The sequence below is a fragment of the Oenanthe melanoleuca genome, chromosome 3 (assembly GCF_029582105.1).
Source record: "Oenanthe melanoleuca isolate GR-GAL-2019-014 chromosome 3, OMel1.0, whole genome shotgun sequence".
In the NCBI taxonomy this organism is placed as follows: Eukaryota; Metazoa; Chordata; class Aves; order Passeriformes; family Muscicapidae; genus Oenanthe; species Oenanthe melanoleuca.
Genome location: NC_079336.1, coordinates 42,378,831 through 42,523,009, shown reverse-complemented (window position 1 = coordinate 42,523,009; position 144,179 = coordinate 42,378,831). Strand labels below are relative to the sequence as shown.

Below are 144,179 nucleotides of genomic sequence, written 5' to 3'. Positions count from 1 at the left end.
CCTAAGATCAGAAAGAGATTAATAAGATGCTTTTGCTTTGATATTGTTTGATCAACTGTAATTAAATTTGATCCAGAGTTGTTCAGATCATGTGTAAAAAATGCAATGGCTACTTACATCATGCCTTACTTTGGTGCTTGGCTGAAGAGGTCCCCTTGTGCAGCATAGCACTTCCAGGAATCCATTTGCCAAGTATTCAAAGGGCTTAATTTTTGCTCATACTGCATGGCTCAGGTTGCTTTTTTTCTTTTGATGCCATTGTCAGACTGGTCACAAAACGTGTCTTCTGCAGCTGTTACTGGAAAGCTCTTCCAAACCCTCAATTCAGTGATTATTGTAAACCACATTTAGTGATCAATTTTTATTTGACTTTCTGCCAGCTCTTCAGTTTATCTTGCTCAACTATGTTTCATTTCTCCAAGATAGATACTCCTCTAAAGCATTTTTGGAAGGTTTTTGGCATGGTAAGGTAGAAGGTGCTGGCAGTTCTTGCAGGGAGGATGCAGAATGGAGAAAAGAGAGTGTCATCTGGTCCTTGGAAGGCTGGACAGTTGGCAGGTTTGAGAAGTGGAGCATTGTGGCATAGGACTTTGAAGTCAAGGCACAGCAGCTTGTTAAAACATCAAAATCCTAGCAAAAACACTTAGTGGCTCAGGTGCTGGTCTGGGTCCATGTCGTTGAACTGGTGGACACTTGGTTTCATCTTGCTTCAGCACAAAACAACAGAATTGATTGACAGTATTTGAAATAAATGATTTAGGCTTAAGCACACATGTCTTCTGTGAGTCTTCTGATGCCTGATTTATTCAAGTGTAATCAGTAACATTTTCATAAAAGCATCACAGTATGGCTCATAGCTGTCCAGTGACCATTAAAAACCTTCAGAGCACTTTCTTCTCTGTTTCTGTTGCAAAGCTTTTTTGTCCTCATGACTTTGTAGTCAGTGTAGTCTTTAATGGCATCAAGTTTGGTTGGCTTTTCTTTTTTTAATTCGAATTCTTTGTTTAGTTCTGTCTCTTTAGTTTTGCTTTAAGCTTGTAATTTAATTTTAAGTAGCAATTAGCTTCTGGTTGTAGTGAATCCAGTTTTGAACCAAGAGACATCTCCTAGATTTGTTGTGTTAAAATAAAAAAAAGCAAAGACAAAATGCCAAATTAATTTACATTCTCTACCGGTAGAGAGTGAGTGTTACATTTTCAATGTTTTCATTGTCTGCTGAATTTTTTCCTTCCCAGTGCTTTCTAAAGCCTTACATAAGTAAAACTAAGTGGGGGATTGGTTAACCAAATTTTAGTCATATTCTTTTTTGTTTAGAAAGCTTTGTGCTTTAGGTATGGGGATAATCTTTGCAGGTCAGGAGAGCTGCAAAATACTTGTGTGTTTTATCTGTTGCACAAAGCAGAAGTTTGGATGCTTATTTTGAAGCATGGCAAGAGTGAGATGCAGGGGATTGAATTATCCTTGATTATCTCTCTCTGTCTTTGGGGGTGATGGGACTACTAATATAATCTTCACAGGAATTGCATCAAACTGTTTAATTCATATCCAGTTTTGGGGAATCTATACTCTATAGAATTAGATAGTTCAGAATAAGCTGATACACTTTTTTTTTCTGGTTCCGGTACCTTGTCTGTACAAGCTTTCATAAGTTGTCTGCTTTACTAGTTTGTGGGTGGCTACATGTCATCTGTGCTCCCACTCTATCGCTGCCAAATCCATCAGAGTTTGAAATCCAGTGCTCACATCTAATCTGCCCTAAATGTGAACTCATGTTTGATGTGGAACACAATGGTCATGTTTCTCCAGCCTCAAAGAGTTTAGCGAATTCTATTTGAATTCTGTGTGTTCCATCTGAATTGTGTGCTTGCTTAGAAATTCGAGTAAATCAACTCCATATCCCTCCTTCCAACACCTTCAGAATAACTGAACAGAGGTTGTCACTGTCTGCCACTGTTACTTTTTAGAAATCAGACAGATAAAAATGCCTTAATGTATCATAGCTGCTATTTTAATTAAGACAAGTTCAACTCCAGGCTGGATGGGGCTCTGAGCAACCTGGTCTAGTGGGTGGCATCCCTGCCCATAGCCAGGTGGTTGGAACTAGATGATATTTGAGGTCCCTTCCAACCCAAACCATACTGTGATTCCATGAGGGCATCACCTGGTTAAAAGTGCTAAGTTGAGATTTAAGACTTAGTAGGAAGTGACTGACATGTGCTTTGGATCAAAGTTGTTAATATTATTCCTGTATTTATATAATTTATGATTGGCTTTTAAATTTTGTTCACCAGCAATGTCTAAGTATATTGACACAGGATAAATTTTCTTTTGTCTTGATTCTTTTTCCTTTATTCTGAAAAGGGCCAAGTGATCTTACTCTTTTGCAAGTAAGGTGATTACAGTGACATCCTAACTTCAGAAGTGTTACAGGTCAGACTGCATAGTTTATGGATAGACAAGTTACTTAAACAGGAGTTTAATTATAACATACAGTTTCTGGATGTGGAGAAATTCTTTCCAAGTTATTTGCTTTCCACTGTACTTTTTGTAGTATAAAAGAATTTCTTGACCAAGGCTAAGTTGGTCCTGATAAGCTCTGCAATAAAACTAAAACTCTTAGTTCTGCAATACAATTAAAACTGTCTTAACAGAGCTTCCATTCCTCATCATAGTGAGTTTGACAGTGCAATTTCCTTCCAGCCCCATTCTGTCCTAAAAGGACCATGGGAAGAATTTTTGTTGCCAGTCGTTGCTGTGAAAGCTCCCTTGCTGAAGGCATGTGTTACTGAGCTGCATGGCTTACAAGAATCTGTTATCTTATCTTCCTTCCTTTTTCCCTGCAGCAGAAAAACCTAAATGAAGGCAACTTGAAAAAGAAAATATTACAAAGAGGAGGAAAATGCATCATATTTTGCATTGAGGGAGGAGCTGTTGCTCCTGCTGTACTTTGTATTTGTATAAAAACACAAGTTTGCCTGTAGGTTGCATTCTGTTTGTTTGTTTTTCCTGCATGCGGTAGCTGATACACTGAAATGGGAAACTTTTGGAGTTGAGTGGCAGAAGCAAAGTTTACAGGTGCATGTTAGGCAAAGGCTGGGTTCATGTGTGATGGTTATAAGGTGGCATATAGAAAACAGAATGGATTCCTTTTAGGTAGAGAGAATAATCTGACCAATTTCTTATGTTTATGCATGTACAGTGTCACTTAAATGGATAAAAAGCATTCTTTCATCTGGAATGCTGGACCTTATGTTAGTCCTCCAACTGACTTTGTACTGCCTGCTTGGGGTGAGGTGAGCATGTTTGTTGTCCTGTGTTTTGTCAGCTTGGTTAATCACAATCTCTCTATTTTTATAGAACAAATTCGATTAAAGAATATAAGGAACGTATATGGAAGGTGTTTGTGGTACCGCTTGCGACTGCTGAAACCACAGCAGAACATAATTCCTACAGTGAAGTACGTACGTTTCATTTGCATGACTTTCCATTGAAGCAATTCTTACTTTTTTTTTTTTAATGGAAGTACATTGGTTTGTAATCAAAGCAGGAATTAGTTACTTTTGCATCACTAGAGACATTTGCAATCTGCCATATTTGAATAATTAATAGGTAATCATTATTTTCTGGTAGGGCTTTAAATCAAGATGCATGCTGTTTGTCCTGTATAAAATACCTGAAAAATATGAGCCTCAGCTGTAAAAAAAGTAAACAATGCATTTATTTGTTAAAAAATAAAATAATTCTCCCTCACTGAAATTAATAGTGCTAGTGCAATCTTTTCATTTAAATATTTAGTATGTGAATATATATACTCAAATATAAAAGAATAACAACTTTTTATGTTGGAAGGTGAAAGCTTTATATCCATAATTTCCTTTTCGCTCCCACCCTCAAAATATTTTGCTGTCTGTTATGCATCTGTGTCAGCTTTCTGTGTTTTTTTTTTTTTTCTTTTTAACACATTGTCTAGGATCTGGTTAAAATAATCCTTTAAAAATAGAAAATAATAATGTGTACTTGCTAAGGACAGACAAAGAATGGAAAGAGACTTTGTGGTAGTGGATTGTTCTTGTTAAAAGCTAGGAGAAAAAGTGGTGTTAAATTGAAGTAGTAATGTGTGCTTTAGTGTTTCTTGCTGTTTTAATACCATTTTTTGAAGGGTGATACAAGATGGCTTCTAATGTTATTAGAATAGTGCTAGAGCTAGTAGATTTGTGTATTTAAACAATTATTTTCTACCAAACAGGAAAATAGTCCTTCTTGCTGGCTGGGCATTATTTTTATTCCTTGCATACAAAGTTTCCAAAACAGACAGAGAGTATCAAGAGTACAACCCTTATGAAGTGTTACTTTTGGATCCTGTAAGTAATAACATCTTTCACTAGTCTGTACTTTGTGTGTATTTTGTGTGTAGATGTGTAATCTCAGACTTGCTTTTTCAAACAAAGTAAGTTTAGTGAATCTATCTAGCGTTTTTGTTCTTTTCTGGCATGTGGAAATTGCTGCTGTGTTTTATGAAGTCAGTTGTTATGTGTTTTTTGCCTATATCTGTATCAATTTATAACTTTTCTATCTAGCTCCTTCAAAATTCTTGTAATGTAGTGAGGTGGGTTTTTAAAAATCCTATTCTGATGTTTTCCTCTCTGTGTACAGGAATGCAAAAAAAAAATATCTGCTTTTTATGCCCTGTGTAAATCTTCTCAGTAGGTCCTTTTAGGGATGCTGAAGAAACTGTATAAACAATAATGTGAATTCACTTGATTTACAGTTTCTGTACAGAGCAATATTTGTAAATGAAGGGTTTCACTGAAGGCTGATGCACATTTTGACGTGGGCTAGCTTGAATCTTGATCGTATCTGTGAATGCAAACTACAAATTCTAAACAATGATCCCAGCCAATAGGTTTATTAAATTGGGATTAAAAAAAGATATAGTGCTTATGTAGAAAATAGATGCAGTGCTTTGTTTATACTGAAGGACTGATACAAAATGGATGCAAAAAATTACATATCCCAAGGATAGACTTTCTGGACTTCTTTTAAACTCTTCATCTTAACCACAATACCTCAAGCAGATTTTCTGCTTAAGTTAATTATTTCCTGATCCCAGGATCTTCCTTTGAATAACAGTAGAGTCATCTTTCCAGTTTTGGAGTCTGAGGTATGATTCACTCTGAAGTCTAAAGTACACTGTGGATCCAGCTCAGCACAAGAACATGAATGAGCTTTCAGTGTACCTGTTTTGATTAAATGTGATGTATATTGTTAGTGTGAGAGAGCTGAATATGTATGTGAACATTAGCAAATACATCTCATGCCTTTAAATGGTGTTGACTTGTCAGCAGGGAAAAGCAGCACCTTGTGCTAAGAAAGCCATTTATAACAGGTGAGAAGTCTGTAGCCTATTTCTGGCTAGACAGGTAGAACACCTGCCTGTCATGTCTAGAGCCAAGTTACTGCAATCCCTACTCAGCTTCTCCATGACTCACTGATTGCTGACTTGAGTTCTCTCATTGATGCACAGGAAGGAGCAATACAAGTTTTTACTGTTGAGATATATCTGTTGGACCCATGCATTTTAAATATTCATGTAACTGGCTTAACTTTGATTAAACAAATCAGGCTAGGGATTAGGTCATCAGAGTGTTTTCCTTTCTTATCTTTGGGAAAATTTCTACAAGTAAAAACCATGAGGGGAAAGAAAGTGCATGTAGTGAATTATACCTTTGTGTTTGTTGATGAAAACTTGTACACATGCTCAAGATGTGCAACTTACCCAGGCAAAGAAACCAATTCTGGTCTGCCTCAAGAACTGAGGAATGGAGCATGTTGTCATAAGGACTAACTGAATGAAAGGCAGAGGTTTTAAAAGGGGGATGAAAAGATGGTTGTGAAGATAGATAGCTGAAGTAGGGCTCAAGATAAGAGTTCAAAATCTCAGTGTGTTTCTTGCTATCAGGCAATTTCTGTTAAATCTTTTGAAAGTTAGAACTATGTGAAAAATTAACAGATTTCTTCTGTTACCATTCAACCTTGAGAGTTGTATCCAGTCCTGCTGATAAAGTGATACAGATGCTGAAGTGTAGCTAGATAATGAAACAGTTACTGTTGTTAAAAAAAACCCCAAAACACCAGCAACCCCCCCACCCCCCCAAACTTCAAAAAATTAAAATGGTTGCAGATGTAAGCACTTTAAAGTTATGATACACAGTAATTCACTTTGCATTCACACTTTAGTCAAGATTATATTTTTATTTTATGTTAGCATATATGTTTATAACAAGAGGCTTTTTTTTCTCAAGAGCCACAGCAACAAAAAGTCCAGATAATATAGTTAGACCAGATTTTATATGTAATATCAGCACTGTATTTTGAACATAGAATAGCTTTTTGAAGCACACCACTTGAATTCACTAACATATAAGGTGCTCAAATATTAATGATTTATTTAATAAATATCTGTACTGCATCTCTATGTAAGTATCTGTGTTTTAGAGATGGGATCCAAGGCATAAAGATGAATCTCAAAAGTTATTACATACAGGCACACTCTGTGTTCCAAGCAGACTGCCACCAGCTGTCCAAGGCTACTAAGCACTTCTGTAAGTCAGGCCTAACTTCTGTAGCCTAGCTTTGGAAAATGAAGAGTAAGCAATTTATGTAGATGGAAAACTTGTCAACTTGTCAGGAATTTTGTGCATCTCTGAGTCAGAGAGAAAAAATTAGTTTTGTTTTTTACAGGCAGCATTCATGTAAGCCAAGAAAACACATCTCTATTCAAACATTTTGGATTTTTTTTCCTTCCCTTTATTCTTTTTCCCCTACTTTCTAGCTTCTCCTCCCTATCTGGCATTCTTCATCTAGTCTTGAAACATCTGCTTTTAGTTGAAGTCTCATTTATAATGGAGTAAATTCATCCTGTGCATTAAATGAGGCAGGCATGCTGTTGAAAAATAATGTTGGGGTATGGCAGAGTGTATAAAGTGAGATAAAGTAACAGCAAGTGAAGCCTCAGGGTAGTTTAATTTCTAGTTTAAATTTATTGAAATACTACCATAATCTGTAAATAAATTCTTGTGTGTTTATTATGCAGTTAAGGTTAGCATGCTAAGCTTCCCTGGCACAAAATATTGAAAAGTCTTCTGGTAATTGTTGTTGGAAACTTAGCAGATAACATACAGAAAAATCTTTAGCTTACTATAAAGTTTTGTTGGTTTTCTTGAGTACTGAAGTTCACAGCTGGAAATGAATGCACAGGCTATTTTGTTGGTGGCATTTAACAACATGCTGGAGTAGAATAAAAATAAATCTTTCTCAGGTATAGGTAATGTATTCTCTCTGTTCAAGAAGTTTGCAATAATTTATGGATAGGATGATTCTAGTCAAAGACATTTTTAAGTGGCAGGGAAATCTGCTGTTCCTGGTGACTGACATTTTTTTCTGCATACAAACTGCAAGTGGATCATCATGCTTGATTTATGAAATATGCTTAAATAGAAGAATATTGCAAGTGAGAATTCCTTGTATTCATAAATGTGTTTAAGGTTTGCCAAACAGATAAGGAATCTTTCCTTTTTTTTTTTTTTTTTTTGTTCCTATGGGTAAATAATCCAGAAAAAAGCCGGTGTTCAGTCATCTGAGTATCTTTTAGTTAGATTATGACTTCTGTCTTCATTTAAAAACATAATGGTTGTAAGAATGTTGTCAGAAAAATAATAATGTTTTCACGAAATACGTAAATAGTTTCATGACCCTGTGTTAGAATATAATTCTTCATTGAATGGTTCAGAAAAATACTACACAATGTGTATTAGGATTTTATATATAAGAATGAATTTCATTTATTAATAAATGCAACCCTTTCCTTTTGAAGGGAGCAAGTATATCGGAAATAAAGAAGCAGTACCGTGCACTGTCCCTAAAATACCATCCAGATAAAGGAGGAGATGAAGTCATGTTCATGAGGATTGCTAAGGCCTATGCAGCGTAAGTTTATTTTTAGCCTATGAAAAAAGGGGATCATAATTTTATGGGGAGGGCAGCCTTTACAGTAAGAACAAGGATGGCCTAAGAAGGCATATCTGTGTTCAGATATATAACAAAAGTCAAGACGTGTCTTTCTGCAGTGTGTATTTGCTTTGGTCAAGTTAGGAAGGGTAATTTGTTTTGTACCTATCAGAATACTGTAAGGTGTTAGTTTTTTGTGTTAACTTGCATGTCACTTACGAGAAATGTAACATATATTAAATCTTAAATCCAGTATAACATGTATTAAATCTTAAAGATGACAAGAACAAAATGGGTGTTGTGATTTTTAACCAACCAACTCTGTTATGGCAATTTTGAAGTGGTGCATAGAAAATATATATACTGTTCATTTCACCTGGTGGTAAAGCCAAAGGGTACAGACAGTACTTCAGCTGTTCTGTCAGGTGAAGAGGATGTTCATTCTGGATCTGACTGTTTCCTCTCAGCTTGCCCCTGTCCCTTTCCAGTTATGCCTGCTATGCTGTTCTGATTTTTCACTTGGTGACTGTTTTATAGTACCTGTATAGTTCTTAAAGGCTGAGTCCTTGAATCTGCTTTTCCTCTAGAGTATTTTTTGGTCTTATCTCTTACAGCATTTTTATATTTTTAGTATCTGAGTGATGTCTAATATGAGAATTTGGTATAAAGGAAATCAAAATACAGGAATTTCAATACTGAGTTCAGTCACAGTACCAGTGGGATTCCCACTGTTACTGGTGTCTCTAATACACTCGCTGTCATGATGCTGATGGGAAGGCATGTGTGGCTTGAAGCCAGCTGGAGCCCATTGTTCTCTACAGAATTATAGTTATCTGTTTTTATACTCTGGTGAATTGAGCCAGGTATTTACTCCCCCCATGCTGGTGTCTCAGACTTGAGACATTCATACTTTTTTGATGCACTCAAAGTGAAATGGTTATACCACCAATTGATCCTCTCAGCTATTTATAGTTTTTTATGTGAAACAAAGGCCCCTTCATGTCCCCTTTGTGCTGAGATGGAGTCAGCTTCTTTGCAGCAGCTGTGCTGAGTTACTGTGGTCACTCAGAGCTTTACAGCATGTCACTCTTGCCCATCACCTCTGAGACTTCTTCAGTTATTGGGGTTTATTGGGTCAGTCATATCATCAGAGAACCTAGGAAGTTGGTGATTTCTGCCCTGAAGTCAGTTGTGTATATGGTTAACCTTACTGATGGAGAGTCCTGTTTGGGAAGAGGTGAGAAGGAGAACCAGCACCATGCTCACTTGAGCAGTTTGGAAATAATACTTTTTGCTGTAACACATCTGTATCACCTTGAAAATCTCTTTGTTAGTAAATTCTGGTATACCTTTTTGAACTCCTAAAACATGTATATTATTTGCTTTGCAAGCCAGTACTCAAACACTTGGTGCTACAGTTTGATCCTTCAAACACTAGTGCATGGGCTATGGTAGAGGTATATTGTGAGGTAAATGATGGTGAAGTCCCTTAGCCATCCTGTCTTGAAAGAATATAAAAGCTGCCCATTTGGTGAGTCTGTTTGTCAACAAGTGGGAGGCTTAGAAATGGTCAGGAGAGGCCTGACTTCTTCCCTGGGTTTCTTATGTTAGACAAAATCTTTCATACAATGAAAGTCATGTTTTCTGTGTTCTAAATCAGTAGTCTTCCTTCTAGTAACAAGGATTCTGTTTAGGTGGCATACAATTGCCAAAAAACTGTTGTTACTGAACAGGCACAGAAATGGTAAGACTTAGGAGATGGTGTCTTACTTAATAAAGAGAGTATTAAATTATGAAACTTGGGCATTACATGGAAAAAACCCAAGAACAGCCCAACACTGGCTGTCAAAGGCTAAAGGTCTAGAATAATATAAATGCCCATATGGGACCTCTTCTGATCAATCAATTCATCTTCCATATTTACCTTCCTTGCAAAAAAAAAAAAAAAAATTTCAACCTCAAAAAAAAAAAAAAAAAAAAAAACAAACCAAATTTCAACCTCTGTCTTTCAAAATTTACTGTGCTGTAACCTGGCATCAAAAAATACTGTGTGCTGATGGATATGTAGTCACTGTCATGAAAGGGAGATGTGATTGTGCCATCTCCTGTGTGTGATTTCCTGTCAGTCCTTAAAGAATTTGCTTGTGTATCAAGGAGGAATACACTGGTATTGTTTCCTGTTAAATTTCATACAAAAAAATAACAGCATCTGTTTAGATTTCCAAACCACCCCTAAAGGATAGTGACTGTCACATTTTAAAGTTTCTGTTTGTTAATGATTTTCAGAAATGTCTTCTATATTAACTTAATATCTCTTCTTGTAACTAGCTTAACTGATGAAGAATCAAGAAAAAACTGGGAAGAATTTGGTAATCCAGATGGACCACAAGGTAACAGTTATATGTGACAGAGATCCTGTAATCACTGTACAGTGAGATGTGCAATACCTGATCAGTCAAGAAGCACTTGGAGCTTTATATAATAACCTTCTCCTGTGATTAAAGCAACATGTCTGACCAATTCTTTGCTTGTAAAACTGGCTCTGGGAGTGGTGGCAGGGAAAGGCAAGAAAGAGTTTGCTTTACACTTCTCGAACTTTTGTATGTATGTAAGTATGGTGAAAAGAGAAGAATTTTTTTAATTAGTCAGCTTCAATAAGTTTCCAGGGAGACTTGCCAATATTGATGGAGGTACAAGCAAAAAATAGAATTCTGCTTATCAGAAACTTGTTGATTTTAAACATTTCTTCGTGTTTATGATCAAATACTAGATATGTATATTGAAAAATTAACAACTAGTCATAGTGCAATAAACATACTTTGAAAGGACTTAGGGGTATTGGGGCAGGTTGCTACACAAAATTAATCCTGGTGATGGTGTGTCAAAGTTTTACAGTAGGTGATCCAAATAAAATTAATTTAAGACTGAAAGTTAATGGGAAAGTTTTTTCCCTATTTGCAGTTGTGTGAATTGCTTGTAAAACACCTTTGTGATTGTTTAAGTGGCCTACTAAGGAAAAATGTTGCATGTTTCTAGCTGGTACTCATTACAGGCAAAATGGAGACATTTGATTAGACAAGTTATTCAACATATCTGTGTGGAATGAGTTATAGCCAGCTTGGAAATAATAAATGGAATTTGTAACTTAATTCTGAAGTTACAGGATGACATAAGGGTACTCTGTCATCTGTGCTGTAAATTCTTCTGATGAATTATATCCACCCAACATAGGACATTAATTTTTAAAGTTAAAAAACCAACCCCAGCCCTGGAACTAATGTTTCAAAGAAATAACACAATCTTCCCTCTTCCTTCAAAAAACAGCTTTGCCAACTATATCACAGTCTGACAGAGGCATATCTGATGAACTAAGGAAGTGGATCAGCTTCTTTAATTGCTGTGTTTTATAGCATAACAGATTTCTATCAACTCCTAGCTTCTAGTGCTTCCTTTGCTAGGCAAATAAGAGGTCTCTGTCCATCTCACTACAAAATACAGATAAAATCTTTCATCAGAAATGCTGTCACAATATCAGCAAAATGGTACTGTAAATTTTAATAGCTTTCCTAGGATCTTCCTGGATGCTAAATTGTTCTTTACATCCATAAGCTACTCACTTGGTGTTGACAAGGCATAATATTTGAAGTTAGGCAATTGTGTCAGTGTCCTTGAATGGACCTGAAGCTGTGACTTCAAAAGAAAACTCAGCCAAAACTTGAGAAGACACAAAGAAACTTGGTTGGCTTAGTGATTGTATTCACAAACCGAAGAGACTTTGGATTCCCAGAGGGAAAAATGAAATGATTTTTTGGCAGGCTAGCAGTTTGTACTTTGAGCGTTAAGCCTCCTGCTCTTCTGAAAACTCTGCCTCAGTCTCCAATGGAATTAAAATTCTCTGGTTTATTTCTAGACCTCTCATTATTGTTTGAGACATCTGAAGGGTGGGAGAAATCCCTGAAATTTTCTCTCCCTCTCCTTTATTCTCTAACCTTGTTCCACATTAAAATGTGAGGGACTTTCTAATTTAGTGAAATTCATCTTCTCTTTATTTATACATCTGTGGTGTAAAAACATGTATCCAAACTATGTACTTATGTCTTCTAGTTCTGTATAGACAAAGGATGGATACAGTCCCTCATAGAGGTGTTTTCTGGGCTGGGATGAAGCACATCTGGGGTTAGACATGCCCAGCCAAGTTCAATGGGGTACATCCCACCCCCTGTGCCCAGCACAGAGGAAGAGGGAGCAGCATTCCTCTATCCAGCTGAGGCAGTGTGAGGCCAGAGGCAGGCAAAAAAGGGCTTTTTGTATTTGCATTACTTGCTTCTTTACTAAAAGCAAATGCAAAATCATTCAAAGAGTGTTTATAAGCTGGTGAGGGCTATACTCTTATACTGATGAGTATAAAGGTAGTCTACTAAAGTGCCTTATGATTAAAGCCTATTTCCCCTTGGTATTTGCTGATGCTTCAGCTCAGTGAGCGTGAGTGGAGGCAAGGAGACTCTTAGATGAGAAGAGAAAGGGCTTTTTACTGAACTACTTCTGTTCCTGAAACAATTTGAGACTACAATCCTAAAGGTCAAAAACATTGTAGTAACTGAAATTTATTCCATCAGTAAAAGATTCTTCTAAAAATCTATCATCATTAACAGATTAGAGTCTGGAGATCTTCATTCTCCAGAGCAAGGCATTTCCTGTAATTTAATGTGGTAGATTACTAAGGAAAGCATGTTGTTTTTCTTTTAAGCAGGTCCTAGAAATCCATTAAGTCCTACTTTCTTTTCTTTCCCCTGTTGGTTTCATAGGACTCAGTATTGGAATAAATAGTGTTTACAAAATGTAACTTATTAACACTTGTGTCTGAAAAGCTATTTTATGCTGCTCCCTATTCAGATCTGTATGCTGGAGGTGTTAGAGAATCATGTCTTCTATTTTCTGTAACCTAACTTCTTTTGAATTTCTTTCTTTCTTTCTTATGAATCACACAGAAATTTGAACTGACAGAGTGTTTTGTGTTTACAGTTTACAGCTTAGAACATTTTCTTAGAGGGACAAACTGATAGAACTTCCTATAGGAGTAATTTGCTCAGACCATTTTCTTGCAGCTCATGTGCTTACTTAACTATATGCATTTGAACTGCTGAAAACTCTGTCATGCAAAACTAATAAATCTTCCAATCTGTGATATTTTCTATAATATATATTATATATGTTTTATGTGTTATATAATATATATTATATATATAAAAAGAAATATATAAATGTTGCCTATTTCACTGCAATATGTTAAGCTAAAATATTTGGCATTTCAGGTAAGTCCTGTTATTGCTACTTTGCATATTTCTAATCTGTTGCTTGATTTTGCTGTATTTGTTAAAATTTTGGTTATTGATGTTTATTTGCTTATTTTTGGTGGGTTGGTGGTTTTGGGTGGGTTGGTTTCTTTGTTAGACATAATGTGACTTTAAAAATGTTTCTCTATATTTTATAGTGAATTTCTTTTCTTTCATCCTACAGCTACAAGCTTTGGTATAGCTTTGCCAGCTTGGATTGTGGATCAGAAAAATTCAATTTTGGTGAGTCAGCTTACTTAGCTCAAGATTTTAAGGTGAACTTTCAAGTGTTTTTGAAAAAAGGATTTCTTAATACTGCACATTTTTAGTCAAAACACATGAATACTTTGGTCCAAGTGAACATCTTTGAAGCAGATTTCAGGAGCTGTGAGTGTTAGAGTAGCTTAAATCTAACCTTGGAGAGTAAAGTTGTGTTTGGATGGATCTCATTCTAATGACAGTGAGGTTCACTGCTACAAAGTGTGTGTTTGCTCTTACAAGGAAACACATTTAGAGCTTCTTACTGGGATTCTCTAGTTCCATTTGGTTTGCTAGTGTTGCTCTAATCATACAGGATCTAAATGTTCTTCTAGTTGTATTTGTTGCTGCAAGGTATTTTTCTTAACCACTAGATTTCTTTTGATCATCTGTCCACTGCATCACAGAAACTGACCTGTGACAGTGGGAATCATTTAAACGGATTCATATGTGAATCACATTAAACTGACACTCCTTATTTAAGCCATACCTAGTTGTATTACTTGTAAGTTGCTCTTCAGAAATAAGGACAGATATCATGCAATAAGCTTGTGATAATTTTTAGTAAGCTTGTGGTAGAACTACTTAACTGTATTTTAGCATGAAGATTAAACAAGAGTGATATTAAGTAGCCACAGTGTCTAATACAGTATGTTTTGTATTTTTTCTGTAGGTGTTGTTTGTATATGGATTAGCATTTATGGTTATTCTTCCAGTTGTTGTGGTAAGTAGTATCTGATATTCTCTTTGTAACTCAGTTGTAAACAAAGCTGTCTTACACAGAGTTCTCATGCTTGCCTTTTGTAGACAGTGCAAGTGAGCTGTTTTTTGAAAGCTGGTGTTTTCTTTTATTGTGAAAAAACTGTAACTGCTGTAGAGTTTCCAGAAAAATGCAGTGCTATGGTAGAGAGGGGACTCCATGGAAAATACTGGATATCACAAGAGTTACTAAGTTATGTAATTTGTCTTGTAGCTTCTTTCTCAAAAAAAAATAATGGGGTGATGAGCTCAAGAGGATATTCAGTGGTGTTAAAGACTGAGTCTGACTGTCTCTAGCTGGTGGTGCTAGAATTATTGCAGGTGGAGTAGGTGGTGGATTTGGTTTTTCCTGGCTGCCTTTGTTTTCATAACTTCAGTTTTTATTGATCTTCTGTACACCATGAGATGTCTGCCATTGACATTGCTTTGTGTGAGGAATCAATTGGTAGGTGAGTGTTATTTCAGGACTTGGGCTTGCCCTACAGTATTGCTTTTGAACAATGTCCCTTACCCAGTGATTGTGCATTTGGGATGTGGTATGAAGCAAGATTCAGAAAACTGAAACCGAAAACCCCTCGTGTTCTTGAGAAGATTTTCATTTGAAAAAGTGTCCTGAGGTCTTGGCAGCTGCTTGCATCAGTGTGTGCAGAGACTCAGAGAGACATTATCCCTTCTCTTTGAGTCTTTCTGTAATTGAAAATGTATTTTAGAAGATTAAATGTGCTGACTTCAACAAAGAGATGAATAAAAGGTCCAAAATCCAGGAGGCAAAAATTTTTCATGCCTTTCCTTTTAGGATTCAGTTGATGCTTTTGTGTATGCACATACTTTTAGTGATTTACACAGGTTTATCATAGCTCAAGTGAAAGGAAAACAACCTTGCTGTTGGTACAAAGAAATGTTCTGAGCACAGAAAAAATATTCTGCCTCTTGCCCCATACCAGATGTAGACTTGTATGTTCAGACTTGTCACTGTAAATTTCTTTTATAAGTAAGCGAAGAGGAATAGTCATTTTTATGGAGCAGGTTATTTTATCATTTCATTTTAGATCAGACATACAAGATAATTCATGCCTCTAATGGGTCTGTTTCTCTTTCATGAATCAATAAAGAAGGCGAACTTAACTACAGTGTAGTCATCCTATGTTTGATGGGCATCTAGAATAAAGTAAGGCTACTTCTACCCTTTGAATCCAGATTAATGAAAAAGGACATAATGATAAGTAGTTCTTTCCAGGCTCTCACTGACCTAAACAATGTCCTGTACATGAGGCAAGAGACAGGAGCTGTATCTGCAGAAGAAGTTAAGGCAGCCTTATTCATGTAGGTTTGGAGTGGCTAGTTATATTTTTCTTCCAATACCTGTACTCATACAAATATTTGATAACTGTGGGATTATAATTAATTTTTAATGCAGAAAAACGTTGTAGAAAGTTGTGTACTATTTTGGGTCAGCATTCATTTATTCGTGGAGGAATCAAGTTTAATTTATTAAAAATTTTGTTGGAGCCAGTCCTTGAGTATTTCCCAAATAATTAAGTAGATTAGAGAATTATTTCAATAGTGGGGGAATTCACTATTATTAAACTAATAGTAGTAAGCATCACTTACTACTTTACTACTTGTTGCTCTTCACTGATAGTAAATTTCACAGTAGATTGAGGAGTATCTTTGATATATTTTCTTATGTTAAATGAGCTTTGCTTACATGGAGGAGTTTAATGAACAGATTGCAGTTTATAATGCAGTACACCATTTTTCTGAAAATATATTAGAGAGTACAACCACTAGAGTGAGTTCCATAATCTGAGTCATTGGTGTAATGCTAATTAGGCAGTTATCAGAGTGTTGGCTCTTCTTCTGTCAACCTGAAGGTGTATGGCTTAATTCTGAAAATTTGAAGTAAGGACCCCGCACCACCTCCAGTTTCCCCTTCTGAAAAGCACTTTGTAATCAGGTAACTTAAATCACAGTTTTACAAATTTTCTTATAGTGAAAGAAATCTCTTCGTTCTTAGGTCTTGGCCTGCCTAAACTAGATTTGAATGCTGAGTTGCACTGTAACGAGTTACCACATCACGTATAGAAAGTGGCAAATTGGGTGAATTTACTGTTTAGTGGATTCATTAAAACAACACCAGAAATAAACCAAGCAGTGCATATGTGTACAGGTGTATGTGCTGGGGAAAATTTCTCTAGGCTAGAGGTCATTTAAAAATGTTTAACATTAGATTCTCTCAGATGAAATTATCAGTGTGCTTTTAAAGTTTGTGTCAGCAAATATATTTTTTTTCCCTTTTCCTTTCTGAAATTGAGTTCACCTCAACATTGTTAATATCAGTTGGGCTGAATTATCTGGTTATTGACAGACATGAGGTCATGCACTGTGGCTGTTTTGATGCTTGCTGTTGTAGCTGACATCAGTCTGTTCTTGTTGAATATTTCAGGGCTCTTGGTGGTACCGATCAATACGATACAGTGGAGATCAGATTCTCATCCGAACAACTCAAATATATACATATTTTGTCTATAAAACCCGGAACATGGACATGAAACGTAAGGAAAAGGCATCTTGAACTTGTAGATGTGTTCATCTGGAAGTGTCAGTCTGCTGACATTAAAACACTTCTATTTTATAGGCTTTAATTAGGTTAAAGTAATGCTTCTGGTTCCTTTAGAGTGTTTTTAAAACTTAATTCTCTTCCAGGTGAAGAATACTCTGTAAGAAGAATTAAATGTTTGGGAGGGGGAATTGTATAGATCTATATTTATGTCTACGTATACATGAAGAAAAAGAGGTGTATTGTATATTGGGAAAAACATGCTGACCTGCCTGTAGCCCTCAGTTGCCAGTAGGAGCCAACCTCTACCTGTGTGTTTTCTTCTGTTAGTGTAAAAAAAAACAGGCTTTGGAATTTTTTTAGGGGCTTTATAAAAATTTTATTTGCATAAGAAATGAAACATTGTTTTTAGATGTTAGAATCGACAGCTAAGTTTCTGTTAAAAAATTTGCTATCAATTTTATGTTATTTTGTTACTTGATTGTAGCTTCCAATATACTAACCTTATGTGTCTACTCCCTGATTTTAAAGAAATAAATCCCCCATTTTTCTGGGGAGAACTGTAGATGTATTTCATTGGTGCAAAATTGTGTCTTTCAGTTTAGGGGCTGGAATAAGCCTTAAGAATTGGCAGAGTATTACTTAGTTCTAGATTGGATTTAACTATTTAGTTCTAGATTGCATGCTCAGAGCAACTGAAAAGCAGAATAGAAGAACCCCCTAAACCTTCTAAAAAGGGTTCATAAATATATTTTCTTACTCCTTTGAATTGCGCTGTTTTTCAGCTTTAAATTTGCTGGAAGATTGCTGAAATCTGCTCTTGATCCATCGTTTTCCTACAAAGTAGAAATGCTTCATAGATGATCCAAATGGTGTAGGAAATAAGAGTATGGAAAGATGCCACTCTTCTATTCACAGGACACATGGGTTTATGTGTGGGATTAGTTCAGACTGGTTTATACTCTCTTTTGTCATATTCTTGTGCTTTTTCCTATCTCCAGCTAGGTGAGAAGAGAGAGAGTAGGTGAGAATTTAGGGAAATCACTTCCTTTTTCAGACTTGCTCTTTATAGTAGATTGTTTTATATTGAACCTTGTTCATAACCCAGCTTTGAGGTTTGCCTCCTAAAGATTGGTTAAAAAGTTAACTCTAGGTTTAAGTGGCCTTATTTAAGGGTTTAGCATATTTAAGTAGTTCCAGGATCAGAGGCTGGTCAGTTTGTTCTCCTGAGGTCTGTTGTGCAGTCTGAATGAAAACTGAGGTGCAGCTGAGGTGGCTTAGACAAACCACACAGTGATCAGGCAAGGCTTTTGCTTCATTGTGAAATTCCATTGTAGTGTGGTATATCAATGTCAGCAAATGTAATCAAACCAGGCTAGGGAAATGATGAGACAAATCTGCATAACTTGCCTTGTTTTAAGGTATTTTTTCAAGCTTCAGGACAAACAAACTTTCAGAATCTCCTTTCCTGGAGATTCACCGTTGTTGATCTTAGATAATGGGAAGATATTTATAGTCATCTCAAAGTCTTCAATATGCTGTGCTGAGGAAGTGAATAGATAATCGAGCATGGAAATGAAAATTGGTGCTCAGGGAACTTGACTCATTGTTAGTTTGAATTCACTGGGCACTGCAGGTAGGCAAAAATAACTTTGACTTGCTCCTGAGAGCTCTTGCTCAAAATACAGGAGGGAAGCTTGAGTAACTGCTGCTGGAGAAGTTATTTTAACTGGAGCAAATGATTCTATGAGCTCTCTCTGATTGTCTATGGCTGAAGGGTCTGGTATGTTCATGAGCAGAAAGCTCACAATGGGACTAAAACATCCAGTTGTCTAGGGCTTTCATTTCAATTATACTCGCTACAGAATGTTTTGTATGGGGTTTTCCTAATCACATTATGAAAAGAGCAATCCATCATCTCTGCTCAATTTATTTGCAGGGTTATTTATAGAACTGCTTTTCTAATAATTACAAGAATTTTCCTTGTGAATTTTCAGTGCTGATTGAGCAGAAGATAGAACTGAAATTTTATCCTTCCTGCCTTCCTCTTCCATAGACATTGTGGTGCTGCTGCAGGCACATGGGTTGCTGAGAGGAATGGGTCTGTGAGCATGCAGAAGTAGTCAAACTGCTATGCAGTGATGTCTCCTAGTCCTATTGAAGTCTAATTATGTTTTTTCCAAGACATTAAGTGTCAAATCTGGACTCGATACCATGCAAAATTGAGCCTTGAATCATCTCTTTTCTCTTGTGCCAGACATTGATTCCTGCCTCTTTTGCCCTGTGGCAGTAGTAACTGATCCATTAAGCAGAGAACATGGATATTCATGGTTGTTGGGTGGAGAATGGGAGTAAGCTTTATGGCTAAAGGTTCTGAAGAAATCAGTTGGTGGCTTAGGATGTTGATATTTTCTTTGTCTGACTCCAATTATCTTTGCAGGGCTTATCATGGTTTTAGCAGGAGCATCTGAATTTGATCCTCAGTACAATAAAGATGCGACGAGCAGACCAGCAGACAACATCCAGATACCTCAGGTCAGTTATATCAAGAGGTGTTTTAATTGACCCCTTCAAGAGACGAGGCGGGTGATGCTTCTAGGTGACCAGCTGACAGAATTCCAGGCATTAACTTTATAGAGAGGCATCATGTATCCCTTCAGAAATAGGAGTCAGAAGCTCGACTTGATTTAAACTTTTTTAAAAAGAAAAGAGAGCATTAATGATGCTTATTTTAAATTGAATTGGTTTAGTATATAGACTGCTGCATTGGGCTTTTGGGGAGGCACAAAGCAAATAGGAAATTAGACTGTTAATCCTTAAAAATATTGAGTATTGACATAAGGAGGTGATCACCATTTCATTTTCTTTTAAATCATTAACACAAACCTGGTTGAGTGCATTAACAGTAAAATAGAATTATTATCTGATGTCTGAATTAGTAATATCTTTAAATATCGTGAAGATTCCTCCATGAATATCTGTACCCCTCTGCTTGCCTTTTATATTCGTTTCCATTTAGTGTTTCCAGTGGCATCAGAGATGTCTTAAGTGCATACTGTGGCAAATAAGACTTTCTAAGTGTTTTAAAAATTCTTATTTATCAGAAACTAACACTTGGATTTAAGAAGTTTAAAGCACAGTATACAAAATGCTCCAATGAAAATGTTATGAGTTGGCAAAAAGAGGGAGAAATAATCTCACAGATTTAACCTTTGCATGCACACAATTTAATTTTCGTGTTTTAAATGTGACATAGACATAAGGGGTATCTCAGTATTATTTTCTTTTACTTAATTGTCTCTTTTACAAGTTCTTTATGTTGTGGACTTTGAGTAGAAGAATGAATTCCAGTAAAGTCGGGTTTTTCAGCAATGGGAGCAAAAGGTTGGGAAAGATCACCCTGATCAATAGTTCTTCACTCATGCTGTTGCCAGCCTTGGCATTCTGCAAGGCCTTTTACATTTCATCATTCATTATTTAAAAGGCAGTCAAGCCTTCTCTAACCATATCCTGCTGAGAAGCTGTTCCAGAACGTGTTGTACTAGTAATTAGGAATCTTGTTTGTGACCAATTTATGTCCTTGGTTTTTATCATCACTATTCTGGAGTCTAAACAATTCTTGCTGTATATATCCTTATGCATCTGTAGAAGCAATAGCCCACTAATTATCTTTTTGTCTTTATTTGCTAAACTAGAAAAGTTGCTGTCTTTCATTCCTCTCTATTCCAAAAAGCTCATTTTGCTCCTCCTGCTATGTGCTGAACAGGGTAGTGTTCTCAGTTGATATATTTCTAAATTTTACATTTTTTTTAATCATTTTAGAATTGTCCACAGTATTCTGTGTTAAGTCTTAACAGTGCCTTAGTTAGTGTATTAGTTGGTATATTTCTGCATGCAATAACTTTCAGCATACTCTTTTCCATAGTTGTTTTATATGTTTAATACAACTAGAGTGGGATCAGTAAGTTTTCAGAATTTTCCCATCTTAGGTATTTCTGTTTTCCAGCTAACAGGTTTCCATCTTTGACCTGCAGTTCTTGTTAGTATGCAAGTACATGACTGCATTTTATGACAGATTTTGTTCCCTTTCTAAAGGTCTAGTACCAGTGTCATTTGTGGTTTTTTTCTGACAGAACAGTTCACTGAAGCATCAGTACAGAAGGATATTGCTTATAAGTTCTGCTAGTGTATCCTGCTTTTGGGGCCATGATCAATGTTCCCATTTTCCACAAAATTCTCTTTTCGAAGTTTTACTGCACTTGATCTGGGGTTACACCAGGATGTGCTTGTAAGAAACTTCTTGTCAGAAGATCTTTTTTCAAGTATGGGGAGAGACTGGTCAAAGGTTGGTGTAGGTTAGCTGTTGATATCCAAAGTTCTCTTTTTGTCTTGAGATTTTGGAATTTTTATCTCTCTTCAGGTAACTTTTTGAGCTAAAAAGTGAAGCTTCTGGGCCATGTACTTATCTGAGCTACTGTTACTCAGACCTGTTTGAACCATGGGTCTTGGTCCTGTGGGGATCAGGAAAGGTCATCCTGAGTAAAGAGCACCACGCTTTTTTCTAGCTGGTGTGGTGTATAAAGAAGTTAAAATACTTGATCTTCAGCCTACCAGGGATTTCAGGCTTGTAAACTTCCTTCCTGTTTTACCTGAAATTATTCCTAGGGAAGCTTTCTATATTTAAAAATATGGTTGAATCTAGTAAACCTTGCCAATAAAATCAGATATTAAAAATATTTATCTGTCAATACAAATTTACTTAACGAATTTACTTAACTTGTCTTTACATAAGACAAGTTTCTTGCATGCAAATTTTGCATGCCCCATGTTTGCACGTTGAAAGAAGGCATATAAAGATACTCTTTGGAGCTGGGTTTTGTTGGCTAATGTTCATCCCTAAAGAAATTTCCAAGGAAAAGTTACTTAAACTCTTGCTTTTGTAAATATACTTTTTTTTTCCTTCTGAACTGTTCTCCTGTATTTGCTTGTCTTTAGTAATAAAATAGCTAATTTAGCTGTTTGTGTTTACCTATTTTATTTTAGCTAATCAGAGAAATTGGTGGCATAAATTTAAAGAAGAATGAGCCTCCTCTCACCTACCCTTACAGTCTGAAAGCCAGAGTTCTGCTGTTGACTCATCTTGCCCGGATGCAAGTTCCTGAAGTTCTTGAAGAAGGTAATGTCTTCTCCCCTAATCAGATATTACTGGAAACAGAGCAAGATGCTGCATGGTACAGTACTTTTGATTCTTGTGCTATAGAGAGTTGAATGGATCTCTGCACAATAGTCTTTATGGAGGCTGCTTAGTTTTTCAACTTTAATGACCCTTTAGAGCATTTACTCACTCTCCTGACAACCCTGCAATACTGACTGATGCTTTAATGCTTTTGGCTGTAAATATGGCTTAGATAAATTGTTTTTGATTTTTGTAATAGAATAAAAAGTTAAACGTGAAGTATATTTGCTTTTCAGAGCAAAGAAATCCCAGATCAGCATAATGTTGCTCTCTATATAATTTCCCTGTATATTTCTTTTTGGAGGTTTTTAGCCTGCTATGTGAAACAAAGATGACAGGATTAGAACTTTTTTTTAGATATCAGTTACCTGTGAGCTTGGGTTTGTGTTTTGGAATTTTTAATACTTGTAAATACTCAAACTGAAATGTTTCTAAATGCATTTCTTTAGTTTCAGCCATGAAAGCCATAGTTTTATGCTGACTGGCAAAGCTGAGATGTTCTACATTTTAATGGAAATAACAAAATAACCAAACCGAAACCAACAAACCAAAGAAAATGCTTTGCTTAAAATTTTTCAGTTCCTTTAAAAAAATAAAAATCAGTTTTAAAAAGTAATGAAAAATATCTCATCTTACCTTTACTTAGTTACTGTTTGTACTTAGAACGTCACAGAACTGCATTCAAAATAAGTTGGTACCTTGCAAATAATGTTTTTTGCAAAACTGGTGTTTCTCTCAAAATTTAAATCCTTTTTTTAACCTGTAATTACCTAAAGAATTAATGTGTTTTTAATATGACTGGTAAATTGTCTATGCCATCATGTTTCTTCTTATTAGATGAATCTAATAAGTATTGTTTCGTTTAGTGTGGAAGCTCATAGACAAAATTTGTTTCCTCTTAGCACTTTCATTTTCCTGCCTTTTTAAAGGAGTGTTACAGATGGATGTATCAGTGAGAATAAAGTGGCAGTTTTGGTAATACAAGAATGAATAGAAGTGAAGACCATGCCATTAAATGGTCCAGTTCATGTGAACTGATTGTTTTTCCTAAAAGTAGTACAGCATAATTGCAGCCAGTTGTATCTTGCAGATCAGCAGTTTATCCTTAAGAAGAGTCCTGCACTACTTCAAGAAATGATTAATGTGATCTGCCAGCTAATAATAATGGCTCGAAGCAGGGAAGGTAAGAAAAGAAACTGTATAATTAAACCAAGAATATGTTTCTTCATTGTGATACTTCATAAAGTCTTTGGTTCTTGTGGAAAACTTAACCTGTGATATTTGGAAATGCCTAAATGTACTTTTGCTCTTTTTACTGTAATGAGAGAGTTCTCTATTTTGAGGATTGAAATGCTGCTGCTTCTGCCAAGCTCTGCTCTGAAATCCTGAATGTGTCCCCTGCTTGTAATTTTTGCAATTAAAGTTTCTCCTTAACTGCAATTGAAAACCTTTTCTTGAAGATGTGGTTCATTTTTAGTAGCAAAGCATTTAGTATAAGAATTGTGTTCTTTTCATTTACATTTCTACAGTGTTTTCTCTCATCTTATGAGTGCCTCTTGTTTTTTAGATAATTTCTTTGCCATTATTTCTTTGTATATTATTCATATTTCTCCATATCAGAATTCTATGCTTTTTAGTCTGCTGTGTAGTTTTATTCTGAATTTGTAGGGGCAGGTTCTTAGCTGTAATTGCCATAGAAATTCTAATTTAATTGAAATAGAATATTTAGGCATTTTTCTTTCCAAAAAAAAATTGTAAAAAGGCAGTTATTCAGAAGATAGTTCCTGGCAGTGTAAGGGAGCAAAGACTTGGATATCATTCCTTTATTGCACCAAACATAGTCAAGGCATTTTTTTATGTCAAACTGGTGACCATTTCTTTTGCTAGCAAACAATACTTACTGGTTGATCTGTTTCAGTCAGATCTGATCAATACTTACTGCTTTTAGTAGACCAAAACTCCTTTAATGAGCATTGATAGCCTTCTAGTAAGAATGGTTTTGGGAAAGATATTTCTAGAACTATTGCAAGTGGTGCTGGAAATTGTGCTCCATAACAAAATAAAGTGTGAGCAGGTAAGGATGTTGTGTGCTATCTTAGATTTTTTTTTTTTTAATTTGGGTAGTAATTTTTAAAAAAATACCTGAACATCCAAGATACTGTAAAATACTTCAAGGCTCTGAAAAATATCTTTAGAGATGGCCTAGATGGCCTATGTATATTTTAGTCAACTAGCAAATAGTTGTTATCTCTTGTGCAAAATAAAACGAAAATAACATAGGCAGAAGTTTTTTTTGTGCAACAGAACTAGAAGTCTTTGAAAAATGAGAAACACCTCTAGTTCTTCCTGTAAAAGCTGAAACAAGATACTGAGCAGAGTGCCTGATATACTTTGCAACTGAAATGACCTTAAGGTATTCCTCTAGTTCTGAATATTACTTAGTACTTTCTTAATTCGCTGGTAAAATAAATATTTATTGATGCATTGTTCCTAATAAATTGTTTTGAAGTTCCCAGAACTTAAGATTTTAACTTTGTAATGCACTTTGTAATGCATTGACCCTGTTTTTGATGACTGCACGTAGAGAGAACTGTGTCACCCTGGGAAACAGCTGGAAATTGTAAAGGTGGCATTGGTTTGGTTTTGTGTGGCTTGTGTTTTTTTTAAGATTAATAAAATTGAAGTTAGGTATGGAAATTTTTAAGAGACTGCTTTGCTTAAGTTTGTATTTGTTGCCATAATTTTAAGTGGCTTAAAACTTAACTGCAGTTGGTTTTATGGTTATTTCGAATTTTCACCTGAATCAACCTTGACACAGTACATAAAAGGATCACATGCTACAGTTAGTCATAGATTTTCAGCAGTTCTGGCTCTGTGAAAGTACAAAGGTAGTGGCATGTGTTAATACTGTCTAAAGAAATATTTTGGGTACAAATCATACTTTGTGAAACTTAAATTGATAGTGGGATGAGAAGTGTGATTTTGTGCTGCTTTACTGTCTTTCAAATATTCTGAAATGTTTTTGTTACTATTAGAAGCTTAAAAATGTCTGCAACAATTTATGCTTACCTTGTAATCAGGTGTTTTGAAGAAAGACAGACACTTGATATGAATCTTCTCGATCTTGGCACTTAGTTTTGCTTTGTGTCATCTCTTACTTGGTTTGTTCTGTGACAATTTAACTAATACCTGAGAACCAGCAGCTGTAAATTATTTTCATGGCTTCCTTGAGATGATCCTTAAGTATGATAAGTAGATAGCTGCCTTGCCAAGTGAGGTGTTTGCTGCCAAAAACATGGGATGTGCTCCAGTAAGTACCTGCAGAAGTTAGGCATCTGTTCAGCTGTCCAGTCAAAGCACATTCCTTAATTCAGGTTGGAAGCTGCAGAGTAATGAAGAGGTTGTGGCTTGACCCAGGTGTAAGCCAGCCCTTCATAAGCAACTAAAGTTTGCTTTTGGGATTGACTACTTTAATGTCATATGTTGGGTTTAAACTGAAAGAGGGTGGTTTTAGATAAGAAATTCTTTGCTGGTAAGGGTGGGGAGGCACTGGCACAGGTTGCCAGAGGAGCTGTGGGTGCCCCATCCTTGGAAGTGTTCAGGCTAGGTTGGATCATGAGACTGATCTAGTGGAAGGTGTCCCTACCCAAGGCAGAGGGTTGGAACTAGATGATATTTGAGGTCAATGCAAGCTATTTTATGATTCTATATTTTTGTTCAATTTAATAACCTTACATTAAAGGTCATCTTGTATTGTGCAATTTGACAATCAGAAGCTGTCAAAATAGGTACAGCAATGACATTAATTCTCTGGTAGGGGCATTTGGGGGATGTTAAAAGCTATCTTGTCCTCAGATCCACTCAGGGAATATAAAGAGCTGTGTTCTTTTCGGGGAACCAAGATAATACTTTCCAACTTTAAAATACTTTTCTACTGTTACATGGATGATGAGTCAATCCTTTAAGAAAGAGAGTATTTTCGACTCTGACTAGTGCTCTGTGGTCTCAAGGCTCTAGGTGAATTTCCTGCAAACGACAGTTTGTCAGAAATTATTTAGGATTCTTTTATTGACTTGGTTTGCAGTGTGGTTTTTTACCTTTAAAAAAAATCCTGTGACTTTCCTTAGCAGCAGCAGCCAAAAAAAATTACAGGGGACGTGGAAGCTGAGTAAGATGGAAAGTAAATGGAGTGTTACTTGGTTGGGACATTAATCTTTCCATTACTACTTTTTTTTTTTTTTTTTAAAGGTCGAAATTACATTTTTCTTAGTTACCTGTGTGTCTAGCCAGGTAGATCCATTTGTGTTTCTCTTTGCACTGCATATAATTGTCACATGTCTTTCCATGTAATTTGGTTTGATAGCTTGGTGTAATTAGTGAAGAAACAGACAATTTGAAGAGGAGAGGGGCAGCAGAAGCAGAGGGAGCAGGGATCTTTCATGTGCATACCCTCATACCTGCTTAGAAATATGCAGTGAGATAGTAAGTGGTCTGAAATGAGTTCTCTAAACAGGGATTATGAGAAGTTTTATTTATGAATGAATGGTTGTCAAAGTTATGTTGAAATTTGTGTCTGCCTTGCTTTTTAATTTCTTTGCAGATGTGATGAGATTAATAATTGCTAAGTGGGTTTGTTTTTGTTTTTTTTTTTCTTTTGTTCTGTTCTGGCTAAGACTTTTTCTCCTTGTCTACTTTATAATAATTTTAATTATGAATGTAGGCTTTTTTGTACAGTAAAATATGAAAAGAATTATATTATTAGTTTCTAAAAGAAAAGTCAAAGAGATGTTTGTTCAGATACACCTTTTAACCAATAAGTTTATTTATAAAAGTCATAAATTTGATATTTTTACAGCTCTTCTTACTGCCTTCTAACATAATCTCTGCTTAGCTTCAATTATAAATATAGTTTTTTTTCTTGCATATGTTAGGCTGCTACCTATATGTTCATTCTTCAAGATGAAAATATTATGAATAATGTATTATATTGTAAAAGATTAATGTTTAATGATAAATTAAATTCATATTAAACATGTTATGAACACACATACATAAAACATACAAATATAAAATAAGTTTGTTTTGAGGCTGCATTTTTTTTAACTGAATTGATGAAATTTTTGTCTGTAATAATTACATAGATACATTGTTCCCTGAGACAGTGTTAGATGGAAGTCTTTCCCTTCCTTAGTGTTCAGCTATGACATCCTAAACAGAGGAAGGAAAATGTTTGCTGGTCTATGTGGCTGGAGTGAGAGTAAAAACATTGCCTAATTAATTATACTGAACATTTAAAAATGTCTCTTACTTTTGCTTGGTGGACTGGAAATAAGGTTTTCTGTAATACAGGTATGCATTGGAAAAGTATAAGAAGAAAAAAAATTAAAAATTTTGTTGTTTGTTTCATTCTCCCCAAGAAAGGGAGTTCCGTGCTCCATCTTTGGGATCTTTGGAAAATTGCATGAAGCTTTCCCAGATGACAGTCCAGGGACTTCAGCAGTTCAAGTCTCCCCTTTTACAGCTGCCTCACATTGAAGAGGACAATCTGAGGAGAGTTTCCAATCATAAAAAGGTATAAAAATACAAATGATACTTGGCAACCTCTTAAAATGCTGTCTTCTACTTCTTTTTCCTATTTGTGGCTAAGGAAGCAAAGTCATGAATTAACTAAGAAAAGAAAAATAGATTTATTTTTAGGGAACTCAGTACAATACTTCCTAGATGTTCTGTCTGCTTTTGGTTTCTTTAAAGTCCATCTCAGTTAAGAGGTGGGAATTAGGATCAGAGATCTGTTAAGTGTAAATAAGTGTAAAAAATCATTCTGTGTTGACCTAACAAACAACAAAAACAGTTTCTTTCTTATTAAAATGTACTATCTCCTATTTAATATTATTCCAGAATGTGTCTGGAATATCCTTCTGGGACTGTTTTTTTTCTGGGGATGGGGTGGGGTGTGGAGGGTGGGGGGGGCTTGTTTGGCTTTACATTTTGTTCTTAATGTACTTTGATAGAAAATATATATGGAAGCTTACACAGAAGGATTAATAAAAGAAAAAAAAATCTGTTACTGTGGGAAGCATTGTGATCCTTTGTGTGAAAGTGTGTCTTATAAAGCTTTTGTTATGTAACTGTTGAGAAAGTGTTTGTATTTGTAGAATTTAAGGACCAAAAAGAATAGTCTTGTCTGAATACCTGCATGTGTTTCTTCACTGTTTCACCAACTGTCTCTGCATTTAAACCTGCTTCTTTGTATCTTCTGGGAATGCCTGGTTAGAAACAGCCCTTTGCTTTTCTGGAAGCTGTTGACTTTACTGATCATTTTATTGCTGTGGTTAATTTGGGTGAATCTTGAAAATATTTTTTTTATCTGATGGAAATTTTATTTAGCTTTAACTACAGCCTTAAGGGGTGTTTAAATGCTTCTGTGTCAGTGTGAAGACTAAGAATTCTTAGGTACTGCATTTTTTTAATCCTCTGAAGATGCTTGTTAATGAAATATGCAAGTAGTCATATCCTTTGGATAAAGTAAAAGATTCTCTTACAGGTATCATTGAAGACTTTAAATGCAATCTTAAACTACAGGGAACATATGAGAAAATAAGCAATTTTAGATGTATTTTTTGACATATGCATTGTAACTAAGTAAAAAACCAAATAATTTGGCTATATTATAATCCCACCTCTGTTTGCCGTGAAGGAGAGGAAAGCCCACAATTTTTAGGCTAGTTTGTACAGGATGACATGCACTGAGTTCTTCAAAAATGCAGTGCCCTAGATTGGCAGCATGACCAGTCTACCTGGATGCATGAAATTATTTTTAATAAAGCACATGCATTTACAGTGGTGAAGTGATCAAGTATTCAAATCTGTGTTTGTTTTCTCCTTTTAGCTCTGCTCTGCAAATCTTAGAAGGAGTGGATTTAGGTTTGTTTGCAGTTTAGTACAAAAAAAACCCTACACTTGCATTTGGTTGTTTCTGCTAATGTAAATCTGAAAGCACTGAACTATTCTATCTAAATAAAAACCCCTATTAGTAGGATTTCTTAGCTCAACTTACTGAAAAACCTGGCTGAAATAACAATTTTATAAGAAACTATAAAGAACCATTTCTAGGGGGTGATATACTAAGGAACACACCAATGTTCAAAGCAGTTCTATTTAGTAGGTTTGAGTGCAACCTCTTTGGTTTATTGTTTCTTGAAACATATACTTTCTAGTTTCCTACATTATGTTTTTTTTTCTAAGAGCAAATGTAATGGTGTGCATGTATTAGTAATTTGGGGACACCAGTGATGCATTATCAAGAGTTTATTTGTGGACTGTGTTCTGTGGTACCACAGGACTTCCTTTCTTCTTTTTCTATTTCAGTACAAAATCAAAAGTATTCAGGATTTGGTGAGTTTGAAAGGCTCAGATCGGCGCAATTTACTGCACTTCCTAGAAGATAAGAAATATGAAGAAGTTATGGCTGTCCTTGGCAGCTTTCCATATGTCACTATGGATATAAAACCACAGGGTGAGTGGGAGGTCCTTTTGTTCTGAGTATGTCACTCTTCTGACATTTTGATAGTTTGCTGGCAGCAAGCTTTTGGAGGATGCTGAAACACAACTCGCTGCTATTTACGTGATCTGGAAATTGCATACTTCTTTGGAGTGGTGGGTCCTCCTACATGAGAGTTACAGTCTGAGGAGATATACATTGAAACATTCCATGTATTCCCAAGCCAGCAGTATTTTCTCATATAGGAGCTTATCTGAAATTTTGTCTTTTGATTTTAATATTTCAAGAGCAATGTGGAATTCTGGTTGACATACCACTTTTATTAGCTATCTTAAACACCTACGCTTATTCCAGAATTTATGCTCAGCTTTTGTCAGCATGCAGTCATTTGTGAGGTTTTTGAGTTGGAGACTCTGATGACTAAATATTCATGGGTTCCTTTGTGATAATTCTGGTATAGTAATTTGGCTTATGTGTAGTCCCCTGTGAGAAACAAATGTTAGTAGAAGTGTCTGTTAAGGAAGCAGATGTCTGCTAATTTTGGTGTTTCTGAATGTTATTTGTGTTGTTTTGTTGGGATTTTTAAACAAGTAAACAGAAAGCTTTGTTATTGGAGCATAGGATTGTATACAATTTTGTTTATCTGCTTAAAATTCAATCTAGAAGTACCCCCCCATATTTTGACAAACAATGTTTTCCTGCCTGTAGTCTTCATTTGTCACACAGCTGCACTCAAATGTGGTATGGAGGATTAAACATGCAAATGCTTTTCTGTTTAGCTGAGTATTGCCATTATATAAAATATATGTAAGACTAGTGAACAGTAAAACTGCTTTCTCAGGGAGGGACTGGAAGGGAATAAATAAAACGTCTACGCTGGGATATAACTCTTCCTCTCCTACCTGAGACATTCTCCAGTTTATAGGTTGGAGGTATAAACTCCTCAGTGGCTCCCCTGTGGGGTATGTTTGATGTTTTAGTTAAACTAATCATTGCTGTTCTTTTATTTTCCTTTGCCTTCTCCTTAAAAAATAATTAAATGCATGATTGTTAATGTGGCATTGAAATTGAGTTGTTAATCATATGAAAGTCAGGAAAATGAAAATTATGATTCCCAGAACAAATATAACAGGGTCCCTCTGGTCATGTGTGATATTTCATGTTTCTGAAGTTTTATGGTTTAATATATAATGCACAGTATTGCAGGGTTATGGTTCCCACAGCAGCTATAACTTTGAATTTTCTAACTTTCATGCAATCAAAATTTCAGACTCATTATTGCAGTTTTATAGGTTGTTGAATTACCATCTCTAATTCTGTTAGTATATTTGAAGTTGTAAGAGACTTACTAAAAAATGCTTTGAAATTATTTTTTGTTAAAAATTCTGGAATTTGAATGCTTACGTTTAGAAGTAGCAGAAGCAATGTTTAATAGAGAAAAAGGCTTTAAAGAAGTCTAATAGATGTGTTGCTTTTCTTTTTGCTCTAGTTTTGGATGATGAAGACAGCAACAACATCACAGTAGGTTCTCTTGTCACTGTTTTGGTCACATTAACAAGACAGACTATGGCAGTAAGTATTAAGAATACTTGTTCTTTTGTGGTAACTGTGGGTGTACACTAGTAAAAAGGCATTTCTGGTTGTTTTGTAAACATAACTGTGAGGTTAAGATTTGAAATTGAGAACTTGTGCTCTTAATCCGTCCTTATGGTTTTGTTTCTGAATGAGAAAGTTTTCCTGGAATAAAATCAAAGTTCAGTCTGACCCATTGCAGTTGTCTCGGGAACGGTAAAAGAATATGGCAAGTGATACTGCTCTGAGGTTTGTAGACAACAGGAAAAGAGACATTCAGAAACTTGGTTCTTGAACTAAAATAAAATATTCACTCAAGTTCTCAGGACAGTGTTTGATTTTGCTTTATGTGGGCTCATAATGTTACAAATCTCTTGGGTGTTCTAGAGACTTTCACACACAGAATTAAACAAACTTTGACCTGTCAAGGACTACAATGTCAATATTTGCATCTATACTAATGACATAATTATCTAAGTAAAAAGAAGGTGTGAGTTACACCTCGAAGGTAAGGCACACAGCCTGAGTATTACAGGTGAGATCAGACTATTGAAGCCAGTTAAGCAGAACGTCTGTATATATAAGCTCCATGTTCTCATGCTGTGGTAGCTGAGGGTGCAGTAGAAAGTAAAAGCACTGTATCACTATGTTGGAATTGCAAAATGAAGGAAACTGAAAATTATGAGGATACTGAACTGTATTTAGAAACTGTCTAACAACATAGTGAAAATTCATTTAAGATGTTTCCTATGTGACCTCCACTAGGCAATCTGGCATAGAAACACATACATGACTGTAAAACTGAGAGCCAGCCTTTTGTATGAGGCATGGTTTTTGTGGTGGTATCTCCTATTTGCCATCTTTATATACGACAGCTCCCTGTCACTATTTTGTTTGGGTGGAGTTTTTTTTCATGGCATATAATATGTTTTGAAGAAAGAAATCATTAAAAAAAAACATTTACATAGAGGTGTCCCAGTCTACAGAATACTAACATTGTGTTGTGTCTTAACGTTTCACATTTCTGGTTTGATTTGTTGTTCTGTGTCCCTAAGTAGCAGAGCAGCTGTTGAAGTTTTTAATGCTCTGACAACTGGAGCAGAATTAGCATTTTACTACTGCTTGCTTTTGTGATATAGGATTTCTGTGCTTTATGAAACAAGTAGATTCTTTGGAACAAGATGGCATATTGCTACTAAATTTTTTTGTAATACTAAGTGATGGAAAAATATGAGACCAGATGTTTGAAATAGTGTTTAATTTTGATCTGTTAGTTCTCTGTTGTGTCTGTCACTAATAAATGAATTTGCCATGAGTAAAATATTCAGACCTGATTAAGGTGATTTAGTTTCAGTTCAAATATGAAATAAAAATTTGCTGTTGGTACAGAGAGGCATTAGTAGTTTTCATATCTTTCTCTAACCAGGAAGTGTTTGAAAAGGAGCAATCTATATGTGCAGCAGAAGAGCAACCAACAGAAGATGGGGTAAGTGAAGAGTGAATGTTCCCCTTCTAATTAAAGAGAACTTTCTTTCAGATCTTGAATTGCTAATTGTGCACTTCTCAAGCATTTTTTTCAGAAATGCCTACTGAAGTGTCCTTTGAGCTGTGCTTTCTAATTTTGGTTATCAGCTTAAAACACTTAAAGTACAGTTGAATGACTGAAATTTTATGAACAGAATAAATATTTTAATACTGCTTTCCTGCAGCAAGGAGATGCCAGCAAAGTTAAGAGCAAAGGATGGCAACAAAAGAATAAAGGAACCAAGAAAGCTTCAAAATCAAAGAAAAAGAAGCCATTGAAAAAGAAACCTGTGCCACCTTCATTGCAACCACAGAAACAGCAGAAGCAAAAACAAGCTAATGGGGTAGCTCATGGATTCAATGATATTTATACTTTCATTCAGTTTATCATATGTAATCTGATGGGGGGTTTTGTATCTGACTCTTATGTTTCAGTTTATGCTTTTGTGAATGTGTATTTTCTAAAATAGCATTTGCTTTCTCTACATTTAACAATTACTAGTGAAGTAATCAGGGAGCCACCATGGTAATGTTTACAATGGCCTGCTGAAAAGTTCTGCTCAACTATTTTAAAAATTTGGCTTCACAATATTTTCTTACTATTAGTTCTTATGCTGCCTTCTTGCAGGTGAATTATTCTGTAATTTCTACTTTTTCTTTAAAGATAAAAACCAAAGTGAGACTTTCTTCTGATAATTTAAGTATCTTGAGTAACTTTATGCTCCCACTGCATGGTGTTTTCTCCGCCTCATGGGCTATGTTGTAGATACTTTAAGTTCTCTGCAATTTTCTTAAGGCTTTATGAAATGCCATCCTGGAGTCATAGAATGATTTGGGTTGAAAGATCATTTGGCTTAAAAGAGCATTTAGTTCCAACCCCTCTGCCATGGGGAGGGTGGCACTCACTAGATTAGTTTGCCCAGGGCCCCATCCAGTCTGGCCTTGAACACTTGCATGGGTGAAACATCCAATTTGGGAATCAAATACTGTTTTTTCCTATTCCTGTTGCGAGTGCCATATGAAGAAGGAAAATGGCTTCCCATCCTCCTGTTAGCAAATGAGGTGGAAAGGATTAATCTTCACTGTAGACATAACTCTGACACAGGAAGAGTTGTAGATCATGTGACTCAACCTTAGGGCAGGTGCTGTGCATTTTGTGGACTACAGTAATGCAGACAAACTAAGTTAGAGGTGTTGTGTTTTTGTTTTTCTTTCCCACTAGGAAGTCGTGAAGGAAGAGGAGGAGGAGGTCTCTGATAAAGGAAGTGAATCTGAAGAAGAAGAAACAAACAGGGACTCTCAAAGTGAAAAAGATGATGGAAGTGACAGAGACTCTGACAGAGAACAAGATGAGAAGCAAAACAAAGACGATGAAGCTGTAAGCCTTACTTTTTCTTGAAGGGTAAGTGTTGCCTCTGGGGTTGAGAGAAAATGTGTTTTAATCCTCTGGCATCCCCTCAGGCTAGGCACCACTAGGATGAAGGAGTAATACCGGTTTCTGCAGAGGTTTTCAGACCTCATTGTGGTATAAGGGCTTTGTCATTGCAAGTTTGTTTCAGAGTAAGTAGTGAAGAGTCTTTTCAGCATGGTCAGAAAACTTATAAATGACATGAGAAAAAAATATTTCTTTCAGCTTAATGTGATTATTATCCACTGCAGATTTGTAACTTTAAGTTTCTCTTTTGAAATGTATTCTTTACAGGCAGTGGCTGTTTTATGCTGCAAAGTGCACAGTAAGCATGCAATAGTTGAACAAACTTGTACAGATGCTTGCTAAACTCTAGTAAAGTCAGGTTATTTGTTTGAAGCTGTAATAGTGTAAAAGGGAGTGAAACGTGGTGGTGGTAGATGTTTTCTGCACCACAGGACTTACAGTAAAAGACTTGAGTGACAGCTGAATGGCCCATACAGGGTGAGATTAAGCTGCTGATGGAAAAGGAATCATCAGGACTCTTATGGCTGAGGTAGAGAGTGTTTATAGGTAGTGTTGTAGATTTGAGTTTTGAAGAATGTGTGCAAACCCTGCAGCTCTGCTTTTTCCCTTTATAATGTTTAGTATTGCACGAGAACCAGTCATGTGGATCATTTTCTGTATTTTTAATGCAAAAGATGATTAGTGCACAGTAATTCTTTAACCTTATCCTTGACAGGAATGGCAAGAATTACAGCAAAGTATACAGAGAAAGGAGCGAGCCCTTCTTGAAACGAAGTCAAAGATAACACATCCTGTTTACAGTCTTTTTTTTCCTGAGGTCAGTAATAAAAAATTACAGTTCTGAAACATGAAAATTAATAGTAATATGAATTAATTGATGCTTTTATCTTTTTACTGTGAATATTGGGCTTTTAAAAAAATTTAATGCCTGAGAAAAAAATTAGTATTAGTTTTAGAAAGTCTTAGCTTATAAAATTAAATACTTTCAGATACTTTTCTAAAACCTATTTCTTCATTATTCTTTCTACCCAGTTCCCAGAGACTTACAAACCTGTATAAAACTTAAGGTGAAATATTATGTTGTTTTTAACTCTACATCTAACTGCAAGTGCCTGTGACTTGGGGGTGGTCCTGACCTCCCTCCTATGTTATGAGGAATCACAGGAGAGTTTGGGAGTCATTTGGATCAGCAGATAGTTTTGGCTTACTGGTTGACTTGAAGTCTCAATGCAGCAGTGTGGTGGCAGCAGAGTGTGCAGCTATGGAAGATGGGGCTGGTTGGCAAAGCTGTCTCTTTCCACCACAGTGTAGTCTGGAAGTGGCAGAAGTCAAGCGTGGAACTTTATAGTCTTTCCTATAGAGCTCAAAAATACAAGCTCAAATGTGGATAAGTGTCAGAGGAAATTATATATTTGAGAGTGGTGACTCGGTATAGGCTGAGGTGTGTTTACAGCAGCCTTTGGTCTTGAAAGTATATCTGATGTATCAGTTGTTACTTGCACTAACAGCTAGTCACTCAGTAGTTGTCTGAGAAGCCCTTAACAGCAGTGGAACCTTGAAAAGAGGGGATTTTTCCAAGTGGGGGGGTTTGTGTTCTGGGAAGATAAGTTAGGTCCTTGAGGTGACCTGATAGAGCCTGGAGGAAGGGGTATTTGGCCACATTTTCTTTCCTGGCCAGTGGTTTAGAGGTTTCCTTTGCTTCCTTGAAGTCTGACTAAGGAACTAATGTAGGATCTCTTCACTTTTGCTGTGTGATCTCCAATAACAGGGGTGAGATGCAAGGCTTATGCTTTCTCTTGTGGTTTAAAGGAGACAACTAAGATGGAAAAAAAGAGTAAAACATGAATTGAAAAGGAAAACACTGTGCATGTTTGCTCCCTCTCCTCAGTCTCCAGGGCTCTTCATGTCTATATCCTGTACAGCTTGTTGCATGTGCAAACATATGCCAGTGTCCACATGATTATGATCACATTGTTCCTGCTGGTTTTACCTGCTAGCAGCATTAAAAATCAAATTGTGGGAAGCAAGGCTTGTTACTAAAGACCCAGAGAGGACATGAGGCAAATTGTCTTCCTGAAGGCCTTAGCTGACATCTACTTTTGTAATGGCTGAACTTGAAGCTGTATTTTCCTCGCAGCTGGATGTACTCCCATCTCTCAGTACAGCTTCCACCAGTACACCAGCATAATGTAAAATGGTGTACTGGCATTCTGCTCTTCTGGCTGCCTTATATCATGTCAAATGTGCTGCAGAGTCTTAATACCTCCTTGCTGCCTTTAGTCATCAGTTGAAGCTCACAGACAGTGCCATGCCCATCACCTCAGGGGGGCTGAATATTTGTATTTCTTTTACTGAAGTGAGGGTCCTTTCAGAGACTTTGCTTATACTGTGTATAAAGCTGCATAAGCTTCAGCTGTTTGTAACCAAGTTACATATGGGTTTTGTGGTAAAAAAATTAAATACAGCTTGCTGCTAAAACGAAATCTAGGGCTGATCTGAATGCTTGAACTTGAAAGATACACACATATCCTCTCATGGTACTGCAGTTGTAAATTTTCCAACTTCTCTTCATTGATTTCATGAAAGTTGAATGCAGCTGTACTTTGTGCTGTAGCTGCAGTTGGAGCATGTTCAGATAGAGTTGATCTGCAACATCTGAAGAGCAAAACCCGTCATACTCTGGTTTTTTTATCTGTTATTTAGAGTATTATTTGTACTGTGGTCATGGCCAGTTCAGAGATAAAAAATTAAAGATAAAATGCTGCATTCCAGAATTTAAAGATGTTTGAGTAGTAGCTGAGCATAATAGTATTTGTTCTCAGGAGGCAGCCTTAATGCTGTTTCATCCAAGTTTTGGGGCAGTTGATTACTCTGCCAGAGATGTCTTTAATCTATGCAGGTTCCTAAATAATTATCTTCTGCTCCTGCATCCGTGGGTCCAGAAACCGCACAGATTGTAGTTTTGACATTTTGTAGGTAGGAACTGGCCTTGGTATTCCAATTTCATGAACATACTGGTTCCCTGGCATGCCAAACCTTGCACCCATCTGTTAAAGGGCTTTTTGCCCACTTGCCTGTTAGTTTGCCAGATTCTCACTGGCATAAAGTTTAAATTCCATCCAATAAGCGAGAGGAAAATCAGTCCTGCACAGTTGTCCTTTCTGTAAAAGAGTGATGACACTTTGGGGTCAGGAGCTTTACTTCCAAAAAGTTTACTCTATAGAGTCCTTTGAGCTTTAGATCAATGATTGTCATTTGTGCTGGTATTTTTTCTCCACTTGGCTCTTATTTTTTCTAGTTTTTTGTGAAAAGCCATTTGATTATTTTGATCTTTGTTTCTACTCTCAAAGGCAAGGTTTTTTTTTGTTTTTTTTTTTCTTTTTTTTTTGGAAGAACAATGTATACTAAGTCAGCACACAGTGTTTTGGTAAAATCAAAAATAACATATTGATATAACTGCAGGTCTTTTTTATTATGGTCACAGTCCTAATAGGCCCAAAATGGTGATTAGCCATTTCTGTAATGGAACTTGCTTTTACAGTTCTTGTTCATCTGTTCTATTTATACTGTTCATCTTTCTATTCCTAGAGGCCTCTTGGCTAAGAAATAAACACTTCGACTGCCTAGGAGTCTTCTTCTTTGCTACAGCTGTCAAGAAGATTGACAATATATTTACTGTTGAAACTTACAGATAAAATAACTTATGTCTTGTAATCACATGGGATGGTTTTTCTTAAAGAAAATCACTTGGAATAGTTGTAAGAAGGATTTAGAATTCTACACATTCTGGTCTTAAATAGCATATGAATAGGTTTTTATCGTGTTCTCTGTCCCCATTCCAAAAGCACAAGGGAATGCTGATGCTTCTCTGTGATACTTTTGCTTTTATACACTTGAAAATGGGCATTTAACATGTTGATTTAATTTTACATTTCTCTGTTCTGGGACTTGGGAGTGCAAATCAGTGTGTGAGTATCTTGCTGTTGTAAGTCGTTGAATATTTCAGTGAGATTGTGATAGTTTTAGTATAACAATTAGGCACTTCAAAAGAAAAAAGGAGTTAATTTGACTTTTGTAATTTTTCAACGTGTGATTTAAATCTCAGATCCCCAAACACTGGCTTCTAAAGTGTAAAAAAAAATCTAAAACTACTGAACTTTTAACTCTTCCAGTAGAGACAAAAATTCTTCAAATTCTACATATTAATAGCATTTGCTTCCCAAGTGTGGAATTCAGAAGTTGCTCACTGGTGGTGTTGAAAGTCCTTTCACTCAGTCCTTCTAATGCTGTTAGATTAAAAATGAAACAAAACCACCACTTTTTATGGGACACTGAAGCAACTGCGTGATTGTTTTTGATATAAATGTATAAAAATTGGCTCCCTGGTTTGGAGCTTTGACTTCTAACTGTCATAAGATGCACTTTTTAAGGCTCCAGTCTGTTAGAAACATGATGAGTTACCAAACCATCAGGGGTAGGTAAAAGTTAGTTTGGAAGACAGTTCAACATTTGGGTTGTCCAGAAAGAACGTGTGTACTCCCCCTTTTTTCTCTGAAGGGTAAGATTATGGTGTTGTGACTATTACCTGTCTACTAAAATACTTCTTCATAACCATGTAGAAGTCTTCCCCCTTGTCCCTCACTATTCTCACTTGTTTTAAACAAAGACTTAAGGAGGTATAGGGACAGGAACTTGCTTTGCAGTACTAAGCTGTTTTTTTCACGATAAAAAGGTTTCAGCTTCTATTAAAACAAAGTGGATTTTGCCTAAAATGAGTGCTAGAGGGCTTACCAAAAAGATGTAGCATTTAAATGAAGAACAGTTGATGTTAAAGAACTGTGTTTACCATTTGAGAATGGTTGTGTCTGCGCTGCTGAACTGTACCACAGTTTTAAAATTCTGACTTCGGTTGAAGTCAGAACACTATTTTTGTGCTGTCTTGTATGAAGGACCACACTAATTTAGTTTATTTTTGGAGCTCTTCTTTAGCATCTGCAATGGCAAAACCTTGAGAGCTGCAGCTATTTGGAAACCTGTGTGTGATGGAGAGCAGTTGTTGGGCATCCTTTACAAATATACATCAATATTGTCTGATACTGAGTCATTTCCTTGAAGTGAAATCTCAGTGTGTTCAAATGTCATTTTGGAGGGGGAAGCACTGGGACAGAGCACACTTACCTGAAAAAGACTTTTCTGTGAAGAGGTCTTTATCTGTCTTTACACTTTACTTGCTTTATATGCTCAGCTTTTTATCCACATTGGATTTCTGTTGAAGAACCTGTAGTTGTTTTATATTGCATGAAGTTGCTTGTTAGTCCTCAGTGGACACAATTCTTCAGAGTGATTCCATGTCCCACATAGTGGCTGAAGTAGAATACATGGAATGAAGCCTTTGGAGACCAGCAGTTACTTGTGATAACCTGTTTGCTTTCAGTGTGCAGTGTACACCATGTATTTTATTCATGTATATCCAAGAGTCTAAAAAAGCCACCAGACACAAACCTTACCTTTCTCTTTTTATTACAAAAACCAGTGAATCCTAATTGCCTGTTAAAAAGTGTGGGGGCATCTTTTTCTATTACTTCAATAATCCTGGTAGTTTTTGACTTTTGTTTTCTTTTCCCTCTTTCTGAAAGGAAAAACAAGAATGGTGGTGGCTGTATATTGCAGATCGGAAGGAGCAGATGTTAATATGTATGCCATATCACGTTTGTACACTAAAAGATAAAGAAGAGGTAAAGTACTTGGAGAGTTTTCTTTCTGGGCTATTACAAAACTGTTGAAGTCCCTGGTATGTAAATACATGGAGATTTTAATTTTTTTACACTTATCTCTTAAGATGGAAAACAAATTCTGTGCCCTTGATACAAGGAGAGAAGTGCCTTTTAACTATGAAAATTGATAATGGAGAAAGAAAAAGTAATTAAGATGACTTTGAAGTTTCTTTGTGGAGTATGTTGTTGGTTTTTTTTTCCCTGATATCAAAAGATGGTGAAAAGCAGTATTCATGGACAGTGAAATTCCTAAATTTATTCAAATTGTTAGAAATATTAAGTGTTCTCTTTCTGTATAGCAGAGACTGTGACAAATTAATTAGCTTTGGCTCATATGAACTTTACTGAACCTGTAACCTTTGGCAGTGTTCTTGCCACTTTTCTGAAAAATGAAGACCCTAATGTATTTGTTCTTCCAAATTAGATGTTACATTCAATTTCAAATAACATCAGAGTTAAGATAAAACTTTCAGCAGACTAAGTATTTTAACCTGTTTGGGTTTTTGAGGTTTATCATACAGCAGGGTGAAATCGTGTACTTAGTGTAGTTACTTCGCCTGATTCAGAAAGAAATATGATTGTTCAGTGATTGTTCAGCTTTCATGGCAGGTGTTGTGTTTGGGTGTTATGACTGCAGGTATTTTATTAGGTAGAGATATTCAAAGAAGTGTCCCTAGTAAGAAACTAGAACTTTCTATTGTTCTGTAGTAGTGCTCACTGTTCATTGGAGGACTCATGTACTTGTTTCAATGTGTCATTTGATAGCAGTAAGACTTAATGGTATGAAATCTCTTTTGTAGGTAGAGCTGAAGTTCCCAGCACCAGGCAAGCCTGGAAACTATCAGTACACAGTTTATTTAAGATCAGACTCATATATGGGATTGGACCAGATTAAACCATTGAAGGTGATGCTTGCCTGTGTTATATACTTGTATTATATTGTATTATTGAAAGCTACTTCATGTGGTCATTAAAACACCAGAAGTCCTGTTTATAAGAATTCAACCTGTCCTAATTTTAAAACAAGTGGGAAGGATCAATTTACAAATGGTTTCTGCCTAATGTATAATGGTAGTTTTATGATGGATTAAACGGGACTAAGATTCAAGATGCTCTCCATGCATGTGTATTTTAATTTGTGTTTTTCTAATGTTTATTCTGTTTCTGCAGTAAGGGTTGGCTGTGGCTTTTTATACCTTGAGGTTTGCCATGCCGCTTCCCTGCCCTTCCTTAGTCCTAGATTTATCCAGTTAATGGGAAAAATCTGGCATGCCTTGTTTCTAGAAGCAGTTTTTGGTTTTGTTTTTGGTTTGGGGAGTTGGATGGCATTTGTTTTATTATTTTGTTGGGTTTTTTTAACTGTTCTTTTGTGGGTTGCTTGTTTGTTTTGTGTGTGTGGATTTGTTTGTTTTCCCAACTTGCTGTTTATTGCCTGTAACCTTTTTTTCCCCTCTTCTCTTTCCTTATCCAATTACAGCTGGAAGTTCATGAAGCAAAACCAGTGCCAGAAAATCACCCGCAATGGGATACAGCAATAGAGGGTGATGAGGACCAGGAAGACAGTGAGGGCTTTGAAGACAGTTTTGAGGAGGAAGAGGAAGAGGAGGAAGATGATGATTAAACAAACTATTGATTGACTACAATATCTGCACACAGTGCAAACTCTTGGTCTGACTGTGGAACTTGTACAATTAACCAAGAAACACAGTACAGAAGCTTTGAGAAGGCTGAGTTTAAATTTTCTTTACCAATTAAGAGTGCATTATGTAACTTCTCAGTGGAGGTGAAACAAATCTGTTGCCATTGATACACCTTGGAATATGCTTATGGCTCATTATAGCCTTCAAAGTGCAGGATGGTGCATTTGTTTCAATTGAAAATAAAAGCTTTTTTATTATAAATGTCCAAAAGTGTGGGCTATGTATTGTCTGATCAGTTTAGGGTCCAATTTAAATAAAAGGTACTATTAGCTAGGAGCAAACTTTCAATCAATTTTTCTGCATTAGGAATTTATTTTAGAAAATGTTTTGGTATATTTGACATTACAAATCTCTGTTGATTGAAGCAACATTTGCTCAACTTTCAAACTTGATTGGTTCTGTGGTATTCATTAACTATTTTGCTGTGATACTGCTCACATCATTCATAGCTTTAAGAATCTGTTTTACTTAACTTGATCATTACAAATTGGCATCATATCCATTGCCACATTCTATATATTCCAGAGGGCTGCTTTTTTAGGACTGTTGCCTTTTTATGCCCGAGATTATAATGGAAATCCTAAACTTTCTTGACTCTGCCATAGGATACTTACTAATGGCTTAAAACATTTTTAAGCCTTTATTTTGTCAGATCAGCAGGAGATCTGAGTCTTTTGATAAACAGAATGTCTGTAAGTAATTTTGGGACCACGTGTTATGTAAGTTAGTGGCTTTTGTGTAATACCTTTATAAAAGGTACATGCTGAAAGCCGAAGTATATTCTTAATTCTGAATCTACCTGACACCGCCAGAAACATTTTAAGGGTAAAATACAACATGCAGAGAAGGCATGTTTTGTATCAGTTTTGAATTCCCATCAATAAACTGGACAATTTGATGGCTGTTTGCATTTGTAATAGTGTGCATCTTTGTCTGAGATTGTTGGTTTGTTGTTTTCGTTTATTGTTTGGGGTTTTTTTCTGCCATAGTCTTCCGAAGGTTGTAAACAAGACAGTGATTCTGTTCCTACCCCTTTTAAAGAAAATAAAATCAAGTTTAATTAGAGAATAAATTCAGGGAGGAGAGCATCAGGGCTATTAGTGTATTCTGTGAGACTTGACAAAAGCCGTGGATGGACTCTACCTTTTCTTCCTCTCAGTAAAACAAATGAAATGTTGCATTTCTATACTTCAGAAATACTTATGAGTGTTCTGCAAGTAGGAATAGCTGTATTTCTGTTCCTGTATATTGGACTATGAAAATACAATGCTGTAAAATGTGACAAATTCACTTGCAGGAAAATTTCCATCCTATAAAAATTGCCCAAAGCCAGAATAGGTGCACACTAATTTTTGACCTTGTTTGTTAGAAAGGGTTGTCACTTTAAATTAAAATTTATATTGTTACAGTCTTTGTAATTACAATAGATGCAAATAAAATTTGAAGGTGTTCTAATGAGATAATGGTATTTTTCAAAGTACTTCTGAAGTGCACATTGTGCAGAAGAAACTTGTAAACTGTAAGCAGTATCAGGTATTCAAACTCAAGAACGAAGACTAAGTTTAAATTAGAAGGTTTGTACACTTGGTTCCTTTTAACTCCAGTTCTAACTTGCAAAACACAGCAGAGAAATAGCAACACAAAAGCTCTAGCTGTATTCCATAGGCTTTTGAACCAAATACTGCAGTGGTGAAAGATGATAAGAAAGAGTCTGATGATTCTTCCTCAAGCAAGTAGGCAAAGTGAATGCTGAGATGACTGAACAACCCATTCTGAAAGTCTGCAGTTGTTAAAAGTAGGAGGGTGGTGAGTCAGGAGGTAGAGGTGGTAATAAGAGCATTCTGGATGGGTTGGGCACTGACCACTAATCCCTAAATTTTGCTGTTAACAGTCAAGGTATGTAGTGGCAAGATGTGAATGCATTGAAATTATTTTAATAAGAGAAAAAAAAGAAGAATCATGTCCCTGGTCTGAATATTGAACTGGTTTCCTCTTGAAGATTGAAGGTTACAGCTGGGATAACACTCTAAGTCTGCAAACTGGGGATACTTCTGTTGAGCCAACAAAAGCTAAATCTAGTACTTCGAAGGTGTGTCTCTTGTGTGGTCAAGGTAACGTAGTAAAAAATGTGAGGAGCAACTGAGGTGGTATTGGAAATTTCACATTATCATGTGAGAAAGGCATGCTGATACTTTTTCTCATGGAAATACCAGCTACGTGGCTGTGCATGGTTTTACCACACCTCCCAGGAGAGATGCAGAAGGGGGCCAAGGAGGTACTGAAGAGCTTCACACAATTAAACCCACCGAGTTGCAGCTGCAGTTACTGAATTGTTGATCTTCTGTTGCTTGGTGTGTCCATTAATTACTATTTTTATTAACAATAGGAATTGTCATTCAAACATTGAACAACTCCCTCCTGAATAACAGTTAGCAGGATGGGTGAAACTTTACAGGAAGAAGCAGCATTTTGCATTCACTGTTGTATAAGACTCACTTTTTGATGGGGTTTAGGAATCAATCTGGCCAATTTTCTACCTAAGTGTTCTGAAACTCTGGGCTAGTAATTGAAGAACAAAAAAAAAAATCTGGAAATAAAATCTGCTTTCCTGCTGCACTCCCTGGGCAATAGTGACTCAGGCATAACTGGGAAGTACCTACTGTTCTTTCAGCCTGAACAGATTTGTTTCTGTCCTTTTTGTAGCCTCTTGTTCTAGGCCAGAGGAGGCAACTGTGCAGAGCCTGACTGTCCTCTCAACCAGAGGTGCTGCAAATACCTTCAGGGCTTGTGGCACTTCCAAGGGGTAAAAGCAGGACTTGGCTGGGACAGCAGGAGGGTGATGCAGTGTGACTGGCCCTGCTCCTCTGGCCTAGCTCAAGGATGGGTGCAGCCTGCTGTGACTGCAGTTAGTAGAGGGAGGCACCATGACTTGGGTTTAGGCTGCTAAATGCTGCTTGTTGAACTAAGTAAGTGTAGCTAAAAGGAAGAAGTTATAAAAATGAGGTTTTTCTCTTGGGTTTTTTGTGTAATATAATTTAAAGTTCTGCCTCCCCCTTCCACCAAGCGTTGACAATGGTTGATTAATATTAAAGGAAGTAGTTTAATAACTGGCAAGTGTCTGTGAGTGGGAAAACCCATGAGCTGTAGTGGAAGAGAAGGTGTTTTTCTCAAGGAGCAGGCGCAGTTCCCGGCCGCGCTCAGCAGGGGGAGGCAGGGGCATGGATTTCTTCAGGAACTCCTAGGATTTTTCCAGGACATACCTATCGGATTTGAGCTGTAGGTTTAGTTTTGTTCTCCCCCTTTCTGGAGGGGAAGAGGGCTTCTATGGAAATTTCTTTGATTTTTTTTTTTTTTCTTTTCAAGAAACGACTGATTTCTACATGTTTTTCTGTGATTTGTTTCCCCCCAACTCCTTTACTGACCATTTAAAACCTGCTGAAGGTGACACATTTTAATATTGGGATTAATGTATTACTGTTATAGATTTTATTTTAAAATAAAAACCCGAGGAAGGCGGAGCTTTCTTTCTTAGCTGTAATTGGGATGTTAATGGGCCCATTTTGAGCTTTAAACATTGCTTTGCAGTAGTTTTTGGGGAAGTGTGTGCAGAAGGTGATTGTTGTGAAGGTATTTGCACCTCAGCTGTGTTTTAAGCTCTGCGGAGGGAGGTATCAGGTGGTTCCACCATGGGGATGCCCCTCCCTTGAAGAACTGATTTATGGGGTACAAAGCACACCATGATTCCTGAAGTTTTATATGATTGGCAGAGAAATATGTAAAAATGCCCCTGGCAGCAGTGTCTTTAAAATCTCTTTTCTTAGTATTTGTTGAGGGCTTGGCAGAGCACCCAAGTGCTGGATAAAAGCAGGTGCTTGTATGGAACACAGAGAAGAGGGAACTGGCTCGCTCATGTTCAGTATTGAACTCTAGCTGAGATATCATATTTGTTCACACTACATCTATTGATATTCATGGTTGCACCTAATTTCTTCTATGCTATGATCTTTTGTTTTAAGATGCAGTTTGAGCCAGCAGACACTATTGAGTTAGTAGAAATAATTTTGTGCCAAAATTGTTTATATTTTTCATTCAGTTCAATAATAGAACTATCATTGCAATGAAATATATTAATAAATCTAATTAGCACTATGGATTGTAAAGCTAATGATAATATTTTAAAGCCAAATTGCATACACTCTACCTAGAATTTGATTTCTAATGTTTGCTGAATCAGAAAGCACTGAATAATTTTCAACCTTTCACTGTGTGTAAACCTTCCACAAACATACTCTAATCATTAAACAGGGAAGACATTACATGTACATTGCATGTGTGGAACTCAACAGCACAAAGGAAGCTGCATGGACCACATTGAACGACTGGTTTTAGTTCATCCACCTTTCTTTAAGATAAGGTGTGAGTGCTTTTCTTTTTATGCAAGCAACATAGCTAGATGCTTCAAGTCATGGAGGCAGTCAGGGGAGAGCACCTGGACATTTTGTAGGTACCTCCTGCAAGGTGGTCCCTGAGCTGGAAGAGCCCAAATCCCTCTGGGGCATTCCTGGTCCCTCATGGGCCAGTGAGGATCACCCAGGCATTGTTTCTGGCTTTGCTGGGGTGTGGTTATTAGTTCCTCCAAAGTCCAGGCTGGTGTGAGGCCACATTTAACTTAAGGTTGCTGAAAATGCAATGCTGCCCTTGCTGTGAAAGTTTGTCCTGGTTTTTAGGCATGGTTTTCCTTCACTGGAGTTGTTCATATGTATGCCACAGACACAGCATCTTTTGTAGCCTTTATACGCCACTGAACTCCATCAATCCACTCTGCCCTCTGTGATGGAAACACACCCAAACATGAGCAGGGATCAGGAATGGAATGAGGCCATACTCACCAATATGCCAGGGTGATGCTTCCTGCACCTGGGAAATGTGTTAACAGTGAGTGAGACTTTGCCTTCCACCTCCAAGCATCCAAACTGAGATGCCCAGGTTTATTTGTGTGCCATGCTCCCACCAAGGAGAGACTTGCAGAGTGGGAGGTGTGAAGGGCCAGTGGTGAATTGTTTACTGGGTATTTTATTTTTTCCTTCCCAGCACACAATCCTTTCTCTGTGCCCAGATCACAGCTATGGAATTTGTGCTTCCTAATGTATGCACATGCAGTAAATTAAACTCAAATTGAATGACCAATTTCCTCACCACTGAAGCTCCATTAATTACTCTGTGTAAATCACACTGGCTGAGATTAGGTTATAATGGCTGTAAAATAGACACAGACCGTGACAGGGTGGTGAGGTTTGGAGGCCCAGATGACAATCAGTTTGGTCCCTTGAAATGAGACAGCTCTTGCTTCATTTTGCAGCCAGCTGTTGATCCACCCATATGGCCCAGCTGTGCAGGTCCCTCTGGATCAATTCAGGCTCTGGAGAGCCTGTTGCTCTCTTGGCCTCATGTACCAGGCAGTGGGTGTCAGCCTCCCAGCCTCATTTGAGCAACCTCATTTACATCATTACCTCTCTTTAACATCCTGGGGCAGAAGGGGCTGCTGCATACAGGTACTTCTTCCTGAACTTATGAGGATTTACTCTTTGCAGTTAACTTTCCCACATAAGGTTTTATCTTGGTTGTATCTTTTTATAGCTCCCTCCTGATGTAGATTTGTTAGGTATATTTGATCTCTTTTTTTTATTTTCTTTTTACCTCCCTCATTCAATTGGGACTGAGGAGTTCATTCAAAAGATGAAAAGCTGCCCTATTATATTTTACATTCAAATTCATATTTCATCTATAGTACGTACACTAAAAGTTACTGGTTTTTTGAAATATGAGATGATTATACATGGTCTCTTCATTCTTCTTCTGTCCCACCTCTCAGCAAGCTTGTAAGACTTGGAGGTGATCAGGCAGAGGGGCTGGGGCTGGACCATGCAGTGGGATGCAAGTAGTCTGTGTCACCTGCTTGTCCCCCAGCCCACACCCGTCCTGAGACCAGGCACAGGAGGGGTCAGGCTCTTAGAGATGAGTGAAGAACCTCTTGTCCCCGTTGTTGTTCTTGCCTGGCAGCCTTGAAAGTCAGGATGTGGCCCCCACCACATGAAGGATTGTCTCTTGGAAAGGGGGTGTTGGACGGGGGGTGCTGGTGCAATGATGCTGTGCCCCTTTCAGGGACACTGGAGCCGGCTCAGCCAGGCACACAGCAACAGGCAGGGTGCTGCACTGAGCACTGTGAGAGCAATGAGACAAGGAGAGAGTGGGATGGGTGGCAAGGGCAGGGGGATCACCTTTGTTATGAGCTTGGAGAAGCAGAAGGCTTAAAAGAGAAATAATTGGGATGAAAGCAGTTTGTCCAGTCCATTGCCTCCTTGCAACATCAGTGCTGACATTATCCCTGCATAGTGTGCCTCTAACCTCTTCTTCCAAACCTGATGCCCTGAGTGGTGCCTGTGGGATGTCACTGGGGTGTCAGTGCCTGGCAGCAGCTCTGGCTCAGCTCCAGCTGGCCACACACCCCCAGACAGCACTGCCCAGCACAGCATCTTCTGCACTCCCTGCTAAAAGCCCATTAAAACAAAACATAGAGCAATATTCTTCAAACCCCACTGTGTCTTAAAAGGGAAGCATGGACCTCTTGGTCAAATGTGAGCCTGGGAGACTCACAGGAGTGACAGCAATTAATCACCACCCTGCTTTGAATCTTGATGTTAGTGCTCAGTGTTAAACATTACAGCAGCACTGATGTGGAAGCTGACACCAGCCTTTGTAAGCCAGGTCTCTGTAGATGCGAGGTTGCAGGCTAGGCAGTAATAAAGTAGTTCAGCTTGTTAGACACAGGCAAGGCTTTTTGGTATGCACATCATGCCAGCCTCAAAAATGATGTACGTGTCAAAATAGCAGAGGGGAAATAGCAGGAAAACCTTAAAATTAAGCCTTTTGTTTGAAAGATATCACTACTAAAATCAGATTAGTTTTATAATTTCTGAAGTTTAGCATGTAAACAATTAATCAGCTAGCTCAGAATACCACTGGGAAGTATGTTTTGGTTCTGATGGTGTTTTCTCCCCTTTTTTTTTCTGCTGGTAGCTATTCCACATTTGAAAGAAGAAGCCTTCTCTGGCATACAGCAGAGGTCACTTGAGGAGTTCAAATCACCTTTGCTAGTTCAGCTATCTGCCCACCACAGGGTCCAGCAAGTCTCTGCAGAGGTAATGTGGATGGAGGAAAAGAGAGTCTCTCCTGGGATTCTGAATTTCATACAACTTTGGGGTGATTTAGGGCTAAACTATACTAAAGTACTCACCCACCACTCAGTAAAATAAAGTCCAGATATAGATTATCCTCCAAAGCTAAGTGCTGTATTTTGGTATATTTCTGATCTCTGTTAGTATTATTTTTTGTTAAAGGAAGTCAGTGTGTGGTTAAGAGATGGAGTAATTTTCCTTAGTGAGGCAAACATCTGTAGGCACCAGGGCTGCCTGGGCAGCTGCACAGCTGCATTTCAGCCAGGCTGCATTTCAGCTCTGCTGCCTGGCTCTACCCACAGGTATCACACCCCTTGTGTGCCTCTCCCCACCAGCACTGACCTCCAGTGAGTTTATGCAGAGGGATCTCTGTTTTCCCTCCTGGGGATGTGCAGATGTACCCTGAGCAGAAAATGGCCTGTGTAACTTGTGTCAGAGGCAGTGCTTTGTCCTGTCCCATGTGCCCCTCTGTCGGTTTTTGGCAAGTGTAGCACTGCATTTCTGTTCCTAAATCCATGCTCATCACTGGTGTACCCTCTTCCCATCTTCCCTTCTCCAAGAGCTGTGGAATTTGAGCCCTTGGTTCCTCTGAACTGCCCCGAGGTTTGGCTCCCAGGGAGGGTCTGCCCCTCCTCAGTTGTACAAGCAGATGCTGTGTGGGGAAGTTTCTCAACTGAGTTTGTATGCAAACAACATACAGCTCCTGACTGCTGATGGCTATCCAACTCCCTGGCAAATTAAAATCTATAAACTATGCTGGCATATGTAATTTAAAAAATAGCTATGCTATAGTATGGCTATGCATGCGTATTGACTAAAAATAGCACTTGCCAAGAGAAAAACAGAGATAATTACAGTGAATTTGGATTGCAACTGATTTTATTTTTTTATTGAATTAGGAAAAGGAGTATGCAAACATAGCTTAGATAGAGACATATATCTTTACTGCTCTTTTTGCAATGGAGGAAAAGAAAACCTACTGGACTTGGACATTTGATAAAATTTTATTATATGAAATTGCTACTAATGTCTTTCTCTCTGATGAGCTTTGCTTGAAGGTGGCAGCTGAGCCCATCCTGGTAATGAGATGCAGTGCTCCTCTGGCAGGAGATGGCACCATCACACCTTGTCTTTCCTGTCTCTCTGGTGTGTAAGCAAGTGTTTAGTGTGGGGAAGAACAGCTTTCCCTGAGACGTGGCAGGGCAGTGGCTGCTGCAGAGGATTTTGGTGGAAGCATAGTTCTTCCTTGCAGGAGTCTTAATGACTACTAAGTGACAGATTTTGGGATTGAATCCCTGGCTAGGAATGCTTTTCCTGGCCTTCAATCCCCTCAGGTGTGACATGCATTGCCCATTAACATTAACTGCCTACATCTTCAACACTATTTCTTTCAGAATATCTGTGCTAACTTGCTCTCAGAAGTGTCATATTTTTTGGGGGAGGAACAACATCTGCTTTCCTAGTGCTAGACCAGTTTTCCAACCCTAAAGGAAGGGAGGAGGCTGGAGAGGGTGTGATCCTGCCCTAACCTGAGGGGAAAGAGCTCACACAAGGGCATGGCATGCACTGTGGCAGCTGTCCAGGAGGGAGAACACCCCTCTCCCCCCACCTCCTCCACTGAAGAGCAGCTTGCCATTTCTTCTCTTCTATCCTCATCCATGCAGCAGGGGCATCCCAACATCTGGGGCTTTGCATCTGTAAGGCAGGGCCAGGCACACAGGGAAGCAGAGCACAGGCATCTGTGCTGCCCTCCTGCTGGAATGGGGGCTGGCCAGAGAAATCCAGCAGCACTTCACACAGGAATGGTCCTTCCTGGCCAGGGCCTCTTGCTGCAGAGCAGGGAGCTGCCAGCAGCTGCTAGGCTGCAGGTGTTTAATTGGTTAAGTGCCTGGGGAGGCTCTGGGATGGAAATGACTGCAGAAGCAGAAGAGTAATCCAAGGAAAAAACCCCCTCACCTGGAGGATTTTTTTTAATTACTGCTCAGACCCAGTTATCTCTACTGCAGAAACTGAGGCTGTTTGACACAAATTATTTGAGAGAGATGCTCAAAGATGGGTCCATGAAGAGCCATCCCTCTGCCACTTCTGCCCCTCCACACGTTGCCCATAGCACAAGGAAGCTCATCCAGGTGCTGGATGGCGGATCCCCCAGGGTGACTTGTGCAAGGGAGAAGTCAGCCCAAGGTTGGAGGGGAGAGCAGGGCTCCTAAATATTGGCAGATAAGCAAGTTAGTGTTTCACACCTTAGCCTCATCGATGGGAGCTTCTGCCTCTGGACCTAGAGGCTCACCTCTGTGTCAGCATCACTGCTGACACTGGCCAGAGAGAGGTGGTCCATGGGAAGTCACCTCAGTTGCACAAACAAACATTTAACAAATGACAACGTGTGTCAAGCACCTTAAACTCGGGGATGAATAAGTTTTCTTTGTTTTTTTTCCTGCAGCAGGTTGCTGTTTTGGCTACAGCTTGTTTTACTTTGTTCTGCCTACCCACTCTCGGTGCATGGGATTTTGCCCAGGCACTCGCCCTTTTGGTTGCAGTTCCTCTCAGGGTTTTTTTGCTTGAAAGGGGCTCAGAAGGGAAGGAGAAGGCACGGTGTTGGCAGCTCAAGGGATTATTTCTTTTATCACTAAGGATGCTGTGTGACTTTATTGCCTTTCTGAGCTCTTTAACACAGCAATAAACGAGCCGTTAAAATATTTTAAAATCAATAAATGTAATAAAGAACCAAGCAAATTACAAAGCTGCTCCTGATGTTTAGTGATTTGGGAAATAGTCATGTCCTCAAGTGAGCAGTGGGTTGGGGCAGGGAGGCACTGGGTGACCTTGCAGGGCCATTGGAGGAGGCAGAGCCGGTCCGGAGGCAAAGGGGGCGGTGGGGTGGGCAGGGTGGGGTCTGAGCAGGATGGCACTCCTGTTCCTGCCACCCCTTGCCCGTCCCGGCTGCTGGCAGGTTTCAGTCTGGGGTTTCTCTTTGCCTCAGGCATGTGCTCGATCTGCAGCTCATCCCCCTGAGCGGGATGTGCAGCTGCTGGAGCTGCTGGAGCCGCCGGGTCTCCGCGGCTGCACTCCGCGAGCAGCCAGCCCCAAGCGAAGGGACTCCAGGACCGGGCTGGGCAGGGCGTCACTGTGGCTGCTGTGGGCTCCTGGTGTCTGGATTGTCCCCATCCCACATCCCTCCCTTGCTGGGCAGGCTGGAATTGCGGAGCTGGGGCGGGAGCAGGGAGCGACTGCAGCCGCGGGCAGGAGCCGCAGCTCCTCTCACCGCTGTTTTCTAAGGTTCATGCGTCTAAATGACTTCTCAGCAGCTGTCCTCCCTGGAGACTCTCTTTCTTGAAAGATGATACTGCTCTTGTAATTAAGGTAATTGTTTAAATTCATTCCCTTAAACCGGACTCCATCATAACTTAACCAACGGTGTCTGTGCAAGCATGGCAGGGTTGAAGAGGGTCAGGGCGGGTGTCACGGGATTGATTCATCATCCGAAAAGATTTATAGGTAAAAATCTTGTTAAACTGAAATGCCTAATAAAGATGCAGGGAAAAAATGACATGCAGGGCATCACCTGGGCAGGCAGCTGCCCCAGAAGACCTGCTGATATCTTCTGTGCTGCAGCGGCTGCCAGGGTGAATGTCACCCCTGCAGCCAGGTGGAAAGATGTGCTCCAAGCCTCACCCCCACCCCAATCATCTGCCCACATGCAGGCTGGCCTGCACACATTCCTGCTGTTTTGTGATATTTAATTTCCTTTCTCACGTACTCTGAGTGCCTTCCGATTTCATGGAAGTCTGGAGGTAATTGAATGTAATTGTTTAAAGAATCAAATTATTTAAATTACAGGGTAATGCTTGAAATACAGTGACAATCTGTAGGAGTTTATGAATGTTGGAGGTGGATGGAGAGCAGCAGAGTGATGTGTGCCACCATGCCCAGCACAGGGCTACTGGGCTGGCTGTGCCAGGGAGCCCCAGGCTGGGCAGGGGCAGTGGCTCAAGGCCAGGATCCAGCATGGTCCTGAGCAGGTGGCAACCCTCTGTGACACCCATCCCTCCCTGGCAGAGCCCAGACCGTGGCCAGGCTTGTCTTCCGTCTGAAATGGCTTGGGCAGGAGCTGGTGGCTCAGTCCCTCTTTGAGGCTGTTTCAAGGTGAGGAGAGCCAGAGGTTATGCCCCGTGTCCACACCCTGGATGTCAGTCTGCCTCCTGGCTGGTCATTAAAGCCCTACTGCTTTGTCCCTCACCATGCCATCACCTGCCCCAAAGGCTTCACTTCCATGTCAGGGATCTCCTCCAAAGAAGAGGCTGTGAAGACAAGCAGTGGAAGGAAGGGTTGAAGTATACTCAGTACAAAATAGGCAAAAAACAAATATCAGGACATTGGTGGAAAGAGCATGAATAGGGTTTGCATTAAAAATAATAATAATTTTGGATACTGATGGTGGCCTGTGGCTCAATAATTGGGGAAGCAGGAGGCAGGAGATGTCAGCTGTGCTCCTTGCTCTGCTGCTGCCTGCCTCTCTGTGCAGAGATCCTTAATATTTCTCTGCAGTGCCATCTTCAACTGAAAACCTTATGCCCACAGAAGAAAGTGTTTCAATGGTTTTGAGGCTGAGTGACAATCAGTGTCTCATGTAAACACGACCTTTTCTTTTCCCCACCACAACTTTATCACCTTTTTCACTTTCATTTGGAAGTGAGGCAAGTGACTACACTGCCCAACCACATTTCTGGTGTTGGGTAGGCAGGTTTACTTGGGCAGTAATTTTAAGTTCCCCTGCCTCCTCCATCCTCTCCTTCCCTCACCCCACAGTCAGGAGTGTCTCTCTGCATGTGGGACCTGCAGCTTTCTGTGGAAGGGCCAGCTTTGGGTTGAAGGCACCAGTGGGTGGCTGTGGCTGCTCAGGTGGCTGTGACATTTGTGTCAGCATGCCACAGGAACACAGGCAGGCAGTTCTGCACCATTCAGAGCACCACTTTCCCCCCAGCTCCATCCCTGGCTCATCTCTCTTTGCCCCTCTTGGGGAACCTGAGATCAGGGAATGAGCCATGCATTTGACTCCACAGCAGATGTAAACACTTCAAACCATTCCCCCAGCACTATCTCATCCGCCTTTGCTTTTAGCTGTGATTTAAGTTGCTCTCCAGACCATGTTTTAAACCAAAATTAAACTCTTTAATTTAAACTTTAAATTCAAGGCTGTCAAGCAAGCTCTGCAAAGAGCATATTCCAAGGAACTCTGCAATCCTTCACCATGCAACATTTGCTCCCAAAGCAGTGGGGAATTGGCTGCTTTGAGGTCTGGTTTGGTTTTTGGTTGCAAAATTGTACGGCATTAATAGCAGCAGTGATGAGAAAGCAAAATTCCCAGTCACCTCCCCAAAATTTTGCTCTTGTGTTGCATTGTACTGAGATGATGTTTTTTGTGAGAGGCCACAGCTGATGCCTCCATGCTGTGAGGTTGTGCCAGCCTGCCCGTGCTAGATGACATTGGTAACGTGGTGTGACACAAACCACAGCACCGGGTGTGACAAGCCACGGCAGCAACGGATCTGCAGAGGCAATGTGAAATGGCAGGGATGGCTGAGACTCATGCTCGAAATTTTAAATGGCTTACAAGAGAAGAGAGGCTTTTTAAAGGATTTTGTTGCAGTTTTTTGTAATTACTAGTACCTTTCCCCATTTATCCTATAAGGGGACTTAAAAGAGGGATTTGCATGGTGGTTCAGTTCCCTCCATTTTACTTTGGTAGGGAAATCCATGAGTACTGGTCCACTGACCCTGATTTTGTCAAAAAAAAAAAAAAAAAAAAAAAAAAAAAAAAAAAAAAAAAAGGAGGAAAAATGAGGGACTATGGGTCTTTAGGAGGATGGAGGCTGGGATGAAACACATTTGTGTGCTTTGTTATTAGTGTATTTGTGAGCACCAAGGGTTTCATACAACAGTTACAGAAGACAGAAAACAGTTGTTCCAATTCTGTGCTGATAAAATATTTTTCACACCTACAGTATCTGTCAAGCTTGTAGCAATGCAAGCAAAAAAAAAAAAAAAAAAAAAATCCAAAAAAAGAGACTTTATGCCACCTTGCTTCTCCTGGATCTACCAAACCTGATTTTTTTTTCTTTAAATGCAGAGAGTTTTTCTCTAACCATGACTCTAAGAAACAAATAATACCACAGCAATCCTCCTCCTGACCTTGTGCTTGCAAGGGATTGTTGGAATGAGCTTGAGCATCTCACCTTGCTCACAGTCACTGGTGAGCGGGTGCTTGCCCTTCTCCCCACTGACAGGGAAGGGGACCAGCAAAGCTCTGGCTCTTACTTTCCTGCTTCTCCTCTTCTTCCTTGGTAAATAAAGCAGGCTTAAAGTTTATCTCATCTTTTGTAGTGGCAAGTCAGAAGTAACTCCCCTAAACCCCAGAAAGTGCAAGTATCACAGAACCAGTGTGCAGGGAGCACAAAACCAGCAGAAACAATGGCCACCTCTGCAAGCCTGTCTGGTAAGACATTCATGGGGCTGGAAAGAAAGAGAGGTAGGGAGCACATTTGGCTTGCCATGAATGCTGAGTAACAATATGTGTAAGTGTGTGAAGTGGGCAGTGGGGAGCTGTGCAACACTCACAAACAACTGTGACAAACCCCTTTTCTGGGATAATTTGATCTGGCACAGTCAATGGAGCATGGCAGGATTATTACAACCATTATTTATCGTATGTACTACAGAATTTTGTTGGGGGTGGTTTTTTTGTCTGTGTTTTTTTTTTCTTTATTTCTTTTTTTTTTTTTTTGGTGGTAAGAGCTGCTAGTGCTATGATGAACAAGGGAAGAACTGGTACTTTCTGTAATGAGTGACCGGAAATTCAGTGAAAAAACACTCCTGCATTCTGCCCAAGTGGCACGGCATGGCAGCCATACCTGGTTATGTAATTTCTATATATTATGGGTATCTTTGCCTGGCCATTCCTGTAAGATTCTCCACAGAGCTGATCTGTGAGTTTGTGTACAGGTGAATGTGTGTGTGTGAGCAACACTACACACACACTCTCAGTGCTGCTGGCAGAAAGATGCCAGGCACTATTCCCCCAGTTTCCACGTAAATTATCAACCCCAAGTGCCTGGTCCTTCCCATCCGTGGCACATCACGTCAGCACAGCATCGGGCCAGGCTGCTGCAGGAGCGGGACAAAGGGCTGATGCTACAGCCCGGTTTCCATGGCAACAGAGGAGGGGTAGTGAGACCAGAAATGTTGCAAACACCCCTTCTTCTCACCGCAGCCCAAAGCACCGTACTGCAAAAGACAGCGCTGTTTGGAGGGGGGGAGAGGGGGCAGGAAGAGTCCAAATGTCTCTACCTTTCAGGCTGCAGAGCTTCCAAAGCAGAAAAAAATGGCAATTTTTCTTCCCAATGTTGTTGCAAAGGGAAAGGAAACGTGCCACGCAGGCCTGGTTTTCTGCGTGTAAAAGGCGTGTGTTCTTTAAAAGGCAGTGGTTGGCTGCTTATCCGGACATGATGTGGTTGAAGCTGTCATCGTAATGGAAATTCATTGCTGTAGCTATGGTAAATTGAGTTTTCTCCCTGTGCTGAATGCATTAGTCTAATGAGATGTTTGCAGCTGGAGAGCTGAGCTGCTGGAGACTTGCACTATGCTAAAGACAGGGAGAAGATGGCTTTTGCTGGGTCCTTGTGACTGTGCTGAAAGTCCTCTGTCCTTTGGGTCCTAATGCCCAGGCTGTCTAAAGACTCTGCTCAGTGTCTTAGCCTAAGCAATAGGTAAGGGGAAAGCATGCTTCTTCTTCTTCTTCTTCTTCTTCTTCTTCTTCTTCTTCTTCTTCTTCTTCTTCTTCTTCTTCTTCTTCTTCTTCTTCTTCTTCTTCTTCTTCTTCTTCTTCTTCTTCTTCTTCTTCTTCTTCCTTCTTCTTCTTCTTCCTCTTCTTCTTCTTCTTCGCCCGGTGTTTGTCACTGATTCTTGTCAGAGCAGTTCTTGTTCTGCTTGTCTGTGTGTGGTAACTTTGCAGCTCCTCAGCTGCAGACTCTCTTCCCCAAAGCACATCCTTGCAGAGCCCTGGGAGCAGTTCCCGTGGGGAGAGAGGCAGAGATCCGCCGGTGCTGCCGGCGTGCGCTGCGCGGCAGCGGGAGCGTGTGTCTGTGTCTGTGTGGGTGTGTGTGAGTTAGTGAGGACTTCTGACTACAGAGCACTCTGCATGCAGTGTGGCTTCGGGCTTTTCCAAACCTGAATCTAAGTGGGCTTTTTTTTTTTTTTTTTTTTTTTTTTTTTTTTTTTTTTTTTTTTCCCTTCCGAGGTAAATGTCTTTCTATTTAAAAGCAACTTATATTGCAATATATGTAGCAGACAGTATATATGTCACGCGTTCTGGGGCTTTAATATAGTTCATAGAGCAATGAGTTTAATTATAATCTCCTCATATCTTCAAACCAGATGTTAAGGTGAATTTTTATGCCTAACTGAAAACTGGAGGGAGCAATGCTGTTTGCAGGCTGGGTTTTTCCTTCGAGACCAGCAGGCTTCCAGCTTCTGAGAGTCACCGAGCAGCACTCTCGAGCAGAGTTGTTGGTGTTTGTGGTTCCAGGTGTCTTGAAGCTAACTTTGAGGGAGGACGGAGCAGGATGCGATGCCTGCGGGCACCTGGCTAGCGCCGCTGGTCCCTCCCTAGCCCGGAGCCCCCGCTCACCGCCTGCTGACAGAGGGTGAAGCCCGGCGTGTTCCAGTGAGTAATCCCGGTAATTCCACCTTTCCATCGCTGCTGAATGGCTCTGGGGGGTGCTTGCTTTGCCGGGGATCGTCTGGCAGAAAGAAGTTGCTTTTGGGTTTGGAGCATGCGGGGCTTGTGGCAGGAGTAAAGTTAACCCGGTGAGCTGCAGAAGGAAAGTTGTCTGAATGCTCTGCTTGGAGGGGGATTGCTCTTTAATCCTGGGTTTATTCCAAAGAGGCTGCTGAGGATGTTTTTCTCAAGGACAGACCAAGGGCTTTTCAAATTGAAGAAAAGCACAATGGGAGAAGCAAAGCAAAGAAAGAGATGTTGTTTTTTGTGGGAGTAGGGCTTGAATCTAAAGAGTGCCTTTGTGCTACAGGGCACAGAGCATCCTCCACCCCTCCGTGCTGCTGGCCCTGGTGCAGCTCAGCACACCGGGTTCAATCAGCCACTGGTGTAAACCTGCATAACTTCCCTGGCTCCAGCCTCACCTGACACCAACTGAGGACGTGGCTTGGAGATTTGCAAGTTCAGGTTTTGTATTTTATTTAGATGAGGTGCCTCCCAGTTCTCTCCGGCTGCAGGTGACTTTTTATTTTAATTCAGATGTCACACCGATTTTCCCGGTCAGGCAGAGCCCCTCTGCACCATCATAAAAGTTAGTTAGCTGATGCACCTGTTCTTTAGATTAGAAAGACTGCCAGGGGCACGAGTTTTTCAGTGATTGAGTGTGAAAGAGGGATTGGGAAAAAAATCTACCAACAGGAAAAGTACATGTGCTGAATTAAATCAGAACACTGCAGGAGGTATACCTTGAGAAATGCTTTGTTGGTGAGCAAAGTAACTCTGTTTCTGTTATTCTGTCTATTGGAAATGTTTGAGTAGATAGTGGCAATTTTCTTTCTTGGGCATTCAGCGACTTGCCATGAGGTTTCTCACCTACAGGGTTGAGACATGACTGTACAGGTTCTTGACAGTGGCTATGGGACTTAGAAAGAAGAAATTGCAATAGGATGCTTTTCCCTCAGCCATTTCCTTAGTTCCATGCATGACACAAAGATACTTTTGTTAAAGTTTTGTTTTGTTAAACATAAAATAATTTTTTTAAAAGAGAAACATGATGTAGCACCTGGTCATGGTACCAGAGGTTCAGTAGCCTGAGATGTGACCTTACACAGATGTCTCCCCAGCACGTTTCCCTCCCTCAAATTTAGGTAATGTTAAAGAAAAGAAAAAAGCAAGAGAGGTCAGGCTGTGGGGTGAGTGCAGAAGTGGGGTGTGGGACAGTTGTCCATTCACATCCCAGTAACAGGAGACAGGCAAGCCCTGCCAGCTGGGCTCCTGCCTGCTCCCCCAGCCAGCCCTGCTGCAGGGACGCACTTGGGCAAGTGGGCATTTGGGCAAGGGCCTCTCTGCTGGGACATGGGCTGGCCTCAGTGGGGATGCATCCATCCTCCTCATCCCTAGCCAGGCTGATGCCTGACAGCATCCTTGGCTCCCCCAGCACCCTGCTCTGGTGGGAGTCAGCTCAAATAGTAAAATACGGGATAATTTAACTCATTTAAGTTGAATCATATTGCATGATTCTATGATTCAAATTCCCCTGCAACACCACTTCTCTGTGGGCTCCTTGCCTGCAGTGAACTGAACTCACATCACTAAGGCTAGCCCATATTCCTAGCACTGTTTTGGAAACACCCAGGGTACTTCCAGCTGGAGGTGGAGGCATGCTCTCGTCCTGCAAATGGCAGAGAACCCACACACACCTGGCAAGTAAATAAAAGGGATAAAATCACATTTTGGCATAAAGAAGACCTTCAGGAAATAGTTGATGAGAGCAAGACAGCAATGATTTCTGTTGAAAAAGGAAATAAATGAATTGTTTATATTTGGTAATACTGAAGTCAGCAAAGCCCTGTTTTCTTCAGGGAGGTTTAGTTCACTTTCATAAACTATACTTGATGGCCACATGGTGTCTCTAAAAAAAAAGTAACAATGACAAAATATACCCCAATATACCCTAAAACCCTACCCTACTTCTTTCTCTAGAGCTTTAAAATGGTGCAAAGGAGGAGTCAGCTTTATTTATATAAAACACTCCCTGCTGAGTTCTTCAGCTGACCATTAAGAGCAGCTACAGTGTTTAGCAGGTGATGGTTCTCCACATTGAGAATGAACAATAATTGCTTTACTTATGCAAAGAAAAATATTTCAGACTCACCTTGGAGGGAAGAATTAATTACATGTATTAATTCTGTCATAACAAGTTGCCTCTTGAGGAATCGGTTTCCTGTACAAAGGAAGCAAAATCTTCTCTTTATTTTACTGTATATTAGAAAAGAAACTTGATTCAACATCATGTCAGGAGATTACACACTGCTCTGCTGAACACAATCATGATATATTGGTGCACTGAAGTACTGGCTAATTTGCTATTGACAAATAAAATTGAAAAGAATTTATAAACTAAGTTAGCATCTTTGCATCAAGTTCTTCTAGTGATGAGAATGAAGAAATTAACAAAAGAAAAGGTGATGTGCGGTGAACGTGGAGTTAAAAATTATTAAACTTCTAAACTTTCTGATAATATTTTTTAATAAAGCCTTATTAAAGATGATGGACCTGTAAGTCATTCAATGAGATTGACTGTTCCCTTTAGGAAATAGTTTAAATTTAGCTTGAATAAAGGATTGCCCAGAGAGAGTCTGGATGTGTAATTATATTCCACTGAAGGATGAATAATTCCTCTTGAACTGAACAGTTTGCTGTAGCCCTGCAGTTTATACTGACCTCATCTTTAAGGGTGATTTTCATTGTACTGGAGAAACAGTGCTATAAATGCCAGCCTTCCCCTTTCCCCCTGTAAGAGTTTGTTGCTCTGCTCACTTTGGGTGTGAGACACACGGGGTGGGGTTTCCTCTCCAGCATCAGTTGGCAGAGCAGCCAGGAATAAGTGTCTGCTTTCCTGCTCCTCTTCCCTGGCATGTGCTGATGCTGGTGTGCTCAGCATCTGAAATGTCAGACTGACAAAAGCTTTTGCAGGGGCCAGCTGTTGCTCTTGTTGCTTCAAGTATTTTTATACATGGGGCTCCCAGGAGTATTTGCTGGCATTTTCTTTATTTATGGCAGGTGTGACTGAGCTTGAGCATTCAGAGCTGTGCCCTAAATTGCTGGGAGTGCTTTGGCTACCCTGTTCCTCACAGAGGGTGACCAAACCTGCCCCACACACACTCTGGGTGGCCTCACAGCTCAGCAGGAGCAGCAGGGAAGAGGCTGCCCTTGGCACAGGGAGGGGAGCCCAAGGTCTCTCTCCTCTGCTAACCCTGGCACGCAGGCACTGCCCACCTTCCTGCCACCCACTGCAGCTCTGAGCTCCTGGCTCAGGAGATGGGCAGCTGCTGAGGCCACCTGCAGCTCTGGTACAGATCTGCTTTCCTTGATAGCTGGAACTGGAGCTGCACCTGAAGCAGTGTCTGGCTCTGTACACTGCTCCCACCTCAGCACAGGGTGCCAGGGAGTAGCAGCTGCTCAGTTGCTGGACTTCTGCTGGCACCTGTGCAAGCCTTTCTTTCTCAGGGAGAGCTACAGAAAGTTAATGCCATGGCATGTGCAGTGATAGGGCATCCCCTGTGATCTGAAGTAGCTTGAGAAAATCAGCTGTTTCTCTGTGACACTCCTTGGACATGAGCAGCACGTGTGCACATGCTGCCTTTTGCTGAAGGATGTCTGAGAGCTGCCCTGCCTGTCTGTTGTGTAAATACCTTTTCATGATGCTTGCCTCCATCTCTCCATTCTTCCACTTGTGTGTCACTGGTGTGAGGGGGGTGCCACAAGAGGTATAGTGTTTTACTTGGTGGGAGGTGTAGGGAAGGTATGAGATGCTTTCTTGTTTCAGCCCATCTTCCTGCAGGTGCCACACACCTGAGGTTTAATGAAAGAGCTAACTGTGAGCAACATGTAAACCACATGTCCCCAAAATGCAGGATAAGTCCTTGTTGACCTGAAAGCCTGTAAGCAGCATTGCCCCCAGTGATTTCTTCCTGCCTGCCTGCCTGCCAGGAAAGACACCACAGATAGGTAGGTTCTTAACCCAAGACCTTGTTCTGCACCACAGGTAGATTTATTGACAATTATGCTAGTTGCCATCTTGAGAGGATTTAGGAACTCTATAAAACCAGAGTCAGAGGGAATGTGTCACTCGCACATTCAGTATATCAAGGCAAGAGAGAGGAAAGGTGGGAATGAACAATCACCACTGTTCTTGTTTTCTGGGTGTCCTGTTGCCACCTCCTGTCTCCTTGCCACAGTCATCTCTTGGGTACCTGCTGCCCCCTGGTCCCACAGAGTGGCCTGAATTTGGGGCAGAATGGACAGACCTGGGCCATGAGAGCAGCACTGCACCTTGCAAGCAGCTGTGGAGGCTCTCCTGGGAGGCAGCAAGGGGGCACAAGCTGCTTTCTCATGGAACCTCTATTTTACAGGATCAGTGTGTAAAATGATCTGATTTCCAAAGTACACATCAGTGGTTTGCAGCCATTAAGACCTGTGGACACTCTGGGGAGAGAAACATGACTGGAGGCAGGAGTAAATGTTTGGGAGACGTCTTCAAACCTAGCCAGAGATGGTGCTCAGAAGAGATCTTGAAAGGAGAGGCAGGCACTGAATGGGGCAAAAGAGAGCTCTGGGGTTTTAGCTGGTGTTACTTCATTCATTACCCCTAGGAAGAAATATCTCGTGGGGTACATATCCATTTGGCATGGCATCTTAAAAATCATGCAGAGGGAACTGAAGGAGGACTTCAGTAATACTGTATCTGATGCATTTTTAAGATCTGTTTCCCACAGAAGATGTCTGTTTTCTGCCTCAGAAAAGTACAGACCTGGTGAGGACTCTTGTTTTGCAAATGCCCAGGGCAGATTCTATAGAGAACATCTGTGAGAAGAAATGGCACAAAAAGTCTCACCTCTCTTTCCTGCACCAGGTGCCAGTAAGGGAAGGGCTCATGTTTTGGTGCTGGGAGAAAGGGATTTGTAGTGGGTGGCCCATCTTTTCAAGGTGAGGATGTTCCCTTCCTGCAGCTTGTGCAGCTGCCAGGGAGGTGGTGAGTGAGAGAGCAGGGATGGTGCATGGCCTCCCTCTGTCCCTAAGGAAGAGAAGGGACTCCAGTGCCACTGTCAGGCAACAGCAATGCAACAAATAGTGCTTCAGTGCAGATGTGCAGTAAAGACACTCACTGAGTAAAAACAAATATGAGATGTCTTCAAGAAACAGTTTATGATCACTATTTGTGTATATGTGGAGACTCAGTGCCCTGTTGCCTCAAAAAAGTGTTTGTAGCATTTGTCCTGATTTAATCTGGCAGCCCCATCTATTTCCCCGTAAACGATGAATGAGATGTGCCCAGTAACTGCCTGGTATGGCTCAGTAAATACTTGAATTTATTTGCATATTAAGTTGGCCACGTTTATATCGTGCTTGCTAAATGCAGCAACACGAGCTACCACACAGAGGAGGCTCATGGGCCATTAATGTGCTGAGGATTTATGTGAATGGCTCCCTTTAACATTAATGGAAGTTATCTGCACAAATCGCCTTCCACTGGGGGAATAGGCCATAATGTATGTAAATACATATTACTCACTGCTGTTTAGTTATTCAGGAGGACGCTCAGCAATCTGAAACACCACCCTGGTGCTGATCTAGGAGCACTATACCTTAAAATGTGGGAAGAGAGGGGGCTGCTTGGTGTGTAGGTTGTTGTGTCACCTCTGAGCTGGTGCACATTTGGAGGTGGTTGCAGTCCCTCAGGCTCCAGTGGGACACAGAGGAGGGAAGTTTTCAGGGTTAAATCCTGGCTGAACTGGTATTTCACATGGGGGTGAGGGCAGTTCTGCTGGGTGGGATGCAAGAGTTAGGAGAAGATGGGTTCCTCTGTCCCTGATACGCTCTCAGTGTGGCTGGGAGTGCTCCCTGTTTCCCAGCCAAAGGCTCTGCTGTGTGCCCCAGTGCTGCTGCCTTTCAGGGGGGCTGCAGCCACCCTTCTGGTTTTGTCATGTTGCTCTTCTGCCTTCACTCACTCACCTGGGAAGTCCCAGTGTAGGTCAGTGAGCAGCATGGCTGGGCTCCACCCAGTGTGTGCTGCAGCATGTCTCCCTTCCCACAAAAATGGATGTTTTCCTGCACACTGGGAGCTTTGCTGCCGCCTGCCTGGATACCCCAGGGCTGCTGGACTGATCCTCCTCACTGCAGAAGGCAGGGTGTGCTCTGGGAAATAAACTATAAATGGCTTTTTCCCACCTTTTCCATATGTGTGAAAGTCAGCAGTGTGCAAGTCCTGCAGCACTCCCAGCTTGGCTCAAAAACCTTTGGACATGCATGAACATGTTGTGTTCCTCTTGGGATTGCTGTAGTGGTATCAGGTCACTGAAATTAAGCCTGTACAAATATCCTTGCCTCTCAGAACATGAGTTTCTTGGGTGATGCTAAAAAAATATAAAATGTAGCTCTTCTCTCATCCACAGCTGGCTAGATGAAGGTAAATTTGCTCTGGAACAAAAAAGAACCAAGCGATTAGGCTGGTGGGACTGACCACAGTGTTGCTATTTCAGCTCCTGACCCAGCATGAGCACAGGTTTGTGTGCTTTCCACACCTGCACTCGTGAGCCAGGGCACCCTGCAGCAGACACAAAAATGTGCTGGTGGCTTGTGCCAGTCCCCTGGGATGGTTAGTTTGGGATGGAGCTGTGTGGGATGGAGAGAGACACCTGGGAGAAACCTGCAACTTCAGGGACTTTTTTCTTAACAAGGTTATTAGAGATGGTGAAAATCCTTCAATCTCAGATGTTTTGGAATTTATATTAAATTTACCTGCCATTGTTGTAACCTCTGATTTCTAATTAAATGAGGTTATTAAACTGGGAGACAATACCGCAAAAATCATGATTGATGTTTTTTCTTTACTCATTATTTTTGCGTGCTTAGCAGTGGCAGACTCTGCCAACAGCAGGGACTGACACTGAGATGGCAAAGAAACTCAAGGATCTGTCTTTGTCAAAAAGAAAGATCTGCTCAGGCGAGCCACCATTAGCCTTGTGCCAGGGCTTTTGTCTCTCCCTGGACTTAGAACACGTGGAGCAAGAGGGTCTGTCAGGGAAGGGCTGGTGTTTAGTGGAGGACATGGCAGTGCTGGGTTAGCAGTTGGACTCAATGACCTCTGAGGTCTTTTCCAACATAGATGTTTCTGTGATTCTATGCTGGAGCATTTATTTACCTGGGTGGGCAGTAGGCTGCTGTGTGACAAGGAGAAAAGGAAGGGAGGTTGGGGTGTGTGATATGGAGGAAGGCATGCAGGAACATCCTCCTCTGTGAAATGGGGAGAGCAGGACTGATTGAGACTTCTGGTGGGTGATTTATTCTAATTAATTTGGAAGCTGGTGTGTTCTCTCAAGCTCATTAATATCTTGCTCTGCAGATACAGAGGTCTCGTGCAGAGGGACATACGGCAGGGGATGATGAGCACATCAAGCCCATCCTCCTGCCTGGGTGAAAGCTTCAGAGAAGGCAGGGAGCTGGAAGAAGAAAGAAGTGAGGCTCCAGCCCCTCTCAAATACCTCAGGGGGGACTCAGAGAGCACAGTGATCCCTGTGGAAGCTGTGCCAAGGGAAACGGTCCCTGAGGCCAAAGAGGGAGAGAGCTTCCCAGAGCAGGCAAATAGTGCCATGCATGCCCATCTGCGAGCTTTAAGGCCTCACACGAGCTGGTTTTCCCCAAAATAACGTGAGGTTATAGAAATATGTGATGTACAGGTCCAATGGCAAACAGGGCTGTGTGTACCACTCAGTTATTTCTCCCATCAGTGCCAGCACGCAGGAACATGTACAGCCACAGGGGCACTCGTGTCTGGCACTTCACCAGCTACATGAAAGTGCAGAGGAGCTGGAAATGCTAACCATGGTCTTGCTGTGTGCTCAGCCTGTGTCCCAGGCTGTGACTGCAATCTTAATTACTGAAGAAGTGCTGCTAGTCAGAGGTATTTTAATTATTTATTGTTAGTAGGTCCAGGAGACTGTGCACTACCATCCCTGACTTTGTTTGTTTGTTTTTTACACGGAAATAAATGGCAGCAGAATAAATAAAGTCAGCCTCTGAAAAGGTCACATTTGCCTACAGTCACAGTCCATATGTCAGCTTCTTAAGCTAATTTTGGGACAGTGAAAAGCTTGACACTCTGGTCATGATGCCTGTGATTGCTAGAGGGGCAACTCAGGTTGGTTGAAGCAGATGACTTTAAGCATCAGAAGAGAAAAGATGGGCTGGGAAGGCCAGAAGACTCTGCTCCATAAGGGAATGTAAAATTAGAGGAAAATGGGAGGAAAATTAAACAAATAAAGTCTGAAATTGTTCCAGGTACTCAGGAGGCTTCAGTCATTATGTACTATGGATGGCACTGTGCCACAGCCCCCTGATGAGGGAGAAGAGAAACTTGCAGGGAAAATAGGATAAACTCTGAGTAAAGGAAATGGCTTCCAACAAAGAATTTGGGGAATGATGGCCCTGATTGTACTGGATCCTGTAAATTACATCACAAGAGAGTAAATCTGATTTTGGACCTTAAGGAGCAGAGGGAGGAGTTTGCAGTGGGCCACTTTGCCTGTTCTGCTGTGGGGATCTGAAACACACATTATCCACGTTTAGAGACTGGTCTGGATTTTCAAGAGAGGCACAAGAAGCTTTTCAATCTGTGTTTTCATTTTCTTTGCAAATCACAGGAATTTCATTAAGAGGTACACAATAGTTGTCTCAAACACTGCCACAAAGGGCTTATAATCTGGCCATAAATGATGTGGTCACACACACAAACAATAAAAAAGGATGACTTACCTCCATCCAATGTGACCATCCCCTACAGAGGGGCAGGCAGAATGAACTGTGACCTGTAGATATTTTATTTGTCTCATAATCATTTGTGCTTTCTCACTGGCAGAGGAAAGAGGTTAAAAGCTGAAATGTTTTATTGAACAATTTTTAAATGACTTTGCAGCAAAGCAGTGTGCCTGGGGCATGGAGGGGCTTTATGAAGGCTTTGGATTAAGGGGATTCAGGTGATGGGGGAGCAGAGTAGTCCACCCTTCTGGCCAGGGCTTGTGCACACCCCGAGCCCTTCTCACCAAGTGGCCACTGTGCTTGGCAGGTGTGCAGGGAGGTCTCCCTGAGGGAAGGCAGGTGCCCCCATCATTGTGTGTGCTGCTCCTCTGGTGATTCATACAGTGGGACAGCCTCAGACACTGAGCAGCTCCCAGAGCCCACTGAGAACAGAAACCTCTGTGGTACACTGGGATCTGCTGCCCTGGGTGGCTGCTGTCAGTCCCAGGCTGCTGAGACCTCAGCCTGTGCCCGAAGGCATTTCTTCCATGGCAGCCCCTGGAATCCCCATGGAACTGGGAGGAGCTGTCTTTGCTACCTGAGCTGTTGTCCCAATTAGCAGAAATGTAGCCAGGAATGGAAGACATTGCCATTCTAGAAATCTCTTGCCAATTCTGTGATACAGACATAGAAAATACGAAAACAATCACACCTTGAGAACCACTAAACAATTCAATGCATGGTGGGGAAAAAAATCCCTGTGTGCAGGGACTGAGTATGCAATGCAAGCTCTTCTCTGGCCCCACAGAGCCCTGTTGCAGAGGTTTGAGCTGCACTGCTAGAGCACATATGCCTTCTGCTAGTGCTCTGTGTTTGCTCTCACTGTCACAATTACACAGGGGCCAAACTCTGGTTCCACAAAATGTCTAAAAACCTTCTGCTAGTTGCCCTCAGACCAGGTTTGGAAGTGTACCTTCTGCTGACAGGCCCTTGCAAGCACAAAGCAACTGAAAATTCATTCAGAGGGACCTTTCATCTGGGGTGTGTTTTTTTAAATAGCAGTGAAAGCAGACGTTGAATCAGTACAATTTTGCAGATTCTATTGCTGAAGGTATGCAGACTCTGACACATGAGCCAGCTGGAGAGGTTTTGCTCTGAATATTGAGTTTCTAGGTGATGAAAACAGGGTTGTTGCCAAACACAATGTAAAAATCATTGAGAAAACAGAAAATGGTGGTTAGTTGGAAGAGGAAATGGATCAAAACAGTTCTGAAAAGTGAAGGTTATGTATTTATTTAGAAAATGAATTACAGATATAGTCAAACAGGGGTGAACTTTACTCTAGAGTGCTGTGTCCTTTAATAATCAGCCCCAGTTAGCGAAGCTTTGCTCCCCAGTCACAGTGAGCTGCTCCTTGCTAACTTTCTGTGTGATATTCCCATGTTTCAGTCTTAGATCAGGAATATTTTGCAGTTTCCCAGCAGCTTTTATTACAGATGTATCTAATCTGCATTTGGAGAGGCACCTGCAGGTTTCCCCAAAGACAGATCCAGTGTCCAGGCAGACATCCAGCCTGTGAGTGGCCAGAACTCACCTTCCCAAGAGGGGTATGCCAGAAAAACACCCACAGCTGATGGTCTGAGACTTCCCCACTACCCTCTGCCAGCCTGCCTAGCAATTGCTGAGGCACCAGAGTTCTTCTGCTGGAGTGGAAAGCAGCAGCACTGGGGTGACCATCTGGTTCCCAAACAGTCCAGGTTAACCCATCAGGCTCTAGTTAGTAATGCACATACTTTTCTTATTCTTGAACTTAATTTTTAAATTAATATCCTTTTATTCATGCTGTCCAATTAAAATGTTGAAATGTGATTTGAATATAAATGTGTCTCTCATATGTGGAAGTGGAAGCTTTCAGCTTCTTCAGAATCTGTGGTCCCTGAAATCTCTAAAGACAGAAACATAAGAGCTACTCCAGTTTATGCCAGAAAAGGATGAATCTTTTATAAGTATTATTTCTCAAAATGTAATATAAAAGTGCACCAGACCCCTAAGGAATAAAGTTAACTTTATGTGAGAAATGTGTGAAATTTCTGCCCTCTGTCCAAAAAAATATATTTCCCTATTGACTTTTGTAATATCAGTTCTTCAGATTTGGGGGGGTTAATTTATTTCTTGGGACAGATATCTGTGCTAGGCTACACCATCAGCTCTGGCACTCAGGATCCAGTCAGGTGTGCTGGTGAGAAACCCTCACAGAGTCAGTGGCTGGCTGTTCCTGGTGGTGGAATGGGAGGCAGCACAAAGGGGCACATGGAGGCTGGTGCAGGAGCAGGGAGGCTGGACACGGCTGCCAAGCACCCCAGGGCTCCCCAGCATCCTGCTGGGATATCATTTGTGTGCAACTGGAGAAGCAGTGAACTGCTTCTTCAGTGCTCAGACTGCCTGCAAAGCATATTTCAATGGGAAAGAGGAGAGAGTTCCACACAGTTTTCCCAAAATAGGTACATTTGCCCTGGTGATTTAATGTAGTAGATACAATCTGGCAAGGAAGGAAAAATGGAAATTTTATCCCATATTGTGGACTCAAGAAATGTGGGAATGATGGTAACTGTACTGAGGACAGGGGCTGTCTCTGTGTTAGAAATGTATTTACCTGGGAAAGTAACTCAGGATGGCAGTGTGTAAGCCATGATGAAACACTGACAATAGCACAGGAGGCAATAAATACTGGCACAAAACATCCAGACCACCTCAAGCTGTTCATCAGACAATTTTGTCTTTTACCATACAAAGTTTGCTTATATTTCTTATTAAACTGAATCTAGGGAAGACAGGGAGTTTTTCAACTTAGCTCCAGTTTCTGTTCTAGGGATTCTTTCTGTTCTTACATATGATTTCAGGGATCAGACCAGTTTAAATTAAATTGCTGGTTCAGAATCACAGCCTCAGTGATAATAAATTAGTAATTAATGTCAGACTGTCAGACAGACCGGGAATCTTTGTATCTCCAGCACTTGGGGTTTGAGCTGGGGAAACTGAAACTTGAGGATCTTGGTGTTGGAAGTCACACCTGGTAGGTCAGGGAGAGAAGAATGATGTGCTCTGCTTTACAGAACTCCCAGTCACTGGAGAATTCACTGGGTCCCAGACTGCTGATGGTCAAAGGCAAGGTGGCAGAGAAGAAAGAGGAGGCTGATTGCAGCCTGGAAAGGGAGCAGCCCTCCAATACAATATCCAGAGGGATGCTGGGGAAGGATTCAGGGTCTCATGAGCCACCTAAGCAGGAGTATAATGGCTGTGGAGGCAAAGGGGGAGAAGACTTGTCTCCTTTGGAGACTTCTCAGCTTGTCAGCACCAAGGTGAGGATGCTCAGAGGAAGCACTGGAGGTGAGGAAATAGAGGTAGGCTGATAGGAAAGCCTGGCAAGCAGAGCTTGGAACTCTGCAGGAGCATCTACTTGTATAATAAATATCAAACTTACAATACTCAGCCCTCAGCCTTAGCTCTCCATTGTGCCTCTCCAAGATCCCAGAGGGAGTTTTGCAAGGCTCCTGGACAGGTCCCCCAGCAGTCCATTTTACCACCCTCAGGATTTCAGGGAACAGGATTTGAAGAGAGTCTTTTTAGCAAAACAAAATGGCACCTGTGATACACAGAAGCTGAGGCAGGAGGTCTCAGGACAGTGAGGGGAGGGATCCAAGTTGTTTTTCTGGGACCTTGTCTTGCAAATGGTAAACCACAGTCTGAGGCACAGATATTCAAGTGGAACCCCACCCACGCCTGCAGCTCACCAAGGCTGCACACTAAATCCACTGTATTTCTTCTTGTTTCTCTGCAATATCAGAAGTGAGGCCACTAGCTCCACATGAGATAGAGAGGGAAGGAAGGAATTGCCTTTGCTTTGTCCCTTCTTTGTGCACATTTGCCTTGACCACCTCTGCAGAGTGACCCTTGCCACTCGTGGCCTCGCTCATCCATCTTTGACATCTTTCCTTTGGTGCCCTGCCTGTGCTCACTCACTCTCCATAAAGTTTCATCCCCCCAACTCCCTGCTACAGGCTGCCCATCTGCAGCAAAAATGTCAGGCCAAATGAAGAAAGGTGAGATCAGGAGGGGAGGCTGTTCCTGGGGGTCCCATTCTCGCCAGGGTGTTCAAGTTCTTCTGGCTCATTAAGCAAACCTGAGCGAGAAGGGGCATGCAGCTCCTGCTCTACCTGCTGTCACCAGGGTGCTATCCTTCAAAAGAATACCTCCTCAAGGACAGCACTGTCACTGCTGATGAATTTTACTTTAAAAAAAATCGGGCTCTAAAAAGACACTGGGAACTACTTTCCCTTTCTTTTGCTCTTAGTAACAACAAAAGGTGCAAACACCATCAACAATTTTTGTCTGGATTTTGAAGAATCCTGTGGTTTTTTTCTACCAGCTCCCTGTTTTTCATTAAGGACCCAGATGGTGAGAGAGAGAAGAGGGCAGGATGCAGCACAGACACTGCTTGCATGATGCCCAGTCCTTTCCCACCCCAGTGCAGTGACTGAAAATACCAGAACCTGCTCTCAGCACATGAAGAGCAAGCCTGCTGCAGGACCCCTCCTGCAACTCCTGAGCTGGAGCAGCCAGGAAAGCACCTGTGGCAGACACATTGATGGGTTTCTGCTGCACTGAGACACTTTTGCAAGTGTAAAAGGGGGTTTCCTTGCTTTAACTCTTTGATTTGGATCCTCTGGCAATTATTTAATGAAGCACTATACAATTGCTATTGCAGGGTAACCTTCAGCACAGGCTGGAGATATGCAGGTGGAAAGGTCTGGAACCACCTGCAGAGGGAAATGTGCCATTTTCCAAGATGTGAAAGCCACCCAGCAGAGTGCCACCCATGCCCAGACTGGCTGCTGCACCTCTTACAGCTCCCATGGGGCAGGACACAAAGTCAATCAGAGCATTTTTATAGGAACAGCCTCAGGTATTTTCCTGAGGAGACAAGGATGCTTGGCTTTCCATAGACAGGTGACATTGCTGACCTGTAACTGCCTGATTCTGCTGAGAGGGTATCAGATTTCACAAGATTTCTTTTCCAGCATCAAAACTTTTATATTATGTATTCTACTCTCATTGTCTTGTAAGAGCCCAACTGGGGTCTCACATCTCTGTCTTCTGCACATTTCCACTACACCTGCAAACCTTTGCAGCCCTTGCTCTTGTGCTCCATCAGGTCTGTTTGAATCAAGTCAACAAGTTCAAAAGTCATACAAGGAATGAAGGAGAGCATGAATCTATGAATACATGAACTCTTACTCTGCAGGAAAGTAGACTAAATAAATGAACCAACTTTTTGCCATGCATCTCTCAGTTACAAAGTGATGTCACTGAAGGAAAACTGTCATCTCCCACAGTGTCCCTGGCTCACACACGTCAGGGCAAGGTACACAAACTCTATGCAGTGACAGATGCCACTAAATGTTGTTTTGGATGCTGCAACTACTTTCAGTTCTATCAAGAAGAGTTAAATTTCTTCTGTGCTGAAAGGAGATGATGATGATATGGGGTTACCACCTCCAACAAGAGACTACAGCTCATTAGAAATCCTTGTTTTTATAGTCCAGAACATAAACACATTCACCCCTCCTGTATCTGTGTACACTCTTCACTGTAGCACTGCTCCACATAGGGAAAACTCACAAATATATCTTTGAATACCTCAGGACCAATCTTCTTGGGAGTGCCTTCAAGCAGAAAATGTGTTTGCATTTTCTTCATCTCTTCTAAACTCCTTCTGAAAATGTCTAAAACATAAAATAGCTGGCAAAAGTAAACCACTCAAGGAGCTATGGGGGGGTAACATATTAATTTATTCAAATGAGAGGTATTGAAGTATTTTGCTCACTTTCCCTAGAGAAACAACACGTGGCAGTGGTTGGATATGGGTGATGGGAGTGTGAGAAGCCTGGATCCCACCATCAACTGGCCTTGTCCCAGAAAAGTTGCTTTGCATGTCTGGTTGTCTTCCAGCCCCTGGAGGGGATGCTGTGGGACATGTGGGAGAAGTGAGACACTGAAAGGATAGTAAATTCCTAACTTGGAACCTGACAAGGAGGCTGAAACAAACCCAGGAGTCTCATCTTTCTTACCTGGGAAGCTTGACCTTTCACTTTCAAAAAGACAATTTTTTCCTCTGCAATGTAATGTGCTACTAGCCAGGAGCACAGAACAGCACAGAACTGGCCACTGCACACAGGCATGAGCAGCCAAGTGTGGGATTCACAGGGCATTGTAGATATCTAGACATGAGTTTGTTTTTCTGGACTCATTTTATAATCAGAAGAAGCAAGTACATACAGGACATGATAAACTTCACCCCAGTGTCAGTATAAAATAGACAAGTCAAACCTTATTTCCAGAAATGAAAGAAATTTTGATTTAAGACGCCTAAACACAGATGTCTACAAGGAAGGGACAAAGTGGGCCTGATCAGTGGACCCTAGAACCACTGAAGCCACCACAAACTACATTTATATCTGGGCACCTTCAGCCATTTATACCTGGGCACATCTCCACACCTTCAACCACACTGGCCACATCTCTCCTGACACCATGGGACATCAGATATCCAGCACCCACAGAGACACCTGTGTCTAAGTGTTTGGATGTAGACACTTAAGTGTCCTAATCTATTACTGAATTACTCCCTACAACACCTCCACCTAAGTCTGGTTGTCTAAAATAGCCATCTAGTGCCACCTTAGATGACCTGATATGTGTGAGGTATTTCAGCAGATGTGGCACAGGGTATCACATTAAAATGACCAGAGGCATGTATGATGAGGAGAAGAGAAACTGCAGTTTAAAATTAGGTAGGATGAATCCTATTTTTTGTTTCCACAGCTACCACAGATATTTGTTTTGGGGTTTTTTCTTGAGGGATTGATTTGGGAGAATAGGCCTGCCTATTCATGCCCTGTTGGTTAGACAGTTTCAAGAGTTTCATAAAGAAATACTCCTCCTGGGGTCAAAATGGGCAAAAGAGTCCCTCAGAGAAGCAGCTTCTCATTTCAATCCCCAAAGCAATAGGCAAGAAAAGAGAAGAGGTTTGCAAATCACTGTAAAAGAACTTTGTGCCACAGATAAAAATTATCCTGACCTTTCTTTGAGCAATGGTGAAATGGGTGTTCACCATGAGAGGTCATTAGGCAATCACATGCAGACATGCAGAGAATATTGGCTCAATGCTTTTATTAGCAAAAAATACTGTCTGCTTCACTAAACTCTTACCTTTCATGTACTCTGTGGAGCTGCTTTGGTATTCACAAGGAAGAGATGTGTAATGTCTCATGTCCCTGAATACTCCCCAGGAGGAGCAGGCAGGTTTAAAGTTGGCTTCCAGATCTGACAGTGCTTTTCTTTTTGCTCACCTGCTCCTCAGACCATCATCTGTGAGCTGTCACAGTCAAAGGGCTGCCCTGCTGTGCTCAGAGAAAGAGGGGAAAACAGCCATGTTACTGACTGAAGGGTGTCCCCTCCCTCTTGTTTAACAGTGTGATTCCCCCACAAACGTGCTGTCCTGAGCAACATCTGAAGAAGAGACAGACAAGATCACAAGAAGTTTATCTCTTTTCCCCATTCAGCTGTTGGCTATGTAGATCAGTGAGACACAAAGCTCTGCAGGAGTCAGGGCTGGAAATGCTGACAGGTCAGAGTCTTTCTGCAGCTGGGAGCAATGGGGTAGGGGAGGGAAGGGCAATCTCCTTCAGCTGCTGAGGAACAGGCACATTTTCTACTTGACTGCACCCCTGCACATTCCTTTGGCTTACAGCAGGAATTGTTTGCTCCCTCCCTGTGTGTCATCCCTGTGCCTGTCCAGGCACAGGTTTTCATGAGACCTGGTATAAACCAAGTTTAAATGATCATCCTGTGGAATTACCAATATAAAATTTAATGTGCTGTTTTTACCTTCAGTCCTTGCAGTTACTGGAGTGCAGGTTAAAAGCTGCATTTATTGCAGACATTTATTTTTATTAAGAATGGATCTTTGCAGTCCATCAAAAACATTCAGCTTGGGAGGAAATGCACCATAGCTCCCTCTGCTCTCAGCTGTAGCTTCCAGCACAGTAATCTGCAGTGGTAATTGTACAGCATACACACCAACACATGGTGCAAGGTGAGGAAGGTGTAAAGCAGGGGCTGTTAGAAACATCCCACAGCTCACCAGTGCTGGCCTAGGGAATGTTTTCTCCCCAGCCCTGGCATCCCAGAGGGCAGACTGCTGTGCATAGGGTGCTCCTCAGGATCCTCTGAAGTCACAGCTGAACCTCTGCTGTCAGAGGGATGAGACTTCACCCTTCCTGCAGTGCTTGCCCAGGTGTTGAGGTGGGGAGACACCTCCCTTTCCCTGCTGCCTCCTCTCTGGGATGTGATGGGGCAATGTGGAAGGCAGTGTTAGAAATTGTATTTCCAAATGACAGCTCTTGAGAGACAAGTCAGGAGAGGTTACCCTGTGCATAGCCCTGCATTAAGTGATCAGAAGCCATAAATGTAGTTTCCTGCTGTTATTTTTAAACTAAGAATACAAAAGTGATCAGGTCAGACTGAAGCTGCACCATCCTTGGCTATCCAAAGCCAGTGCCTTTGGAAAAGTACAAGGACAGGGCAAACACGTACTGATATCCCTCCTATAGCATTCTCCCAAGCTATTTGTACCACAGTGATTTCCTGAACTGAAGTGATGCCTTTGCTAGCAGCCTGTAATTTGCTTCCTTGAATTTGCCCTTACACTTCATCAAACTCTCATAACTTGCCTTGAACCCACCAGGCTCTCCAGCACTGAGCTGTGGGTCAAGCCCAGGCTGTGGCAGCAGTCAGAGCTGCCCTGGGAAAGTAATTCCAAGGTAACCCCCTGACTTTGTTGGGGGGCAGTCAGACAAGCCACTGTGTCCCTCTGACCTCTCTGGCCAACCTGCAATTTGACTGTGTGTTTTTCCAGCCTGCCCAAGAGCTTCCTCCTGCCTGATGGGAAGGTGGTGCTGTGACCCCTCACTGTCAGGCAGATGCATATTTGCCTGTCTGCTGCCCTTCCCTGCTGCTGGGGAGAACCTTTGCCTCTCAGGATCTGCAGCAGTGTGACAATAAATGCCCCCAAAAGCACTCACACCTCCCCTGGCACACAAGGAAGGAGAATCATGGTTGGGCTTGTAATAAAAGGGAATTACAACAGCTTGTATACTGAGGTTGACAATGTCTTTGCTGTATCAAATCAAGTATATTACACTGACATCCTTTTGTGCACAGTTCTGGGTCTTGTGTGTCAGCACATGTGGTGAGGAGCTCTAAGAGGTTTTGCCAAAGCACAGTGACACAAGTATTGGGAGTTCAGAAACAGCACAAAAATCTGTGATTTTTAAAATTTAGTGTGTTTCCTGACCACCAAATGTTTAACACCAGTTGCAAAGGAAGCAGCATTTCAGACAAAGAAGTGCTCTGGGTCAGTACCTCTTGTTTTGGGGGTTGATAACTCAGAGTTTCTGAGGTGTCATCACCTACTTTTACCATCAGAGGAGAATATGATATAGACAATGCAGTGTGGTGTTCTTGCAGGTGCACAGCCTCTCTCTCAGCCCCGTGGCCACCAGTGGCCCCTTCTGCAGGAACCATTCCCTTCCTCATCAGGGATCAAACCTAGGCTGGATTTGTCTTCCTCAGCCTCTGCCAAGCTCCTCTGCAAAGGTTTATCTTGCCAGGTTTTGTTTAAAGCAGACCCAAATGCAGAGCCTGCAGCACTGGGCTTTCAGTGTGTTTTGGTGCCAAATCCAGTGTAATTGCTGCATTTCCTTTCCCTGCTGAATTCCCTGTCTACATACAGCCTGTAATGTAAGATCCTGGGAATGTTTTGTTTTGGGAGGTGAAAGAGGCACTGAGGGTGTCCATCAGAAAGCACTACAGGGAGGAAATAAACACTGCTGAAGACAGAAGGAAAGCAGTGATGCTCAGGATAAACTGGGCCTTTCCATTTCCAACTCCTGCTGTGGCAAGCCTGATGATCTTAATCCTGAAAGGACACTCTCTGCAGTCACATGAGACTTTTCTTTGGTAAAAATCAGAGCCCCATGACAGGCTTTCCCAAGCTGGCTGAGCATGCCTGGACAGTGAGTGCAACCACAGTGGCTCTGGACAAGACAGTAAATCAGGCACTGCAAGTTTGCTCTGCTCTGATGTTTGACATTCAATATTTGCATGAGAGTTTTAGGCAGGTGGGGTTGAAGACTGGAAATGTTATAGTCAATCTAAAAGTCCCAATCATGTACAGTGGATCTATCTGAACAGAGCAGATACTCCAAGCATTTATAATTTAAATAAATGCATTTCCTGGAGGGTAGGGCTGGGAGCCCTCTGTATTTTTATCATACAGGAGATTGTGTAAACTACAGACTAAGTAATACCATTAAAGTGAGTTTCTTTTTGGTTAGTCACACTTACAGAGTTTTAACTAGGCATAACACACTTGCTTTTGGAACAAAGAGCCCCCAGCTGCAGATACTTGTCACCAGAGACCCCTATCAAGTAGGACCCTTCCCACTATGTGACTGAACAACCCTGATTTCATTACCAGCAACATCAGCTCTGATCACTCTGAGTTCTGAAACTATGAAACTTGAAGTGCTCTGAAAAATTCATTGGTTTTATAGTTTATAGATTTTTTAAAATTGTGGTTGTATGTAGTAATAAACTTTGCTTTATGTAGAGGATGCTCTTGAACCACACCTTTAGATTTTCTCTGAAGCTGAGAAAGCTATGAACCTGCTTTGTGAAAAAAACCCAGAAAACAGAGAGTCTTCCATTATCACTGGTGTGAGGGAGCACAATTTTGACAATGTTAGCCATTGCAAGGCTTATCATAAAAGTGTGAGAATTGCTTAGATCTTTGTGTCAAGCAATGTATGCAGGCAGGACTGGGACTACTATTCTGCCCATATGCAGGAAACCAAGTGTCTGGACAAAACAACAATTGAAAACAAACATATTTCTAGCTTTTTTTTTTTTTTAATTAACCTTTGTTCGTAGGTGACCCTTACTAGAAGCTGTGAAGGATGCTGTATATTCCCTTGGTATTGTGCATATGGTTGTATATTTGTTTTCTTTATTAAAATCTGGGCAGAGGAAATGGACTGGATTCTAATCCATTACTCCTGCTCAGCTTCAGCAGCTGCATGGAGTTGTGGTGAAGTAACTGCTTTAATGGAGTGCATCCAAAAGCCCACTACTAGCATGGCTGGTAACAGATGTTATAAAATTGCAGAGGGGAAATGTTTGGCAATCACCCTCATCCATGGCTACCTTGTGCTGGCAGCCTCCTGGCCCAGCCCAGCCTCCTCACTCGGAGTGCTGTGGGTGAAGAGGAGGGAAGCCCATTTTGGTACTGGTAGTACTTCTGAGATGAGGCAGGATTTGCAGAACCATGGAATTTCTGAAAAAAATCAGGTTGGCAGGGACTTGAAGAGATCATCTACTCCAAACCCCTCTGACTGGTGGCTACAAGACCAAGCCTTCATCACACTTACCTGCAGGATGCAGGGTCGAGGTGGTATCCCCAAGGTTGAGGGATTCACCTACTGGACATCTGCAACAGCCTCACCACCTGAGCAACTCCCTCTACTGCACTCATGGTCAGGAGAGGGAAACTGGAAAGACAAGGGTTTTGTGGTCAGCTGAAGATTAGGCTGGGGCCAGGTGAATCCCACCCAGGGTCACACATCCGTGGTGTGTTTCTTGTTTCTTTGTGAGCAACATAAGAGGGAAAATGACAGCATTGAGAGAACTGCCTTCAGATGAAAAAAAAACTAAAATGAAAATTAAATAAAGAGTTGGTTTGCTTTTTTTTTTGTCTCCTTAGGGCAGATGAGCCACCCACCGTGCCTGGACCCCAGCCTGGCTGCTGGGGAGATGCAGTCCCCCAGGACGGCAGGGAAGAAGCGAGGGCGGCCCCCGCTGCAGCCCGCGCCCCTCAAAGTGGCTGTTCACAACCTCTTCTCTGCACCAGCTGCTGCCCTGCCAGTTCTGAAGATCCCAAAGAAGAGAGGGAGAAAACCTGGGTACAAGGTAGATGCATGACTTTCACATTCCTTGTTCACCTCCTGTTGGTCTTTATACGTTTTCTTCTAGAGTTTCAGCTGAAATGCAGGAACAGAGGAAAACTTGTGCAAGTGTGGGGCAGAGAAATGCAAAGAAAAAAAAAAAAAAGGAGATGATTTCTCTACTATCTGATCTGGTGAAAAAAAATCACAGAATCATAGACAATCATATTCTAAGTTGAAAGAAATCCATCAGGATCACTGAGTCCAACTCCTGGTCCTGTGCAGTACACCCCAAGAACCACACCATGTATATTTTCCCAAAGAGTAAAGTTATTTTAATTTGGTCTGTTTGAAAATGCTTTCCAGTGTTGTGTGGGATGGTTGCCACCTTTGGGGAAGTGTTTGTCATTTGTCCCTTTCTTCTCTCTCACTAACAGTGATTAGAAATAGAGCAAACTGAGCAGAGAAGGAAAGGAATACAGGAGAGTGGAAATAAACAGGGGGGGAATAAGCTACTTTCCAAACGAAAAAAGAAAAGAGGGGCACTTGAGAAAAATAATTTGATTTAACTTTATTTGCCTGCTCACTGCCCAACTCTCTGTGCAGCCCTGGGGGGCAAAGGCAGAACTAAAGAAAGACAGGAACCCTTGGTGCCTTAAGCCCTTCCACTGCTGCTGCTGGGCTGGGTCTCTCCCACCACACCACTTGCAGTGGGCTCAGCACCAGTGGGAGCAGAGCCACTGTGATGCCTCACACCAGGCAAAAAGGGGACTGCGATGCTGAGGGAAGGAGAATTTGTTCTGGGGAGTGAAATCAGGCTACAGCTTGGTAAGGGGTCTTGTGTTCAGCAGATTGCTCTGTAAATATCTCTGTCTGTCCCCAGCCTGGGGCACTGTGCATGTTTGCAGTGCCTGTTCCATGCTTTGAATGGACACTGGTACAGACGAAAAAGAGGACAAATTGCTGACTGTTTGAAAATCAGAGCTATTTGAGTTTGTGGTGTCAGGACAGAAAAGTGAATAAAACAATCAGGGTTTGCAGGAGGCTGACCCAGCCTTCCCTGGAGAAGGTCTTGTCCGGGGTGTTGCCAGCTCTTCCAGGGTCTCTCCTGGTTCATATCCCATGCATGGTGCTGCTGGCTGAGCTCTGGACACAGGGACAGTTGTTTGATTCCTGTGATCCTTGGATTTGAGCTTAATCTAGAGCACGCAACCCTCATCTTTACCTGTCTCTTCTTTTCATCTCCTGCCAGACCTTCTCCCTCCCATCCCCTAACCTCTGTCTAACAGTAGTCCAAAATAGAGCTCCAGCATATTCAAGTGTTTTGTAAAATGTGGGATATGGAAAAACTTTTTGTTTTTTCACTTCCATATCAGGATGAAACTCTGGGATGAAAACATCTGAATTGCTTTACTTGAGGTTTTTCTTATTTCAAGTTTATTATTTATTACATTTATTTATTTCAAGTAATTTAGTTATTATCAGTAAAGCTGGGTGACCTGTAGACCCTTCAGATCATCCAGTCTGGACGATAATACTTTGGAGATGTGCTGAAATTGGTCTTTGAGGTTTGAGATGGAGTGATTTGCCAAATACCACAATGTCCACAATGCAGGGTTTTTCAGACCTCGTCCCTTCTGTTCCTGCTTGTCTTGGTGACCTCCATTTCTTGCTCGTGCATTTACATTTGATTTGTAATTAAAAAAAAAAAAGGAAAAAAAAAAAATAGCAAAGAAAAAGCTGGGAAATATGTTAAATATGTTCTGTTCTATCCCAAACACATGCATCCACCTGGAAAAAGACTTTCATCAACCCCCACATATCTATAATGGGAGAAGTGGTAGACTTAAATTCCTGGAAATGCTGCAGCAACACTGTGCTTTGGACCTAAGTGGCTAAGCATTTGATTGCTGTGTCCCCCTGCTCTTCCAAAGGGAAGGTTTCTCCCTGGCTGGGTACCACACACTCCTCCTCCTTGTCCCCAGGCACTCAGCTAGGAAGCAACAGCATCCCTCCTTCGGCAGTGGGTCTGAGATGAGGTTCTTCCTTGGTGAGCATAAAAAGGCATCCTTTTAAAAGCAGTGGCTGAGGTGGATGGAGCTGACACTCATGAGCTGCAGCACCCATGGCATCTGGCCTGGTGCTGTCGATTTGAGCTGCAGGATTTGTGCACTGAAGCAATGTTTTCTGTGAGGAGCCTTTGTACGCTGTGTGCTCAGCTGAAGTGAACCCCTCTCCACCCAAAGCACTTCCCCAGCCTGAGTCAAAGATTGCATTTTTTGAATTTACATTTTGGGGAACTCTAGCTTGATTTAATTAGCTGTATAATTGTATGGCTTTCAGATACCACGAGACTTAAATGCATTTTAAAAAATTACTCCCTGCCCAAATGGCAGACGACCAAATTCTTTATAGCAACCAGAGAGCTGAATTATTACAGAACAGATGGAAAAATACTTCTGAATTTTTAAGAAACTAGGAATTTACAGCCTAGATTTAAATTTATTTTGACCGAGATGTGAATAGCAGACATTTTCAATCACATGCTCTTTACAGGCAGGTGACCCATTGCCTGTTTTCATTGATATTAAAGTGAGTCTCTGTGTCTTCCTGAAATGACATTTCATCACACTTCATCACCAAGAAAAGTCTTTTCCTTGCTATCCTGTTTATTTTTTCACAGCTTTGGCTATAAAATTTCATCAGCTGTTTTTTCAAAAACTGTTTTGTACCTTATGTGGAGCTATTTGCCATAAAACGTTACATTTCCCCAAAATCCAATATTCTTTCTGATTGTCTAAATCTCTGGGAAAAAGCCTATTCTGGCAGCAGGGGGGAGGTTAGTAGATGGATGGGTTTTATTTCTCTGGCTGTGAGTGAGAGCAGCCCAGAAGAGCTGCCTAGAAAGCCTGTAAGAGGGAAGGGTTTGTGAGCATCCTGCAGGGATTCGCCCTGCTAGAGGACATCGGAGGGACAAGTGCATGGGGCAGCTCTGCAGCATGGCCCTCCCAGAGGGCAACAAAGCCTTGGGCCCCTTTGAGCAGCTCAAGGGCAGTTTGTCCCTCTGTGCAACCAGAGCAGCTCCCACCTGGGGTGGTGGCCCCAGCCCAGATCAGCCAGGACCTTGCAAACTCCTGCCAGGCAGGGTGGGCAGTGAGAGTCACCTGTGTGGAGTGACAGTTTCCATTACAGGCATAGGTTCCCCTGCTGCCCTAGAAGTCAATACTAATGATGACAAATAAGCAGTCAGGATTTGGACACTTTGGGAATGACATTGCACAGACAACCTTAAAGAATCCTGTTTATTCACCTGTCCTATGATACAGCCTTGGATTTCAAGGTAGTATGCACTCCTGTCAAGGTTACCTGCCTCATTCACTGTGAAATGCTTTTGGGATGTAGGAGGCTGTGTGCAGACACGCTTGCATCATTTGCTGTGCAGAAGAAAGTTATTGCATGACACAAGAAGGAAAGGTGGGAAAGACCTTGGACTGTGTTTCCCTTTGCCAGCTGGCCTCCCCTCTTGCCCTCAGTGACTGGGCTTGTGTTATGCTGAGTCCCCTCACCCACAGCCAAATACACAGAGCCACAGACCCCAAAACATGTGCTCAGAAGCTCTGTGCTTCCCTGGTGTAGGTTTAATGGCAACCTTTTGTCCAGCCATCAGAAGTCCACATGGCAGGGCCAGGCTGGCTCAGACACCCACCTTACTGTACATTTGCAGGGGCTGGAGATGGTTCTCTCTCCAGCAGCAAAAGCTCTCATTGCCAGGAGGTGCCTCTGCCCTCCTGTCTGGAAGGGCAAAGGCCCATGGGAATGGGGTGAATGCCAGCCTTTTCCAGCAATTGTTTTTTCAGGACAAGAGACAACTGGTACAGGGGAACAGGGATCCATGAAAATGAGAGCCTGCATCTAACTGGTTCAAGAAAACTACAGGGAAAGATTGTATTGTAGTTCATTGTGTTTCTTTCCCATGTATTTTATTGTACAAGCTGGCAGAGATCTTCTTCAGAAATAAAACAAAAAGTTGCCTGGCAAATGTTCTTCACCCTCTTTCACTTTTTGGTGGGGGATGACACAAACACCAGATGAATCCTGGCTTCTCTGAAGAGGTGTGCAGATTGCACTAAAAGCTCCAGGACTCAGCAGAGTACTCCCCATCCCCAGCCACTGCATACTCAAACAAACTTGTAGCCAGCACTGATTGCACAAAAGCCCACTCTCTCTGCATCTAATGCATGGTGACTTTGATAAAGTAGACACACCTGTTTGACTCCCAAAATCCCTGATCATCTTTCTCTGACCTCAGTTTCATGGTAGATAGTCTATAAGAGTGGGGAGTTTTTTGTAGATCTTGCTTTGAAGCAACCACATTTACATCTCATGCTGCACATATTAAAACTTACAACATTTGATAGCCAAAAGCAGATTCAAATGCCTTACCACAAGGATTTCCCAATGTGCTCTGACAGATTTCCTCTGTCTCCTTTTCTCTTTCTCCTTCTCTCTTCTTCACTGCTTTTTTTGACTCTCACGCATATGTGCTTTCTACTGGCAAGCTCTCAGTCAGTCAGCTGGTTGGTTGGGCTGGCTTTTTGATAGAGAAGATTCAATCCAAGAAAAGGCATCTTTAAATGGAATCCTTTGAGATTTACACTTCATTATATTCAGGGACTACTCACGGTTTCAGTGGCCAAGAGGTATCTAAGATGCTGTTTGCTTAGTGTACTGTCTCTTGCACTAATCAGGCATTGTTTTGTTTTCATCTAACAAAGGCCTTTTCTACACCCCTAATAAAATGGCATTTATCAGTACCCAGAGGCTGCAGAGCACATTTTGTTGCAATTAATTTTGCAGTAAATTGTTCACTAAAGCAGGAAACTGCCGAGAAGGGGCTTCCACACTACAGAGTTTACACAAGCCTTGCCCTCTATTTGCTCTTGAACAGCAAGATCTAGGAGGAGAAAAAGGTCTGATGTTGGTGGAGCAGCACACACTCGGGAGGTTCAGAAGCTGGAGAGGGGACTTCTGTCCCTCTGTTTGGGACCACAGGAATGTGAGCCACTAAGGATATTAAGGAGCCAACACGCAAGTGAAGCAGAATTTGTCAGGTTTACTGTTTCAAAAACAGTATCTATATGCAGAAATGTAAGTGTGAGAGCATGCAAGAGCTGCTAGAACCTGTCCAGAGAAGGACAACGAAGCCAGTGAATGGTCTGGGGCATCAATCTTATAAGGAGCAGGTGAGGGAGCTGGGGGTGTTTAGCCTGGAGAAAAGGAGGCTCAGGGTTGACCTTACTGCTCTCTACAGCCACCTGACAGGAGGGTGCAGCCAGGAAGGGTCTGTATCTTCTCCCAGCCAGCAACAGGGAAAAGGGAAGTGGCCTCAAGCTGTGCCAGGGGAGGTTTAGATGGTATGTTTGGAAAAATTTCTTCACTAAAAGGGTGTTCAAGTATTGGAATAAGGGAAGTAGTGAAATTATCATCCCTGGAAGTGGTCAAAACCCATGTAGGTGTTTAGGGACATGGTGTAGTAGTGGTCCTGGCAATGTTAGGGAGTGATTGGACTCGATGATCTTAGAGGTCTTTTCCAACCTGAATGATTTTGTGATTCTATACATACAAGTATATATACACCTGTCTCTCTATGCATATATATATGTAATCAAAAACAAGCCCAGAAGCCTAACATAGGGACTACCCAAAGTTTCACTTTGCCAGCCCACTTTGCCATGGAAAAGCAAATAATTGACATATTGCTATAGAACATAATAAATCATGCTACTTCTCACTTTCTTATGTGGAATACATCCCAAACTGGATAGACCTTGATTTTCAAAACTCTGTTCTCTTCCCATTCAGTAAAGCTTTCTTTCACAGTATCTTCTGGACAAAATGTCAGGCACATATCTGAATAAACACATCATGCCATGGGTGAGCAACTGGCTCATCAGTCAGGCACAAAGGGTTATACAGTGAATGGGGTGACATTGGACTGGTGACCTGTCACTGATGGGTTCCCCCAGGGCTCCATCCTCAGCCCTGTGCTTTTCAACATCTTCATAAATGACTTGGATTCAGGACTGGAAGGGACACTGAGCAAGGTCACAGATGACACAAAGCTGGAAGGAGCTGTTGACCCTCTTGAAGGCAGAAAGGCCCAGCAGAGAGACCTGGCAAATTGGCAAATTAGAGGACTGGGCAATCACCAACCCTATGAAGTTAAATGAGGGAAAGTGCTGGAATCTGTATCTGGGATAGGGCAACCCTGGATGTATGGACAGACTGGGGAATGAGAGGCTGGAAAGCAGCACCTTGGAAAGGGACTTGGTCAATGGCAAGTGGAACATGAGCCAGCAGGGCCCTGGCAGCCAGGAGAGCCAGTGCTGTCCTGGGGTGCATCAAACACAACATCACAGCCAGGCAAGGGAGGGGATTGTCCTGCTCTACACTGCACTGGGGCAGCCTCACCTCAAGTGCTGGGAGCAATTTTGGGTGCCACAACATTAAGAAAAGCATTAAAATATTCGAGAGTGTCCAAATGAGGGCAACAGAGATGGTGAAACATCTCGAGGGGAAGCTGTATAAGGAGCAGCTGAAGTCACTTGGTCTATTCAGCCTGGAGGAGACTGAGGGGAGACCTCACTGCAGTCTTCAAAATCCTCGTGATGGGAAGAGGAGGGACAGACACTGATCTCTCTTCTCTGGTGAGCAGCAACAGAACCTGAGGGAATGGCATGAAGTTGTGCCAGGGGAGGTTTAGGCTGGATATCAGAAAAAGGTTCTTCACTCAGGGGGTGCTTGGGCACTGGCACAGGCTCCCCAGGGAAGTGGTCACAGCACCAAGCCTGAGAGAGTTCAGAAGGATTTGAGCAATGCCCTTAGGCACATGGTGTGACTCTTGGGGATGGTGCTGTGCAGGGCCTTGATGATCCTTGTGGGTCCCTTCCAACTCAGCGCAGTCAGTGATTCTGTGAAAAAAAAACTAACAGCACTTTGTCACTGGTCATTCTTGATCCCAATCTGAAGGCAAGACAACTCTACAAAAACAGCACAACACAGGCAAGTGAGAAATGGCACTAGCCAGGGGTCAGCTCAGGGTCCCTCATACTCTACAGCTGGCATATGGCAGGACGTCAAACCACAGCTTGTCTCAGTTGCACTTATTGAATATTTTTTCCCTCTTTCAGACTGGAAACAAAAGGATTTAGCCTGCCCCAGGGGAAGTGGTGGTAAAAAATCACTTAGATGTCCCCAAGTCCTACATACTTCCCTCTTCTTTCCCCAGCTTTCTGGTTTTACCATGATGCTGAAACAGTGACCAGTATTTTAGAAATTTGTAATTCATAGCCATGTAATTCATGGACAACAAAAATCTTCATCCAAAACAACTTCTACTCTCCACCAGGGATTGCTCAATGTTTGGTTTGTAGGCAGTGGTCTGACTTAATTTCTACTTAAAATATGCTTTGTACATTGTCCACTGAAAAAAAACAAAAGGAAAGAAATGCCTGTCAGAAGAACACTCACTTTGGTGTAGGACATGTAAATATATAAACCAGCAAGCTGTGTGCTTGGCTCTCTACTTTCCCCCTACTTCCCTTCTTAGCAAAAGGAAAAGCAAGAGTCACATCCATCACATCAGCCCTTTTTAAATACAAGGATCTGATCATCATTTGACTGGTGAGATGTTGCCAGGTACTGGCAGCATAAAGACATAGTGATATTGCACCATAAATTCACATCGTGTTTCTCTTCTCCAAGATGGGCTGGAGGTTAGAAAGATCACTGGGTGCAACAGTGCAGCAGTTTGTATTTACTAACTGGTAATAACACAATCTGGACCACAGTGTGAGCTTATTTACATGGGTGTCAGCCCAGAGTAGCCTCTTGGTGCCACTGGATTTATGCAAGATTTACACCCCTGCAACCAGGAGCAGAATTTGGCCCTAAATTATGATGCAGTTAAAGACCCCATGTTTCTGAGCTGTGGAGCATTGTTTACACCCACATGAAATGGGTCGTAAAATGCCATTGGGCTGATTTGTTGGAGTGTTAGGCTCAATTTGCTCAGGTGTAAATAACCACCCGGTGGGTGGCATAATATTTGCATCCTGTAGCTTAAGGCATTGCTGCCTGCTGCAAATCAGTCAGGCTTCAGGCTCCAGCATCCTCCTGGGAGCAGGATGGATCTTCTGGCCTGCAGAAAGTGAGGCAATAGCAGATTGCTAATGAGTGGGAGTTCATGGGGCGTGACACACAGAGAATAAAACCGGAATATCTTGTGTATACTTCCATTATATTTTCAGCTGAAGTCTCGGGTGCTGATGACTCCTTTAGCAATCTCCCCGCCGAGGAGCACGCCGGAGCCGGATATCAGCTCAATCCCCCAGGATGCAGCTACGGTACCCACCTCAGACACCCCACAGGCTCTCACAGGTACTCAGCCTCAAGAGCTCCCTGACCAAGGGGTGAGCAGGGGCCACGGGCTGGCAGCCAGATGTCACAGCCAGATGCTGGGCTTTTTTTTTTAATGAAAATGGGGTGTTTGCAGATTAGTCTGGTGACCACTGACAAGGAGCAGCTTTGCTGCAAGATTGTATTTTGACTGCCGTGTATTGAGTTTAGTGGAGATGTCAATTCCATTCCTCTTGAAATGTGAACATCAAAAATCCATGAATGGTCCATTTTATACTTAACATTTTCACCCCATCTAATATGTTGCAATGACCAGCCCTAATCCCTGTGTGAACATGAAGCATCTGTTACAGCTGTGGGGAGAAGAGTGGAGGAGCCATGGTCTGACTGTAGGCAGGGCTACCAGCACAAAAACCCCAATGCCTTGCCACAGCAGCAGGCGTGGTCATTTCCAAATAGAGTCAGAAAACACAGCCTTACGCCTTCTTTTTGTTTGTATTACCAGAAGTAACTTAGGTCAAGGCTTTTAAACTGTTGTAAATGAGAAGAAAATCAACAAGACAGCTGATTTACCCTGAGATTTCAGCAGAGAAATGGATTAGATAACATTAGAATCTAAACACAACACATAAATCCCATTACTTCTTAGCTGGGATGCACAGAGGAGAAGTTTTCCATCTGCTCTGGTGGCAGAATGATACTAAGCCTAGAGACAATGACAATAATATATTTTATTCTCATTTATCCCTTCACACACAAAGTCTGCAAAGCACTTGGCGAACAGCAGCTGAGTGGATGGAAGTGCCCAGGGCTGCTTTTGGAGCAGGGCAGGGAGGCACAGTCCACCAGCCCTGCCAGACCACCAGGGTGGCTGCAAAAGGGGGGCTCCATGGGTCATTTCAGGCTCAGTGGTCATTTCAGGCAGTGCCCCACTCCTGTCTGCCCACCCTCATGCCACTGGCACCTTTCCTCCCAGCATCCTCCCAACAGTGCATGCAGGTTCCCACCAGAGCACGGCTGGCAGGAGGTGAAGGGAAGCTCAAGCCAGCCTTTACCTCCCTCTCTGTTTTGGACTGTAGGGACCCTGGCTCTGCAGTGGGGGACTCAGCACATTGCCTGCAAGCTGCAGAATCCCTCCCACAGCTGAGCCCCGACAAAACCAGTGGATTGTCATGCAGTAGCCACATTCTGCAGATTTGCCAAGGTGTGGCACTAGGGGAAAGCTGCACTCTGACATCCCCCTGCAATTCCTGCATGCTGCTGCTGTATTTTGAGTGCACTATCCCTTTGTTTGTTTGGCATTTGGAAGGTGTGAAGTGGTATCATGATAAGTATGATTGCTATTATCCTCCTGTTTACCCAGGATGTACTGCTTGAGCCCCTTCTGCTGGTCCCTGCGAGATGGGGGAGCAAAGTGCACTGTGACAGTTGCACTAGATTTTCATTATGGTGATGCAAACTGTAAATTATTTCCAACTTTACACAGCTGTCATCATGTCCTCCACTCTGCTTGATGGGGTTTTTTTGTCATGTATCTGATTTCTGTCAGAAGATAATGTTATATTGTTTGAGAGATGACAGCTCGAGCACACTCAGCCAGCTATTATAATATGTCTCACTTTAGCCTGACTTTAGGCTGTGTCTTAGTCGCCCTTAGTTACCACAGTGCTATCCTGCTTCCCCTGAGATGCAGTTAGCCTCAGCCAAGCTTAAAACAAGTTCATGGTAGTGAGGAGAAACTTCATTTTTTGGCTGTTGTTGGCATGTAGAAAAACTGCCTTTGCAGCTTATGAGAGGAGGCACACAGGGCTTGGCTGTGGAGAGGCTGGGGCAGACTCCCTCACAGACTTCTGTCTGTTACAGCCCCAAAATGCAGCACTGCACACCATGTACAGCTTCCCTCAACTTGATGCAGTTTGTGGAGTGTTAGGTTGGACATGGAGGGCTAGGAAGCCCCCAAAGGCCAGATTCTCTGCCATGGCACTGTGCAACATAACCCTCCAGAAATTATAGCTGCTTTAGTCAGAAGAAGCAAGGACCCAAAGCCTTTCCAAAAGTCATCTCAAAGCAGTGCTTCTCACAGCAGCTCTCAATGAACCAGTCTAAAACCAGAGGAAAATAAACAAACAACCCAAAAACACACCTCAGGCTGGCATCCCCTCCTTGCTGTGAAGTCACTGCTGGTAGTCACTGTTCTGCACTCCCGGCATGTTTTTCTGGTCACAAGTTGCACGGACAAGGTAGGCTCAAGAAAGCAGACCCAGGCACATAAAGGAGCTTTTTTAGATGTGTCTAGCTTATCCTAGCCCTTGACACTGAGCTAGACCTAAACTCAGCCTTCTTTGCTCTGGCAGTGGTCATTAGCACAAGGAAGCCTGGCTCTGCCATCACAAATGGCAACAGTTCACCAGTGAAGGAAGAACTTGGGAAATGAATAGAAATGTAGAACGCTAGCATTTCCTAGGATGCTCTCAGGACCGTTTTATAACAACCTTGCTGGGATTTTATGTCTACAGTCTGCATCTATGTCAACAAGCAAGCGAAGCTGGGGCCGTACCTGGACAGAAGAAAGGTGCAGCAGCTGCCGGAGCGCTTTGGGCCGGAGCGGCCGTCGGCAGCGCTGCAGCAAGCAGGTGCAAGCCTGCATCGACTGCGCGCTCCAGCAGAAGCTGGTCTTCTCCCTCCTCAGGCAGGGCTATGGGGGCGAGGTGGTCTCAGGTAAAGCATCTTTGTAAGGGGCTTGTGGCCAGTAGGGAAGTGCTCGAAGTCTTAGCATGTCCTGCTCCCGTCAGTGGGATGGCAACCAGCTTTGAGCGTCACTTATGCCTTTGTAAAATGAGCTGCTGCAGGAATCACATCAGTGTCAGATGAAAGGGTGTTGGTAAGGGGTATTGCAGTGGTGATTCAGGCGAGGAACATGCACTCCAGAGTCTGCCTCTCACTACTCTTTGGAGCAGTGCTGAGGCCAGGGCTGAGAGCTGTTTGCATGCAGCTGTTCAAGGATGGGCAGCAACACCAGCCCAGTTCATGGCACAGACTGCACCACAAGTACATCTGCATGCCATGTGATGAGGGTGGCAAACCTGTGGAACAGGCTGCCCAGAGAGGTGGTGGGTGCCCCAAGCTCAGATATATTCAAGGTCAGGTTGGATGGACCTTGGAGCAATCTGAGCTAGCTGAAGATGTCCCTGGTCATTGCAGGAGGGTTGGACTAAGTGACCTGTAAATGTCTCTTCCAGCCAAAATCTTTCTATACCTCCATGGTTCTATGTTTCTCGAAAGGACAACTTTTATGGAGTTAACTGTTGGTGCATTCCCTGCCTGCAGTTCATAAATCAAACCTGGTCTCCACTGCAGGAATTGGAAAAATCCATGGAAATTCCCCGTGCAGCAGGACTGCACACAGTCTACACAAAGATTTCAGAGAGAATCAAAGACCAAGGGGAACTTCCCAGCAGCTCCTCATTTTCCAGCAGTGGCACTTCTTGCTGTTTCCTGATGAACTTGAATGTTCCTGGTGAATGTGAACTTTTCTTCTATCACAGCAAGAGTTTTGTGTCACAACATTCCTTTGGCATATGGGATGCAGTGGGAATGAAACAATGATGGGAATATGGGAACAGCACTCTCCAATGAGCTGCTGCAGATGAGTCAGGCACGAACACAAAGCCAAGGATTGCAAGTCCAATCAGTTTTGCAGAGAGTGCAGATGCTCAGCTGTGCCACTGGGACCTTCCTGTGTGGGAGCCTAGGCTCTGGCCCTCTGTGCAGTGCATAAATCATGCTCCTTCCCTCGAGTTCTTTGTAATCACAGGTGTGCCTTCCCTAAGGGACATCAGAAGTACTCTGAGAATGATCCAGACTTGTTCACAGAAACACAAGACTGAAGCAATTCAGTGCAAAGCTTCATTTTTGCCTATTTCTGTGCTGCATATATGATTTTCATTACAATCAGGAGAGTCATATTATACACCAAGCCTGCCAAACTTCTTGGTCCCAGTTCCTCTGAGCTGGCTCAGCTTCAGCTTCACCTGAACTAAAAGCACCTGGACAACATTTCTCTCAATTTTATGCTTCTTCTTGTCATCAAAGAGGGGTGAATGACCTGGTTGTGTTGTGGCTCTGCAGTTGCACCTCACTCCCAGAAGTGCAGATGAGTTTTGTCATTTTCCAGTCTTCCCATGGCTTGGCTCACAGATGTTGAACCAGCTGTGGAGCATGATAGCTCACAGCAGCTCAGGCCAACAGGAAATCCCGGAAGTTATCCCCAAAATTATAATTCTAACGTTGCAATTTTTTTCTTGTTAGTAGTGACGGGAGACTGTAGGATTGGGAAAGAACCTTCCAGATGGAAAAGTTCAGGCAGCCATATCATGTTGTCCTCCCTGCAAACCTGTTGAAATTGAATGTATCTTGCTACAACTGATCCTGGTGGGTCTATTTTGATCCCTCCACCTCTCCCATGGCTGGGACCTTATGCCCTTTTTGATTCCTGGCTAAATTTGTTCCCTGACAGGTTTATGCAGGAATTTTATTTGCTCTGTTCTTACCCTTAGATGCATTTCTAAGAGAGCTACCCTCATCCTGCCAGGCTGAAATACACAGCTCCTTCCAGGTGAGGAAGATCACTGGATCAGTGAAAGGAGTGCAGGTGTCTTGCCATGGTCCCACATAGCAGGATGGTGGTGGCTGCAGTGCCACTGGGAAAATTTCTGTTCCCCAGACATCACTGCAGCCTGCCTGTGCGCTTCTGCAAGTGTGAATTACTCCTCATCGGCCTGGATGATCAGAATGATGCCAATCAATCCATCTCAGGTTCCTCCAGAACTTTGTGTAGTGGCTTTAAGCCTCCATTTTCTCTCCTGGAAATGTTTTGTTCCACACCTTCTGGAAATATACCTGAGTTTTTCATGACTGTGTCACATTGCTGTTTTATGGGCATCTGGTAAGCTTGTATTATAATTTCTTCTCCCATCAGGTTGTTTTGATCCTCTTCTTATTTTCCAGAATTTTTTCCACTCATTTTTACTATCACAGAAGTCAAAATCAGTCAGTCCTTTTTGTACAATCTCCTAGTCCTCTTCTCCATTGGTGATGTCTGCCAGCTTACAGCATCCATAAAATCTTTTTGTGCCAGCATAGACTGCTGCTGGTTTCTCTCTGGGTCTCGGGGTCTCCTGCCAGCAAACCCTATTGTCATTTCTTGATCCACCCCTTGGAAGCAATCATTTCCAGTTTAATGATAGATTTATCATCCTTTACTGAATTCTGGATAGACCACAGCTCCCAACATTCAACTGCCTGTAAATGCAGTTAACTCAGTAAACAAAGGTCAAGGATGAATCTGTTACCTCTCTCTTCAGTACAATCCTGGTACCTTTCATTCATTCACAACCATGCCTTTAATTCTTATCTCCCCATTATCTTTTAAAACCTTGGGTACTGCTGAAGTCAGCCTAACAGTCCATCACTATTGGTGATCACTTCAGATGACTTTTTTCCCCCTTCCTTAGACCAGAGTATCATAATTGCCTCCTTCTAATCACCCGATACAATTTTCAGATGGATGCATATATTAGAAAACCTTGCACTGCTGGCCATGCTAGTCAGCATCTTTCAGCTCTCCAGAGAGAGGGTGATCTGGGTCACACAAACTCAACTCCCTAAGCTCCTCTAGTTTGTTGTGTGCCTCAGGTAGGGTAATTTTGCAAAATATTTTAAGACATATTTTACTTGAGTAAAATTATTTCCCCCACTCTCATTCTCCCTTCTGCCGTGCATCCACAGGTATTGAATTGCTCCTGTTTTGCTTTCCAGTTTCAGCTTCTTTTGAGGGGAAGCAGCACCTCCAGAGCCTGCTGGTGGTGAACAGCATCGGGTACGTGCTGCGCTTCCTGAAGAAGCTGTGCCACAGCCTCCTGTGCGACAACCTCTTCAGCAACCAGCCCTTCCAGCAGAGCAGTGCCCTGGCAGGCAGCCCCGAGGGCTATGCAAACAGAAGGATGGAGGCAGGTAGGCTGCCTGCTCACCTTGGGCTCAACATTTAATAGAGTTGAAGAAATGACTGTATTTTTCTTTTGGTGCTGTGTTGTGTTTCACAGGAACTGCAGCCCCTGTGGGACCCTTCCAGAGGGAGGCAGTGAGCTTGTGGTGTTTTCCCTGTGGCTGTATAGGAGGTGTTCAGGGGAGAACCACTGTGCTGAGGTGCCCCAGCAGAGAAGTTTTGGGCCAGCATGTTATGTTAGCACAAACCTAAGGTACATATTATTATCTGTAGCACAGACAGCCTGGATCCTGATCTGCCACCTCCATCTGTCAGCATAAACCTAAATGAGCTGTGGCTGCTAAGTGGGTTGCTTTGCTACTTGCAGGGATGTTTGTCCTAGCTTAAAACTCTCTGGGACCAGCAAGGTCCCTATCTTAGTGCTTGACCATGTGGGGCAAAGCCTGGAGGAGCTGTGGCATGAGGCAGATGAGGATGGTGGTGGTCCTGAGGGGCACCTGCCCTGAGCATTGGGCTCCCAGATGGATGGCACCCCTGAGCTTCCCTCTTGCTCCCATTCTGGGACAGGGTGCTGGCCCCATACAGCCCCCATGGAGCTGGGACATGCCTGCAGCCCCATCTACAATCAGAGGCTGGAAAGCTGTCCTGGGGCCTTACTGTGGCATTGCAAAAGCTAGTTTAGAAAAAAGAAAGATGTAAATTATGAGCATGAGCTTTCATTTCACCTGCAGGCTTCCTCCTGACTTAAATTATTTTTCCTTTTATTAACAGCATTGTGAGTGTTTGGGGAGGACACTGTCTCTCATTCAGTTTAATGGCAGATCCATGGTGGCAGATGGGAGAAAGGTGTTTTAGTGTCCACAATCATGATTTTTGAATCACTTGTTCACCAAGAATACCCTCAGTGTGCACTTTGCTCACCAAAGCAGGGAGAGGGCTGTGCACATGGTGCAGAAATCATCTTTTTGTACAAAGAAATCCAGCTGCCACTCTTACACATAGGGGAAGAAAGTCAGGAGCCCAGACTGGAAAGCAGTGTTTTTCTTTCCACTAGGACATTTGCAGCAAGCTGAATGCTTCTGAGAGGTCAAGGGATTTCTGTAGCACCGAGCAAGTGCAGCCCAGGAGACCTGGCATTTGCTTTTGCATTTGCATTTTAATTTGCATGTGCATTTGCATTTACTTTCTCACGGCAGGGCTGTGTGTGAGAGAAGGCAATTCCACAACCAGAGTTTTTACAGTTGCTGTTACACTCTGAGCATCTCCCTTCCCACAAAATTCCAATGCAGATGACCCTGACACCACCCTCACTGGATCTCCCCAAACACTGAGGATGGACAAAACATTATTTTTTTCCTCAAACTAGACTAGAGATGTGGGTGTAGGCAAGGCTTCTTTCCTGGGTCTCCCCACTGTGTGTGTGTAATCTGTAGCCCCCCAGAAGCAGCATGGGCTGGGCTGCCTGGGCTAGTCAGGTAGGTTTAGATTGGCTATTAGGAAGAAATTCTTCCATATGAGAGTGATGAGGGACTGAAATAGGTTGCCAGGAGAAGCTGCAGGTGCTCCACCCCTGGAAGGCCAGGTTGGATTGGGGCACAGGGTCTGTGTTTGATGCTGCATTGCCTAATCTGCTTCCAGCATCTCTCTGAAGCCAGGTCAGCACAAGGGTTCCTCTGCTACACAGAGTTTCCCATAGTGCAATGAAAAGCAGGAGCTGTTCTGCAGATGGGTCTGCACCTGGGGGCTCCTGTTGGGATAAAACTCACATGGAAGAGCAGCACCATAAAAAAGCACCGCAGAAAGCCATGCAAAGCAGCCACATTTTTCATTGTTTCTGTTCCCCATCTTGTAATCAAGATGTCCTTTCTCTTAAAATCATGTGCTTTTCAGCCCCTTAGCACCAATGAATCTAATCCATGTATTGACTTTGGTGCAGTTACTCTTGATTTACACTGTCAGATGGGAGAGGAGAAGCCAGCATCGTGCCCACTCATATTAATCCACCTACCCCACACAGGAGCACCTTTTAACCTTGCCCCAAAGCACAGGCCCCTAAGCCATAATTCACCTGTGCTCACAGCAAGCTGCCAGATGCTAATGGCTGTGTACAGGCCAGGTGGGATTTGTTGACATAGGCATATATCACTTACAGCTATGTTTTACATGGCCAGGAGGTGCACACTCATCAGGCTGTGCCTAGAGCTGGGCTCTGCACTGAGCCTTGCTGGCTGTGCATTGCCCTCCCTGCACCTGAGCCCCACGCTCTGCCTGCCTTGCCAAAGCCCCTCATCTGTCCCATGTCTCACATGGCACACTCCCCAGGGCTCTTTCTCTCCTGTAAAGGGACTTTCTGGTTCATGAGAGTGATTTGTGGGGAGCAGTTGTGGGATGACTCCCAGGCCTTCATCTGGGAAATGCCCAGCTTCTGGTCTGCACTACAGCAAATCCTGAGATGTTACCTGTCACCGCAGCACCTGGCTTCAAAGCACCTCTGGACCTGCACCCCAAAATTTTCCATGGGAGTGGTAGGGTTGTTTGAGTCAAATGATGGCAGGAGCTGCATGACCTGTGCCAACAGAGATCCTGTGAAGTGCCTCCACTCTGCATTCAGATTTCATCATTTGTCACATGCTCAGCTAATGGAGGCTTGGATGGGAGCATGTGAAAGGTACATTTCTAGGACACCTACATGCTGTTGACATGCACCTATGAGATATTAGATTATTCTTCAGAGGAAACCATGTTTGCTAAAAAACTTCTGGCTAACCTGATGGTCAGCACAGGAAAGGAAGAAGTTTCTCTTAAGTGAGAAGCATGAAGTTTGATAGGCATATACTTTCCCTTTCAGTCAATCATTTCCTTGCTCTTTCTGTCCCAAATCTTTGGGTTTGGCTATTTTGTGCTGTTGGACAATTGTTGTCTCCACATAGAACATGGCTGCATGTGGCTGCAAGAATTTTGTTGGCCACCCTGTATTATTCTTATCATGGGGGAAGACAGAAAGGTCTGTGAGTAAGGTCCCCAGCCCTGCTACTCTCCCCATGAACAAGTCAAATCTGGAAACATAGATAGCATATGAATTTCCCTACCACTATCCATGGGAGAACAGCTTCTCTTCTCGTGACACTGGCTGGAAGTAGGGATTTATATGGAGCAGAAGCACAGCAGGATACTAGTGCTCTGTCTGTAGGAAAATGGGCTCTTCCTATCCACAAGCCCTTGAAAAGCTGGTATGGAAAACACAACAGCAATGTACAATAGGAGTGTGACTAAGTAGGCAAGACACTGGCCTGGGAACTGGATTTTTATTAAAAAATTGACTATGTGGGCGAGCCACTCTTTGCTGCTGTGCCATTATGTGAGTATGTGTCAAAGGAGGGCAATAATTCTTGCCAACATGTGCAAAGCCCTTCTAAACCAGCTAGGAAAGAAAAGAATAATATGATAAAAAACCACATATTATTACAATCAATATTTTCTGTTGCAAGCACCAAATAAACAGCAGCTCAGAAGTTTCAAGCCCTCAGAGGGTAAGAAAAATGTTCTTTCCCCTTTCTAGTACTATGGCTTGTTCAATCTTGTCTTGTTGCATGCTATGAGGAACAGTGCTCCTGGCTTCTCAGCACACTTGGAATAAATGGCTTTTATGACTATCAATAGCTTCAGTGGCTCCTCAGCATTTAATTACCTGCAAAGGCCATTTATTGCCTCATATATTCCTCTACCATGATCATTATCCTTTAAACAATAAATAAAACATTAAGGTCACTCTTAAAGAGGGAGCAGAGACATCCAGCCACAACAAAGTATAATATAAAAAGTTTATATGGTCTTTGGGGCTTTTGCATTGATGACAGAGCCTGCAGTACTGTTGAGAGAGGTTGGGATGTGTTCTTTCTTTTCTTTCTTTCTTTCTTTCTTTCTTTCTTTCTTTCTTTCTTTCTTTCTTTCTTTCTTTCTCTCTTTCTCTCTTTCTCTCTTTCTCTCCTCTCTCTTTCTCTTTCTCTCTCTTTCTCTCTCTTTCTCTCTCTTTCTCTCTCTTTCTCTCTCTCTCTCTCTCTCTCTTTCTCTCCCTCCCTCCCTCCCTCCCTCCCTCCCTCCCTCCCTCCCTCCCTCCCTCCCTCCCTCCTTCCTCAGCACCATTCCAAGGTAGCAGAGACTTTAGCATTCAGATCCTTTAAGGCTAGATCAGAAGAAACTAATAAAATATACACTAAGGAGCAAATCCTAGCAGGAAGAAAAATAAGAGATGGCTGGAAGAGAGAAAATTCAGCTGTGATGTATTTTGCCTGGACTCTATAGAAATGGCAGAATTGGATAAATTGAACTTTCTGACCTTTGAGTTGTGAGATTACTGTTTGCTAACTCTCAAATGAAGATTCTCTTCCTTTAAGTTTATGAAATTGTATCTCTTTGTGGATGCTAAGCAATGAAGCTGTAAGTAGACATCCCTTCAGCAGCCAGCCCAAAAGAAATCCTCCTTCCCACATTCTGCTGGGCTGCTTTACCTTCCCTGACTTGAGGGGGTGCAAAGAAGTTCATCCCTTTTGAAAAGTTACCCCTGGGGGGTAGACACTCTGCTCTCAGCAGGGAATAAGGAAAAGCCCAAAGGCCCTTTTGTCCTTCAGCCCAAGATGTGCTCAGTGCCACAGCACAGATACTGACAGCGCTGGATATCGCCTGGGCTGCAGCCATGGAGCTTAGAAAAGAGAGCCAAGCTATGAAGTAGAATTTAAGGATGCTTTATTTCTCCATATCAAAGGGTATGCATAAGAGAAGTGGATGAAATGATGGGCATAAATGCATGAAGCATGATGGATGAGATCATATCCACTACAGAAAAGAATACCCCTGGGTATATGCATTTAATTCAGGCTTTACAAGCAGAGTTATGTGGAGGAAGCACAGACACTTTTAGAGCCCTAGTCAGGTAAATCATGTGTAGTTACTCTGTTTTAGCTCCAGGTTTAGCTTTAATTTTGTTTTAGCTGGTTAAAACCTTTCCCTAGAGCTATACGATTCCTTTAGGAGATACCTGGACTTAGTAATCCAGGCTTTTATTTTAAATAGGTTAAATTAAAGTTGAAAAAGGAATTTCTATTCCTAAACTTTTAAAATATTGATCCAAATACCTGTGATCCAATATACCAGTATTTCAAGCAGTCAGATGAGTGGGTCACTAGCCAGAACTGGTGATGGGAAACCGATGCAAGTGCTGCAAGAATAAACCAATATGAGTCACCTGGTATTTCAAAGATGCAAGTGGGAAAAAAGATGAACGTCAAGATCCAGCACTTACTAAGTTAAAGATAAAAAAGACAAAACAAGAGAAGTTTTGGAAGAAAGGGGAACTTTTCCTTGTGAATCTGGATGAGAGGGCCCGTGCTTCTGGTATGTGGTGCCTGTGTCAAGGCCTGGGCTTGCGCCTCCATGGCAGGAAGCAGAGACAGCTGAGAGTGGAGAAAGGGCTATGACAGGTTTCAAACAAGATTCAGAATTTTTTTCATTACTGGTTTTTGCTTGGATGGTCTTTAGTTTTTCAGCTCAGTTTTTCACCTTCCTCATGTTGCCCTCTTTCTTAGCCTTTTACCATCTTCCCTCCCTTATCTGTCTTTATCTATCTTCTGTTTCTTTCTATCCTTTCCCAGTTCACTACAAAACAAATGGAAACCCACACACAGTGGCATTTCCATTTCCATGGAAATAAAACATCCACTGTTTTTTCTTGATAAGTCTTGGCCACTGTTTAATCAACAGCACTCCCCAGTTCCTTAGGATTTATTTGTTTGCAGTAATTATACAGAATACATCAAAATGCCTTTCATAAAGTAATAACACACAGCATCTGCCTGAAGAACATTAATCTGTTGGCAAAATGAGTGCAAAGCAGGGGATTAAAGCAATTAAGAGAACACCAGAAGCAAATTGTTGGTGGTGATGTGCAGTTTGGTGTTTGTGCTGGCCATGGGCAGCAGTGAGCAAGGTAAGGGTGCAAGGCAAGGAGCTGCACCTCCAACAGCTGGGCTAGAGAAGTGCATCCTCTGACTGAAAATGAGCTGCAAATTGTGGCTTGGGGAATCAGGTACTTTGTGGTGGGTTTCTTCATGGAAGAAGAAAGGTTGCAGAAGTGACTCACACAAAAAGGTGGCAGTGGCTTGATGGTCTGCATCAGAGAAACTGGATTTAAGGCAAATGCAGTGAGGGTGGGGATGAGTCCCAGGATGGGGTCCCAGGATAAGCCCAGCTCCCCAGCAGCACAGGGATGTGGAGGGAAACTGGCTCTGTAGGATCATGGAAAGAGGAGGGGATAAAAAGGGCTCAGCAAAGGGGAATTGCTGAGTTCCTAGCTGCTGGGATTGAGGTCAGCCAGGGATGTCAGAAGCAGAGAAGACAGGAAAAGAAAGGTTTTGTGAAGGGGAGCTAAGAGTTCAGGGCTCATATATGTTGTACTTATATGGCAGAAGAAATACCACACGGATATTCTGATATCAGAATACCAGCAGAGCAGCAGCACTGGGCAGGGAGAAATGAAGCAAAGACTTTATAAAATATCTTATACCTGCATACAAACACATGGACAGCCTCATGCTTTATATGTACTATTCTACCTAATTTCTGGATGAGATTATTATATTTAATAATGAGCAAACACAGCTTATTTTGCAGTCACTGCATCTTGCTGTAGACATCTCACTTCTTGTATGTTTGTTTTTCAAACAATAAAAAACTACTATTAAATATTTTAAGACAGTACTAAGCAATGTGATTCAGGGACATTCATCATGATGGTAGCAAAACAGACTCACAGTATAGAATACCTTGAAATTTTCAAATAACTCAGTAATTTTCATCTAGTCTATTCCGTATACAGCTTTTTTGTGACTTGTATCAATGCTGATTTATAGGGATATGGAGTGCATTATAAACTACCTTGACAGAAAAACCCCTCTAGCTACTGCTAGAAGCTGGAAACTGAAAGGATCGATCACAGCCTCTCCCATCTCCCTCTGCCATTGCAGAACCATTGCTGTGCTAAGATACAAAACTGTACAACCCTGATAAATATTATTTTCATGATGTACACTTTGGCATAACATAAAGGCAAGGAAGAAGGGAAGAGAAAGGAGGAACAGGTCTGAAATCAGGTGGAAGAGACTGAAACAAGACTTTTCCTACAACCTAGATCCCTGTGTCATTGAAATCCCTTTGCCTTCACTCGTGCGTGTGCCTAAACAATTTGCCTGTGCTGTAACATAGAACTAAAGCCTCTCTATTGTAACAAAATGCATTTACTCAATCCTCCCCAAGCACTTTAAAAATGGAAAAAATTCCTCAATGGGTTATTTATTCACACGAGCACCTTTTATTATTAAATCTAATATATTTGTCAGCAGCTAGCTTTTGAATTTACTCTACCTTTTTATTCAGTTTGGACAATAAAACCATGTTGATCTGTTCCCAGCTGGTTTCATTCCCTGGTTCTACTGCATTAAGCACAATGTGGCTGTTGTCTGGGCTGCAAACACTCAAGGGAAATTGTTTAAATAATGAAAAAAAATTGCTTACGCTGAAGACCTAATCAGGACAACATTGGATTTTGGAAAATTCTCTAAAAAAAACTTAGATTCTTGATGTTAACTGACTGGCAGCTTCACCTTGGGGGACTCAGCATTTCAGTTACTGCAAAATATTTTCTAGCAGCTAGGACACAGCTAGAAAATAGCTGGATGATACATGGTGCAGTAAAGCCTCAGACTAAACCCTGGAGAATTCATTTCAGGTTTTATCTCCACAGTGTGACCATAGTTTCAGTGTTCATAATATCTGCATTCACAAGCGAATGAGGCATATTTACATTTTCCTGTTCTGACTACTGAGCCCCCTCTTTTCCCCTGTGGATGCAACTGTGTGTTCCTATAAGCCATGCAAATGTTCTCCCATAGACTAAAAACCACAGGCATGCCAGCCTGGCCCGCTGCTGGTGGCTGCCCTGGGCTGCCTCACTCACTGCCTCTGCAGCATCCCCAGGGATGCTGTGACTCCCTGGGGAGCTGTGTCCGTGCCACTCTGCCTTGGCCAGCAGTAACTCTGCTGCCACAACCAGATGTCACTCCCTGGAATGTTCTCCTTGTCAGCCACACCACAAGGGCTGGTGTGGACCAGGACTGGTCCTTGCCCAGCTGTGTAGGGGCAGATGTGTGCACCAGAGAGTGATGCTGACACGGTACAGAAACATCTGCTGAGGGGTGACATCATATTTTCATTGTGCTGCGTGTCTGGATGGGCAGTGGAGCTAAAAGGAATGGGCTGGTGCTGTAATCCCAGAGTAAATCACAGCAGCCAGGGCTGGAAAGTCTTAATCTATCACAGGAGAGTCTTATCTTTAGATAGATGCATGCAGGCTCAAACTGCAGGGAAGATAAGGGCCATGGTACATTCCTGACTGGACAGAAATGTGTGAGGCTGTTTGGAAGGAACTGAAAAAAGTCTTTTAAAATCTTTTAAGAGTTGATGTTTGAAACAGAAGATGGCAGTTCAGAGCCAAGACATATCTTTCACAATCTTAAATACTGTTTATACCTTTCTGCTCTCTCCCTCTCTGGTTTAAGCTAGACTGAACTGATAGCTAAACTCATCTGAAGGATTTCCTCCTGCATTTCAGCATTTGCTTTTTGTGTTTCCTCACTTGTATTTTTCCTTTCATGAGGGCTGAGATGCAGGATTTCTGAGCTGCCGCTTAAAATTTTCCCCTCCCCTCTCCCTTCCCCTACTCCTCCCTCTTCCATCTCCTCCCACCGCTCCCACCTCCCCAATAGGGCAAATGCCATCCTTGTGCAGGGAGCAGGAGCCAGGCACAGGAACTATAAAATACAGGCAAAGATAAAACCATACGAAGAAGGAGCCTCTCGATAGGATTTTGAGACTGTGGCTGGCTCCTCTCAAAATGACTGGAGATGAAAAAAGGCTGTCCCTGGCTGGGAGGAGGGAGAGGTCTGAGGAAGCTATGATATCATGCTGCTTAAAATATGGAGTTCACATCTGGTCAACCCATTATAGACAATATATGGTAGCACTTTAAAAGGTACAGGGAAGGGTCAGAGGGCAAAGCCCATCACTAAATGATATGAAGAATAGGAGACGACAGAAAAAAAGGAATAGTGGGGGCAGAGAAAAGAAAGACAAAAATAAATCTGTATTGACTATGAGGAAAAGAAGATAATGGGGAATTTAATTAAAGAAAATACAAATGATTGAGCATTGCAGGTGGTAAAGTAAAAGGTTATGAAATGACATTAAAGTATTGTCCTAGAAGAAAGAGCAGCCCTCCTGAGAAGCTACTGGTGAGTAAAAGAGACAGTCCCCGGTTTGGGGATCAGTGTCCAGCACTCGGAGGAGGGACTGTGGGTCTCCAGCAGTGCCCCATGCACCCTTCACCCAGATGCAGCCATTCATGGCTGTGCAGGCTATGGCCTGTTAACTGGGAAAAGGGACTCCGGTCCCACCTCACTGCCTGGCCTTGGGCTCTGCTCTCCAAGGAGCAATCTGGGGATGAACACAGAAGAAGGAGTGGGCTGGATCAATGAAAGTATGAGATGGGTGGAAGGGGAACAGCCTGGGGAGAAAATGGCTGTGAAAATCATATGTGTGGGAGGAGAGAAAATAGAAAAGAGAGACAGGGAAATAACTGGCAAAATGGGAAAAGGGTGATGTTGTAGGTGCAGGGAAGCAGTGTTAGAACAAAGTAAATATGATGGAAGAAGGAGTAGGAAGAGGTGACAGGAAAGAGCAGAGTGAGAGGCACCTAGGGGCTATAAGGGAATGGAGCCTGAGACAGGTGAGGGGAGAGAAAGATGTAACATGAGGAGTGACAGGGGAGCAGCAGCAGGTAGGAAAGTGGTGCAAGGAATGTTTGGCTTGGGAGGAGAGTAGGCAGAATAGAGTGTCTCTGGAGTGTACAAGGAGATTTTGCCTAGCAGAGATTCTAACAAACTCAGTTTAGGGTTTTTTTAAGATGTGGAAGAAAAAGTAGGAGATTAGATCAGCTCAGGAAAAGGTCAGCTAGGGATCATCTTTCCTGTGTATATACTATTCTTCATTTCCTGTTTGACTTGAAATTGGTTTTCGTTTGCTTTCCTAATGTACAATGAGAGTCAATTCTTTTGTCTTTGTGGAGTGTCTCTATTCCCAGATGCTACCAAAGGCTCAGTGTTTGTGTTCTGCATTCACACCTGCAGTGTGCATCCATGTGGCATTCTGCAGTGGCAAATGAGCACTGCTGGGACAAAGAACTCATAGTGTTTGTTGCAGAAGACAGAGACAAAACAAATGTTTTCCTTCATCCTAACAGAGAGCTGAGGTCCAGAGATAACCTGACCAAGATCACTCCAGAGGTTTGCAGCAGAGCTGGGATTTTAGCTGCAGATTCTCAGGCTCTTTTAACTCTCAGCTGACCCATCTTCACAAACTCAGCTAGGAATCTTACTGACTGCTACTTTTAAGAAGCTCAGCTAAAGAAATTAGAATTTTTAAACTGGGAAGGCAACGGTGGCTTTTTTCTCTCCTTCTTTGTTGCATTTTAAGGTGTGCTGGATGTAACAGCCTTGGGCTTTTCAATCCTGCTGCCTGTGGACCATTCCTGGAAAGGAAAACTATGCCAAAATGGCTTAAGCATCTCAGGGTGGTGAACAGTTGTAATGGAGCAAAAGCTTGAAGCAGCTTTCTCATAAATCCTGCTTTAAAGCATCAGTACTAGTTTCTCACTAATATGTGGAACTGACTACCTACAAAATAAAATATGAAAGTGTATCAGAATACAGAAAGGCTAAGCTACAGATTTATTAGCTGTTGCATTTTCAACCCCAATAGAGACTTAAATTTTCTTCCATTGTCTCAGAAAAATTGTTTTTTTCCTAATTGGCCAAAGTGGGATTAGAAGCTGTGATGGCCACACACTTCACAAAGCCTTCTGGGAGCTTACAAAATGCAGATATTTTTGTGCACATCATCAGTGGAACCTCAACTCATGCAGCTTCTCCGTGGTGCAAGCTAACAGAGCGGGAAAAATAGGAATACAAAGAGCTTCCACTGGGTTTTTTAGTTTTTGGGCAGTGGACTGCTCCCCCTGGTCATGAAGACATATAATGAAGACATTAATATGACTTTTCAAATTCCCAGAGAACATTCCACTGGGGAATGTTTCATACAGTAATGAACAGAGGCTCTGGCTTGTTCCATGGCAATAGGCATCATTACTCCCATTTTGGAGCCCAAAGCAGAGATGTGGAATAAGTTGATCTAAATCAAGAAAAGAGTCTTAGGCAAGGTTAGGAACAGAACTGACAGAGGTTGGCTCTTTATTGTAGTCTTGTACACAATTAATGGATGTCTTTCCACAGGGAGATTGTATCTGTACATGTCTTATTTCACACAGACTGTTGAGACAGTCTGACATCCATCAAAAAATCCCTGGTGTCTGCTCAAAAATTTTGGAGTAATTTATATCCATGGCAATAAAAGCTGTATGCTGTTTATTTAGCAGGGCTCTTTTAATGTGCTGTTTGTTGTTTTGATAGTCTATGTCTTCTTCATATTGTAATCATATTAAAAGAGCATTCTTTTCCTGGAATAAAGAGGTAATGATTCACAAGAGGCATAATTATTCCATGCAGTGCAGGCAGGATGCTGCAGAAAGAGCCATCTTCTTTATGCATAAGAGGCTTTTATTGCAAGTGTTCTACACAGTAATTAAATTCCTTTGAATGAGGAGGCTTGATTGGATTTTCTTTGGTTTATTGGGAGGAGTTTGAAAAGCAAGGTATTTAGCTCAATCACTATATAATTTTGGCATCTGTTGGAGGTTAGGGAGAAAGGTTCAGGGTGTCTGATTCCCATTTCTCTTATGTGTTACTTTATCTGAACTCCCTTGAATTCAATTGAATTATACCCTATCTGTATTTGTATGAGAATCAAACTCAGAAATTCCTGGCAGAAAACAGCAGGACACCTGAATGCATGCTGTAAGAATCCAAATCATCTAAGGGAAAAAAGCCTTACTAAAGGAAAGTTACTTACCCAAAAGTGAGGAAATTTCACATTTGCAGCTTTCCTTCAAATCTGATGTTTGCCTTATGGTGAGTTTAGCCTCGGCCCAGAATGGGACAAAATCTTAAAAGACAGAAACACTGAAATAGAACAATTTTTAAAAAAATCTGTGCTGTGGTCTGACACACAAGCCAAGATGAGGGCATGGAACAACTCCTGAGTATTTGAGTTGTCAAAATAAATCATATTCATTTAACATCAACTACTGTACACAGCTGCCAAATAATGTTTTTTGGGATTTTTTTAAGGAAAAGAGGGAAAATGTAGATTAAAAGGAATACTCTGTTATATAGAGCCTCACCATCTATTGACAATGAAGTTTGTGTCTTATGGCATAAATTCCAGCATAAATTCTTCTTGTGACTCAATAAGGCTGCACAATACATCAGGAGGAGAGTGTTGCTCTGGCCAGGAGGTTGATGTGTGACACCATGGGGGAAATTTCACCCTACCCAGATGTCTTTGGAGAGAGAGTACACATGAGGAAAGTGGCCTTTTCAACAGCCCAGAAAAATGTCATGGGGCAATGGAAGGCACTTCCCTAATCCAGGGGCTCCCTGGCTGCCAGGTGTTAACACCCAGTGGGAGTGGGAATCTCTAAAGGTGCCAGCAGGTTCTGTGAAGGTTGGGTATCACAGAGGTCTCCAAGGGCTCTGCTTGTGTCCCAGTTGTGATACTGGGGCCAGGTGACAGGAGGGCTGGTTTTGCAGGTTTTGCAGGGAGAATGGCAGTGGGAAAAAGGAGGAAGATCTGTGGCCATCTTTTGTGCAGACAAAAAAAGACAAATAGGAAAGACTTGGATATGAGGAGACTGGAGGAGGAAGATAGTGACACAGGCATGGAAGTGTCAGTCCAAACAGTGACAAATCTGAGCCTAAGTCTGAGGGGAAATGGCAAAAAAAAATATCTGCACACTGGAAATCTGGAGCTAGGCCTGCCTCATACCTGTGCATGACATCCCCCAGGCATAGGGGAATGTAAGTCTCCAAAATAGGTCTTGAAGTGCAAAATTTGGTTTATTGCCAGGAATCTGAAAAGCAAGGTATTTAGCTCCTACATACGTGAAAATTGCAATGGAAAGGAAAGAAACCAGTGGTTTGCTGCTGTCTGTGATGTTGGCACATTTGAACCTTACTCAGGTCCAAGTTACTCACACATAACTGCCCATGATAAACCTTGGGTGTGCTCATCAGTCATCAAGCCTGTATCCTTGCAGGATACTGGGCCTGATGGATGTCTGCAGCTGAGGATGCTTCTGATTAATTTTGGTAATTGCAGCCAGAATGCTTTGGTTTATTACCTTCACTCCTTCCTGATGGCTGCCAGGCATTTTGAACCTAATAAGCTGCCTATCCCGTTTTCCTGCTCTGCCTCCTTCCTTTCAATGCTCTAGTCTCAGTGTATTGAGGAGCACTGTGAGTCCAATTGGACCTGGATCAAGCAGCCCAGGACTTACAGAAAATAATATTGTAAGCTGACATAGATGACTCATATCAAGCTATGGTTTCCCTCTTGTGACTCTACTGACTTTGAATGGTTGTGTTTCCCTTCACTGTTTATTAATTCTCAGCAAGGATCTCTCCTGAGGCCAGCTATCTGAACAGAAAGTTGAAAACAGAGTGAAAACACTTTGTGGAACCAAAAAAAAAAAGGGAATTTTGGCCAAAAAGAATTTTTTTTCAAGGGTTGATTTAAAAAGTTTCTGTTTTCCTGAGGTGTATTCTGTGTCTTGCTGGGCAGAGACAGTTATACCAGAGGACTTCCATGCTGATGCTCCCGGCAGGAAGCAGCACAGCGCGGATCCTGCCGACGCCGCCGTGGGCTCCGCGTACGCCGTGCGGCAGAGCGCTGCAGATGGGCACCCTGCTGGGGGCTCCTCTTCCTCCTGCAGCCCCCAGCCTGCCCTCCTGCCTGCAGGGGGGTCCTCAGCTGCTGCCCTGCGCCGGCAGACCTCCAGCCCAACAAGGAATGGGGGCTATCCTGAAGGAGACACAAGTGGTAATGTACCATCTTCCATTCAGTGCTGCTGTGCTGCAGTCTTGGCTCATTCCCAAACTCCCAAGGAAATCAGTATGGTGGTTCTGTGATGGAATCCATCCAGTCCACTCCTGCTTCCACTTTGAAGGGGACATACCAACCTGTGTAAATACAGAATTGGTCTGTTCACCATTAAGTAAAAAGGTGAAGGTTTTCTAATGCTGTTGCTGTGTAAACGTAAGTATTATGTATAATTGTGTGGCAATCACACCTGCTATAATCAGCTCAGACATACAGACATTAATATATAAGGCATTCCTCCCAAAGATTTCTACTGCCTGCAATATTTGTTATTTGTGTGACACCAGCTGTGTACAAGATGTGATGTGGGGCAAACCCAGGTATTAGTACCTAAAGCATTTTAGCCAAAGGTTTTGCTTCCTAGCTGTGTGCCCATCCTGCCCCTTTAATTACACACCAAGCCAGATTTTGCTTGAAAAAGACTCCCTAACAAAACATACATTTTAAAAAATCATTCAGCTCACTGCTCAAGGCTCTTTTATTCTTCAGGAAGCAAAGTCACAAGAAGTTTATCTGAAAATTCAAGAAATGCCATGGGAACCACTCCATTCAGTTATTCTTCTTACATTTCTTTGTATTTTTGTTCAGTTACCATTTGCTGGGGCAGTTGCTCCACTCATCCACTACAGTTCCTATTGGCCATGATTTTTTTCCTCTAGAAATTACCCAAGTTCATCAGATGGGTTAGCTATTTTACTAAACTTCAGTTAACTTTGTTTGCATTTTCCAAATTCTCAGTCAACAGATCTCTATATGTAGTGATGCCAATAGTGTCTTCACCCCTCACTAGTTATTCAAACTTCACATATGCATTTTTCATTCTGATGATAGATCTAACAAAGGAGTTGAATGTCTCAGCCATTTTAAAGTCATTAGTTTTTTCCCCTTCCTCATTTATTAATGGAATCTACTGCCATTCTAATACTATTTTTTAAAAACCTTGATATATTTGCTAAAGATTACTGGTTCCCCTAGCCCTTTTGTCTACCATTAACTCATTACACTGTCTTTTTGCCCTTGCATTTCCCTTAGAAACTTTAATTGATTTTGCATATTCTTGCTTGGAAGCCATTCCAGAGCCTCTTTCCAGTATCCTTTGCTTAATCTTTGCTTAACTCCATCATATTCCTCAGCTCCCCAGCACCTGTATTATTTCTTGTTCTTGAACTTTCACTATTTAATATTTTAGAACATTATTCTTCCAAAATATGTATTACAAGTATTCGTCTCTGTATTTGTTTATCTAAGTTTGCCTTCTTATATTCAATATCCACCCAAAACTATCACTGATTTTGCTATTATTTTCACACATTTTCTTTGTTGGTTTAGTCCTCTATTATAGAGACCACTGATAAGTGTTCAGTTCTCATGATTCTCTCATTCTTTATTTACAGAGTGAATTTTACTCAAAACAAAGTGGAGAGTACAGAAACGCTGCAAACAACTCGTAAAAGTTTGTCACTAGGAATTGGTGGCCTCAGTTACACAGAAAAGGAAATGAAAAGCCATTTTCCTTCAGATCTTGTTCAGTGTCTCTCAGGCTGGCATAATCAGGTGCTGCAGAGGATTCATTTACCCCTCTCCCACCATTTCCTTAGAGCCTCCTAGCAGAACTGGGACCCTTTTGCCAAGCTTTATAGTTGGCAGATGTGAGGAGCCATTTAACCATGTTGTTACTTGCCTTAAAAATCTTGATGGTTCTCCTTAGGATGAGTCATTGTCTCTTTGCAGCACATATGAAGAGCCAGGGCAGTTCAGAGCAAAGGTCTGTCTAGCCACACATCTTGTCTCCAGCATAAAACAGCAGCTTGCCCCAAGGAAAGGGATAAATCCAGGGGTGGTGGTGCATCCCCACTGCCCTCTCTGCCTTCAGAAATTTGTGGCTCAAACACTTCCTCAAACGGAGGTGGTAGATTGATACTTAGCAACCCTTCAAAGATTTTTTTTCTCTGAATCCCTTTGTGGCTTACTGAATTCTTTGTGCATTTTCATAATACACAGAACTTCTGTGCATAAGAACATGTTGTGTGGAGAAAACCCTTGGTATCAGGGGACAGAAACTATGTTCAAGGGACTGAAGCTTAAAATCAGAGCTTCTTAAGCTTGTTCAGCTGCATTGTTTTCCCTTTTCATTTTTGACTTTGAATGTCACTGTTTCCCAGTCTTGGCCAATGTTTCCTGAAACCTCCACATAGTCCTGAGTAGCAAGCTCAGCTTCAGGAGACACCTCCGTCTCTCTTTTCATGACTTCACACAAAACACTCAGTCTTTACGAAATGAAAGGCTGAAATATGGCTCATGATTTTTTCCAGAACTGAATCAACCAAATAAGTCATCAAGTGGTCATGCAATAGGCTTTACAGGTTCCTCTGTTTCTCTGTCTTAAAACCATTAAAAGCATCTTTGAGGAGCAAAGAGGGGGAGACTGCTTTTGCACCAGGCATCCATGACATGAGTGCCTCTGAAGCAGTAACAAATTACTTGAAACTACATGTAATACCTGGGGTTAACAGAACTCATCCCAAAACAGCTTAGTAATTTTTATATGACAATCATTTGACACTTGCACAGCCTCTGAGTTCCTCTGAGGTCTCTGGGTCATTTGGCCAGCTCAACAGTAAAGGCTTCCTAAAACAGAAATGTATGTAGTGCCGTCATTAAAATGGTTATTAATTAATTGATATTATTGGGGTTTTCCTAATTTATAGGCATTTATTGTCCTGGTATCACCCACTGTAGATTAGGGTCTACCACAGAAGCACATGCAAACCCATGCAACCCCCTGTATCAATCCCCTGTGCTCCACCAGTGTGTGGCAGCACAGACAGCCAGTGCACCATCCATCACACTTCCCCTAATCCTCTCAGCTGCTTTCTGGAGACTCCAGCAGTCTCCCACAGTCCACAGCACAAGCTGTGCTGAGGCAAAAGAGAGACCTTTGCCCTCAGACATGGCCAGGCATTTTTCTGTGCCTCTGGTGGGCAATACAGTGACATCCATGAAGTCAAGGTGTCCACACATTCATTATGATATCACTTCAAGCATTAAGACACTGTGATGTTTCCAGTCACAGCCTGGTTTCATCTCTTTCACTATTTCCCATAGTATCACCTCTGTAACACTGGAATTCTTACCAGAGCCCTACAAAGCATTACCCACTCCTCCTTAAAATTAGAGATTGTATTACTTCACATAAAGAAATAATATTTTCACCCACCATGTTGCTTCCACTTCTACTGGCAATCCCAGACTTTTAAAACACACATTTCTGCAATTGCCCTAGGGCCGCCACACTGGAGTTTTAATACTGTTTTCACAAATCCTCTCTTGCAAAGGTCTTTGGAATCTGTGCATGTGTTTTTCTTCTTTCTAGGCATAATTTATATGTTGCTGAATCATAAGTAAGCAAAGATGAGTAAGTGGTGCGTGTCAGTCTCTGTTCTTATCCTCTTCAGTTTGTATACTTATGAGGCAGAGATGGGCTCATTAAAAAGAGGAAGAATATATCTGAAAACTCAAACCAATCCTGTTTATTTATGGATACTTTTGAAAAATAGCTTGCCTTATTTATCATGGTGGGCAAATATCATGGAAAAAGCCATAATCATAAAACATATCTCAGTGCCTAGCAGAACATGTCTTTCAAGCGGAATGGATGAGATTAAACCTCAAAGCTCTCATTAATGCGATCGGAAGCTTGATGCCTAATTCTCCTTGATTATGCTAAAAAATTCTGGAAAAAAAAAAGATGCAAAAAAATCTCATTTCAGAAAGCCAGTTGGGGCTGCAAAGAGATAAACATGCACTTTTTCTGTCATCATTTGCCAAATTGAAGCTTTTAAATTAGGGAAGGAATAGTCAAGGACATCATAAACCTTTCCAAGCCTGCTTACATAACAGACAAAGCCTTTATCCCAAGTATGAAGAATTGTGTGTTCAACCACAATATAATAACCTTAACCTTGCCCTGTAGCTTGTTATTTTTATGGAGATTTTATTATCCAGTATTAGCAGTTAATTATTATCACCTGAGGGTCTTTGTTAAAGAGGCATTATTAATACATATATTTTCTGAAAACATTTGTGGGCATGGGGGTTGAAATTTCTCTTTTCCCAGAATAATGCTGCGAGCAGCTCATGGGGGGGCAGATCCAGCACCTCCCCAAGGCAAAGGAGCTGCTGAAGGCATTGTGAGCCTCAGCACTGTATTCAGCAAACACAGCCTGCCTGCTAATTTTTGAGGACATTTCAGTCTGAAAGTTTCAGTGCTTCCAGTGAGATGTCTTTTAGTTTCCCCTGCAAAGGAGAGGCAAAGCAAGAAAGCCCTGATAAACATTTAATGTTTTCATGCTGGGCTGCTCCTGCAGTGGGTGGAGGAGCACCTGTGATGTTGCAACCCATCCCATCCCATCCCATCCCATCCCATCCCATCCCATCCCATCCCATCCCATCCCATCCCATCCCATCCCATCCCATCCCATCCCATCCCATGCATGCCATGCTGCCAGTGGGACAGGGACTCTCCTGTGACGTGTCCAGCCAGTGCAAACAGATGTGCTGAGCCCGGTGTTCTTTGCAGAGCTCTCTGCTGATCATGGTGTGTCAACACCCTGTCCTGCCCCAAACATCTCAGAATTTTGTTTTCCCAGATGCCTGCTTGTCTGATGCATCTCTTCTTCTCCTTCTTGGTTGCCCTAGTTTTTTAGAAAAATATCTTAAAGCCTTCCTCCTTTCTTTGTTTATACTGGGGAGTGACTTATTTTTTAAAATAATTCCCATTTCTCTGCACCTTTGAGTGTCTGCTACTTCTGCTTAGTTTCAGTAGATCTGCTGCTCCTTATTATCTGCTCCAGTGCAATCAGAGAGAACCTTTTAAAATTTCATTCCCACCCCCTTCCCCTGAGGCAAAGAAATCATTTAGGCCTGCAGCAATATTAAAGTTCATCTGTCACTCCCTTTCCACTCTTATCTATCAATGACTGTACTCCCTCTGGGCTCTGTTTGTTTGCCAAGAACATATTTAGGGAGTCTGTTATTTGGCTTTCCTTCTTTTGCAGGTTTAACTCCATTTTGGCATTTTATTTCCTTGTCATGCCTCTGCAGCCATTTGGCTGTTGGCTCTGTCTCTATTCTCCTTCTCAGGAAGTGCAAGGGTTAAAGATGAGTGGCAGAGAAAAGTGTGGGGTGAAAACTCACACTGAGCCAGGCCACCCCTTTCCCTCAGCTTCACTCATCTTTTGCCACTGTCCTGGTGATTCCAGATGTTTCTGTGTGGACAATGGTCTTGACTGGGATGCCTGGAGACATTCCCCTGCAGAGGAACCTCTTCACTGTCCTTCTCCAGCATCGTTTGAGGCAGGAGGGGAAAGTGCTTCCCTCTGATTACCTAAATCTCCATATCCCATTCCATTAATTTGACAAATTTTTGCCACCTGTCAAAAACAGGAAATTGGATTTGACCTAGATTATGATCTCTAAAAATAATTATTGGTCGCAAGCACTCCCATCTCTTTGTAATCTGAGTATTCATTATCATTTGATTAATTCTGATGACAGGATGGCATAGGATACCCAGGAGACATGAGACTTCCTCATTTATCTAATTCTTAGGTTAAGTGTGAGTACCTTCAGATATGAAAAAAATGTATAGTTCTTGCCCTGCTGCCATCAAACACTTTCGTGCTTAATATAATCTTTCACCAAAGTGATGCTATTGAAAGAAACCCCATGCCTTTATGTAGACATGAAATGATCTATTTTCTTTTGTAAATTGAGAAATTACACTCAGATGAGTAAACTACGGTGTTAAAAAGCCGAATAAATTAATCAACAAAATAAATTATGAAATATATGGAAAAACAGATTGTTTCCAGACTCATCAGCTAAAACTGATATTTTACTGCAAACTGAGGGTATCTCAGTTTTATTAATAACATTTATTAATAACATTTTCTACAAGTAAATTAAGGCACCTTAATTCATGAAAAAGCAGCAAAGAATCCAAAATTTGATAATAATTAGGTCAATAAAGACAAGAAAAAGTATTTGAAGAATTAGTACTGACACATAATTCTTGTTTGTATATTATGCTATTATGCTATCCATCGGGCATTTGAAAGGGTTATCTTCACCTGCTAGGGTCTGGAAGAATTCTAGCCATGCAGTCTCTTTAGAAAGGTCATTTATATATTTGTCTTTCAGAAATCACATTTATGCTATTGATTGCTAGATTGCAAAGGAGTGAATAGATTCCTCCTGTCATTTCAACCTTTTCTTCTCATCCCCCTTCCTTTTATTACAGATACTTCCAATACCTGTGAGGGCTCCCAGCTGTACTTGGGGCTCTCTACTCCCCTTTGCCCTTTCCTGGGTAGGTTGCAGGCAGGAGTCAGTGGGCTGCGGGCTGCCCTTTCTGTTCCCAGTGTAAATCTCAGGCTAAGTCCTCTGGGCTTTCCTTACATTTTATACAAATATAAGGGAAAAAACGTGCTCCTCAGTAGTGGCATGTCTCCCCTGACCATGTTATGGCAGTAGCAGAGAAACTTCTGCAGTCTTTTGGTCACAGCCAAACCTTTCTCTCCTCCCTCTATTTTCTGGCTATTTGCAAAAGCGTGGTCCTTTTCTGGACTTTTGGTTTGAGGTGGTGCAGCACATCAGCTCTCATCCAAAACATTGACAGATCCTCTGCCTCCAAGACAAGTCTCAGTTCTCCCACTTGTCCCTGACAGAGTTCCTCAATGTTACTGATGATCCAGGGGTTGGCCAAGATTGCCCTGTTCATTTTGCACTCTCTGTCTTTGTTGTTTCATGCCAAAGGCTCCAGATGGTGTCTGTACCGTTGTGTATTGCATTTATTTTGTGAGCAGAGCCCAGGGTCACCTGAGTCCATACAAACACTGGTCCTTGCTGTCTAATTAAAAGGACCTGCGGCTGTTCCTTGTCCTTTGCATCCAGAACAGTGACTTAGCAAATGAGAGTGCAATTATCATGATATTTACATCTCATCTCATTATGAAAACCATCGACCAGATTTGCACATTCATAGCACTGCTGCTTTCTGGAGTTCACTCTGAGTAACTGCAAATACACCTCGTTACATTATACTGTAAGATGAGCATGGTGGCAAGGAACAAAGGACAAATATGCACATAAACCCATTATTGGGTGTATATGGGCAGAGTCTCAGCTAATATAAATCACCAGAGCTCTACTGAAGTCAATGGAGTGACAATCTGCATAACCCCCAAACCCATCCAGCACCTTCACTCACGTGCATTTGGATAGTGTTTTGATTCATGCATAGGGATTCTCACACATCTCATCTGTCTTTATAAATTCAGTGTTTCTCTGGAGAGCTCACCCCTTCTCTCCTCAGCAGTTCTGATTGCCTCTTGGCTACTTGGGTTATTTCCAGGCTCTAGTTTAGATATCTGTGATTTCCCTCTACACATGTTCTTCTGTTTGATTTCTGATATTCTGTAGTGTATACTTGCTTTCCATTTTCACTTCTCTCATTAAAAACTGGGCCTTGACAGAAGGAGATGAGCAGATGTGAGCAAGTACCATTTAATGCATCTTTGTACTGCAGCCTGCTAATGCAAAGTTTGCTTGGTGTGGATATAAACAAATGGAAACAGCTTTCCTGTAACATAGCATAATACAGTTCTTGTCATAAAGCAGCAGCATAAGTGGAGGTACAAATTATATTCAGGTGGAGATTGAGATTTATAATTCTGCAGAGACTAAGAATAAAAACATAAATGCACTTTCATTCCAATGTGCCTTTATTCACCTGATTTAAAGCTACAGCAAGCTGAAGTCACCTTAAATCATCGAGGGGTTATACCATTAAAAAGTCACATGTGCAATGTTCATCTTCACATGTTGTAGTAACTTTACAAATTGGCATTCACTGGGGACCATCAGCTTTGTGAGAGACTAAGATTAGGAAGATAGGGACTGAAAACCTGCTAAGCTCTGAAACAAGTATGAATATCTGAATGCAAATTAAAAAGCCCTATTTGCTAAATCCTGATTTTATCCTCTAGCCTTCACATTCAATGGCAAACTCCTTTGTTCAGTGCTGGAGAACTTTCTCTCGAGGTGTGAGGGTCTTCTTGAGCCAAGATCCCTGCTGCTGCAGATCAGACAGCAAGGGCAGCTTGGTTTAAGAGCCTGGCAGGTGGCACATTTTTCCTTCCCCAGCAAGGACCAAAGGATTTCATGTTTTTTAACACAATTGGATAATGTCTTCCAGTAAGCAGTCAAACTGGAAACTTCTGCAATTCCCCTTTTTTCCCTATGCTGCCATCTCAGGCAGTACTTGCACTCACAGATCCAATGTCCAGTGCTGCAATGAGGCTGCCAAAGCCCTGCACAGCCACAGTACAGTCACAGTCACAGTCACAGTCACAGTCACAGTCACAGTCACAGTCACAGTCAGTCACAGTCACAGTCACAGTCACAAATGAGGAAACCTCTGCATGCCATTCTAATGCACTGTTGTGGGCTTTTTTGTACCAATAGCCTCAAGTCCTTCACCTGAACAACAAGATGCAGCTCGGCCATCAGGCAAGAATCCTTTGACCTGGACGGTGGATGATGTGGTTTGGTTTGTGAAAGATGCAGACCCTCAAGCTTTAGGCCCCCACGTGGAGCTCTTCAGAAAACACGTATGTAGAAGGCTCCCCTCATCACCTCTAGGTTATTTAACAAGAGACCTCCAGTGCATGTCACACACAGCTCCTCAGCAGCCTTGGGCTTGCTCAACCAGGTTGAATGCAGGGCCTGGCAAGGAGTTCAACACCTCTGGATGGTTTAGGCTAAAGAAATTTCACTTATCCTTTGAGATGGTGGTTAAACACTAGGATGGGCTTTGTGAAAAGGTGGACAATACCCCAAGCTCATCAGTGTTAAAGAGGCCTTTGGAAAGTGCCCCTAATAAAACAGCCCTGAATTGCTCTGGAAGTTGGACTAGATCATTGTAGGTCCCTTCCAACTGAAATAGTTCTATTCTATTCTATTCTATTCTATTCTATTCTATTCTATTCTATTCTATTCTATTCTATTCTATTCTATTCTATTCTATTCCATTCCATTCCATTCCATTCCACTCCACTCCACTCCACTCCACTCTATTTTGTGCTATGTTATGCCACTCTATCCATTTATACTTCAATGGGGAAACCATAATAGTGTCTTTAGGAAATGCTCACTGTTTGTTCCCAGCTACTCCAGCATAAATTGTTTCTCTGCCAAGCCTAAGAGAAAGCACTGAAGATCTGGTGCTCATTTTTCACTGTCAGATTGGCACAGAAAAAGCCTTGTTTCAATGACAATTTTTTTCACAGGATGTATATGATTCTTCTCTGAAGAGCATTTTTTATGTGTCTCTAGATATTTAGCAGGAGAAACAGAAAACAGCCAATATTTTAATCTTTTTTCCACTCAGTGTTATGTAACTACATAACCAAATTTAACAGCCCTGCTGACTCTCCAGAGGATATGATAGTTGTTTTTGTGATGATAACCTCCAGTGATGGAAATTATATTATCCTTAATTAGTAAAGGGGAAGACAATAAACTTGTCTGATCTGGAGTTTCTTGTTCTGCTGCTATATATGGAGTTGACACCAATGTAAGTATTAGCATTTTTTGCCTTCTCTATCTTTCCTTAATTAATTCAGTCTGGCTATGAAAAATGGGTTTTGCCCTAAAAGTGACTCGTTTGTGTTCAGCTGGAGGCCATAAGTTTTAATATAAGTGCCTGGACATAGGTTTAAATGAGAATTGCTCCTGAGTCCTGAGCAACACCCCCAGTGCTGCAGAGACAGCAAGTGGGCTTGATCACTGCTTGCCCCTATGCCAGCAGAGACAAGTGGAGCTGTGGAGATGCAAACAAGAGCTGAGGGAGGTAAATGGACTTCCAGCTACACTCTGCCTCCAGGGTTTCCAGATCCAGGAGAGGAGCTGGCTGAGGAACAGCTGAAAATGAAGATGAACACAGGCCTTGGTGTCTGCTCACCCTAGGAAGGTGTTGAGGCCATCTGCCATTCTGCAGGCAGGTCTGTGGGATGAGAACAACAGCAGGCACAGCAGTGTAGGGCCAAATCTGCAAGCACAGGTCAGGTGCTGGCCTCCTTTTCCTGTCTTCTGCCTTCTAAGCTGATAACTAAAACATGGCCTTTATTGGTCACATGGACAACCAGGCAGACAGACAGGCCACCCTCAGGTTTGAAGGAACTTGCTATAGAATGAGTTTCTGACAATATCAGAAGGGGCTGTGCATCAAGAGAAAATCTTCACGCAAGGGAGCGAGAATTGACATGGTCTGAGGCATACAGGTATATTCCCCACACCAAAAAAAACCCCTACTTTTAAAGTTTGTCTTGTACATATGGAGAGTGCTAAAGCACTAATTCTGTCTAGTCTCCATTTGTAGCAAAGAATGGTTTTATGCAGCAGCAGGGCCTGGGAAGCCTGCAGGCAGTCCTGGGCCAGCTGCACTGGAGAATGCCATGATACTGCAGCTGCTCTGTGACCAAAGAGATCAAGCTAAATTGCCACTAAAGACTGTCCCTGTCATCCTTTGTTGCACACCCAGCACCCATGGGCTCTACTTATCATTGGTTTTCTTGTAAAATATGCCATAGGTGTGAGAACCTGGGTATGATTGCCACACAACTCAATTCAATTACACCTTTGAGTTATATATATCCCTGCAATTTTTCAGCCTTCAACCTCATCTGGATTAGCACAAAGACCCCTGGGGTGAGAGACAAGTGATTAGTCCATTAACCTCAGCCATATCTTCCTGTATGTTCAATCTTTCTGTGGAGCAGGTGCATAATTTACTTAGAAGCACTTACTGTCATTGACAAGGCCCAGCTATGCCCGAAATAGTTGCTTTGGCAATCAGCTCATCTGAGCTGGGAGAGAGAGGCTGTTGGGACCAGCAGGGAGAGAACAGCTGGAGGATGTATCCTGAGCGTGGGCAGTGTGCTTTCCTCTGCTCTACCAGGCCATTTGGGTGTTCCTCAGTGCTCAGAGCAGCTCTTGCAGCTGCAGCCCAAGCCCTTCACTGCCCCAAAAGGCGCTGCAGGGTGTCCCACTCTGTCTGCTCTTCCCACCAGCAGCAGAAGCTTTGCCTCTTGCCAAGACACCCGAGGAGCTCTGTCACAGGCAGCTCCTGAGAGTGCCCACCAAGGACTGAGGAACTTCCTAGCAGCTCCCCTCGGCTGTTGCCTGCTCCTTCAGCATGTCTGTGCCAAGGACAGCTGAGCTCATCCTGACAGGGCTTTGGGTCTCACAGAGAGGAGCCCCTGCCCTGGCCAGGGACCTTTAGCAGCACTGTGTGAGATCCCGTGGAGACTCCATCAGCAGGGACGACTTGGCAGAAAGACGGGGGAAGGGAAGATAGGAGGAGGGGACAGGTGGCCCTGATGGCACTGAATGTCACCAGTTCCAGACCTGGTTCAAGATCTTCTGCTGGGGCTAATGCACATTTGGGAATCATGTTATCAGAGTCTTCTCTTTAAAAATTATTTTTAAAAAGGCTGACACAGTAATACTGTAAAGAAGTCAAGCCAAGAATCTGCACAGGGAAATGGCTAATCTGGGATATTTAATTGGATATGAATACTCCCTCTGGCATACTATTGTCATGGAGTTTAATCTTGACCCCTACACAGAAATAATAATGGAAATAATAAAATGCTGAACTCAACATTTAGAAACAGCTGCCTCCAAACCTGGCCCTTGACAGTGTTTTTACCCTATGGCACCACAGTTAAAGGAGTTCTTATTTTATTTCTTATGCAAATAGTAATTATATGTAACACTTACTCTTACTTTACATTAGCTTCCTTAAAATAATGGCAAGGAGAGCAGGGAGGTGGAGAGAGTTTCTATTATGAATAGAGTGGGGGTTGCAAAATGAGGAGCATTAATTGATTGAGTTAATCAGAAAGTGACCTTAACTGCTCAACAGATAAATCACCTAGTGAATGGAATAATAATGATCAGGGCAAATTAGGATCCATAGGGTTGCTTAATAAGTAGGCAATGGATCACAGTGGAAAGATCTGACCATCAAAACCACAGAACACAATGCAGAAGTACTGGTGTGTGTGTATCTGTGTGTGTGTATGCACATAGCATTTGGGATGTTTTAGCTCTGACACTCCAAATGTGTAAATGTGATGGAAGCTGTGGGGACAGGTAGTATTTTTTGGCAAATCCACAATATAATCAGGAAAAACCAGACGAGCTTTGGGTCCAAGGAAGGATAGTACAGCTGAAAGCTTCTATGTTCCAAGCCCATAGTAAAGGAGAATCTGTTTCTCTATGGGCTTAAGGTACTTTTGCAGTAGTACCTCATAATTTCAAATTATTTTCAAGCCAACAGTTCTGGGATAAACAGCTGAGCTTGGTGGCAATTACATGAGGGTTAAATTAAAATTCAGCAAATTTAATAATAAATGCAATTCAATAAGCGAGTTACTACTGTCTTCAATTTGAGAAAAAGAAACATATAAATGTGTACACACACACAGACATATACCATATACTTGCATCACTGGGTATAAGAGTACTGGAGATATGTGAAGCACCCAGATAGCTAGGGAAAAATCTGAAACTGAGGTCCAGGGGTATTCTATTAGCAGTTTAATGTGGCTACATCCTTCACTCCATCACTCATTCCTTTCTCTCAAGGCTGACTGGCTTTTCTCAGAATTGCACTTAGAGCAACTCTTATTTTTAAAAAATTCTATTTTTAATTGCAAAAGAAATTGAAAACCTAAACTAATCTTGAAGTTCCTTGAAGAATAAAAGGTAGTATTTAATTAAACCTTCTTTTACAGCTTCCTTCTATCACACCTCAGATTTCAATTTTTTAAATGAAATTTTGAAATGCATGACTTTTCAGGTAGCTCTACCCTAAATGACATGCTGTTTCTAATTCACCTTGTTTAATGTGTCAGGACACAGCACTTAAAGGGGGGGGTTAACACATTTTGATTCTCTTCCTCTCTTTTGAAACCAGGAAATTGATGGCAATGCTTTGTTACTGCTGAAAAGCGACATGATCATGAAATACCTGGGGCTGAAACTGGGACCAGCACTGAAACTGTGTTACCACATTGATAAGCTCAAGCAAGCCAAATTCTAATAATTTCTTGGAACAACAGAATCTGAGCTAAATCTTGATGGAAGACTAAAGGTAACACCTTGCCTTACAGAAATGCATTCATTTGCAGATTGCTTTTCCTTCTTTTTTATCAAAGACTTTGTCTTTTTTAACATTTGTGCGTTATCACCTTTTTTTAATCCAAAGGGATCTTTTGGGCTGCTTTGTGTTAATAATTTGCCAAGAGGTATATAATTACAATAATTATTTTGTATCATTAATATTATTATGATTATAGTAAGCCCTATTTTTGTAACCACAAGAGGGAAATCAAAACCAAACACAGCTACAGCATATTCGTAGGACTGCTAGAGGACAAACCGAGTCCCTCACTTGCCACGGGTCCGCCTCGGAGGAGTAATCGCTGTTCTGCATTGCCTGGGCACCAGCTCCACTCCCCAGTGGAGGGGCTGGAAAAGTGCAGCCTTTGTCTGATGGAAACTGCCCCGTGTCTTGCACTACCCGGGAAACTTGAATTACTCACTTAAACTAATAATAAAAAAAAATTTAAAAAAAAAAAAAAAAAAAAAAAAGCCGAACAAAAATAACAAAGAAAAAAAATAAGAAGGAGAAATAATGACTTCTAAAACGAGGGAGGGGAAGGATTTCGCCAGCGGAGTGCTTTTTCCCGCCAGAGGGAGCAGCCCTAGCAGACTTGCGGCTGCAGCTCCGATGCCGCGCTGCTCTCAGCCCGATGCGCTTTGACCATCGCGGCTCTCCCGTAAATGCGGCCAGGGAATGGCCGGCTCCCAGCAGGATGCGCCCCTCGCCGCTCACAGATGATGGGTGCAGGCAGAGCCCGGAGCAGCGGGTGTTCCTGGCAGGATGTTTCCGTCTCGCCGAGGAGGGGAGATGCTCCCGCCGTGTCTGGCTGTCAGCTCCGCTCCCGAGCCGCCGCAGGCGCTCCGAGCAAAATCTGCATTTCGGGCCTTGGTTTTGTTTCCATCTCTCAAAAACGAGAAGCCGGGCGGGATGGTTCCTCGCAAGGACATGGGCACGTCTCTGCACTTTGCACAGGCTCAGGACAAACGCTGTAGGCTTGGCTCCTGACTGTGCTGTGGCTCAGTACACAGACAGATGTGCTGGACTTGCTGTCTCGAGTGAATTAAAAATTCACTTCTGCCTCTTAACGAATCTAAAAGGTGCTTATTGACACTCCATGTAACTGAGGGGGACAAAACAGGCCTCAGGCTGAGGAGGTAATCTGTGGAATGAGTATGTCCCCGTTTTCATCCACAAAGGATGACTTTGGGACACATCCATCTAGCTCAAACCCCTAGTGCATGGCAGGGAGAGGTAGCAAGTGTTTGTAAGTCATGCAGGTGATTTTAGAGCTAGTTATCTCAACTGCATTGAGAAACAGGGTCCTGATAATGTGCAAGATTGTTTGACCCTGTTTATGTAGAAAAGAATGTTACCAAAAATACCTCATGAAATAAAATTCAACTTGATGCATGTTGCTAGACTAGAACTCCTACAAAAAGGCACCCATTCAAGGGCCTACTCCTGGAAATATTTAAAAATAGGAGAAACCATATCCTACAAGACTTTCACTGAACTCCTGGGGCTACTCTCCTAATTTTAAAAACTTGTCATAAATTTGCAGGATTGGATCTTTACAGGACTGACCAGCTTTCAGCAAATCCTGTCTGCATGCTGAAACACTAAATAGGAATAGATGAACAACTGTATTAAATGAAAAATCATAAATGTCATTGAGTGACATGATATAGGGAGCTCTAAACATGCCAATGCTTGTAACACAACACCCATCCACATCACTTTGTGTCTGTGGTGTAAAGAATGGAAATCTCTTTGGTCAGTTGTCTGGTTGAGGCAGAGGTGACTTTCCATCAACAGCAAACCTGTACAGTTAATTTTTCGCTCTTACAGTCCCAAAATGTGTAAAAATCGTGCTGTATTAGTAATATCTTCTTCAGAGAGCTCTCAAACAGTCTTTTTCTTTCCTCATAATTACAAACTTAGTTCATCTCTCTACCTTTTTCAATCTTTTCCTTTTTTAATTCCTTCACTTAAGCCCCCTCCCCTTGCTGTGATATATCAGTAATCAGAACTGGTTAGACTTTATCAGATGGCTTCAATGCTGGAAAATCCCACTTTGTCAAAATCAAAACTCTTCATAAAAGCGTGTCACATTCTAACATTAAATTCTATTTAACTGAAACTACAGCTTTCAGTAGTGTCAAAACATCATTTTGACATTTTGGAAGCGGAACATTTTTGTTCCAAGAATATTTTTGCATTTTATTGTATTTTCCTGGAGGATCTGTAGCTTCACATTTTGTTCTGAGAGTGGGGGGAAAAAATCACAACCCAGAACTAGACTTTCCTGAGCAAGAAGCCTTCCAATTCTATTCTGTGTCTCATCCCTGTTCTGTGTCTCATCCCTTCCTTCCACTCCCTGCCCCTACTCCGGTTGTTACAGCTAAGGGGGCTGATCATACCAACAGTGTGAAGAGACTCCATGGTGGAAATGATGCTCATACATATGATTTAACATGCTGAAATAGTTTTCATGTATGCATCTGATGCACACAGATGGTGTGGTGCCATCTCATTTGGTATCACACTTGTAGGTACATCAGGACTGTCCAGGCCATGATATTTAATGTTCTGTTTTTCATTAGGGAGGCAATCACTGGAGTCCTTTAACATGTAAGTTATGCTTATGACAAAAATTCCTCATTGCATGATGTTGTTTTGTTTTATTTCACTTGAGAGGCAATTAGGAGACAAACATTATTGCGATTGCTGTAATATAGAAATTGTTATCTAATTTTTATTTTTCAAGTCTTGTCAGTGAAGGCAGTTAAGCAGCTCTGCTCTGCTGAGGGTGTCAGACCATTTCCCCAGAACAGACACTGAAGAACCAGAGTATGCATGTCAGCTGCTTCTCCACTGGCTGCTGCTTTAAGCATCGCCTGTAGAAATTATTTCACTTGCTATTCCTTTCACAGCTCTCCCTTCAGACTGTAGCCAACCCAGTTGTATTTTTTAACTGTTCCCAACAGGTGGGTGGATGTGTGATACCTTTAAAAGCAACACGTGCGTCTTTTCTTCTTCTAAGCACTCTTAGTTGGATCAAAAGGCACTTTGGCTGCTCCTCCAGGCGGTTTCAATTCCTTGTGAGCTTTTACTTTTTTTTTTTTTTTTTTTTTTTTTTTAAAGCAAGCAGTCTAAGTCCAAAGACTTGGGGACCATTCCTCCCTTGGTTGAGGATATGGGAGCACAGAGTCAGTGCTCCCTGGCAGATCTTTTTCTTGGATCTCCCGTGACCAGCTCAGCCTCAGCTGCCAACCCAGGCCAGCCTCGCTGCCTTCCCATCCACCTGCCATCACAGCCTCTTCTCTCGCACCAGCAAGTGCCTCCTTCCCCAGCCAGACCTAATTGCATTTCAATAAATGCCCCTGGGAATGCCTCCACCTCTCTGAGCCCACTGCCTTGCTTGGCAGGCTGAGGAGTGCAGCAGCCTTTGCAGCGTCAGCAGCTTTGCTCAGTGTGATTCATGCAGGCAGGCACCCTTGGGACCAGCATGTAAAGCATCACTCTGGGCTGTTATTGGCCTTAAACCGATGGCTGAATTGCTATAGGCTGTCAGCAGCAGAGTTACACTTCCTTTGTAGAGAACTGTGAGAGATTAAATGGAGCAGTATTAGCGAAACCAGCAATAATTAGTAAAACAAGACAATGGCTGATAAAGTTTTTGTGTGGAAAGAACACCACTGGATCAGCAGTAGGAACACACACCATCCTCCAAAGCCCAGTCCTGACTGCAGCAGCCCTAGATGGCCATTTCTCATCCTTGCACAGCCACCCCATGGTTCATTCCTGCCCCTGGGATACAGCACGCCCCCCATCACTGGCTGAACAGTTTGGGGGCTGTGCAATCTCAGGGAGGAATCTCTCAGCTCTTACTGCCCTAAAACATACCTAAACCTCTCAGTTAATTAGTTAATGCCTTCTTTATTTGCCTGCCTACTCTCTCTTTTCATTGGAATAGCTTCTGTTTGAAAGAAAGACATCATGAAGGAGATTCCCCTAGGTCCTTGAAGCAACCTGTGAATGACCCCTCAGCTCACCCCACAGAGGAGCATCTCCAGGGTCAGGCATCTGCCTGGATACAATTGATCCTCCCTCAGCACCAGAAAGGCAGGCAAGAATTAAATGGACTCTTTTTATTAATTAAAATTAAATGCTTTTCAGGCCCTTCCCCTCTCTGAGCTACAGCCTCCCTCCCCAGGGCCAGTTGCTCGCTTCTTCCCAAAGCAGCAAGGAGAGAGAGAGAGGAGGTGTCCAAAAAGGACTATATGGAAGGACCAAAACCAGCTGCTCTCCTGGTTTGAAACTGGTTTGGCTGGAGGTAGGCATCATGCCCAGGGATTTGGTCTGGGGGATTTTCCTTTCAGACACATGCAGGTTGCACCCCAATATTTCAGTCTGCACCTTCAGCCAGTTGCATGTTCAGTCAGTTGCAGTGTGGATTTTCTCTCCAAATCCACCTTCTTGAGCTTGTGTTATGCCAGCTCTGCTGGCACAGGCTGCTTCCCCATCAACAGGCTTGGTGTTGCTAGGGAAGTAAGTCATAACAAGCACATTGAGGGTAAAAATTCAGGGAAACGACAGGTCAGCAAGATCCTCCCTCCCTTTCCAGGCACTTCTGTGTGCAGAACTTTACTCAGCAGCTCCATAATGGGGCAGAATGTGCTGATTTTTGGCAGGGTAGAGTTAGAGCATGGCACCCACACACCATTACACTTCACCACTGGCAACAGGGTTATATGGAGCCGTAGGGATTTTCCTTCTCTCACCAAGGAATATGGTCCTAGCTTCACACACCTTTACCAGAAAAGGCAGGATGTGGTTGCACACACTGCCTCTGATGCCTTGAAGTAGTTGCATGCTGTTCTTCAATCCATGCTCCCTTCATGGACAATTGGAATTCAATTCCCTTGGAAATCTAAAATTTTGCTTGAAAAAGAATCACTTTTATTCTCTGCCGTGAGTTAAATATCATGGAAACATGACTGCTAACAATTTGCTTCACGTAATTTGTACTAATGCTAATAAGCAACAGCTGCAACACTTCCTGTTGTAAATTCTTTTGTGGTTGCAGCGGAATTATCACATCTGTACTTCACAAATCTGATAGAGTTAAGTACAGTTTGCTCATTCTGGCCCCAGCTCCAGCAAATCCCTGTGCCTCAGAAGTACAGCAACAGAAAGATGTATTTACAGTCTCTGTCTCCCTTCATTCCCAAAGTCTCTGCTCCCCACCAGGTACCTGCAGCAAGAGGGGTCTGAGCTGGGGGGGGATGTGGCAGCCTGGGGGTCAGCCATTGAATGCGTGGTGTGGTTGGAGCAGATTGCTTGCAGCAAAGATATCATTGACCAGCCAGGTTTATTGCAGTTCAAGCAGACAGGTTTTGGTCAGAGGCTAAGTACAGGAGAAAAGTGATTTATTAAAGAAAAAGAGAGAAATATGAGTGTGCAACACACTGCCACCATAAGACTTAAGCTGAAACCCAAGAATCCTTCAACTGTAATCTAAAGAAAAATGTTTCCCTCACTCAAGACTCTAAATAAAGCATGTTAGGCCAAACCCAGGTCCCACTGAGGTCTGCATAAGTTTTTCTATTGAATTCATGAGGCTGGGGCTTGGCTCATAAACCAGGTCAAGCTTCAGCCATGTCCCATAGTAACCAGAGCCTAACAAGCTAGTCCATCCTCTCTTAGAAAGAGCGGAGACAGCCGCTGCTGGCCAGCCCCCTCTCCCCTGCTCCCAGGAGAGCTGCTAGCTTACTGGAAGAGAGTTCTTCCAGCTGCACCTCTACCTGACCCCAACACCTTCTCCTGTTAGCTTTGCATTTTAGCTATGAGTTTCATGGAAGGTGGTTTGGGTTTTCCACTTTGGAGCCAACTGAAGTCCATGCCCTGTGGATTTCAGCCGAGCCACCAGGCAGAAACTTGCACTGGTTTAAACATGACTGTGCTGGGAGATTTCCACGTGTTCCTGAGGAGAAGGCTGAGGTGGAATTTAAAAATAAAACTTTTCAAAATGAGTCTCAGTGACCGACAACTTTTGGCTCCTTCAGCATCCACCACACTTCATCATACTTCAGATGGTCAGGTCTCTTGGTAGTGCCATAATCGGACAGGAATAGCTCACAGAACTTCGGAAGAGACTCCATCTCTGACTACAGACTCTTGCTCCTCTTAGTCTATGGGCAGCTGCCAAAAAGCAGCATTTGGGGAGAATGTGTGAGTGTCTGTATGTTGCTCAGAGAGGCTTTCCTGGCTGCACAGACAGGCTGCGAAGTGAGTGAAATAATAGAAGGACAGAGCAGCTAGGAAGGAGGGGCTTTAAAAATGGGAAAGCCTCCAGCTTCACTGGAGTTCCCATGGAATTTGTGCCCTAGGTCTGTATTGAATTTGCCCTGCATAGCACAGTATGTATTGCCTAGAATCTTCTCTTAGTGTTGTGTAAAACTGGGGTCATGCTGCCCTTGTGAACATGAAATACATGCAACCAACTCCATTTTGTCAGACATCTCTAGAAGAGTGGGGAATAGCAAAAACCTGAAGTCCAAGTGGTACAGGAAAGAGGATATTTCAGAGTGGAGCAGTTTCACAGGTTTCAGTGTTTTCCAGCTGAAACATGGAAGAGCAGAGAAAGAACATCTGAATTGAAGTGAATGCAAGTCAGTGAAAGACTAGTGATTAATATTATCCCTCACTTCGATGGTTTCCTGATCTGTAATGTGTTTTATGGCCCTGAGCATTTGCTGTAGTGGCAGTGCAGTGAATTGATCTGTGTCCAGATTCCACTCAAACCAAATGACTGTCTCTAAAAACTATCTGTCTTCTTCATGGCTTTTCTAATATGCTGTAGCATCTAGAAAGCTTCTGATCAGCTTGGTAATAGTCAGTACTTAAAGAAAAACATATATCTTTTTTTTTTTTTTTAATCTTGTGACACAAAATGCCAGAAAGCAGCTATAGCCACAGCTACGTAACAGGACAACATACCCAACTTTTTATTTTATTCCTCCCAGAATCTTAGTAGAATAAGTATTTTGCTTACCTGGTCTATGTACATACAAGAAGCCAACCTAGATTCCAGTCTCCCACTCACCCTGTGAATGGAAGTGTTAAATATAATAGAGTTATTGACACTGTAAATTTAGGGGAGTTGCTACACATTTTTATCAGTGTAAACAAAATCCGTATCTCATTTGATAGACCTGTCCTCTGACAATACTGAAATTTAAATGCAAGCTTGTTTGGGCTGCAGTTATCAAAACTAACTATCAGTATTTGTGTCACAATGACATGTAAGGATTGTGTCCAGTGCTGTGCAGGGATATTGTGAGATTCTCAGGCTGCCTTGGAGACTTGACAGCTTCATAAAGCAAAAAAGACAACCTAAAGAGACAGTTTTCCTTTCCTATTGTAGATAAATGCTGAAAACAAATAGAAGTCAATGGCATGAATTTCCCACAGTGATGTGAGTGGAAAACAGCAGAACACTAGAAAAATGAAGCAAAACTTTCATGAAGGTGAACAGCATTGCCTTCCTCCCAACACTCTTAAGCCTGGCCTTTGGTGAAGCCAGGGATCTGAACCCAAGCCTCCTGGTTGAATCTAGTGCCTTACCCACAAGACCCTCTACTCTCACTGTATTTTGGCTTTTTTCCCCAGTGCTGTCCACATCTGTGTCCTCACACAGCCCTTAACTACATCCTTATGAACCTGAAGAATAGCACCCAAATGGGCCTTTAAAGGTCAGTTAGTCCTCTGCATTCATTCTTCTTCACCTCAGTCTTCCACTGTTATCTAGTCTTTTCCCTTAGAGCTTCCCAGCCCTTTCTGTTCCTCTCCTTCCACTGTAGTTTTGCTTTTTTTTCTCCTCAGTTTCATTCCTGAAGCATTGCTTCTTTTCCTTCTTTTCCTTCTTTTCCTTCTTTTCCTTCTTTTCCTTCCTCTACCTCTCTCAGTAACCATGTACATGCCTCCTTCATTCTTGCCACAACTCCTTCTCTACCTTTTGGCTCCTCCCTGTTCTTCCATTTCCCCTCTCTCTTTGTCTAGTTTTCTGCAACCCTTTCTCTCCTTTCAATCAAGTGCCCTTTACAGGATAATCTTGCACCAGTTCTTCTGCGACAGAGACTGCCTTGCACTGACACCTTTGAATTAGGTTGTCTGTACTTTTTTTGACACACACTTTATCTCATACAAAAAACTCTTCCACTGCTTTCATTCACCAGCATGAAATGCACTTCTTGAGAATGGTCTTTAACTAGTTGGCTGATGACTACTTGCAATAAATATCTCATTAAAGGCTCAGCACTTTTATAAAGGAAAAGTGCAGTTTCCCCCTCTAGCTTCCATCTTTTCCTGTGCTGTCTATTGATATTCAAGCTGCTAAAATTCTCCTTGTTCTGAAGAGTCCCTGTTACACATCTCACTGGGATTAATCCTTGGCTCCCACCCTGTTGCTGATGGCCACATGGACCAGGCTTGGCCTGTGAATGGCACACCATTAGGCAGGTGTGAGCACTGATGTGTGCAGAGCCACCAGCATTGCTTCCCCAGGCTTGGAGAAGGTCCAGCTTGCTTTCAGGCAGCATCAGAAAGTTGGTTGGAGAGAAGAGGTGCCCATTGCCAATGATAAGGGCAACAGAAGGTAGGAAAGAGCCATCCAGTTGGAGGAGGAAGAGAAGTGATGTTGGCCAGCTGGAAGGTGGTGGTGGGATAGACAAAATCAGCAGTGAGGGAAGGCCATGCTTCTAAGCCTATACTAAGAATGGGAAAAAAATTCTGTGTGACAACTGGCATTTCAATATTTACAGCATCATCCTTCATACTGAAATACATGAAATAATGCAGGGCAGAGCAGGCATGGGTGCACACAAGTGTGAGTTTAGAGTAATGACTGTAGCTTCTGTGGGGCTACTGCACACTTCTACCAGTAGGAATGAGATCAGATCTTGGCTCTGGGTCTCTGTTTCCAAACAGTGGGAAGGATGAGAGCAGAGCAGTTTCTATCCAGCTGGAAAGTGGCAGCCCTAAATCAGGCCACAAAATGGAGTAACTCCTGCTCACACTTTTAATTTTTTTTTAAATGCTTCTCTGAGCTCTCTTCCAACTACTCAGCATTAGCTTCCAGGGCTAGTGAAGCATGTACAGAGTTTTTTTGATATATGTACAGCTATCAGTTTTTGTATTACTAATTGGGCTCAAAGATTGTTAGCTTTGACTTTTAATGTTCTAAGAACATTAAAAGAAGCCTCAGTTTCTGCAGCAGCTATATACGTAGGGTATCTTTCACCACATCTTGCAGATGTTTTATGACACTGGGATTTTTTCTGTATCTACTAACCTTGAAAGGTGAATGACAGCTCTTTCCTGGTACTATACAGCCTTAGGAGTAGACATTTTGCAAAAGGTATCAGATATCAAGGGATGATACAGTCATTTTAATTTTTTCAAGCATATATAATATCTTCTAGAGAGAGTAAAAGCTGACTAGACAAGCAATTTGGATACAATCAAGAGTTCAAACTCACAATCTTGCATTCTGACACTCCCAAATTTATTACAGCCTAGACCACTCTGTTGATAGGCACATCTGCACATCTCACAACATTAGTGACTGCTCTCATCCAAATCCCATGTGAGATAACAAGTGCTTGTCCAGCATATGGCACAGAGAAATCAGTTCACATACAGTAGCTCACCAGGATTCTTTCACCTGCCAGACTATATGTTAAAAATAGAATGTAAATAACTAGTTTTCCTATTTATTAAAAATGTGCTGTCATTATAAGATTATGGGCTTGAATGATGCTGAAAACCCAATCAAACTGTTCTATGATTCTGTTCTATGATTCTATAACTCAATGTGAAATGTGTATTAGGCTGAGGACCTTTGAAAGTCCTTGGCTCAGATTGTCCCCCTCCTTTCATTGTCCTGTGTGTGGTTTTACTTGGCACTACCACGCTGGTGTTACCAGGCTCCTACTCTATTCCTGTTGGCAAAAGGCAGCAGGGTTTCTTTATTTATTTGTTTATTTATTTATTTATTTATTTGTACTGGCAGTACAGCATTGCCAACAGCAGCCCCATGGGCTGTGACAGGAGTGTTGGTGCCTGAGTGCCCCCTTGGAGAGAAAAGACCACACCAACTCCTCTCAGTGCTCTCCCACCCCTGTCCCCAATCCATAGCAACACACAGCTTTACAAGGTGTTTGAGCATGTCCTGCTGGGTAAACCTTCCTCACTGCTCTTTCCTGATGCTGGTACAGATCCAGATCATCCTCACAAGCACCAGTGCTAGGCTCCCCATGGCACACTCACTGATGAGAGAACTGTCAGGGTTTCTGCATTCATCTTTTACACATCTTTGCCTCAGCACTGTTTTGTTTTGCTTTCTTTTGATGAGGAACAAGCAAGCATCTTAGCCTGTGAGCAGTTTCAAGGCCCCCATGCAGCAATGCAGTTCTGTGCCAGTCAGTGCCAAGCCTGAACATTTGTACCATTGCCGTAAGTCTTGAGCTTTGTCTCAAGCTGAATGCTCGACATGCTGAATGTAGGTAATTTGTGGTTCTGGAAAAACCTAATGTTCACTCTGCTGTCCACTCATTTTACTTAGCACCATATTTTAACATTATTTTTCTCTCATTGTCAGGAGACGATAAACAATTTGGGTTGCTTAGATGTCTATATAGATTTAGATGCCTACATCTCTTCTTAATACAAGCCTTCTCCATTTTTGACCAAAAAGTCTTTGTAAAGGTGACATACAGGATATATTGTTAATTATGCCAGGATTACCATATGATGCTAATAGTCATCAGGGAGAAGACTGCCCCTTAATTCCACTTACTGGCAAAACAATGCAGACCCTTTCATACTTTGTTGTTTCTCAGTCAAATCCACCCTCAGTAAATCATCTCTAACAGTGAGCATTGCATTTTATTGAGTAGTTTTGTATTCACTTTGCCAATATGTAAACATGGGAGAGCTGAGGTAAAATGAGTGTGGAACTTACAAGTGGGGATAACATGTGAATAAAATGCCTGGAGTCCCAGGAGTGGCTCGATTATGACAAACAGTGTATTAGTATTGCTCTCACCCTGCCTCAAAGGGTTTTATTGAAGTGATTTGTCTTCAGCTGTGGAGGTGTGTGCCTTTCTATGTGTATGTACACACTGGTCTGATGTATGTACACAGATATGCACCTGCCCACCATATGTACACCTCATACATATTCATACACCTGAGCCAAATAATAACTCAATTTAGCATGTTCTGTCTGAGTGGGTCCAATATATTCATCCTTCACATGTACAGTGTTTTAATACATGTGCAGCCAGTTACCAAATATAGTGTCAAACTATGATTCTTTTTCTATTTCTTCAGACACTGTTCTGTATTAACTTCAACTTATTCCTTCCAGTGGATTCTCTGTCACTATTTAGAGGCATGTTTTAATGTATAGCTGTATATTGCCTGTTCTGTGTGCTGTATACTGTTTGCATCTTAAATAAGCTGAGTATTACTGGTCTAAATGTTCTTAATTTTGTACAGCAGACTTTTGCTTGGGTTTCAAAATTTGATGGAATATGTTTAAGAATGTAGTATGGAAGGGGACCAGCTGTGATAAAGTAAAAAGGTCCTAAATCTTCAGATTTATGTTTCATAGAAAAAGCCAGTCATTTCTTTTACTATTGCAAAATTATTTCTGTATTTTTTAATAAAGAATTGGATTTACTTGGTTCTATGTATGTTTTCTCTAATAAACCTTATTTTTTAAATAAGGATCTGGGCTCAGTCTTTATGCATCTGCAGTGTTCATTGTGTTCAACACACAAAGCACTTTTACCTACCACACTCCCTGAGGCTGAGCCTGCAGCTCTCCTAATGCCAGAATTACCTCCTATCCTGCCCAGTGCAGAACTAATCTCATGTATTTATTCACCTTTCTCTGCTATGCAAATCAGAGATGGATACCGAGGTGCCAGGCTCTTGATAAATCCCCACTGCCATACATTAGCATCAGAGCTCGTTTGCAGGGCAAGCAGCTCCTTTGGTTCTCCACTGAATTAAGGCTGGGGTGTCAATTTGAGGCAAGGGTACAACACACAGGCAGACACCTAATCCCTCAGGCTGCCTCTGCATGGGCAGGCCCTGCTCTCATTTGTGTTGATGTAAATCTGAGGTGGCTCAGCTGAAGTCATTACTGTTATTCTGGATTTACACTGGGGAGAAAACAAGAGCAAGAGTTGTCCCAAGACCATAATATTTCAAGGTTGATCTGCCCCCTTTGTACTCTGGCAGCTAGTGGAATACTCTAGCAATGTCTCAATAAAAAGTCTGAAAAACAGCCCAAAAAAATCTCAGCTCAAATACCATTAAAAAATTTCCCTTAGAAAATAAGAAATGCTTTCCCTGTTATGTAGAGTCAGCTCTAGCTATCCAAGAAATACATTGCATTGGATGATTCCCCTCTTTTCTGCCCTTTAATTACACTTTCCTCCATGATGCTATCAAATCTACAGCCTGATGAAGTTTCCCTTGAAGTCAGTTTGCCATCCATGTCAGTGGAAGTGAGTACAGACTCTGCATAATAGTCTTTGGTCCCATCTTGTTATCGCTCTCCCTAATCAGATAGAAATCAGGTGAAAAAACTAAAATTGCAGAAAAAGTAGATTAATCAGGACACCCCATGATTTCATTGATTCTGGACTCCCTTTATGAATCCTGAATTTAAGGCAGACTTTAAAAAGAGAAATGTTTTAAAGCTGTTTCTTCTTAAGCTATGCCTTTGCATGCTAAGACCAAAAATGAAGGTTGTGAGACATACAGCAACCCAGCTGCTGCTCATCCCCAGCTGTGGCTTGTCGCTGTGCTTCTGTTCCAGGGACAGGAGAAAGAGCAGGAAAGTGCATATCCCAGTTCTGAGAGGCCAAAGGCCTTGGCAGAGTTGACAGGAGGCCTGGGCCAACTCCTGCTGAGGGCCAGAGGTTCCTCTGCCTGGTATGGATGCTCATATTCCAAGTGAGTCATGGAATTAGGTCCCAGTTCGTACAAAAAACCTGACTTAAGCCATATATTTCCCTTGTGCCCTTAAACAATCAAGTGCAGCATTTTGGCTCTTCTGACAAGGAGAAATTTGCCTTTTTTTCACCAGACAGTTCTTTTATCTCCAGGCTTTAAAGCCAGAAGAAAGTTTTCCTTCGGACTGAATATATTTAGAAGCTGTCTGAAGTCATTTAGAGCCTGGTTTCTGAGGTGAAGCAATTCAACTTCATCGCTGGTTTATGTGTCTGCAAAGGGCTCTGTGGCCTCAGTTTGAAGCTCAGACAGTGTCTGTAATAAATAGTGGAGGGAGGGAGAAAGCTCCTTCCTTTGATTATATGAAGTGCATAGAGTAGACTGGACTTCAGGAAGCAAACATTGATCTTGAAGATCACTGAATAACATGGGCCATGAGGCACTTTCATTTACTATGCTGTCTAAAGATCCCAGCTGGGCCTCATATCCCAGCTCCACAAAGAATCACACAAGGAAATAAGACATCAGCATTCCTGCCTTGCCCAGCAAACAGACCATGATTTAGATTTTGGGCAATGGATGAATATGTGTGTGTGCCTATATACATATAGAGATGTGTTTATAAAAACATATACATGCACTTTATGGAGAGAGCAAAACACCATTTGACAAAACTGGTAGTGCAAAGCAAACAAAAGATCTGGATGCCTTCTATAACTATTATGTAAATTTTTATTTTGTTTCTTTTCCCCTGATTACCTGGTGTGATGGCAGCAGGGGCTTGGCTGTCCTTCCCCATATAAGAACTCTCCCCATACAAGACCATATGAGTCACTTGTTCATGCAGCTGTCTGCCTCTTGCACATCTGTCAGGAACCTGTGGTCCAAGAGCTGGGACATGGAAAGTGGTGATGTTTTACACAGCATTCTCTGCACAGACTGTTTATTTGGTATTACCAGGCAAAAGGGGAGTGTGATATGCCAGGGTGGTTCCAGGTTTTTCAGATCTATGTAAGGAAAGCCTGCCCACCTTTGCTGTGGTAATCTACACTGGACACATCTGGGAAGGATTTTCATATACTGTTATTTTGAGGAAAACTTCTGGTTAAAAATTATGTCCAGACAAGATGAGTTATTAAGCTGGAAAAAACTATTGGGAGATGGGAGTTGCTTCCCATGCCCTTGCCTTACTCTGCACATCCAGGAGAAGGATCAGAGAGCCCCAGTTCAGCAGAGATTTACTCTGGAGGCAATGTTGTGCACTTTTACAACCCTGTAAATAATTCCAAGATCTGTCTGTATGAGAGCTCTGGGAGGAGCAGCCCCTGTTCATGCCCCAGCAAGGAGACTCATTCTGATGAATGCATTTATCTGCCAATGCCTTCCTGATTGCACCCATGCCATGACAGCTGAGCAGAACTTCCCTTCCCAGCTGTGTGAGGCCACTGACATCTGGCACAGAAGCAAAGAGGAGCAAGAGCATGCATGTCCTTTGAAGACTTGCTCAGTGCTCTGTTAGTGCCTGGAGAGTGTGAAGGAGGTAGATATATCCTGAGCAAGGCTACAGAGCTGGGTCTGAGGGACAGGCTGGTAGGAGAATGGACAAAGAGTCTCATTTATATAAGAGATTGGGAATTGGTGGTATTGCTTGAGACTGGGGAAAATAGGAAAGACAGAAATTGTAAACAAAATGGGAATACGCTGAAAAAAAAAAAAAAAAAAAAAAAAAAAAAACAAAAAAAAAAAAAGTGGGACAAGTTGATGAAGGAGCTATGGACAAAGAGAGAAGAGAGAATGCTGGTTTCTAAGAAGACGATGCTGGTTTCTAGGGTTCTCTGAATCTGGGAATCACTGCAGGGACCTGTAGCACCCTGAAGAGCTGCAAACAGCAGTGACTGAATCTGTGTAAGCTCACCTCAGTAGCATTCCAGGAGTAGCTGCAGCAGGGATTGAAGCCTGCCAGCCCAAAAACCCACTCTCCCTGTGACACCATGCCAGCCATTGTGGAGCACAGGGCACTCTGGTGCACCTCCATCCCCCACCCTCCCAGTAGCCCTGGCACCCCTTTCCTGGTCCCACTCAGATCCCTGGATTTTCCTCCCCAGTGCTAATTTTTCCATTTCTCTCTTGCATTCATTTTTATCCCTCTGGTTTTCAAACTGATGGGAGCTCTTTGTTCAAAAATAAGCCCTCTTTTGAAATAGTGTTACTTCTCTCCTTGAACTTTTCCCTGTGAATGACTTGACATTAAGCTGATAGTTGCTCTTAACCAATTGTTAACCTATTAGTGGAGACCATAAAAATCACCAAAAGGCCAAGGCTAAAGCTGTTTAAATGAGAAATATTTCTACAGAATTCCCCTGAGACGAAATAAAAAAGATCCTGCCGACAGAGCGGCTGCCAGTTTGAGACTAACGGGTTTGAAGATGATGTTTTGCTAACAGCAGTTAATCAGTAAATTCCCATTACTAATAAGGCCATCACTCTTGGTTGAAGCTGCAAATTACATGTTATGTTTCTCAGTGCTGAAGATAAAGTGTTCTTTAAATTCTGCATCTGCAAATGTAATGTTTAGCACAAAACACCATCAGGAAAACAAGAGGAAAATTGAAAAAATGCCACACACATTCTGCATCAATTTGCTTCACTGTCACTAAAATTACATATCTTTTTTGTTTTGGTATTTATTGCCACCTTGAAATTTATATTTAGGAGGAGAATGGCAACCACGGATGCTTAGTTTTGATTTCAGGCATGCTGCTGCTGCATGAGAGGCATCCTAAAATCAGACATAGCCTGATGTAAGTGAAATCACAACTGGCTCCTGCCACAAAACAAAATTAAAAAGAAAACAACCTGAAAAGTTTCATTATAATGCTGCATCTTGATTGTCATCCAGATCTTTTGCTCGCTTACAGCACTGCAAATCTGGCTTCCTTCCACTGATGCAACCCTCATTCCAGATTTCAACTCTCTTACTAAGAGAGTAGGATTTTTGCCATCAGTGTCCAAAGAAGAGTACAAAAATTAGTTTTATTATGGTTAGAGAGCTGGAGGCACTCCTTGATTACCAGTGCCTTTAGTACTGCTTTCCCCATCCCAGACACAGCCAAATTCAGAATCCATCCAGTCGCTTGGAAATGGAAGAGGAAGAGTGCCAATAGCTAACTCGACAGCAGGGCTTGTTTCCAGTATGAAATGTTCTTCATCCACATTTCCAGAGACAGTCATGCAAAAGTCAGCTGCTTTAGGCAAAGCTCCTCCCTCCAGTGCCAAATGAGGTTTGCAGGGACACAGCAGCCTCACTTCTGCTGTCCACTTACTTCGTAAGAGTGTCTACATGCCTGACACCCCTCCATGACTTTCAGCAGCAACTTCAGACTTTACTGGGCTGTTGGTAAGAGTGGGATTTTGCCCTGCACTCTTATTTCTGCATAGGACTGGTGCACACTCACATGCCAGCCCTGCAGCGGTGACCACGGTCCCACTCAGGGTTGGTGGATGTTGGCTGGCCTGCAGAGCACATTTTTCAGCCTCTGTGCTTAGGTGGGTGCAGGCAGGAGGCCCTCACTGTTGATACCCTTTTCTCCTCTCTTTCCCCATTAGTGTTGTGTTTGGAACCAAGCCCTTTTTTTTTTTCCAATGCTACTGGGTAGCCACTTTCTGGAGCATGCAGAAAAGCCAGGATCCCCTGGGGAAGGAGGGGTGGTGTTGTTGTGTATGGGCAGCAGACAGGAAATATTGTGCTTTGATTCAAGGGAAGTTTTTCCTCCACAGGGAAAAAGCTGAAAGACAACAGTTGTTTTGAAGGAGAAGCATATGTGGCCCAGGAAAATACAAAATATGTTGTGCAGTCCATGATATCCTCACTGGAGTGAGCAGTGCCTGTCAGAAGTTAAGAAGGGCTCAAGACCAGAGGGTCAGAGCCTGATACCAAAGTGCCTTTTGAATCCCTGGCTCTGTGTTTTCTTGGCACTGAAAAACTTGCCTGTGAATTTCTCAGTCAAGATGATGCCGGCTGGTGATGTCTGGTGTTTTCTTCTTCGCTTTCATTTCTGTTAACACATCTTCTGCTTTCTCTTAGAGCTATGTACAGCTTCCTTTTGGGTAGAATTCTGCATTTTTTGTCTGTGCTCTACTTTTTGTATTTTCTGCACATATTTTCCCACTTTTGCTTGTACCTCTGTATCCTTCCTTCACTTAGCACCTAACCTTGTACTAATCATTGCTTCTCTGTCCCTCGCTCTCCTCACTTACAACAGGTTCTTCTCTTATAACTTTGTATTTTCCATCCAGAAAATCCACTTCCCAGTGGATCCAACAAAATGTCAGCTAGAAATTTTCTGCCTTCTGAACTGGGAAACGCTGACAGCCATGAAATGCAGGTTCCAGGGAAGAGGTCTAGAAAGTTGGGAACTCATTTTCTGTTGCAACTGTACAATATGAAGGCTGGAAGTGGCCTCAGAGCAGGCCAATGACCTCCACTGCAATTCCCAGTTTTTCTCTTCCTATTGCCAAGGATGCTCAGTGTTAACTCTGTCAAGTTACCTTAACTTTACCTGCCTTCACACAGCACTTAATAACAAATTTTCTCTGAAATAATATTTTTAGACAGTATTTCTCGGGTGCTGGCATCCACCTGAACTTTTTGCTGCCACATGCTTAAAATTAGGCATAGTGAAGTTGGATATGTTGTCTGATATAAAGACACAAACACTTTTTATATATACATACACACACACACACACACACATATACACAAGAGTGCAGTGATCACCACATAGAGCAAACTGAACATCCCAGAGATAGGAGATGAACCTGGTTTCTATTTGAAGTCTCTCCCAAGCACCCTGATTGACAAAGTGTTCAACTTTCCCAAACTGCTGCCTCCATGTATCGCTCTGAAAAAGCTGCAGCTGGATCCATGCCAGTGAAATTCTTTCCAGCTTGTCTTCCTGAATATTTCCCTGTCTATCTCCTTTTGAATCCCATCCTGCCAGTCCTTTGACCAGTTTGCACAGGTCAGACAGAGGGTAGAGGCTCAGGGATGCTGAGACCCTTCAAGTTTTACCCATGTTGACCCTGTGCTGACACAAAACTCTTCCTCTGTGAAGCAGCCAGCCTCACTGTTCCTGTGACTGGTGTGTCCATTGCCACGAGCAGCTACTTCTGCTTCAGGGACAAACATCCCAAACTGTGATCCTCAGTTGTTTTAATGTCACTTCCACCAAAAGGTCCCTAAGGACCACATTCTTCACCAGGGAAGGGTCCTGGAGACCCTAATGGCTTAATTTTGAGCATGGGCAGTGGTTACTAAGCTGGCACTAAAATAAGAATCTCCACCTTACTCGTATTTTCAAAGTACACAAAATAAACATCCTTCTGCCTTACGTCACCTGGTAGGGGTTTTTAAAACTTTCTCCTGGGAGATGCAGATTCTAATCAACACACTGGTTAGCATGCCAAACAGAGAAATCATAACACCCCTCACTGGGGCTGTAAATTTATGATGGCATATTCCACACCTCAATAAGCCACCAAGCTGCCAAATAAAAGACCTGCCACCAGGTTGTGTTTTGTAAGAACTGGGCACTTTTGAGTTTCTAAACAAAAATGCTTTGGCCTCTAGTTCCAGAAGGTTTAAGCTGTGAATCCTAATTGAAATTAAGTACCTCCTTCAGCAAATAGAGCCCATCCACTCTGGGATGAGGGCGTAAAACTGAAGATGAGCCCTTGTCTGTAATACTTCTTCTCAGCAAGCTCCATCAAGATTCACAAATGAAGGGGCATTTTGTGCAGGGACAGGAACATAAGATCACAGATTTCTGAGTACTGTTATGAAATGGATGGTTTACAAATCTCCTCCTGCATATTTAAGAGTCAGATAGCCCAGCTGAGTTGCAGGAAAACCTTCATCTGAAAACAACAAACTCAGAGTTGACTGCAGGAATGGGGAAGGCAGGAAGGGGGTGTTTTTTCTCTAAATTTCCAGGTCTTAATTTTCCATTTCCACACATGAAGCTGTCTCCTGTGTTTTGTTTATCCAGTTTGAAGTATTTCGACTTGGTCTTGAATTTATTGACTTGGGTATTTTTGTTGGCTCTACCATCCCTCATCAGCAGATGGGTCCTTCACAGCCAAACCCATGTCCTGTTACTGCCTGTGAACAAGAAGCATCAACAGTAGCCATGGGCAGCTGGGGACTTCTGCCTTCTCCAGAGAAAAACTACCTAAAAGAGTATGCAAACCTCCAAGGAAAACTGTTATATTAGAAGAAAAAGATGCTTCCATTAGAACAAATGGAGCACTCTGGGTTTCCTTTGGTGGTTAATGAGGTGACTGATTGCTTCTTTTGCAGAGAACTGTGAAGTAGGGGTTTTCAAATGTGAACTGGTTCATTTTAAGCCAACTGTATAGTTCCACACACCAGCTGCAAGGATCTAGAACTGCAACTCTTGTTTAGCTCAGAACCAATTTCAAATGAGCAATCTGAGTAAGAGACTCTCCAGTTTAAGAAGTAAACAGAATCAGGAAGCATGATTAATTGCTGCAGCTTACTTAGCTTCACATTTTTCTGCTTTGCATGCTTACCAGAGAAATCCCAGCACCTATATTTTCTGCAAATAAAAACACTACTCGTGTTTATTGATTTTTTTATTGTAAATTTATTACCTAGAGTTTCATGCTATGTGGCCATGTGGTTTAACAGTCTGCAGCCCACCTCTGGCTCAGAATGGATGCTTGCATTAAAGCTTCACGTGGAGAATTCTGCAAGTTCAAGACTCACCACAACACAGAGACCAGCACAACAGAGGTTTCCCAAATTTACCAGTCCTATCCTCAGGCAACAAGCAAGGAGCTCACAGGAACCATCCAGGATCTGACTCAGGGGTTTGAGAGGAGCTTCAAGTCACAGAGCCTGTGTCAAGCCTGAAACTGTGCACAGAGAGAAGAGGAAGCTGGAGGCTGAGCAACACAAGGCAGGCAGCACTGTTTAAAGATGCCTTGAGCTAAAAGGAAAAGATGCAGAAAAAAAGGAAACTAAAAATTAGTTATATATTCTAGTATTTTAAAAAAATATTTGGAGATTCATCCCAAATTCAAAATGTCAGTAATTTCTGAGGGCACAATAGCACTGTTTGCTTTTGTCAAATTTTGTTCTCTTAAATTATGATCGCTGCCTGGATGTTGCAGTTTCAAAAAGAGCAGAACCATTTTTTCCCTCTCTTTTAATTTTTTTCCAACTTTCCACAAAACCCTTCACCTCCAGCTAGAGAGGAGGCCTGGAAAATTTCAACCTTCTAGGTGAAACTTTTGGATAGCTGCAAGAAAGTGAAAACAGAGAGATATAACATAATGGAAACACTTTGGCAGCCTTAGTTATAGCTGTCACCAACGTTCCGGGCTTAATGAAAACTTTCCTGAAGTGAGGCTGGGGTAGCTGAATTAACCCAAAGAGGTCCTTTTCTGACCTTGCTGTGGTGTGCAGGCAGGCTGAGCCTCCAGAGACAGAGAGAGCTGCTCAAGCTGCCATGTTCCATGCTGGAAGGGGCTTGCATCTGTAAATCAGAATGTTATTTCAGCCCAGGATTTATTTCCCTTCACCTTGGGGTGAGAGGCCACAATGACTTACCCAGGACAAGAACTTTCTGCATTCCTGTTTTGCAAAAAATCCTGTCTGGTAATCCCTGAGCAGCAGTGCAGTTCTGGCCAGCTTCCCTGGACCTGCCATCCCACCACCCGCCAAGTTTCCATGGAAAGGACACTCAGCCCTGCCTGACAGGAGACAGAGATGTTGTGTGCTAAACTGCTGCCCTCCCAGCAAACAGCCCTTGGCTCCTGGCTGCCCTTCCCTCACAGGGCACCCCTGACCCTGCAAGGTCAAGAGTGTGAGCCTCAGTGCAGCACCCCAGCCAAGAGGGAAAGGGTGCACCAAGCCTTCTCCCACCACAGCTCTGTACACAGCAATCCCAGACAAGGACACAGAGCTCCTCCATGTCCAGCCAATCCAATTCAGGGAGCAGGCATCTTTGGCCCCAAAAGCTCTGCATTTGCTCTAGATGACCAGCTGGCTTTTCTGAGAAAGGTTTGTGGTGTGTTCTGCATTGTTGGCTGGTTTGCAACACGTAGAAGATGCTCTAGATTACAGAGTCATAGAATATCCCGAGTTAGAAAGTTTGATGACCCACAAGGATCATCAAAGTCCAACTCATATTATATCTCACTGGCAATCCACATGAACTGTATGGTCTTGAAACTCCCCAGCACTATCCCAGTGGTTCCAGGGAGAACAAAACCCAGCCAGCACTTTACACATCATCACTTGTAACTCTGTGACCTGAGAATCTCATTCAAATATAACCAAGATATTGATTTAGTATTTGTCACTTAAAATAATTAATTTTTGGCCCAGACTTTTACAGTGCCACTCAACTTCAAGAATTCAAGTAAAAGAATTTTCCTCATTGCTTTGCAAGATCCTGCACCTGGGCTGGGAAAACTCCCAGTGTCAATACAGGCTGGGGGACAAAAGGACTGAGAGCAGCCTTGTGGTGAAGGACTTGGGGGTTCTGGTGGCTGAGAAGCTGTACATGAGCCAACAGTGTGCACTCACAGCCCAGAAACCCAGCTGTGTTCTGAGCTGCATCAAAGGAGTTGTGAGCAGGAGGCTGGGAGAAGGAATTCTGTCCCTCTACTCTGTTCTTGTGAGACCCCACCTGGAGTGCTGCATCCAGGTCCCCAAAGGAAGGACATAGAATTGTTGGAACAAGTCCAGAGGAGGACCACAAAAATTATGAGTGCTGGAGCACCTTCCTGATGAAGACTGATAGGGTCGACCTAGTTGGGGTTGCTCAGCCAGAGAAGAAAAGGCTCCAGGGAGACCTTAGGGCACATTCCAGTACCTAAAGGGCATATAGGAAAGATATAGGGACTAACTTTGTTATCAGGTTTAGCAGGGCCTGTAGCAAGAAGGCAAGGAGTAATGGTTTTTAACTAAATGGGAATAGATTTAGATGAGATATAAGGAAAAAACATTCAATGAGACTGGTGAGACCATGCTGCTGGTGAAATACTGGAACAGGTTGCCCAGAGAAGTAGTGAATGCCCATCCCTGCCAACTTACCAGGCCAGGCTGGGTGGTGACAGGTGAGTGTTGGTTTATGTTGATATACACAGGTTTTTTGGTGTCTGCCAATCAGGAGTAAGTCAGACTTGTGGTGACAGCTGCCAGTTTTGCCCTGTAAATGTAATTGATCATTGATTTGGAAGAATATAGTAAAAAATAATGATGGTTTGTGTGTTGTTCCTCTTGTCCCCTTAAAAAGGGGAAGTTTCTGGCCCTGCAGCTTGAGGATTGCCAGAAAAACAGTTGATTTTGCATCCAACATAACAGAGGCATGGGAAAGAAAGGGTAAAGGATCCTCTAACAGCAAATCTACTATGGGTGGAGAAAGTTTCTGTATTGTCAGAAGCTGTTTAACACAAGGCTGCTGCCTCTCCTGCTTCACTGCTCATTTCTGCCTCCCCTCCTCCTTCTCCTCCTCCTCCAAATCCCTTCCTCCCCCAGGATGAACCAAACAGCAACAGTGATTTTTGCATAGCTAATCCAAGTCGGCTAAAAGCTTCCAGGGGAGGTTTGGAACAAACAGCTGGGGCTGCTGGCAGAGGTTAGAGGAAAATGTAAAATAATACTAAAAAGCAGTTATCATTTACAAAAGGCAGACTGGCTACTGTTTAATAACCCTACCTGAGACCAGGATGATACTAATATTAAAACCAGGGACATCAGTGGTGCCAAGTGCTTGGAAAACATTACATTTAAGCACAAAGGCTCTTAGAGGATCAGTTCACATCTCACTGACATACAGCTGTCAGGCCACTCAGAGTCTCTAAGATATATGGAGCAATTGAAAGGACACATACTGTAATTACAGGGATATACAGATATGCATGTTTCAACTTTAGCTTCAGAGCAATAAATCCTTGTGAGGTAGATAAATCTTTGGTTGGTAAGAGAGGGCTCTTGCTGCTGGTTTCTCTAAAGTAAACGTGCTCTCACATTAATAAGCTTTTAAAGTGAATAGTTTCATTGATTTTGGTGGGGTTCCCTGCAGAAGTGAGGATTGCAATGTTTCTTCCAAAGAAATCTGACTGAGACACATTTTTGCAATGTATTTCAGGCACATTTGCAGTAAAGTGTAGTAACTTTTCCAAATTGAGGGGTCAGTATGTTTTTTTTCCATTATCAAGCCAGTGATCTACAACAGACACCATTTTTCTACAGAGTGGTCCTTGATACATTTCCTGTCAGAAGGTAAGACATGGTAGTTTCCCTACCACACAAAGGAATAACCATGCCAATATTATTCCGTTTTGCACCCTGCATTTACTGCACCAATGGGTGAAAAATAAGGGCACAAGGCTCACAAAATGCCAACAACTGGGTGTGTGTGTCTTCAGGGTTTACCATTGAATAGTCTAAGGATTGACTTGGTCTGGTTTTTATAAGTGGTTGCCTGAGTCATGGCAGAACTGCCTGGAAGTTCCAAGTACATTTCAGAGTGTATCATCTCTCTGACTGGCACTCAATGGAAGCATCAGAAGAAGATGCAAAAACCCCAGATATACCCCGGTGTTTGGCCAGTCTCTGTCAGCTAACAGCTTGTGCTCTGGAAAACCTGTTTGTCTTTCTGTAAGCACGTTTTTCTTTTTAAAGTTCCTCTGCCTCCAAAGTACTGTGGCAATGGTATCCTCAGATAAATATGCAATTCTAAAAAATTCTCATACTGACTTCTTTATTCCTTT

General features: G+C 42.0%; 2 protein-coding genes across 2 annotated transcripts in view; both read left to right on the top strand.

The window, feature by feature from the left end:
- The window catches only part of SEC63 (SEC63 homolog, protein translocation regulator), a 58,138-nt gene extending 15,581 nt beyond the window's left edge, over positions 1–42,557 (top strand). The window contains exons 2-21 of the mRNA XM_056486584.1: positions 3,358–3,457; positions 4,247–4,361; positions 7,874–7,986; positions 10,336–10,397; positions 13,525–13,583; positions 14,272–14,322; positions 16,804–16,912; positions 19,358–19,452; positions 21,961–22,093; positions 23,244–23,336; positions 27,571–27,725; positions 29,522–29,669; positions 31,144–31,226; positions 32,653–32,712; positions 32,936–33,094; positions 33,973–34,128; positions 34,901–35,002; positions 39,822–39,920; positions 40,760–40,864; positions 41,437–42,557. Of these exons, the coding sequence (XP_056342559.1) occupies positions 3,358–3,457; positions 4,247–4,361; positions 7,874–7,986; positions 10,336–10,397; positions 13,525–13,583; positions 14,272–14,322; positions 16,804–16,912; positions 19,358–19,452; positions 21,961–22,093; positions 23,244–23,336; positions 27,571–27,725; positions 29,522–29,669; positions 31,144–31,226; positions 32,653–32,712; positions 32,936–33,094; positions 33,973–34,128; positions 34,901–35,002; positions 39,822–39,920; positions 40,760–40,864; positions 41,437–41,580 (2,141 nt within the window). The 3' untranslated portion in view covers positions 41,581–42,557. The remainder of the gene's footprint in view (positions 1–3,357; positions 3,458–4,246; positions 4,362–7,873; positions 7,987–10,335; positions 10,398–13,524; positions 13,584–14,271; positions 14,323–16,803; positions 16,913–19,357; positions 19,453–21,960; positions 22,094–23,243; positions 23,337–27,570; positions 27,726–29,521; positions 29,670–31,143; positions 31,227–32,652; positions 32,713–32,935; positions 33,095–33,972; positions 34,129–34,900; positions 35,003–39,821; positions 39,921–40,759; positions 40,865–41,436) is intronic.
- Positions 42,558–78,379: 35,822 nt separating this feature from the next.
- Positions 78,380–120,787, top strand: SCML4 (Scm polycomb group protein like 4). The gene is given in 8 exon segments (XM_056486585.1): positions 78,380–78,550; positions 86,835–86,964; positions 89,460–89,575; positions 89,577–89,661; positions 92,761–92,955; positions 106,790–107,047; positions 115,634–115,779; positions 120,153–120,787. Coding segments are annotated over 8 exon segments (1,212 nt in total). The 5' UTR covers positions 78,380–78,394; the 3' UTR covers positions 120,279–120,787.
- Positions 120,788–144,179: the final 23,392 nt, after the last annotated feature.